General features: G+C 39.3%; 1 protein-coding gene and 1 non-coding gene across 2 annotated transcripts; one reads left to right on the top strand and one right to left on the bottom strand.

The window, feature by feature from the left end:
* Positions 1–27358: 27358 nt before the first annotated feature.
* On the bottom strand, positions 27359–72280 carry Trmt9b (tRNA methyltransferase 9B (putative)). The gene is made up of 5 exons (XM_090353762.1): positions 71999–72280; positions 52071–52175; positions 43015–43169; positions 35041–35214; positions 27359–28428 (listed from the first exon to the last, which is right to left on the bottom strand). Exons 3-5 carry the CDS (start codon positions 43166–43168, stop codon positions 27416–27418), a joined length of 1341 nt encoding a protein of 446 aa, XP_090209888.1. The 5' UTR covers position 43169; positions 52071–52175; positions 71999–72280; the 3' UTR covers positions 27359–27415.
* A 14798-nt stretch (positions 72281–87078) lies between these two features.
* LOC150049187 (signal recognition particle RNA) lies at positions 87079–87372 on the top strand. Its single transcript, XR_016539071.1, has one exon.
* The last annotated feature ends 51611 nt before the right edge of the window (positions 87373–138983 follow it).

The raw sequence follows: 138983 nt of genomic DNA, 5'->3' as shown, positions 1-138983 counted from the left end.
TGATCAATTCAACAATGGCGATGGAAGCACGGCTCAAGTGGTAGAGTGTCTACATTTCTCTTTAGCCTTTCATTCATACTCACAGGACAATAAAATTGAACAACGTCATAGACATATACGAATATAGGTTTTCATGTTCTGTGGTTTTAAGCATTCATGGATGGTCTTGGAAAACATATCCCAAGTGAACAGGGATTGGGGAAAAGTGTCAATCTAAAACACAATAATAACAAAAATATTTGCCATATTCTTTTTTTCTTTTCCAGTACTGGGGCTTGAACTCAGGGTCTGGACACTGTCTTTGGACACTTTTTTTTTTTTTTTGCCAGTCCTGGGCTTGGGCTCAGGGCCTGAGCGCTATCCTTGAACTTTCTCAAGGTTAGAGCTCTACCACTTGAGCCTCAGCACCCCTTCTGGCTTTTTTGTATGTATGTGGTACCAAGGAATCGAACCTGGGTCTTCATGCATGCTAGGCAAGCACTTTAACCACTAGGCCAAACTCCCGGCCCCTTTGGGCACTTTTTATTCAAAGCTTTGTCTGGGTTTTTCTGAGTATGTGGCACCAAGGAATCGACCCAGGGCTTCGTGCATACTTCGTGAGTACTCTACCACTAGGCTATGCTCCTGGAAAGTATCTTCATTTTTAAGAGCTGAGATCAAAATGTGCTAAGACCTCTGGTCTTCATCCAGTGTAAGAGAACTCCCCAGTAGTTCCCTGACAAAAGGGATACTTGCTTCTCATTTTCTTCCTGCTGAAACCCAGGTCTCTACCAGTGGGCACTAAAGATTTCAACACTAAAGTGTTGAAAGAGGATAACTGATGTGCCTTTGTGGCTTTGATCCTTGACTCTTCTATTTAGTTATTGAGGTCTGAGGCTTGAGCTCAGAGCCTGGGTGCTGTCATTTAGCTTTTTGTACTCAAGTCTAGTACTCTATCACTTGAGCCACACTCCACTTCTGGCTTGAAAGGTGGTGAGAACGTCACAAACTGTCCTTTCCTGACTGGTTTTCAACCTTGATCTCCAGACTGCTGCCTCCTGAGTAGCTAGAATTACTAGTGTTACCATTGACACTCAGCTTCTCATTTCTAACTGATGGATAGTATTCTGTGAGGCACTAACGAATACACCCCATTTTGATATAAGAAAGACTTGGCACAGCTGGGACCTTTGCCCAGAGGTCTACACCATATAAGGGAGTAGCTGTATCACAGTCTGTTTAGCTATCTCCATCAGATCAAAACACCTTGGACCATTATTAGAAAGGTTTAGGTCCCAAACAACACTTTCACCTAAGCTGTGGTTAAATATGGCTTTGATTGGTTGGCTTTATCCCAATAATGGTCTTCCAGTGCTATTTTTTCTGGGCTGGGAAGGACAATAGCAACATACAACACACACACACACACACACACACACACACGCACGCACACACGGACTACATTTCCTGCAAACCTGGAAGCCAGCTGGGTCTCTCTTTAAACCTTTTGCAATTATTCCTCTTCCTAAGGAAAAAGGTTGTTGCTTTATCCCCTCCCCCGGTTCTGTGTTTGGTCTGGCATTCTTTTGTGAGTATGGAACTGATTACTAAATAGGGGCAAACAGCTTGAGTCTGGGCTTCCTGTGTGAATGCGGGTAGGGCTCATTTCCAGCCTTTCGTTTGATATGTTATCTGGGGCGGCTGTGCCTGCTGTTGAAGTTTCAGATGGCTTCCTTCAATTTCCTGCATTGTTATAACGGTGGAGGTGTGTGCGCATGCTCCTCTGGACAGGGAGAAGAGTGGAGGCAGAGGGAGGAGGCTTCCCCAGTTGCTGACTTTGATTTTGTGGGAGATGTTTCAGTCATACAGCACAACAAATCATATGCATGAATGAGGACACCAGTGCTCAAAAATGAGGGCCTTGGAGGGGCCGGGAGTTTGGCCTAGTGGCAGAGTGCTTGCCTCGCATGCATGAAGACCCGGGTTCGATTCCTTGGTACCACATACATAGCAAAAAACCCAGAAATGGTGCTGTGGCTCAAGTGGTAGAGCTCTAGCCCTGAAAAAGACCAAGTCAGTGCTCATGCCCTGAGCTCAAAACCCAGGAATGGCAAACCCAGGCCATGGCTCTACTGTCACTAATTATCTGAATAGTTTTTGGAATATTAGTTCATCTTCAGGCCCAATTCTGCTTCCATATAAGGCTCCTTCCAGATCTACGACTTTAACATTTTGCTTCTATTAAAAGCTTGCTGCAGGTGCTCCTTCTTCTTCTTCTTCTTCTTCTTCTTCTTCTTCTTCTTCTTCTTCTTCTTCTTCCTCCTCCTCCTCCTCCTCCTCCTCCTCCTCCTCCTCCTCCTCCTCCTCCTCCTCCTCCTCCTCCTCCTCCTCCTCCTCCTCCTTCTCCTGGGTCTTCATGCATGCTAGGTAAGTACTCTACCACTAGGCCAAACTCCTGGCCCTTCTTCTTTTCTTCTTTCTTCTTCCCAGACTTGGGACTTGAACTCAGGGCCTGGGAACTGTCCCTGAAGCTTCTTTTGCTCAAGGCCAGCACTCTATCACTTGATTATCAGTGCTGATTTTTTCTGTTTATGTGGTACTGAGGAATTGAACCCAGGGCTTCATGAGTGTTAAGGAAGCACCCTGTCACTTAAGCCACATTCACACCCCATGCTTTGCTGTTCCAAAACATTTGCTTTTCTTCCTTTTGACTACCTCTTACAGCTTTTTTAGACCTCTTACATTTCCCGGGATTATTTCTACCTCATAGCCTCTCACCCAGAGGTCATAGAAAAGCTCTTTCTCTACTAGCTCCTTTTTTTTTTTTTTGTCAGTTTCTATTGTTTCTGTGTAAATATTACAAAGGGTCAACCTTATCTGAAAAAGAAGGTCCAGAATGTGTTCACTTCCTGTTTTGTTCATGAAGGAGCCAGAGCTTGGAGATTGGATTTCCTCAGCAACCTTCTTCCTAAATCTGTGAGATGACCCAGAGATGCTGAGGTAGCATCCACTTCTCTAGCTCAGTTCTATTTTTGTTAAACTCAATTAACTTACTATATGTAGAAGAGTGGCATATTTAACTAATCTGCTTTTATTTCTGAGTATTAATATTTAAAATGGAACCAGGACACGAAATTTCTCATTTTACACTGAGGGCTTCCTAAAGTTCCCCACAAGTGGATTTATCGCCACCTAGTGGTGGGATGGGCATTGCAGTCACTGTCTGATGGGTACAAGGATATCTGGAGAAAGCCTGTTGGCTATGAACTAGAGGCAAACAGGCATTTGAACAAAATCCTAGGACACATTCACCATGGAATACTTAGTATCCAGAAAATTTGTTATAAATATACAAATCTGATTAGGTTACACAATCCCCAAGGCTGTAACAAGTAAAGATTTATGGGTGGGTGAACTGGGAAAATAGTAGTTTGGTTTTTAACTCTTCAATGAGTTTTCTGTTTTGAATGTTGTCTGTTGGTAATTTATGCTCCTGTGAAAGACATGAGCAAGCTGCTTAGTTTTTTATTCTTTGTTTTTTTTTTATCAGCTCTAGGTTCTCATTTTTTTACATGTAGAAGATAAAAGTCCAACCTTCTAACCCTTTGAAAAGCTTCAACAAACATTGGATACTGGGTCAGATGGCTCACACCTGTGAGCTATTCAGAAAGCTGAACTCTGAGGATCAAGGTTCAAAGCTGATCGGAGCAGACAAACTCTCTGGAAGTAGAAGCATGACTCAAGTAATAGAGCACCAGTCATGAGCAAAATACTAGCACATACAGACACACAAAAAGGCAGATTAATACACAGTTGGGTATAAGTACCTTGTATATGTGTATGGAAAGGTCATAATAAAACCTTTCAATTTATAAAATTAACATATGGTAAACTTTTTCTAAAGAGGTCGATTGAGAATTTCTGCACCAATAAACATTTATTTAGGAAATCCTATTTCCTGACTCACTGAATCCTATCATTTCTGTAACATCTTTCCTGCGTATTAGGTATTACCCTAACTCGATTAATGTTTCCCAGCAACCTTATAAAATAGGTGCATGTAATAAGTTCATTTTATATATGAGGAACTTAGCCAGAATAGCTACAATGCAACTTCTGGAGTCTCTTCTGAGATCTCTTCTTTCCCCTCAGGAAGCAGTGGTTGTCTTCAGGGGAGCTGCTTCTCTGAGCTTCAGCTGATTCTGACTCAGCCATGCTGACCCAGGATCCCTCTTTTTACTGGTAACCTTGGGTCATCACCCCAAGCATCTTGCCCTGGGTTAGGTGCTTGTGTCAGATCCTAAGAGGTTCATATTGAGACATAAATGAGCTGGATACTGGTGGCTTAGGCCTGTAATCCTACCCACTTGGGAGGTTGAGATCTGAGGATTATGGTTCTAAGCCAGCTCAGCCAGAAAAGTCAATGAGACTTTTATCTCCAATCAACCATCAGAAAACCACAAGTAGAGCTGTGGCTCAAAGTGGTAAGTGTGCTAGCTTCAAGTAAAAGAGCTCAGGGACAGCAGCTAGGACCTGAGTTCAAACCCCACGAGGGAAAGGGCAACTTTTATGTATACTTGGACTGTACTTATGGGCCATGCATAAAAAAGAAGGAAAGTTGATGATGATGAGATTGCATCAGAGTTGTAGGGTCACATGTTTTTCTTAAGTTTTCTATTTTTTTGCTTTTCTGAGATACAATTATATTCATTATCAAAAGACGTAGATTTACCTTCTTAGAAATTAATTTCAAAGTTCTTTTCCCAAAAGGAAACACATCAACCCCTGCAGGGTACTATCTGCAATATCACTAGCTTTACAATGGTTATCACTGATCTGTTGTTTTTTACAATTGTATCAGAGATAGTGAAACAGGGCTGTAATCCAGCTGCAGGGGCGACAAGTCAAGTGGGAAGACAACCTTGGCAAAGGTAGCAAGCCCCTATAAACAAATTTTTAATAAAGGGAGTGGGCTAGAGCATCACTCAATCACTCAAGTGGTAGAGCTTTTGCTTAGGAAGAGGTCACACACACACTCAAAAATAAATTCTTTTTTAAATATATTTTTAATTATAACTAATGGAAGAGTTACATTATATTCACCAGATAGAGGGTGAATTACTTCACATACATTGATACCCTTTCTCATGTCTTGGTCCTCATTTCCCTCCCACCACTCCCACCCCTCATTTTGTTTTCCCCCCTTCTCTATCCGATTTCAAATAACGTATATCAGATAACCAGGTGAAATACGGTAAAGATATTAGATAACCAAAGGACAGCAAAAGAGATGAGAGATAACATAGTACATTAAGGACAACAATCACTCGTTTCTATATCCTGGAGGTCCTTTCATTTAGCATCATACTATATGGCCTTATGTATCTAGGTTTTGCTCTATTATAAATCTCTGCTAGGAGATCTGCAATAGAGCAAAATCTTGATACATACGGCCATATAATGTGAAGCTAATTGAAAGGACCTCCAGGATATTGAAACAAAAGCCATATAATGAATGATTGTTGTCCTTAATGTACTATGTTGTCTCTCATCTCCTTTGCTCTCCCTTGGTTATCTCATATTGGTATAGTATCTCACTTTGTTATCTGATATATTGAATTTATTTGTATTTGGATATTTGAAATTTGATAGGGAAGGGGGGAAAACCAAGACGGGTGGGGGGTGTGGGGGGGGGAGGGAAATGGGTACCAAGACATGTGAAAGGGTATCAATGTATGTGAATTAATGCACCTTCTATCTTGCAAATATCATGTAACCCTTTTACTAATTACAATAAAAAACAAAAAATAAAAAAAAATAAAAAAAATAAATCTCTGCTAGGAGAGCCCAAGGTTTCTACTGATTATGACAAATGAGGGAAACCATTGAGCCTAAGTTCCTTTGAGTCTGGCTTACTTCACTTAATATGATTTTTTCTAAGTCTTTCCATTTCCTTACAAATGAGGCAATGTCGTTCTAACTGCAGCATAGAATTCCATTGTGTATAAATACCACACCTCGTTGATCCACTCATCAACTGAGGACCATCTGGGTTGGTTCCATATCTTTGCTGCAATGAACACCGTAGTGCTAGTGGATTTAGTATGTCCTTGTTTCTGGACAATTGGGTAAATGCCACGTAGTGGAATTGCTGTGTCATAGGGGAGCTCTGTGTTTAGTCTTTTGAGGAACTGCCATACTGCTTTCCATAGTGGTTGAATGAGTTTGCACTCCCACCAACAGTGTAGTAGTGATCCCTCCTGGCCACATCCCCTCCAGCATCTGTTGTTATTCGTTTTCCTGATCCTGGCCATTCTAACTGGAGTGAGGTGGAATCTTAGAGTTGTTTTGATTTGCATTTCTTTTATGGCCAGAGATGTCGAGCATTTTTTCATGTGTCCATAGGCCATTCTTATTTCTTCTTCAGAGAAGACTCTATGTCTCTGGCCCATCCTTTAATGGGATGGTTGTTTCTTTGGAGATTAGTTTTGGAGTGATTCAATTTTTTGAGCTATTGATATATTTTAGATATGAGGCCTTTGTTTATTGTATGGTTAGTGAAGATCTTCTCCCACTCTGTAGGCTTTTTAGTTAATTTGCTAGCTATGTTCTTTGCCATACAGAAGCTCTGCAGTTTAATGCAGTCCCACTTATCCAGCCTTTCTCTAATTTGTTATGTTTCTGGGTTAAGAAAGTTTCAAGCGGCCGGGAGTTTGGCCTAGTGGTTAAAGTGCTTGCCTAGCATGCATGAAGACCCAGGTTTGATTCCTTGGTACCACATACATAGAAAAAAAAAAGCCGGAAGTGGTGCTGAGGCTCAAGTGGTAGAGCTCTAGCCTTGAGAAAGTCCAAGGACAGTGCTCAGGCCCTGAGCTCAAGCCCAGGACTGGCAAAAAAAAAAAAATGATGTAAAAATCAACGTTAATAAATTCTTTAAAAAAAAAAAAAAAGAAAGTTTCAAGCAGTGCCAAGGAGACCTAGTGTATCTCCTATTCCTTCTTGTAAAGTCTTCAGTGTATCTGCTTTTACCGCCAAGTCTTTGATCCATTTGGAGTTAATCCTGGTGCAGGGTGACAAAGAAGTTTTCTGTAGGTGCTTAACCAGTTCTGCCAGCACCACTTGTTGAAGAGGCTGTCTTTCTTCCATTGTATTTTTTTTTAGCTCTTTTATCAAAGATTAGGTGGCTATAGGTCTGTGGTTTAATATCTGGGTGCTCAGTTCTATTCCATTGGTCTTCAGGCCTGTTCTTGTGCCCATACCAAGCTGTTTTGATAATTATAGCTCTGTAATAGAGTCTAAAGTTTGGTATTGAAATTCCTCCTGCGCTGCTCTTTCTGCTAAGAAGTGTTTTTGCTATACAAGGTCTTTGATTATTCCATATGAAATTTTGGATTGCCTCTTCTATTTCTTTAAAGAATGAGATTGGGATGTTGATGGGTATTGCGTTGAATTTGTCGATAGCTCTTGGCTAGATTGACATTTTCACGATGTTGAGTCTTCCAATCCAGGAGCATGGGAGATTTTTCCATTTCCTTAGTTCTGCTTTAATTTCCTTTTTTTTTTTTTTTTGCCAGTCCTGGGCTCGAGCTCAGGGCCTGAGCACTGTCCTTGGACTTTCTTAAGGCTAGAGCTCTACCACTTGAGCCTCAGCACCACTTCCGGCTTTTTTCTATATGTGGTACCGAGGAATCGAACCCGGGTCTTCATGCATGCTAGGCAAGCACTTTAACCACTAGGCCAAACTCCCGGCCCCTTTAATTTCCTTTTTCAGAGTTTTAAAGTTTTCATCAAAAAGGTCCTTTACATTCTTAGTTAAGTTAATTCCTAGGTACTTTATTTCTTTGAGGCTAGTGCATAAAAAATAAATTCTATTGCTAGCTTTTTATTTTTATTTTTTATTTTTTTATTACCAGTACTGGGGCTTGGTCTCAGGGCCTCACCTTCAAGAGTAGTTCTGGAGATCTATTACTCGAGTCACACCTCTACTTCTGTCTCCACCTTTTTTTTTCTGGTTAGAGATAAGAGTCTCTTGGATTTGAATTAGGATCCTCAGATCTTAGCCTCCAGAATAGTTAGAATGCACATCTGGAACCTGACTAGGCACGTCATGTACATAAATACATGCACACAAATAAGTATATACATGTATTTATGTATTTATAGCATATATGTGTTTATAAGCCATATCTATATGTATTTGTAATTGAATCCTTGTAAACCCTGCGCAGAGTAGCTATTATTATGCTGTTTTCCATGTTGAAGAATCCAAGGCTTAGAGGAATCTAGTGATTTTTCCAAGACTATAGTGAGTGGTGAATGCACGTGATTTCACAGCGCCCCCTCTGGTACACTAGTAATGCTGTAATTTCTGTGGGATACTTTAACCGAAATCCTCTCTGTGTATCAACTCATCATGCTTATTCAATGAACACACCTCTGGAAGAAATCATTATGATTATTTCCATTTTCAGGATACTCAGAAATTCTGCTGCTCTATGAATAGCATAAAACGAATGGCAGAAGTGGTCGTTGACTGAATCTACAGCCTCTGCTGGTGTTCCTGGGAGCAGCTTCTGACTTAGGTCATTAGACTCTCTCAGATGGTTACTATGGTTTCTATGGAGTCCTGGATTTCAGCCCCTGTATTCTATCTTGTAATATGTGGCCAATAGAAAACAGCAGAGATGACAAAATTTATTTCTGAGATGGGGACACAAAAAGCCTCATGGCTCCCATCTTGCTTGCTCACTCTTGGATGACCAACTTCTTCATCTTTTTTTTTTTTTTTTTTTTTGCCAGTCCTGGGCTTGAGCTCAGGGCCTGAGCACTGTCCTTGGACTTTCTCAAGGCTAGAGCTCTACCACTTGAGCCTCAGCACCACTTCCGGCTTTTTTCTATGTATGTGGTACCGAGGAATCGAACCCGGGTCCTCATGCATGCTAGGCAAGCACTTTAACCACTAGGCCAAACTCCCAGCCCCCCAACTTCTTCATCTTAAGAACATTTGTGCTGTCAATACAGAGATTGGCACAAGGAACCAAGGCCTTACATCTTGCCAGTGAGTTAATCTCAGCAGCAGATCTTCTAGCTCCAGTCAGGCCCTCAGATGACAGGAGATGCAATGACATGTGGACTGCACCCTCATGGACATAATGAGTCAGACTCTCCCGGCAGAACCACAGCATTCCAGACCCACAGAAACAGAAAGAACAAGGAGGTGACACTGTTCCACTGTTCAAAGAGCAAGGTACCCATTACCTGACTTACATAATCACAACCCCTCTGTACATTACCTTCACAATAAAACATTTTCTAGCAGACAAGAATTTAAACAAATTACAGGAAAAATAAAACAATATTAGAAACCAAAATAACAAATGCTTGCTTCTTTAGCAGTGTTTTGTGAGGGTAGTTACACAGTGACGGTAACCTGATAGACATTTTTAGATAAATAGGTCACAGGACTTCAGACAGTCAGGAATTTGATCAATCTGTGCATCCACAGATTAATAACATCCTTATCAAAAGATGGAGCCTCAATCTCCTCTTCTTGAGTGTGGGTTGAATTTTGTGGCTCACTTCTAATGAAAAGAATGATATAGAAGGGACAGTACAGGTGACTTTGGCGCTTGCTCTTCTTCTTACATTTCTGGCCTAGGAACATTATCAGCTGTCTCATGCAGTGAGCAATTGAGGCCTTCAGACAGTGACCAAGCCCAAGGCTCAGCCAGGCCATCAGAGGATTCCAGTCAACAAACTCAACTATACTCCCACACTCTGGTGAAAGGCCTGGAGCCGGAACCTCCCAGCTAAGCCACTTTCAGACTCCTGATTCTCAGAAGTTGTCAGAAAACAAATACTTGCAACAGATAACTACTATGGCATTGCAGAAAAAAATCACCTTATAATACTGTCATATACAACATTAGCACAGAATTTCCTCTTATCTTGGAATTTTCAGTGGTTGCATTTATTGTAGAGAACACTCAAAACTGATATTAAATATACATACCTTTTCTGGATAGCCATTCTATGACTTAGATTGTTCTGGGTGTTCAGAGAACATAAATATGAATTAAGCACACACAGCTCTTATTCTTGTGATGTTTAATTTATTTATGAGATAATCAGAAAATGGTCATATTCTATCTATTAAAATACCAACAGACTGATATCCATGTAAGTTAAACTGCTATTCTTTTGTTTTTCTCTTTTCAATTTATCCTTTCTCCTGGATGTATTCTTACTTCTAAGTACATCTCATCAAAGCACGCACAAAAGTAGATACACAAGTTGATCCTGAACTTGTGATGTCTATATGACTATCATCAATTTAGGAGGCAGTACATGGTTCAAGGTGCTAATACTTGGAATTTTGCCATTGTTTGTTATGTTGTCCAGTTCTTAAAATTTGTGTACTTTCCTAGCAAGTACAACATCATAGGTTTGATTCCTAGGACCAAAAAAGAAAAGAACCCCCCAAAATATAGTTAAAATGTGCAAATGTGAATGCAATTTTATGATTTATTCTGGCTTCTTTCATCCAAATGATGTTTGTGAGATTTATTCTTTTTAAAAAGCTGTCTTTAAGTAGTTGTACAAATGAGTTGCCATTTAACAAGGTAGTTTATGAACTCAGTGTATCTTGATCAATATCACTCCTTTCAACAGTCTCACCCATCCTGCCTCTATCCATGCCTTCCTTCCCTCTTCTTAGTGTTCATTGTGGCAATAAGTTAATTCGGCTCTCCTAGATTAAACTATATGAATATACTTCAAGTTATTTGTCCTTGCAACTACTGATAGCTAATTTGGATTATTTCCAGGCATTGGCTGGCTATAGTAACAGTGCCACTGAGAAAACTCACATCCTTATCTTCTTCTGGTCACATGACTCTCTTTGTCCAGTCCAATACCCAGGAGTGGAATTCCCCACCATAGGTGCTGTTGGGGGAGTGATTAAGCCAGAACTTTGTCCTTTTCTGTGTCCTTTGTCAGGTGCCTGCAGAACATTTGTGAAAGGACTTGCAAGTTGTTCCACAGCTTGTGTGACATCTGCTATATTTGATAACATTTTTTACTTAAGACAGTAGTATTTCATGTCTAATTTTTACCTAGGTTTCCTCTGTGTTTAAAAACCATCAAGGAAATAGAAAAAGCAACATGAGAGGGATGAAATCAGTACCATGGTAGCCAAGCTGGCATTATGATTATACCATACTCATACAACATAAACATTTATATTGCCATTGGGTGGCCACAAATAAATAATAAAACTCCCAGTATACACTCCAAATGGACAAAATACTCCTCAGTTTTCAGTTCAAGTTTTACACTGCATCCTCAGAAGGTCATGGGTCATCTGCATTTAAAAATGGCTTCTCTATACAATCAAGCCCTTTGTCCTTCCTTAGCTCCTTGGGGGAGAGAGAAGGAAGTGGAGAAAGAGTGAAGGGAGGGGTGGGAAGCTATCTTGTTTGCTGGATTGTTTTTCTCCCTATTATGGGAATTGTCTCCCCTAAGGCTCATTCTTCCTTCATCACGCCTCCCTGGACCTTCCTGTTTCCACTATTTTTCTCCTCTCCAGTTGCCTCCAGCTCTGCTTTCCATTCTTTGGGTTGTGTTGTTCAGGTGTTCTCAGTGTGAGTCTATGCTATGCATTTGGGGTTGGGCAGTGGAGTGGTTGGGGGGCATGTTGAACCCTACAGCGGAGGGAAAGTATGTAAACAGATGTTTTACCTTAATTTGTCCTTAATGGGGAATATCCTGCTGATATTTACTAGGCTTTTGTGATTAAAGACCACAAAGATGCCTCCTTATTCAGATTACTTTTTGAAATGTTCCTTATATTATAAGGGACAGGCTTTGTATGGATGTGTGGGTGTATGGTTTTGTCAGGGGAGGGGAGGGAGGGAAAGAGAAAGGGGGAATGAGATAATAGATGATAGAAGAGAGATATCCACCAATCTACTATACAGGTAAATAATTGCAATGTTCTCTTTTGAGTATGCTTGCTACTGTCTAATGATTGTGTTATTTGAAGTAGTTTTTTGTTGTTGTTGTTTTTGCTTTTTTTTTTTTTCCCAACCTTGAGGCTTGAACTAAGGGCCTGGGCACTGACCTTGAGCTTTCTTAAGGCTATCACTCTACCACTTGAGTCTCACACCACTCCCGTCTTTTTCTGTGTATGTGGTAGCGAGGAATTAAACTCAGGGCTTCGTGCATGGTAGGCAAGCACTCTTACCACTAGGCCACACTCCTGGCCAGAATTGTGTTATTTGAGCAAAGCTGAGTTTATTGATTTTTCTGTATCAGAAGGAGACCATCACTTCTAACTAGTGTCTCAAAAGAAGCAATTATAGCATTTATGTGACATCAGAGACAGCAACAGGTGATATTTAAAGAATAGCTTGCTTGACACAGTGCAATCAAGTTCTCAGTTACACTGGATGCAAACGAGGAGTCTTGGCGATTGAACTATTTCTTTGGTTCATGATTGGCCTTTTCTTTTTTTCTTTTGTCAGTCTTGGGATTTGAACTCTGAACCTGGAAGCTGTCCCTGAGCTCTTCAATTCAAGACCACCACCTTACCACTTGAGTCACAGCCTCACGTCCATTTTCTAGTGGTTAATTGGCGATAAGAGTTTCATGTTCTTTAGTATCCAGGCTGGTTTTGAACTGCGATCCTCAGATCTCAGCCTCCTGAGTAACTAGGATTACAGGCGTGAGCCACCACACCCGCCTGATTGGATTTTTCTTAAGACCATGTATTTTCTGGAGCAAGCAATTAGATTACTTTTGTTTAGCTCTCTTATTATTTAACAAAGCACAGAAACAAATATTGGCCTCAATTGTCAAGCCAAAGAGAAAGAATTCATTCTTCTAAGGAAAAGGTTATGTGGAAGTTGTTGGAATCAAAATGAAGTCATTAAAGTCAAGAAAAAGACAAACAAATAATGAATGTATGCATGATGCCAGGAATTGTGAAGGACAAGATGGTTAGAGCAGGCAAGTAGCCAGACAATAGCCACTGGTTCTGAGGCCTTAACTCAGGGCCTGATCTACTTTGCTCTAAGTTAGCACTCTACCACTTGAGCCATAGCTCCACTTCTGGCTATTTTGGTAGTTTATTGGAGATAAGAATCTCAGGGACCTTCCTGCCCCAGCTGGCTTTACACCACAGTCCTTAGTCCTTGGATCTCAGTTTCCTGTATAGTTAGGATTACAGGTGTGAGTGAATGACAGCCTAGCTGTTTCAAAATATTATTTGTAATTCTCCTTACTTCACTGTAAAAGCTCCTCACTCAGCCTCTTAAACAATTAAAAAATTGAGTAGCTTACTATGGTGGATATATTTCTACTTCAGTGTCGTGCTATTCTGAAGTAAACTTCATTACTCTTTAAAGAATCTGTTGTTTTGGGTTGATGAAGTACTGAGATTGAGGATGATAATGTTTTGCAAGAGAGAAGTTCCCTGAATCCAAGATCCATGCCTGAATATGAATCTCCAGAAATGCAAGCTGGAGAAGACCAGCGTGTTTCTTAAACTCTACTGTTTGGGTTGATCCTAAACATAGATTCTGATTCTGGAGTTCTGGATTCTGGCATGAGGTTGATACCATGGGTCCACAGACCATGTATGAAGGTCCTGGGCCGGATTATGCAAAACCTTCTAGAAATGAAATGAGACTTTTCAGGGTGTTTGTGTGCATACAATGTCAAGTATGTATGGAGAGTTGGATGCAGTGAAGAACAAGGAGCAGGAAGTCATCTCTGCTGAGAACCCTTAAGTGCCCAGACAGGAGGTTGGACTGGGCTCAGAAAGCCAGTTCCCAGCATGACGGCATATTAGAATGGTCTGAATCAGCAGCTTCTGAGAAGATCCCTGCTCATTGATCCTGTTCTTTAAAGGCTCCGAGAACATGCCTTTGTTGTTGTTGTTCGTGTATTTCATTTTCTTTTAACCAGTCCTGGGCTTAAGCTCAGGGCCTGAGCACTGTCCTTGGACTTTATCAAGGATAGAGCTCTACCACTTGAGCAACAGCACCACTTCCAGCTTTTTTCTATGTATGTGCTACCAAAGAATCGAACCCGGATATTGTGCATGCTAGGCAAGCACTACCAATAGGCCAAACTCCCAGTCCATGTTTTTCATTTTTATTTTTGATCACATGATAATTGTTCATATAAATTTGGGCTTCAATGTGATGTGTGGTAGAACCCTATGACACATACCTGCAATCCTAGCTATGCAGGAGGCTAAGATCTGAAGATCAACTTGCTTCAAAACTAGCCTGGTGGGAAAGTCCATGAGGCTTTTTTTTATCTCCAGTTAACCTGCAAAAAGCCAGAAATGGAGGTTGGCTCCAGGGGTAAAGCACCAACCTCTAACAACAAAAAAAAGCCCAAGGAAAGATCCAGGCTCTGAATTCATGCCCCAGTACTATCAAGAAACAAAACAGTACAAAACAATGTACATGCATTAAACCATTATGTGCACAATGTATAATGATCAAATGAGGATAATAGGCATATTTATCACCTTAACCACTCGTCTTCGTGGTGAGAACAAATGGAGTCCTCTCTTCTAGATAGTTTTGAAATACACGTTGTTATTTCTCACTGTAACTAGGGCCAAGAACCATTTCTACACAGAAAGGATAGTGTCAGAAAGGTTTCCCAAACAGGTGACTGTCAGCCTTGTAAAGCTGTAGTGGGAAATGTTGCATAGGAGGTGGTCAGAGGTCGACGGAGAGGAGAACTCTGGGAAATTCTTTGGCTGTAGAATGAACATAGATTTAAAGCTGGGCACCAGGGAAGGAGAATAAATAGTATTCTCAAGACCTGGGGCTTCTGGGGTGCAGCATGGGACCACAGATAGAGGATTCTAAGGGACCACCACAATGGAGTGCAGGGTAGTGAGAAGGGCTGACAATCCACCAGTGGGCACTTCCTCAGGTTGCCCACACTGGATTCTGACCCAACCCTAGTCTAGACCTCACATTGTTAGGCAGTTCCTACTTGGATATGTTCCTGGAATAATATTCTTGTATAAATTAGAAATTCAGAGAACTGAAGTTGTGGCTCAGCCTTGAACATACACGCTAAGAGAGAACTGGAGACGCTGAGCTCAAGTCCCAGTACCAGCCTTGAACAAATAGGTAACTAAATAAATAAGGTCTGAATTTGAATTTTATTTTCTTATTTTTGTTAAGTCACGGGGCTTGAACTCAGGGCCTGGGTGTGTCCCTGAGCTCTTCAGCACAAGGCTAGTGCTCTATCACTTTGAGCCACAGCACCACTTTTGGTTTTCTGGTGGTTAATTGGAGTTTCACAGACTTTAGTGCCTGGGCTCGCTTTGAACTGTGATCCTCAGATCTCAGCCTCCTGAGTAGCTAGGATTACAGGCGTGAGCCACCACACCTGTTTCCACTTCCAGTTTTCTAAGATTAATTGGACATGAGTCTCAGGGATTTTCCTATACTACCTGGCTTTGAACTACAATCCTCAGGTTTTAGCTTCTGGAGCAGCTAGGATTACAGGTATGAGCCATCAACACCAGGCCAGAATTTGACATTTAAATGCTACTAATGGGAACTTCTTATAGTCTTTCCATTTGAAGTTTGTTTCTCCCCGCCCCCGCCAGCTACTATAGAAGTCAAATATTTTTTCTTTTTTCATCTAGAAAAGAAAAGAACAAATGCCACAGAATTGAGAGTTACTTACCAATTTTTCTTGTCCCATTTGCTTCCCAAACAGAACTTTCTGAGCCATACATTTGGATAGTGGATCACATTTAAGCATGTGGCAGAGATACTTACCAGCTGTTTCTTTCCCTAAGGTTTTGACTCACCAGCACAGGATGTGTCTTATTTGATTAACTCAAGCCTATGATCATTAATCTGATTTTACAGGTAAAACAATTGTACAGATGGGAAAATGGAGGTTCTGGCAGTTCAAGCAATTTATTTAAGCCAGCAAATATTAATAGAAGCTAGAAATAGATGCTGGGAGTAAAAGGATATCAGTTCAGTATTTCTTTCTTTTTTTCTGTGTATGTGGTACCAAGGAATTGAACCCAGGGCTTTATGCATGCTAGGCAAACAGCCTACCACTAGGCCACACTCCTGGTCCCTCATCCAAAGTGCTTTGAAATAAGTGTTTTCAGATTTTAGAATTTGGAATATTATGTACACATACTGAGATATTTCAGGATAGGACACAAGTCAAAACTTGAAATTCATTCACATTCCTTATACACTTTATACTTTTATATACTCATCCAAAGATAATTTTACATATTGATATGTATAGCATATATATTTAACTGCTATATATTTAAAACAATTCTGAGCCTAAAACAAAGCTGCATGCTGTGAAGTTTTCCATTTATGGTATCATGCAAATACTCAAAAAGTTTCAGATTTGGTGGACTTTCAGGTGTAGTCAATCCGTATTTTAAACAAACCTAGCCATTTGTTTTCATTGCCTGCCTCCTAATCTGAGCTCACCTTGACCTCCATTTTCTTACCTGCAGCCTGAAGACTTGGTCCTACAGACCAGCAGGCCTGGGGGAATTCACCCTCAGCTGTTAGAAAGGAGTCACTTGAAAACCAGATAGTAAAGACAAAATAGTTCTTGGTTTTTCCATTCCCAAACACCTGTCCATGTGGAAGTCAAAGTGTGTTTCTTCTTGCAACCATACAGTAGACCGTGGTAGGTGTGGGAAAGGGGCAGGTAGAACACGAGATCCATCACTCCTGGTGATCTCAGGAGGTATTTTTAAGTCTGCAGGCACATCACTGGGCCCTCCCAAGGCCAGATGTGGGCCAACATAGAACATTACCAGAGCTGAGAACTAACTTTCACCCATCAGCTTCTTAGTGAGAGAGTACCATGTGCCAAACATTGTTCTGGGTGTGGAAGACAGAACTGTGAACTAGGAAAAAAAAAATCCCTGTCCTCAAGAAGGCCTTTCTCCTTGAGGAAAGCAGAAAGTAACACAGGCAGTGTTACATACAGTGCTTACAGAGGATAACACAGAATGGGAAGAAGAGTGTAGAAAGGAAGAATGCAATGTGCAATTTTGATAGACTTGATCAGGGAGACCATTTCGAGGAGATATTTGGAGCCATATTTGGAAAGACAAGAAGAGAACGGTGCTTGTATTTTAAGGAGAAAACAATCCTAGCAGAGGGTTAGAAATATGCAGTTTCTGAAGTGTAAGGTGCGTGAAGACCTGTGGGGAGGCTAGATCTGATCAACGGAAAAGTCAGGTAAGAGATGAGATTAATGGGCCATAGTGGTAGGCTTTAGAAGGCCATTGTCAACAGTTTTCTCATGGCAGGCAGGTGAGAGAAATCACCCGTGCCTAAGATCTAGGGATGACATAGCTATCATTTGACTCTCCCTGGACAGACCACACCTTTCTATGCTCCAGAAAGTGTATTCGGTACCATGAGAGGGACAGTTGGTCAGTATTGGATTATGGGAGGGAAGATTTTTTGGCTGTCTAGTCAGGGCCCACCAATTCAGTCCATATTTTTTCTGTGTGCCACACTGCACATGTAATAAGCTAGTCAAACCCTCCATATTTCAACAATGTAAATGTCACATTAGCAATCCGATGTTCTGCTACCAGTCCTTGATTGTCTCTGACTACATTATCTTCCCAAATGATTTGCCCTCAGGGGTTCCTTCACTGGTAATTTTCTTTTCTACTTTTCCTCAAATAGCATTCTATTACTAACGGAGTTCCAAGTCTGCGAGTACGAATTAGAAGCTGTATCAACTTGATTGGGAAGCCGCTTGTTTTGTTTGCACAGCTGCATTGGTCTGAGTCTGTTTCCTCATGGGTTGGTCAGCGTATGTTTGAAAGCCTGATGAGTATGGACTCAGCTTGACTAGGTTTGGAAACAGCATTGAATTGAAATTCTGCAGCTGGCTTACATTGTCCAGAAGACGGCGATAGTGCTCCATACGGTATTAGGCATCACATGCAGACAGGGTACTCTTCTAAGAGCATCTCAGCCTTGTCTACAGCCAGGAGTGGGGGACTTAGAATTAATGTTTTTCTCCTTTGCTTTTCACTGGATCTCTAACCAGATTCTAGCTCGTTCTATTTTCATTCTGGATGTATGCTATTTCCATTTCTAACCCCCTGTCCAGCTCTTCCTTCACCTCCTGGCCTCTACTGTCAACACCTTGAAATCTCAGACCTACCTGTCCTTCCTTTCCTTCCATACGTCACACACTTTTCTAGCCAGGAAAATAGTTTTAAAGTATCTGCTCAGTAATCTTCAAAGGCTCTCTAGAAATCAAGAAATACACATGCAGGACTAGGATAGCACCTAAATTATTGCATCCATTCATGTGACATTCAAGATACACAAGACACAAACTATAACCTGCCCCTTAGCTTTTTCACTAAAGACTGGAGCCTACCATTTGAGCCATAAGTTCATCCAGGCTTTTTGCTGGTTAAGTGGAAATAGGAATCCCACAGATTCTCCTTCCCAGGAAGGCTTCAAACTACAATCTTCAGACCTTAGCTTCCTACGTAGCTAGGATTACAGGGGCAAACGACCAGCACCCAGCAAGTTCCACTGATAATGAAATGTTTCAAAATGGAAGATGAGTACAAAGGACAGCTTCTAATGACCAGAGCTGTAATAGGTGGGTGTTTTAATACTGGGAGACTTCTGTGAGACACCACAAGTACCAAGACTAAAGGTCTTTAGGACTCTCTCTCTCCCTCCCTCCTTTTCTTTTCTCTTTCTTACCCACTCTCTCTCTTTTGAGGCAGTCTCTCTCTCTGTGTAGTCCATGCTGGTCTTGAACTTATCATTTTCCTGCTTCAGCCTCCAAAGAGCTGAAATTACACATGTAGCTCACTCATTGACTCTTGATGAACTAGCAGTCCACTGTGTGTTTTTCATGTGTTATCATTTTTGTCAGGCAAGCTGTGAGTATGAAGGCCATACCAAGGCTTTGAGAGATGCAGCTGCTTCTGACGTGGCAGGTGAGGGCTGTCAGCTGCGGGATGGCAGGACAGTATGTGCTGCACACTCGTGGAGCTGTGTGAGTGTCACAGCAGCACTGGGCCCACGCCATCTCCTCACACCACATCCCTGCATGGATAGCGATCTAACAGTCTGCCAATGGAGTAGGTCAAAGGTGGTTATAGTCCAAGCAATGTAAAAGAATGATGGCCCTGGAGTTTGGCCTGGTGGTTGAGTGCTTGCCTAGCATGCACGAAGACCCGAGTTGGATTCCTCGATACCATATACATAGAAAAAGCCGGAAGTGGTGCTATGGCTCAAGTGGTAGAGGTCTAGCCTTGAGAAAGCCCAAGGATAGTGATCAGGCCCTGAGTTCAAGCCCTGGTATTGGCAAAAAAAAAGAAAAGAAAAGAAAAGAAAAGAATGATGCTCTTCCAATATTAACATCATTTTTTCTTTCAAACATACCCACTTCGGATCTATATATTTACATTTGTCTATATATCTTTATTTGTCTTAAAGCATGTCTTTTTAAAAGCTAATAAAATTCTTTAACTCTAATAAAATTCTTTAACAAAAAATTCTTTATCTCTTAAAGAGATATTGCCATTAAATGGTTAACTTGGTTTTCTTTTTGCCAGTCCTAGGGCTTGACTCAGGACCTGAGCACTGTCCGTGGGCTTTCTTCAAGGTGAGAGCTCTACCACTTGAGCCACATTACCACTTCCAGCTTTTTCTATGTATGTGGTTCCAAGGAATTGAAATCTGGTACTAGGCAAGCACTCTACCAAACTCCCAGCCTTAACTTGGTTTTCTCTGGAAAAAGACAATTCAAGTTCAAATGGATCCAGTTCTGTTGAAGTGTAAGGAGAGTTGGCCTTCCTGAACTGAGTTAACACTTGTTCTGTAACATTCAGGATGAAAGAAAGCACACAATTCTGTTCATCTAAGACAATTTTTGGAAAGTACCTCACTATATAACTTAAGCAGACACAAACCACAAGCAAACAGATTGTACCAGTTTTAATAATACTATAGGAAAGATTCTGTTACTGGTTCATTCAAATAAAAGACCTTCAGGTTATTTCATGAGTCAAGACATTTTACATGCTTTTGAGAGTATTGCTAGATTTCACTGGGAAAAGCGATAATAATTGTACATTATAGAAAGGGGAATTTATTTTTTTACATTTTGAGAAAATACATGTCACCACCAAAAAGAGACATTTCAAAATCTAACCATCACCTTTAAATATCCCCAAAACAAGTCTCTTCAATGAAACATATTTCTATGGTAACTTAATTTTATGTTTTCGTGAAAGCACATAAAAGCTACTTTTTCTTGGTCAGTAATGACAGCAAACACCAGATGTCTAGGAATATATATTTAAATACATACATATTTAAGAGCATCTTATAAAAATGGGACAATTTCACATACATATTCAGAATGTCTCAAAAATTGCACTCATGTGGGTATTTTGTCAGTGTTCTGTATGAATAAACAGAGTAGAACCACAAGTCTTTACTAATGGATTGCTACTGTATACATTAATAGAACTCAAAGTAGAAGTGGTATAAAACGCATCTTTTAAGATGCCCATCAGTCAAATTCCCTCCTGGGTGAAAATAAATTGATTTGTTCGTTCAGCCAATTCATCATTCAGTGATACTGGCTACAGATGAACTTCAATATCCTTTTACGTTATAGTAATTTTTATAGACAGTAGTTATTCCATGTGGAGAAAGTTTAATGCTTCATGTGGATTAATTAAGCTGGACTTAACTCTACTTTCCCTAACTCTAATTGAAAGAAAGATCAAGTATGTACTTGTCTTCCAGCTTAGAATTCAATTGAACAATTGGCTCTCACACTGGTCTCTCTGATTGGCCACATAGATGGTCACTGGGGCTCAGATGGCTCCCAGATAAAGCAATTCATTATCATTATCGGACAACCAAAATGATCCACAATCCTATTAGACTATAAGCCCCCTGAAGAATAATAATAAAAATAAATACAACTCACAGTATCTTCTCTTTGGTTAGTTTTCTCAGGTTTCTGTCTAGTTGTCATGCCAAATGCATTGCCTGTCTTTCGACCCTAGGCTGGTGAGAATAGCAAAAAGCCAAAAGGACCATTCTATTCTGGGGTCCACTGATGAGTCTCCTGAGGTTATCAGTGGATGTAGGTGTATCGATAAACATAAGCCTTCTGTGGAGAAGGCTGATAAAGGGAGTTTTTATACTTATGAGGTGTATACCTATGAGGTGGGATAATTACTTGACATTATATAATTTCTAATAAATACACTTTAAAATAGACTGCAGAACAGGAAACACTGATGCACCCTCAGGAAATGAGGCTGAGAAAAAAATGTATCTAAGGGTGTGAATGCCATTCATTCCATAGTGCAGGACACCTTGTTTTCTGAAATAAATTCTACAGAGCACTTGTGCTAGAGGATGCCAATATGTCTAGACAAGCTCAGTTAAATTGAGCCCTGATTTGCTTAAGATAGACCATGAATATGTGAATATGCACGGTTACTCTAAAATGGGGTTTTATAGATTGTTTTTCTCAAACTCAACAATATACTATGGCAACACATATAATAAGTATGAAAAATATGCCCAAGCTGACATGTTATTTAATTCTAATATTCAGTTTACATTGAAGACCTCTAACAATTCACGGTTTTCTGTCCTCTGTGTCTAGCATGCCACAGGGCTCTATTGACAAATGGAATGAAACATCTGAAGAACATTTAATTCTCTCAGTAACAAAAACGAGGAAACAGCTATACAACTTTTAAAAGGACTAGAGACTTGGAGAAAAATGATGACAGAGTATTTTGCTTCTAAAAGCTATTTTGAATTCAAATCAAAATGAGATCGATTTATAGATATAAAAATAAAAAGATGGGGGAAATAGGCAAGGGACCACTATCTAATTATTATTGTCTAGCTGTGTGATTTTTACTTACTCTGTGAAAGTTCTTTTGCTAAAGGAATAACCAGACCAAACCTCAAAAGAATCTTCCATCCTTTCTAGCACAGTGGCGAGTCCCAATGTGTGAAAATATATGGTATATGGTGTTATGGTTATAGATTCAGGCTTGTCTAAATCTCAGCTCTGTCACTTATTAATGTGTGATACTTACTAAAGCAATTTCTTTTTTTCTCCCTCAGTTTTCCCTCATCAGCAAAATGGGAACACAAGTATATTTCTCTGCAAGAGCTGTATAAAGGATTCTATAGAGTAGAACATGAAAGGCAGGGTTTGTGTTCATTTATTTTCGAGGCTACAATTTTATGGTTGTTCACTACCTTTACCTTCTTCCCACCTACTATTCATACATCTTTAAAAGAAAATCTTTTTTTTTTTTTTTTTTTTTGGTGTCAGTTTTGAAGCTTGAACTCAGGTCCTGAGCATTTTTTTTTTGGCCCTTCCTGGGCTTGAGCTCAGGGCCTGAGCACTGTCCTTGCACTTTCTCAAGGCTAGAGCTCTAACACTTGAGCCTCAGGACCACTTCCGGCTTTTTTCTATGTACGTGGTACCGAGGATTCGAACCCAGGTATTCGTGCGTGCTAGGCAAGCACTCTACCAGTAGGCCAAAGTCCTGGCCCAGTGCATAGTTTTTTGCAACCAATAATTTACAAATGCATGAATACTCCTGGCTGATTTATATCTGGATTATTTTCTGTTACCTCCAATTTTTACCAATTCATTGAAGATCAGTTAAACTGCACAGTGATTCTTGGCATGTAGAATTAGAAAGGTATAGAAAAATGAACTAGAAACACGCATCAGTGCTATACTGCACCACACAGAACTGAGTGATGTGAGAGGGCGGGTGAATAATGAGATGTGAATGTGGATGGGCAACCAACATGGCAGTCTCAACATAGATAAGATACTTCAGCACCTACTTTGTTAATGCCTATGATCTGCCTACGAATTTTATTGCTCTGCTGATGTTGAAGAAGATGAGCCTCTCACTGCACTTTCAGTACATTTTTTAGCACATTTTGATTGCATTCTTTATCCTTTGTGTGTATGTGTGTGGCACATGCATATGCACTAGGGATTGAACTAAGGGCCTTGTGCTTGTTAGATAAGCACTCTACCACTTGTGCCAAGCCCCTCTAGCCTTTTTTGCTATTAGTTTAAGCCCCCTGCCCCCATTCACCCCCCCCCACTGGCCAAATAGGATCTTATGTGTTATTTTTTGCTCAAGCCAGCCTTGAACTTTTTAGGACTGTAGGTAAGTGCCACCATAATCAGCTTCTTTGCTCACGTTAGTGCATTTGTCCCCAAATTGCCTCACTGTTTGCATAGAATTCTTCACATAAGCCAGTGAACCAATAGAATACAAGAAAAAGTATTTTGTTGTTTTGTTTTTAAAGATTCTTTATTAATCCCCCAAACTCTTCCTTTTGCTCTTCTCATCTGACAGTACAAGTCAGCATTGCATTCCAATAAAAAAAAAAGAACAAGGAGGATGCTATTTGATACCATATTAACAGTGAAAAAAATTTTAAATTACTTCCGATAGATTTGTAAGATCTGTAAACAAGCCAGTTAAGGCGAATGGAACCCTCATTAAAAAAATGTCTATATTTAAACTCAGTTATGACTTACATTTTCCTTTGAGGACAGCTCTAAAGATGAGTAAGCTTTCTAAATGATCAAAATGTCTACATTAGTTCAGTTGTTCAATGGCTTTACTTAATTTATAATCCAAAGGCAAAAGTTAAATGAGACAGTGCTTTTTCACAAGGATACCCCTCAAAGAATATTAACCATAGGGTTAAATGTGCTATTCAAAATATTACCTAATGTATATGATTCCTCTTTTTTTTTTGCCAGTCCTGGGCTTGAGCTCAGGGCCTAAGCACTGTTCTTGGACTTTTTCAAGGCTACAGGTCTACCACTTGAGCCTCAGCACCTCTTCTGTCTTTTTTCTATGTATGTGGTACCGAGGAATCGAACCCGGGTTTCTGTGCATATTAGGCAAGCATTCTACCACTAGGCCAAACTCTTGGCCCCTAATGTATATAATTCTTGTGATCTACATATGAAGATGAAAAGTCTGCTATTATTAGTCATATTTTGTTTACAGCTCTGTCAAAATTACAGGAAATTATTTATCTCCCAAGTGTTTTACAGTGATGTGTGTGTGTGTGTGTGTGAATTCTACGAAGTTACTCATACAGATGAGCTTAAAAACTATTCTAACTATTCTTGCAGAGATAAAAGCATAGCCACAAAAGTAGAGAGACAGCCAACCAACTGGGAAAAGATATTTACCAATAACACATCAGACAAATGCTTAATATCCAGTATCTACGGGGTACTCAAGAAACTAATCCCCCCACACCCAACAAACGATTCACTAAATGGGCAAGGGAACTAAAGAGAGACTTACCAAAAGAAGAAATTAAAATGGCAGAAAAGCATATGACAAAATGTTCATCATTCATGGTCATAAAGGAAATGCAAATAAAAACAACCCTAAAATACCACCTTACCCCAACAAGAATGGCCAAGGTTTTGAACTCAGACAATGACAGATGCTGGCAGGGCTGTGGGATTGTAAACTAGTTCAGCCACTCTGGAAAGCAGTGTGGAGGTTCCTTAAAGAACTGAAAATTGACCCTCCCTACGATCCTGCCATACCACTTCTGGGCATCATAGCCCAAGATATGATAAGGACACCTGCTCAGCTATGTTCATCTCTGCACTATTCACAATAGCCAGGTGATGGAAACAACCCAGATGCCCCACTGCAGATGAATGGATACAGAAAATGTGAGATATATATATATATATATATATATATATATATATATATATACACACACACACACACACACACACACACACAATGGAATTCTACATAGCCAACAGACAAGATAAAATAATGGCATTTGCAAGGAAGTGGATAAATCTAGAGCAAATCATGTTGAGTGAGACAAGTCAAAACCAAAGGAACAAAAGGCGCATGGTATCCTTAATATGTGGCTATTAGATCCAAACAGTATAAGAGTGAGGACTCAATATTTACATACCCAATGCTATGGACATGGTATTGGAAATATAAACACAACTATATAGACATAAAAACTTATGACTCTATAGGCATTTTTTACATAGATCAATATATATCTAGGACATGCCAATCCTCAGCCTAATTTTGATTATGTTCTAAAATCTAAGTGCCAGTGATTGTATATAGAGATTCCCTTCTTGAATACTTGTTTGTTAAACACATCATTTGAAATATGATGTAAAAATCAATGTTAATAAATTCTTTAATAAAAAACTATTCTAACTATTATGGCATCGACTAATGAATGGAATTCCATGTCATGACCTTTAAACAGTAGGCTACCATCAGGCATAGATTTTTAGCAGAAATGCTAGAATTAAAGAGTGAGAACAAATTTCAGAGAAAGGAAAAAAAAACATAATAAAAGATCATGAGAGAATTTTTTCCACAAGGACAAAACTACTTATATTTATGACTTAATGTCCTAATTTAATAAATGAATGGGCAAACTGAATTAAAATTTAATTTACACACTCCGGTTCTATTTCTGTTTTCACTGTTTCTCTAGAGCAAAACCTGCATCAAGCAACAAAGATCTTTCTTTTCCTCCCTCCCGCTCTCCCTCCCTTCCTTGCTCCCTTCCCATTCTCTTTCTTTTCTTTTCTTCCACCAGTCCCAGGGCTTGTACTCAGGGCCTGAGCACTGTCCTTGGGCTTTCTCAAGATTACAGCTCTACCACTTGAGCCACAGCACCACTTCCAGCTTCTTTTCTTCCCCCCCCTCCTCCTCCTCCTGTTCCTCCTCCTCCTCCTTCTTCTTCTTCTTGTCCTGGTATTTGAACTCTGGGCCTGGGCACTGTCCCTGAGTGTTTCAGCTCAAGACTACCACTCTACCCCTTGAGCCACAGCATCATTTCTGGTTTTCTGGTAGTTAATTGGAGATAGGAGTCTCACAGACTCTAATGTCTGGGCTCCGTTTGAGCCACCACACCCGGCACTTCTGGCTTTTTCTATGTGTGTGGTACTGAGGAATCAAATCTGGGTCTTCATGTATACTAAGCAAGCACTTGACCAACTCATGGCCCACAACACAAATCTTAATGTATCACTTCCACCAGACAACTTTGCAACACAGGAATGACACAATCTTAAGTCGAAGTCAAATGTTATAAATATCAACATTTTCCAGGTACACTTTAAAACACAGACTTTAAGTTTCTTCAAAAACAGCATCATTAACTTAAGTAACAGTATAATCAATGATGAAAAGAAGACCTCCATCTTAATATTCACTACTCTATTACTTTGTTATTGTTGTTGTTGAAAAGCAAAATAAAAATCAGACTTCTTTCTGGATTGCAATGGTCCATAAACTAAAAACTTACAAAAAAATTTCTACTCATTAAGGAACTGTTTAGGATCATATTTCTGGTCAATTCATTTATCTTCCTAAATCTCACATTCTGTCTTAATGTATATCTTAGGATTCATGATACAGATTTAAGCAGACATATGAATAAACTGAAATGCAGTGATTTCACTATGCCCAAGATCTTCATTTCTCTATAAAATGATAGCAGTTAATTCTGTCCAAATAAAATTAATGCCTCCACAATAAAACATTAACAAGAAATCTCACATATTTCCAACAAATATATATCTGGCATTTTACCAGCATGTTAGTCTTCAGAACCAAAATACACCAATGCTCCAATTAGACTCTCCAACAGAGTCTTTCAATTCATAATAAAAGCACAGTTCTAGCCAGGCGTGGTGGCTCATGCCTGTAATCCTAGCTACTCAGGAGGCTGAGATCTGAGGAGCCAGCCCTGGCACTAAAGACTGTGAAACTCTTCAATTAACCACTAGGACACTGGAAGTGGTGTTGTGGCTCAAGGGGTAGGGTGGTAACCTAGAGTTGAATTGCTCGGGGACTTGTCTTGAAGACTTTAAGAAGAAACAAAACTTTGATGATAACATAGTCCATCATGTGAGCCAATATTATGAACACCTGAGAATCAGAATATATTTTCTCTTTATCTTAAATGTAGAACTAAAAAATAACACTTTATAAAAATACTTGAAAGGTATATTAACAGCAGAATCATAAAGATTCAATGAATGATACTGAAAAATAATATATAGGTATTCTTATAAGCATTTCTTCCTTGGGCCTGGGGATAAAACTTTACATCCCTGAAGGGTATTTCTATTGCTTTTTCGTATCTTGATAATTGACAATAGCTTGTGTCAAATGCTTTCGTGCTATACAGGGATTTAAACATTATAAAATTCAAACCTAATTCAGGCAACCACATCAACTCTATGGGAAAGATCATGGTTCATCTTTTGAAAAAGTTTCCCGAAACCATCCATTTAATCACAACTTCCCTTTTTTCTCTGCAATGATACACCAGTTGCCATGGTCATTCCCTGAGCTCAGAATACTGAGCTCGCTGGCATTTTCCAGCAGCAGGTCACGGAGCTCGCCCTCTCGAAACACATGGTAGTAACGCATAAAGGCCCTGGAATCCAGCAGGTCAGGCTGGGCATCCAGGGGTACTGGATCATCTGGGTTGGGATTTGTGGAGTTGACTGCAGAATTCCCACGAGCAGAAGGGACTCCTTCTCCTAAGTTCCCCATATCCACACAATTCTCACCGGTGTAAGTGTTATTTGGGAAATCTCCATCTCCATTTCGCTTACTTTCTCCTGGACGGTCTGCATGGACGTGCTGCAGGTTGAATGGTGCTCTCAGCCACTCCACCTGTCTCTGAGAATTGTCCACAAACACTTCCTCATCCAAGCTTGGCTCTTTCGTCGGAAATGGCTCTTGGGGATCGAAGTCTAAACTCGAGTGTCTAGAAGGCTGGCTTGATATAGCATTCCTGGTCCAGTCCTCGGGGTTTTTCAAGGGTCTCCCTCTTTCAACCTGCTTCCTCAGACTGGATTCATCCAAAGACCTGGAGAAAAACCAGGAACGGAAAGATTTTCCTAGTGTTTTATAGAATCCATTTTCTCGCTCTCCTTTTGTGGTATTTCCACAGCAGGAGGTGACTGTGACAGGCCCACAGTCCATGCTGTGGGACCTTTTGGAGTCACATCGCTCCTTAAGACAAACAGAACATCTACCCTCGGTACAGGGAGGCCGGCAGGCCCGGTTGGTTTCTGGATATCCACACTGCCGATTTTTCCCAGACTGTCTGGATTCTGACAAGAGCTGGGAACAGAAAGCCCTGTTCCATGGCACAAGAACGTCTTGCTTCTCAAAGTGTCGATTCTTTTGTTCCATTGCCCAGACATAAATCATCAGCTGGCCTCCTGGGACTAAGACCCGGGTCATTTCTCTTATTGCTCTAATTCTTCTTTGTCTTGTGGAAAAATGATGTATGACTGTAAAAAAAACAAAGAAACTGGATCGCAATGTGTATACACACATACATATTAATACATTTATATACTAGTGTTTCCATAGAGCAATGATGAAATTCTCACAGAGCAAAACCTCTTTAGTTCTAGATAGCCCGGCAGGTGGGAGAAACAACACAGGTCTACTTTTAAGAAAGAATGCAATGTTGGGCTTCATTTTCCTTAATAGACAGTTGTTCTTGGGCAAGTTATCTAAGTTGTATAAATTTAAAGTTTCTTAAGAAACTAAGAATCAGTCATTTCTGGGTCCTTTCCCATCTCCAAATCCCTGTGAATCTTGCTAAGCAATATGAAGACAAGCATGAATATTCCCGGGTAGGATTTTATGAAAGAATTCAGGTTATGTGCACATATGTAAATATCACAATGAAATTCTTCTACATAATTAAATTATGCTAATACAAAATTTAGAAAGTAAAGTTCATTGCTTTAATGAATACTTGGTGGGGGTTTTTTGGTGGTTGTGTGGCTTGAACTCAGGGACGAGGCACTGTCTCTGAGCTATTCTGCTCAAGGCTAGAATTCTACCATTTTGAGTCACAGTGCCACTTTCAGTTTTCTGGTTAATTGGAGATAAGAGTCTCATAGGGACTTTACTGCCCAGGTGCTGGCTTTGAACCCAGATCCTCAGATCTCAGCCTTTTGAGTAGGGAGGGTTATAGGTATGAATCATAGTATTGGACATAGGGACATAACTGCTGCTTTTTTATAGAAACAAAAGATGAACATCACCAATCATTAGTGTTAACAAAGCAAATGGAATTAGAGGTAATGTCAAAGGTTGTTTTTCTGGTTAGAAAATAAAAGAATAAGTTAGCCAATCAGGAGTTCAAATGATAACTTGCTTAAATATTAATATAATTGTGTATTTGTGTGTGTGTGTGTGTACATCCCATGCTCTGGTGCTGGAGCTTGGACTCAGGTTTAGATGCTGTTCTTGAGTTCATTTTTTTTTTTTTTTTTTTTTTTTTTAGCTAAGGGTCTCATGGACTTTCCTGCCTGGGCTGGCTTTGAACCAGGATCCTCAGATCCCTGCCCTTGAGTGGCTAGGATTACAGATCTGAGCCACCAGTGTCCAGCTATCATTGTGTATATTTAAAAACCAAATAAATTTATAGGTCATCATTTTACTTTACTTTTTTTTTTTTTTGCCAGTCCTGGGCTTGGGCTCAGGGCTTGAGCACTGTCCTTGGATTTTCTCAAGGCTAGCACTCTACCACTTGAGCCTCAGCACCACTTCCGGCTTTTTGCTATGTATGTGGTACCGAGGAATTGAACCCAGGTCTTCGTGCATGCTAGGCAAGCACTCTACCACTAGGCCAAACTCCCGGCCCCATCATTTTACTTTAAATGCCTGTAAAGTCAAAGGGAGATTCAAGTAAGTTTTGTGTTATTAGGTAGGTCTATATAATTAGACATTATGTATCATACTATATGATACATATTTATATAATTTTATTGATTTCCTTGTGCCTGCTAAGCAAATGCTCCACTACATCCCCTGCCTTGTAAGATATATTATTAATCCACCAGTATATAGAAAATGCTAGTCTATTAGTTCCAAGAAGTTTAATCCCAGCACTTTGTCAAGAAAAAGCATGAAATTGTTTGTCCAAACAGAAGACTACTACATATCTCAGGGAAGAATCTGGTCCCAAGGAAAGCTAAGTAATTCTGACTCTTTGAGAACAAGTGAAGGAAGAGGCAACTCATACTGGTCTTCCAATGATTACTCCCTCCAGCTTAGAGAGATGATTTTAGGAAAAATGATATCTGCAGTTTACCTGACAAGAAGCTAGATTAAAGTAACTTAGATGGGATTCTCATATAGATGAAACTGTCAGAGGAAGAGAATTCAACCGGCACACTTTGCATTATTAGCTATTCGATTTGCATTCCCATCAAGAGTGTACAAACCATGCTATCTTTATTATGCAGCAGTGTGATAAAGCTAGAGACAGGAGGGCAACATGGGTTGAAGAACAAGCCACCACTAGCATACTTGAGCCATGATTTATCTGGAATTAGCCTTGTGATCTGTGACCAATCACTCTATCTTCCTAGGAAGACTGAAACTCCCATTCATAGAACATGCATCATTCACTGATCTAGAGTCGGCGTGGAGTGAGGATTGTGACAGATAACACAATGCTGATGTTCATAGTGTCTAGTGCTTTATGGGTTGTTACTATCTCCCACAACTTGTTCTTTTGTCTTCTCCTCCTCCTCCTCTCAATCCTCCCCTTCTACCCTTTTCTCCTCCTGCTCCTTTACTTCCTCTTTCTTTTCTTCCTCCTCCTCCTCCCATTTCATCACCTGAGACAGACACCGTGATATATGTAGTCCAAGCTAATCTTGAACTCTCAATCATCTTGCCTGTTTTCTGAACATTAGCCTTATATTTCTATCTTTCTTCAAAATCCAGGGACTATACACAAGCACACCAACAATCAGGTCTGAAACACTCTAGAACCTCTAGAGGTGCATATTCTAAATAGAAACCCGCACTATTCCTGGGTTCTATATTTGGAAATTGACCACTTGCTAACATTTATTTGTAACTTGTAGCCTTTCCAGGTCATTTCCCCAGGTGTGCAGAGGAAATCTGAGGGTTCTAGCTGAGATAGAACAAAGCAATCTTTTCTTTCTTATGCCAACTCTAATACTACAAACAAGCTTGCTTTCCCTGGTCTATTTAACACCATGTTTTTTGTTTGTTTGTTTTGCTTTTCTCTTTTTTTGCATATTTGTGTTCTCAGGGGGCAGCTACAGTATTTAAAGCAGCCTCCAATGCAAAGCTCACTAGGGCTCCTGCTGTGCATGGCTGTGCTGTGCTTTACAGAGCAAACATCCTTCCAGGAGCCTTGTGCAGGCATGAGCAGGAGACAGTTACGGGCTTAAAATTCAATAAAATGCTATTAAACGGAAACACTCACAGCACATAGTAACATATTGATCCGTGGTCAATAAATGTTATGACTGATTGGTGGTTTTAGGAACTTAATCCTGTAATCCTTCTGACATTCCATCTGCCATCAAATTAGCTACCCCAGAATGCACAAACATTACAGAACACAAGTTCCAGAAAATAAGGATGTCTTACATGATTTGTTTTGAAAGGTTATAAAAGGGGGAAAGTATTAGAGCAGTATTTTTCAACAGAACAGCTTCTTTTCAGGAGGCCTTCATTTCAGAATTCTATTAGGTTTTGAAAGAAATTTTGTTGGAAAAAAAAGTCAAGGTGAAAATAAATCTAGGAAACTTGAGATGGGTTGAGGTGATGGGTGGGGTGACACACATTGATATATTGAATTAAAACCTCTTCGGGCAACTATTTAAAGTACATTTTAAAAGAAAGCATTTATTGATGAATAAGTGATATGATTTCTAATCATTGTTCATCTAGAAAATAGTTTCCAACATATATTTAATGGGTCATAAGCAATAACTTTCAGCCAAATGTTTTGAATAATAAAAAAGCTTACAACTAAGATTCTTTGATTATCTACAAAATATGTTACATACTCATACAAATACATATTCTACTAAGAAGCACTGTAAATATAAATAGAGTACATATCAGAATATATCTGATATGACAATTTGGAGAAACTATTTGGATTTTGTTGGTGGTAGTGATGATTCTAGGACTTGAATTCAGGGCCTGGGTGCTGTCCTTGAGCCTCTTTGTGCTTAAGGTTAGCTCTCTACCACTGAGCTACAGTGCCAATTCCAGTGTTCAGGTGGTTAACTGGAAATAAGAATCTCATGGAGACTTTCCTGCCTGGGCTGGCTTTGAGCTAAAAGCCTCAGATCTCAGCCCCCTGAGGAGTCAGGATTATAGGCACAAGCCACCTGCACGTGGCAACTATTTGAAGTTTTACAAATGCTAAGTAGGACCAGGAGTGACAGAGTGATTACCTAGTATGCATAAAGCTCTGGGTTTGATTCCTTGGTACTATATATACAGAAAAGGCCAGAGTGGTGCTGTGGCTCACGTGGAAGGGCACTAGCCTTGCAAAAGCTCAAGGACAGTGCCTCGGTCCTGAGTTCAAGCCCCAGGACTGGCAAAAACATTTTTTTTCAAAATTTAAAAAATGCCAAGCACTGTTGGTTTACACCTGTAATAGCTTCTCAGGAGGCTGAGATATGAAGGAAAGAGATTTGAAGGCAGCCCAGGCAGAAAAGTCTTTGACAGGCTGTCTTCAATTGGCCAGCAAAAGGCTGGAATGGAGGCATTGCTCAATTGACAGTGTTCGCTATGACAAGCAAGATGGAGTGATCACATGGGGAGAGCATCTGGCTGCATGATACTTGGGATGAGACCATTATGCGACAAGGAAAGGAAGTACATGTGTGGAACAGAAGGGAAAGTCTTCCCCGTTTTTTTTATTTTATTTTATTTTATTTTTATTTTTTACCAGTCCTGGGTTTGAGCTCAGAACCTGAGCACTGTCCTGGGACTTTCTCAAGGCTAGAGCTCTACCACTTGAGCCTCAGCACCTCTTTTGGCTTTTTTCTATGTATGTGGTACCGAGGAATTGAACCCAGGTCTTCATGCATGCTAGGCAAGCACTCTACCAGTAGGCCACACTCCCTTGTCCCCACCCCCCTTCATCTTTTGATTTGGACCTTATTTCCATGGCAATTGCTCTGCTCACAGCCCTGTCAAGCATCTCACCCTCTCCATAAGCACAGTGATCCCAGGAGGGATCACTACTACACTGTTGGTGGGAGTGCAAACTCGTTCAACCACTATGGAAAGCAGTATGGCAGTGCCTCAAAAGGCTAAACATAGAACTCCCCTATGACCCAGCAATTCCACTACTTGGCATTTACCCCTCATCCAGAAACAAAGATATACTAAAGCCACTAGCACAACAAAATTCATTGCAGCATTATTTACCATAGCAAAGATATGGAACCAACCCAGATGCCCCTCAGTGGATGACTGGATCAACAAGATATGGTATTTATACACAATGGAATTCTATGCTGCCATCAGAAAGAATGACATCGCCCCATTTGTAAGGAAATGGAAAGACTTGGAAAAAAATCATCTTAAGTGATGTAAGCCAGACTCAAAGGAACATAGGCTCAATGGCTTCCCTCATTTGTAATAATTAGTACTCATCTAGGACTCTCCTAGCACAGGATTACAATAGCTCAAAAGCTAGGTACATAAAGTCATACAGGATGAGACTAAATGAAAGGATGTCTAAGATATGGAAACAAGAGTTCATGTGTGATTGTTCATAATGTACTATGCTATCTCTTTTCTCTTTAGGTGCCCTTTGGTCAATCTCATATTATTACTGTATCTGACTTTGATATCTGGTATATTGTATATCTGTTTATTTGTTTATTTGAAATAGGAAAGGGAAGAGGGGAAAACAAGATGATTGGGAGGGGGTTGGAGGAGAGATATGGGGACAAAAACATGAGAAGGGGTATCCATGTATGAGAAGCAATGCACCTACAATCTGGCGAATGTAACCCCTCTATACATTACCCCAACAATAAAAAATAATAAAGAAAAAATGTTTTTCTTTTGCTAAAGTATTTACCACAGGATTCCCAATACAAATTTCCTATCTTACTTAAATGAGAGTAACATATTAGTTATCAAGAATACATACATTGGTTAAAAGGAGCCATATGTGCATGGGCTTTAGAGGGGATCATGTGTGTTTCACAGGCATACTTATTTGGGAAACATGAGGAAGACATTTCCTAAACTCATGAAAAGTCTCTGACAGCAAAGGGTAGAACAACATTACAAGAATAAAACCATCTTTTCCGGAACTGGTGGCTCACATCCATAATCTTAGGTAATTAGGAGACTAATATCTGAGAGTCATAGTTCAAAATTAGCCCAGGCAAGAAAGTCCATCAGGCTCCTATCTACAAATAACTACCATAAAAGTCAGAAATAGAGTTGTGGCTCCAAGTGGTGGAGAACTAGCCTTAAGCACAAAAACTCAGGGACGATGCCCAGGCCCAGAGCTCAAGCCCAAAGAACAGCACACACACACACACACACACACACACACACAAAACCAGAAAACAAAAATACAATGTACCCTAAAATTAGGTGGGAGACCCAAATGTTCCAAGAACTTGAGTACCAGTGAGTGGCACAATGATCCAGGTGACAAGTTCAGTACTTCTAGAATTCTCTGTTAGTATAGGGTACTATAGTGTCCTGGAAAAGGTAATAGGACAGCTAAAATCTTCATGTTGGAAGAATCTGATCTACTTACTTTAACAAAGTACTATCTTCAATAAGTAAGATTCCTCTAGCACAATTTTCCCCCTCATAAATAAAAGGAACAGGAATGAATCATCAAAAAGAATACAATAGCAGTTTGAAGGCTTAAATAATTTAACTTCTTATTTATATCATAAGAACATTTGAGATTAGTCAAATAACTCAAATAGCTGAAGTATTTTTTTTTTTAGCACTAGATAAAAAGAATCCTATAGAGCTGTTTACAACAGGATGGTGGTTGAGTCACGAGTATGGCCTGAACCGTGTAAGTTATTCTCATGTCAAAGTGTGAATGACTGTCTTACCTCCTATGGAGATGACAGCATCGAAGCCCTGGTCCCTAAAGGGGAGATTAAGGTTGTCACATACCATGACTTCACTTCCTCCATTCCGGGCAATCTCTACCAAGGGCCCACAGTAGTCACAGCCCAGGATATGTACCTGGCTGTTTACTTTAAGATATTTTCCAGTTCCGCAACCTGTAAGAGAAAAACTTGTGTTACATGTTATTATTTTTTATCTTAATTTTATTTTTTATTTGTTTTTATTGGCTGTGGGGCTTGAACTCTGGGCCTAGGCGCTGTCTCTGAGCTCTTCAGCTCAAAATTAGCGCTTTACCACTTTGAGCCATAGCATCACTTCTATTTTCTGGTGGTTAATTGGAGGTAAGAGTCTCAGTCTTTCTTGCCCGGGATGGCTTCAAACTAGAATCCTCAGATCTTAGTCTCCTGAGTAGCAAGCATTTCAGGTGTGAGCCACCAACATCTAGCATATGTTATTCTTAATGGAAAAATGGAAACTAATGTTTTACAACCATCAATATAAATCTGATATTAAATAGCCAAGATGGAATACAACTGTGAAGATATTCACAAAAGCAAAGGAGACATACTTATGTATGTAAGCGAAGAGAACAGAGAATGAGAAAAAGAATGAATGTGTTACTTATTTCAGTACTGGGGATTGAACCAGAGCTCTTCCACTTGAGTTTCTGTGGTGAATTCTCGCTGAAGTAATGCCTGTAGAGCCAGGATGACTGCACAGCTAAAACACACTAGCTACTACTGCACTGTGAGGACTGACCTGGAACTAGGACAGACATGTGCAACCACTTTGCCACCACATGTGTGCTTCCTTACGTCTGAGTGTGTTACATCTTCTGATCTGATATTTCTCCAATGGTTCTAACTACTTGTAGATGGTGAAACTTCTGCCAACAACATTTCAATGCTATAAATAACTTGTGCAAGAAAATATTATATTTGTACTACAAAACTGATGTGCTTTAAGTTTTTTTTTTTTTAACCAGTCCTGGAGCTTGAACTCAGGACATGAGCACTGTCCTTGGGCTTTCTCAAGGCTAGAGATCTCAACTTGAGTTGCAATACCACTTTTGAACTTTTTCTACATATGTGGTACTGAGGAATGGAACCTGGGTCTTTGTGAATGCTAGGCAAGCACTCTACAACTAGGCCAAACTCCTAGCCCCGCACTTTTTTAAAAATCTGAATGTGAATGAAAATACAAAATCTAACATCTTCCAATCCTATCTCCCATTAGTGCTAGGTTGTATATGATCTCCACTGACTCTGTTCTAATGAACTTAAAAGATCCACTATTTTCAAGCCCCACAACTGGCAAAAAAAGACAAATTTTGACATTGTTGTCCAGTGGCAAATAATCCAGGATTTGTACTGCCCAAAGATTTAAATCAATAGATATTACCGAAAATATGTTAAAGTAATAACATGAATAACTATCTTCAAACAATACCATTTAATATCTAGTATTCCCATCTTTGTATCTTATCTGTCTTTATTTATCTCTCTATCATCATAATATTCTGAACTAAAAATGATAATATGTGCCTAGAGCACAACCAGTTAGAGGCTGAGGCAGGAAGTTTACTTGAGCCCATGCGTAAGACTCCCCTCAGCCCCACATTGACACCTGTCTGAAAAGAAAAAAAAAATATACATTTATACATATATGTATATATATTCTATAACAGATATGGACCCGTTTCACTCCCACAATGTTTAAAAAAATCATTAGCACTGATATTTGTATCTACTGATATGTCTTACCTATAATTTTTTCTGAGAAAAAATATCTACCAATATTTGCATCTACCAATGTTTGCATCTAAAATATATAATATGACAGTCTTTAGTAGATCATTTTTTCCAGTCCTGGGGCTTGAACTCAGGGCTTGGACACTCATTTTAGGCTTCCTCAAGGCTAGCACCCTACCATTTGAGCCACAGCACATGTCCAGCTTTTTCTGTGTATGTGATATGGAGGAATCAAACCCAGGGTGTTGTGCATGCTAGGCATGCACTCTTCCACGCTCCTAGCCCCACAACTCATTATTAATAGACACGCAAAACCAAAATGAAGTACTGATGCCAGCTGAGGCAATGAAGTGTTTATGAATAAAAGTAAAATTTCTGGCATTATTATTTCAATGTAAATGCCTGGATCTAAGAAACATTTTAGATTTCACAGCCACTGTACTTAAGGCTTGTGTGAAACAAAATCCATTAGGTGAGAGATACTGTGAGGAAATATGATTCACACTGTATCTCAAAATTGAGGCCCTAGTATATTTCAAAGATAATAGCTATACATTCAGAAAATAACCTTGCATATCTGTTTGCTTTTTTTTTTATTGGTTTGAGAGGTATATTTGGAGAAACGAAAGGCAAAGTCACTTCCAAGATACCAATAAAACGATGCTCACAAATCATGGCAGACATGACAAATACAAAGAAATGCCAGACTTTGGTAACAAGAAATAAAAGAAGTGAATCTCCTCAAGGTCAACAGTGCTTGATGTATTTCCAGTGTCCTGGAGCCTTGATTTATCTCATGCACATTTGCAATGGCATTCATTTTTTTTATTAAAGAATTTATTAATATTGATTTTTACATCATATCTCAAATGACGTGTTTGACAAACAAGTATTCAAGAAGGACATCTCCATATACAATCACTGGCACTTGGATTTTAGAACATAATTAAAATTAGGCTGAGGGTTTGTATGTCATAGATACATATTAATCTAAGTAATAAAACATTATGTCTATAGAGTCATAAATTTTTATGTCTTTGTAGTTGTTTATATTTCCAGTACTATGCCCATAGCATTGGGTATGCAAATATTGAGTCAGTGCTCTTGTACTGTTTGGATCTAATAGCCACATATTAAGGATACCATGTGCCTTTTGTTCCTTTGGTCTTGTCTCACTCAACATGATTCGCTCTAGATTCATCCACTTCCCTGCGTGTAATGGCATTCATTTTTGAGGGTAGTAATGGAATTGAAATCATCCCTTTTTAACCTTCCAGAGAGGGAAAGATTTAATCCAAAGGAGGAAATTGAAGTTACTGATCGCCAAATGGCCCTGTGATCTTACACGCAACTCAGAACTTCAGTGACACTATGGCAAACTACAGTTCACCACATTCATGTTCCTATAAAAAATGGTACTGAGTACTCAGGAGAGGCATGAACAGAAGTCTGCATTCTTGCCTTCTCCCCAGTTTTGCTGTGTGCTGCACACTATGAGATAGTTGCTTCAATTCAACAAAATGTTTTGGGTCATGATGGGCAAATATTGGGTGCAAGGCACTAATAGAAATTTTCTCCCCAAAATCTGTAGAGACAACTGCATTTTCAAAATCTGGGGATCTTTGCTAAGATAAAACTTTGTTTAAAAGATCACTCTCTGGGGCCAGGAGTTTGGCCTAGTGGTAAAGTGCTTGCCTAGCATGCGCAAAGACCTGGGTTCGATTCTTGGTACCAAATCCTAGAAAAAGCCAGAAATGGTACTGTGGCTCAAGTGGCAGAGTGCTAGCCTTGAAAAAAAAGCCCCAAGACAGTGCCCAGGCCCTGAGTTCAAACCCCAGGACTGGCAAAAAAAAAAATGAAAATAAGAGCACTCTGTCTCTATGGGGAGAGGAATATTATATATTTTATATACATCTTTTGAATCCAAAGATGAGGAAATATATTTTAGTTCACAGACATGAGACTTGTTCCCCCTTCCCCTCTCTCTCTTGTGTTCTAATTTTATTTCAGCATTGAAGGAATGATCCTAGCAAATTATTTAGTCAATTAAAAATGTTCACTAAAAAAATACACTGAGCAAGGGGAATCTTAGTTATTGAGACATTAATTCGTTGTATAATGTACACAAAAGAACATTTTCAACACAATTGGAAGTTTAGTCTGGGATCAGCTGCATAGAGATTCTAATTTTGCTCTTTCTCCCAATTTCTAAACTGATTCCAAAGAAAGACTTCAAAGCCCCTAATGGCCTCCACATACTGGATTTAAAATTGGCAATCCCATTCCAGGCTAAGGTGGTGCTGAAATTGCACAGGTCACTGTTCTGTCATTTCTTCTCTTTGAATAACCACAGTTCTTTTTATTTCTACTTCTCCTGCTCTCTTAGTCCCCTAAGGCTTGATTTCCATCCCTGTGCCATTATCACATACCTTCGCAAATAAGCATAATTGGAGCATGGCTGATAGGTTTCATAGCATTTCAGACAACTGTAAATTTCCTTACTAAATTAGTAAAACTGCCCAGAGAAGTCTTGTCTAAACTGGATCCTGGTTATGTCTTGATTTTTTTTTCTTTTTGCTTACTGCCATGCTTTATTAGTGACTGATTAGCCACAATTTGTTATAAATTTCTACCATAATAACCAGTCAAATTAAAATTGCAACAGTGATTTTAACTAAGCAGGCCACCTAGAAACATTTCCTTAGGGGGCTATCATTCTGGAATCACCCAATCGGTTTAGAAAAATAAAACTGTTCTCTGACTAATGTTATTCTGTCTTCCAGGGGGAAAAAAAAACTGTTTTTGTTTGTTTGATTGGTTTTTTGGTTGGTCATGGGGTTACCACCCTAACCCTGGAGTCACAGCACCACTTCTGGTTTTCTGGTGGTTAATTGTAGATAAGAGTCACCCGGATTTTAGTGCCCGGGCTGGCTTTGAACTGTGATCCTCAGATCTCAGCCTCCTGTGTAGCTAGGACTGCAGGCATGAGCCACTGTGCCCAGAAAGCTGTTTGATTTTTTTTTTATCCCTCTCTTTCTCCTCCTATACTAGAGTGAAAACAAGCATTTTTGCTTTCCTATTCTGTTCTCCCTAAAAAAGACTCCATTTGTACTTCAATTACCTAGAGTTAGCTACTCCTGGGAAAAGGAACTGAAAAGATCAGTTTCTAATCAGCAAGTTTTCTTCAGCTCAGACCATCCACTAGCCTACAACTGTCTTCCAGTTAAAAGCACACTACTGGAATATTAAAACTACCCCAGCATCTTCTATCTAATATGTTTTCCCTAAAATCTCTATAAAATACTGTGCCTGCAACCCTTGGGAAGTGAACTTTTGGGGGACAAAAGTCCCCATTTTCCAACTTGCTGGCATGTTGCCAATAAACTTTTTCCCTCTCTAATCAATTTGTCTCTATTTACTGGTTTTGTCACATGGTAGTAGAAATAGGCCTTTCACGGTTAAAAATACAACTAAGGTGGCTTTTTCTTTACCCTTTCTTTTGGGATTCTTTCCTTTACATTTATTAAGTTCATTATTATTTAAAATCTTATTTTGGTGCAAGGCTAGTGCTCTACCATTTGTGCCATAGCCCTTCTTCCAGGTTTTTGGGTGGTAAATTAGAGAAAAGAATCTCACAGACTTTTCTGCTTGGGCTGGCTTTTAGTTATGATCCCCAATCTCAGCTCCTAAGTAGCTAGGATTACAGATGTGAGATACCAGCACTCAGTTTACTATAATCTTTGGATATGCTGAGCCTATGGGAGATTTGACTCCCTGACTAATGACTTGTTAGATCCTTCCCAGGGGCCCTAAGGGCCTTGATCAAAGGACTGACAAGTAGGCAGCTGGACTGTCCTCATTCTAGTTCTGGCTGCTTTGACACCTTGAAGAAGCCACACAACAACCATAGCTTGCTATTAAAATATAACTTCAGCTAGCTGCTGAAGGTACTGCTACAGCAAACAGCTTGCACTAGTCTTATTGCCAGCACAACCCTTGGTGAATTCTAGTAGAAGACTGATGCTACTGCCATCCAGGCCATAGGGAAGGCATTTCCTCTGATGGTCCAGCAGGACAGTGGCTGATGCAAATACAGTCCTTACTTATCTAAGACACTGGCATATCCAGTGATGTAAGGGAGTGTGCTCTCTCATTGGTGGCAACACAGTTCTTCATTTGCATAAACTGCTATGATTGGTGCAGATGCCTTCATCATACCTTCTGGCTATATAACAAACTGTCTCACTTTGAGAATCAACCAAAAGTCATCTCCTCAGTGTTGCCACATTAGGCCTAATAAGTCTTCTCTCTAGTGGTTTTCTTGTTTACTTTTGATTTTCATCATTAAGATGGTAATGCAAAAAAAAAAAAAAAAGATGAGATGGCAGCAGTGGTTGCAGTAGCACCCAGACAGGAGCAGCAGCAGAGCTGGCAGCAGAAGCTGAGAGCATGGGGCTGGAGATGATGGGATCTGAAATGTTTTTATTGCTGTCAAGCTTCATGAATCCCCTCACACCTAAGGCATGGAGTTGCAGCACTTGTTGCTGCAGGGTTAACTCTAGAAGGCTTGAAGTGCTGCTACTGGCTGTTATCTTCAGAACTATTAGGAGTTAAAACAAAAAGCGGGCCAAGAATTTGGGATAACTGGAAGAGTTTCTGCTCATCTATTTTTTTCTATCTTGGTAAGGTCCCCAGTAGGCTGATTGAGGCAGCATGCCTCAGCATGAGCCCCAATTCTGGGGCTATGAGTTTGATTCTGCCTCTGTGAGTTTTAATTCTTTTTCGATCTCGTTTGTAAGTGAATCACAAAGTATTTATCTTCCTGTAGCTACCTATTTCAGTAAGTGTATTCGGGATTTAGTCACTTTGTAGCAGATGATGGACAGTTGGACTTTTCACGACTTTGAAAAGTGTCAAAAATTGAAGAAAATTGAGTATCTTTAAACAGGCTGCTATCTTAATTTAAAAAAAAAACCTGCCACTATATATTTTTCCAGATTTTCATCATACAGAACTTTGTTCCAGTGTATACGGCCGAAGTTATCAATGCAGTCATACATTGCGTATGTATGTACATTACATATGTGCTATCAACCCTAAAGTTGAAATCAACCCAGGTCTCAGCATTTACATGTTCATTCTGAGATACAAGCATGCAGTCTTCTTGTTTCAGCTCTCTTATAGACTGCATGAATGTCAAGAAAAATATATTTCGGCTCTCTTATAGACTGCATGAGTTCCACCAATATGACTCACCAGTACAAAACACTTAAAACTATCAGTGTCACAGTCCTTTCTTTTGTGTGTGTGTTGGTAGTGAGACTTGGACTCTGGGCCTGGGCACTGTCCCTGAGCTCTTCAGCTCAAGGCTACCACCCTATCCTTGACCCACAGCACCACTTTCGCTTTTCTAGTGGTTAATTAGAAATAAGAGTCTCATGGACTTTAGTGCCTGGGCTGGCTTTGAACCTCGATCCTCCGATCTCAGCCTCCTGAGTAGCTAGGATTACAGGCGCGAGCCATCAAGCCTTGCCTGTCACAGTCATTTCTTTCTTTCTTTCTTTCTTTTTTTTTTTTTTTTTTGCCAGGTCTGGTCTTGAGCTCAGGGCCTGAGCACTGTCCTTGGACTTCCTCAAGGCTAGAGCTCCACCACCTGAGCCTCAGCACCATTTCCAGCTTTTTTCTATGTATGTGGTACCGAGGAATTGAATCTGGGACTTTGTGCATGCTAGGCAGGCACTCTTCTACTAGGCCAAATTCCCGGCCCTGTCACAGTTATTTCTGTCCTGACTTAATCAGTGTTAAGTCAGTTTTGGTGGACTATGCACACAAAAATCTAGAAGAGATCACCACTGTCTGAAAAGAGGTATGAGGATGTTTTCTGCTAGGTGACTTGATTCTATACATTTCTAGTATAAATTAAATATTCTAAAGACCATTTTGCCAAGAACACAATTTCAGACTTCTTGTTGAGAGAGAGAGAGAGAGAGAGAGAGAGAGAGAGAGAGAGAGAGAGAGAGAGAGAGAGAGAGACAGAGACAGAGAGAGAGACAGAGACACAGAGAGACAGAGACACAGAGAGAGACAGGCAGAGAGAGAGGGAGGGAGGGAGGGAGGGAAAGAAAGAGACAAAGTGAGAGAGAGAGAGAATGGACATGGACATGCAGATGGAGATCTTTCATCTATGGCAAAAGCTTGGCTTACCAATGTCAGCGACGAGGCTGCCTGGCTTCTGGTCTTGGAGAAATTGGCGGACCCGAGGCCAGGCTTTGCTCTGCAGATCACTAAAATACGAGGCCGTGCTCTCATATACATCATGTACATGCTTCTTCTCCAGCCTGGCAGCTTCAGGATCCATCCTGGGGAAAGCAGGACCAACCCAAGGCAAGCAGGTCAGAGAAGGCACCAGATATGACTGCAGGAGACAGTTTTCTTAAAGTTGGCCCTACAACTGGTGCTATTCTTGTATGTTTTGTTTTGTTTTATCCACAAAAGAACATCATTGTTAGACTACTAACTGCCAAAATACTTACAAATACAGAGTTGTTGTCTGTTAATCTTCAGAAAACATTATGGTTTAAGAATAGCCCAAAATCATTGTAAGTTTCTAGGCAAGATCAATTCTTTTTTTCATATATTTTTATTGTAATTAATAGAAGGGTTACATTATATTTGCCAGAGAGAAGGTACATTAAGTCATATACATTGATACCCTTTCTCATGTCTTGGTCCCCATTTCCCTCCCCCCCACCCCCACCCCTCATCTTGTTTTCCCCCCTTCCCTATCCAATTTCAAATAACCAAATACAAATATATCCAATATATCAGATAACAAAGTGAGGTACTGTAACAATATGAGATAATCAAGGGATAGCAAAAGAGATGAGAGATAACATAGTGGATCAACAAGATGTGGTATTTGTACACAATGGAATTCTATGCTGCTGTCAGAAAGAATGACATCGCCCCATTTGTTAGGAAATGAAAAGCCAGACTCAAAGGAACTTAGGCTCATGGTTTCCCTCATTTGTCATACTCAGTAGAAACCTTGGGCTCTCCTAGCAGAGATTTGCTATAGAGCAAAACCTTGATACATAAGGCCATATAGTATGATGCTAAATGAAAGGACCTCTAGGATATAGAAACAAAAGCAAGATCAATTCTTTATCTTGGAAGCACAGCCATTATTACCAAATGTCTTCCTTTAGAGAAGATTGTTCTATCTGGTCAGTACAGTCGGACATATTTCTACTTAAGTTGAAACAGTTTATATGACACCTTCAACTGGAATTTACAAAGCCAACATATGGATAGCTATCTATGTAGAAGAAACATTCAAACACTGCATACATTTCTTTTAACTCAAAATCTCAGTAGACTGAAGTCTTTAAATATCCTTCCCAAGGAATCAATTAGGCAATATACTTCAGAGAACCCTACAACAAATACATTTTACTTTATTGCATTTGCAAACTCTAAGTGGCAACCAACATAGACTGGATTCCTCTCAATGTGCACTTGGAGATGGCTCTAATTTAAGCATAGAACTTTGTAGTACCAGAACCGCACTCCTTGGAGATGGTTCTCTTGTCTTCTCCCTCTAATCACACAGCCCTTATCATGGATAATAGCCTTAGGAACTGTTGTGTTTAAACTAGTAAACAATCCATTTTGTTTTTATTGAATTTTACAGCTAAGTGCTACAGAGTGACTTGCTGACCACAAATGCTGATATAGAGGGTTTGAGCAACCCAGTATGACATTTTTGAAACCTGTAGGCTTCAATTTGTTACATTTTATTCATACCATGTAAACAAATTCCTTGTGAGTTGGATAGCATGATTAAGCTAATGAGACTACTACTAACAAAATGGCACAGTCTTCTAGGTAACACGATGAAACAGGGAAATGATTTTATCCTGGCTGTTATGAAAGAGTGGGCTTGTAAAATGCTCTGGATTAAAAGAAGGGTCAGCAGTCAAAGCCTTATATTGTATTTCTCCTTTGAGATTCAAAATGCACACAACATAGCACTGTTTTGAGAAATTCTATAGAAAACTCTTATATAACTTTTTTTTTTTGAGACAGGATGTCAATGTGTAGATCAAGGACTCTTGATCTTCATGTTTCCAGGGGGAATTACAGGCATGCACCACCATTCTTGTTTATCTATTTTTCTCCTTTCCTTTCTTCCTTCTATCTTCTTCCTTCCTGTTCCTTTCCCTTCCTTCCATTTTCCCCTTCCTCCCTTCCTTTCTCTTCCTTTCCTTTGCCTTCCTTCCCATTCCTTTCCTGCCTTCCTTCTTCCCTTTTCCTTCCTGTTCCATTCCTTTCCCTTTTCCTTCTTTCCTTCCTTCTTCCTTCCTTCCTTCCTTCCTTCCTTCCTTCCTTCCTGCCTGCCTGCCTGCCTGCCTGCCTGCCTGCCTGCCTGCCTGCCTGTCTCTCTTTTTCTTTCCTGTTCTGAGGCTTGAATTCCGGGCCTCAACACAATTCCTGAGCCCTTTTGCTCAAGGCTAGCACTAGACCACTTGAGCTACTGCTCTACTTCTAGTTTTGGCAGGAGTTAATTGGAAACGAGAGTCTCATGGACCTTCCTGCCAGAGTTAGCTTTGAACCACAATCCTTAGATTTCAACCCACTGAGTAGACAGGATTACCGGCATGAGCCACCAACTGATTTTTATAAATTTGCTGTTCCTAAAAGCCACTGGGTCTATAACAATCTTTTTTTTTTCTCTAGTATCTCTTGCTTTCTCAAAAAATGCTATTCTACATTAGACATATTTGAAAATGTTATTTTAATGATCTTCTATACAAGAAATTCTCCAAAGCCAAAGAAGTACTTTCGCCAATTACTCTTGATAGAATTTTAATGAATGGTACATGAGGGAGTATATTTTGACTAAAAAGATGGAAACACAACAGAGTTGCTTATTGCTGATTATCTGAAAGAAGCTGTCTTGAGCCCCTTGCTTACATCCAGGAACCAGTTCACTGAAGAAAAGAAAAGCAAGCTCTTACAGCCTTGAAGGTCTCAACCTAGTAACTTGAAGCACAGATGACTGCGGTAGCTGTGTGTGATCACTTGGAGTTTGTGTTTGGGTGCTCATTTTAAGCCAGGTACATATAGATGAAGCAAGAGAAAATAGTTCTGTACAATGAAAATAGCCATGGGGGCGGGGAAGCAGGAGAGATTGTGTTGTTTTATAAAACAATGGAGGTAGGAGAAACAGAGGAAGGAGAAAGAAAGCAATGCCTGTTGCTCTGTGCAGATTAGAAAGAGCTTCAGGCTCAACCAACTCTAAGAAATCTGCTCATTTGACAATACTGTTCTTAGTTAGGACATATTTCATTTTCTAACTTTGAATCTCAATTGCATTTTTTAAGCCCTATCATATTCTTCACTTGAACTCTTTGTGTTTCTCAAAAACTACATCCTTCCAGAAGCGGGCAAATTGCTTCTTTCAGAAAAGAACATTTTGAAAAGAATGTTTTACACTCCAAGTAATTAGCATTCAAGAGTGCAGACATACAGCATTTTGTTAACCTTTATTGCTACTAGTCAAGCCGTCTATGAAACTTAAAAATGTAATCTTGAAACAAGTAAAAGCTGAATGCTACCAATGCAAAGCAACTGTAAATGTGATGACAAAAATACAAACAAAATGAAGCAGAGAAAAGAGCAACTAACTTTGTAGGAGACATTGTCTGCAATCATGAATGGGAGACTCAAGACACTGAAACATCTGTTTGCTTTTTGCCCACAAGCTCTGCCTGCCCTCACCAAATAGCTAATGGCATCCTACTCCCCTAGGTTGCAGAGATTGATACTGATTATAACCACCCCCCCCCGACATAATTTACTGCTTCTCAGACTTCTATGCTGTTTACATGACCTATCACTTGCAAATGCTCTTATTCTGATTTCAGAAGAGCTGAGTTTGCATCTACTATTGTTCACTTTCATTGCAACATTCTTCCCACTCACTTTGTGTGTGTGTGTGTGTGTGTGTGTGTGTTGATGAATATTGACTCCAGAGCCTTATACAAGTGTTCTATTGCATGCCTGGCCCTGATTTTACAATTCTGCTGTGATTTTCATCAACATTTATTGGACTATAAAGTCAAAAACAGATAAATTTTTACTGGCAGCAAGTTATAGATGATACGAACCACCAAGCATCTGAGATTTTATTCTGCTTGCACATCATTTATGAATGCCAAAAGAAGACAACGACAGCAAGGTCAGAGGCAACGAGTTTTATTACTCACAGCACAGGCAGCATGAGCTGCCAACTAGCCTTGCTCCTCTCCGGCTCCAGTCTCACAGGGATGTGCAGGGATGGACTCTGGTGGGAAATCTACAAACGACAGGTTGGATCATGGCTACGAAATCCTAAATGAAAGATACCCAACCCCCAAAAAGGGACTCTATCAACTCACCGTACCCTTGCTCTGGAGTGATATTTTTATTATCTTGAACAGGAAACAAAGCAAAATAACATTCAGCCCACTGTCCAAGGGAGACACAATTTCTAATATTTCTATCTTTCAAGCCTATTTGCTATCCAAGCATCCTTGAAAAGATATTTTACAATAAAGACTAAGGTATATGTACATTCACATATGCAGAAATAAAAAGCAAGTGTAGAGAACTGTCTTCCAACCATACCAATGCACAAACCTGGTATACATTGTAGGAGGAAGGGGTAGGAGGAAAGATGAATGACAGAAAGCCAAGCATGAAGTCAGGGGCTCATGGCTTACACCTCTAATCCTAGCTACCTAGGAAGTTGAGATCTGGAGGACTGTGATTCAAAGCTATTCCAGGCAGAAAAGTCTGTGAGACTTCATCTCTAATTACCAAATCAAAAATATCAGAACAAAGACATGGCTCAAGTGGTAGAGTGCCAGATATGAAAAAGGAAGGCTTAGCAAGAGTGTAAAGTTTGGGGTTTCAGCTACACAACCAGCATAATGAAAAGAAAGGAAAAAAGAGAGCAAGAAAGAAAACCAGGCATGTGGAAAATAAGAAATAAATCTGCTCAAGGAATGACAGCCCAGACATGCCTTGCTAGTGAGTCATGAGAGAGCGAAGAATAATGTTAAAGGTAGAGAGAGGATGAAGTCATGTAAGGTATGCCTTTCATATCAGCACAACTAGTCTGGATTTTATTCTAAATGCAGTGGGAAAGTGGTGTTAAGTTTGTGTGCATGAGGAAGGTAACATGACTGAATTTTCAATAAGTACTGTCAATCTAGGCATAACATGCATTTCTTTAATTTGTACAACCCAGTGCAAGGTTCACCATCCCGCCAGCAAGCATTTACATCTTAAATGGGCATGTGATTCAGGTTTGCCATTCGTGGTATAGCTCTCATCTCTGGACAGACACCTGTCAGGGATGGGCAGGTGATGGAAGCTGAAATCAGCAGAGAGTGCGTCTCTGAGACATCTCAGTGGGATAAACAAGAAATGGCACCATAGAGCTGGAAAGAAATAAAGGCCAACTGTTGGCAGCATCTTTCATACCAGATGGAAAGGACCTGACTCCAGGTACACAGAATGAGATCAGGCAAAACCGACAGGGATGAGAGAGAAAAATAAGCAGCAGGATGCTTAGATACCTTTTAGACACAGAACAAGAAATGAATAAATAACAGCAAACTGCAGCCTATTGAGCAAGAGTTCTTTCTGAATTTTATTTTATTTTATTTTGCAAGTCCTGGCTTGAAGTTAGGGCCTAAGCACTGTCCTTGGGCTTTCTCAAGGCTAGAGCTCTACCACTTGAGCCACAGAAACACTTCCAGCTTTTTTCTATGTAAGTGGTACTGAGGAATCAAACCGGGGTCTTTGTGCATGCCAGGCAAGCTTTCTACCACTAGGCCAAACTCCCAGCACCTCTGAATTTTATTTTTAACAGTTCAGTATAATTGTGATTGACATGTCACAACCTAATCATAATGAAAGTGCAGAAGTTTGGACATATGCAGATATGCATATGCAATTTTGTAAAGACAATGAACATACTCATTACACCAAAGCTTCCTCCTATCCCTCCGTACCCCATCCTTCTCATCTGTCCCCATCCTGAGCAATGATTCCTAATGCCACACTTCTGGTCACACATTATGACCATTCAGACATCCAACAGTTACAATTTTATGGGCAACTTTGAATATATGGTGTATCCACAAATTAAACAAAATGAAAAAAAAGAGGTGTCTTTTTTTTCCAGGTCTACAATGCTCTAATGATTGTTATGAAGTATGCACATACTCATATACACATGTAAGGATATTCAGAGGAGCTATAAAAGTTCCCAGAGGAAGTTTTCCTATTGTGCCATCAAGGTGAGGAGATAGTGCATTTAATCCACAGAGATTTATGCAACTCCAAGAAGGCTTTGATTTGTCCCCAAAGGTAGCCTCTATCCCTTAGGAATAACATAGAATTTACTTCATTCCTGGTTTTCTGGTGATAATTTGTCATTTTCCCTCCAAAGTCCCAAGCAGCAGCTAAGAATCTCTACTTCTTGCTAGTGCATAACTATACCTTTAATAATTCCCCTCCCTGTTAGAAAGTCTTCACAGGTGTTCTGCTGACTAATGGATACACTTAAGTTCTTCAGACTATTATCAAGAGGTCAGCTTGACCCCAGTCTACCTTTTTAGTTTTATATACTGCAATTTCCACAACCGCAATCTCAGCTACACTCAAAGAAATCAGCTGCTCCAGTTTGGATGTGGTTTGAGTGTAGTACCATAGGCTAGAAATTTGGTCTCAGTGTGGTGAGCCATGGAGAGGTGGTGGAAGTTTCATGAGGAAGGACCTTTCTTTACGTGCCTAGTTCAGTACTTAGTTTATGGGCATCATGACTGAGTTAGTTCTTGCGTGAGTTGTTATGAAAAGAACAAGCATGACCCTTCTATCCTGGCTTCCCGCCTTTCCATGTGACTGTGACTATCTTCTCCTCATGTATAGGTGCCTGTCATATGCCATTTGCCATGTGGTGATTCATCTGGGAAGGCTGTCGGCAGGGGCCAAACTGATGAAGTTACTCCATCTTGTGCTTTCAGCCTCCAAAAATATGAGTGAAATGAAGTTTCCCTTATATACTTCTAGCTTCTGGCACTTTTTTTTTTGTTAGTTGTGAGTCTTGAACTAAGGGTCTGAGCACTGTCCCTAAGCTCTTTTGCTCAAGGTTAGTGCCCTACCATTCAGAGCCACAGCTTTGATTTTGGTTTTTGAGTGGTTAAGAAGATAAGAGTCTCACAGGGACTTTTCTGTCTGGGCTGGCTTTGAACCATGATCTTCAAATCTCAGCTTCTTGAGTACCTTGGATTACAGGTGTGAATTAGTGAATTACCAGGACCTGGATTGTGTGTGTGTGTGTGTGTGTGTGTGTGTGTGTGTGTGTGTGTGTGTGTGCGCGCATATGCATGCATCAGTCATGGGCCGTAAACTCAGGGCCTTGAATTCATGCTTGCTTTTTCACTCAAAGCTCCTGCTCTAACACTTGAGCTATGCCTCTACATCTGGCTTTTGGGTGAATAACTGGAGATAAGAATCTCTTTGAGGGGCTGGGAGTTTAGCCTAGTGATAGTTAGAGCACATGCCTAGCATGCACAAAGATCCAGGTTCAATTCCTCCGTACCACATACATAGAAAAAGCTGAAAGTGGTGCTGTGGCTCAAGTGGTAGAGTTCTAGCCTTGAGAAAGCCCAAGGACAGTGCTCAGGCCCTGAATTCAAGCCCCAGGACTGAAACAAAAAAAAAAAAAGAATCTCTTTGATTTGTATGTTGGGCTCATTTTGGACTGTGATTCTTATCTCTTAGCCTCCTGAGTAGCTGGAATTTCAGGTATGAACTACCAGTGCCTGGCTCTGGCCTCAGAAATTTTATAGAACAATAGAAAATACAGTAAGATCCCTAGTGGATCTTGGACAAAGTTCCTTAGGTCTTTGGTGAAAGCAACAGTCTGTTCTTTATCATCTGCAATGTCCTCTTATTCTCCCCTTCCAAAATCTTACATGGTCTTCATAGGCTAGCACTGCATAGTTCTCCTCCATGAAGGTGTCAGGAGTAATAATAGATAGAAATAACTGCTCCCTGTGTTTCTATATATTGAAGCCTTCTTATCTCCGCCACTCTTGGGTCATTTCTCTGACTGTCATCCTGAACTCTCTCCTCTCTGTATGCTCTTAACTAGAGGATAAGCTCTTGGAGAATAAGTAGAATCATATACATATATGCATATGTGATTTATATTATATATACTATGTTATATATTACATATAGTTATATATATTATATTGCTGAAGACAGAGCATCATTCAATGGGTGACCGAAAAGCAAAGGTACCAATGAGTTATTTCTTCAACTCCCTCTTCCACATAGTAATATTTTGATCTAAAAAAGCTGTTCCTCAACTCTTTGGTCATAAATTGTGAACACAATTATGAAACCAGTTGGCACTCAGAGAAATGCAGGGCTAAAACTGAGTTCCCCTGGCTATGTTTTTTGTGTGTTTTATTTTTCCATTCTTTAGTAGAGGCCTATTATAGACATACCCAAGGCAATAATGCGGTATTTTTATATACTAAAACACACACCTTATAAATTGTTCTTTTGTGAATGCAATGTAGGACACAATATTTTTAGAAGACAGTATATAAAACTCTGCTTTAAGTTTCAAAGATATGCCCAATCTATAATTCCAAGGTAAAATAAAAGTTGATCAGTACTAAGATTTTATTATAAGGTTACATTGTGAAGTAGCTCTTGTAGGAACAAGAAAAGATGGGAAGGGTGAATATGATCAAAGTATGTTATATGCATGTATTAAAATGTCATCATGAAAACTCATTATTTATACCATTATCATACACTAATCTTAAGGACTAGCTAGATTTATATTTTAGTGCCCCTGATACCTTAACATCTACATATAATTCTGAAAAAAAAAACTATTGTTTAAAAATGAACTTCTGCTTGATTTCCCCCCTTTCCCTATCCAAAAAAATGAACTTCTGCCTTAGAAAAGCATGTTATAATACTAAATGCACTTATATGTATTTTACTTATCCTATGCAATGATTTGCAAATAATTGATTTACCTGGTGCAAAGAAAATCCATTTCAACTTTATATTGTCATAAATTACAACTTTTACGAATTGGGATTAATTAGGTTAAGTGAATCATATTGCCCAAAACTCTTCATGTGTTTGGATTGCAGAAATAGCTGAAAGCTACTAACCTGAGTCATCTTGTGCTTACAAGAAAATTACTTCTTGTCTTTGTAAATCATGGCAGCTTCCACCCTCAGAGAGCGACAGTTGTTTCTCATGACTCGTAGTGTGTACTGTAAATGAAAATTGGGAGTGAAATCAAATAACACCATTCTTCACATGCTGAATACTCTGTAGGAGTCTCTGAAGGGAACTCAGGGCCCAGGAGAAAATAAAAACAAATACTAAATGTCATGTTACATAAAAAAGATACTAAACCTGTCCCACAGCCAGGTGATCTCCTGACCTACACATAAATTACCCAAAAAGGAAGGACTACAAGAATAGTTAAGATGTGTAATGTACCAGAATTCCAAGAGTGGTTTATAAATCAAATCTTACGATTTCAGGAAAACACACAATTCTTTCTTCTTAAGTTATACTGAATGGTTTTCACCTTATTTCTGGGGAAATTATAAATATAGAAAGCAAGCACTGAATCAAGTGGCTTAATTAAATGTATAAACTAATTGACGATAATATTACTAAATTAAGTTAAAGCATTTTGGTATAGGTGGGCTCTTTGATATTCAGATTATCAGCTTTATATTGGTCACATTTGTTTTGTTTTTTTCATTTTATCATGAAATCCGCTAAAAAAATGTACCTCAAACTTCTAGAGCAGGGTAAGAAAGGGACTTTCCAAGGAGTTGACAACTAAACTGAATCACTGCTAAAAATGGTGATATCAGGCACAAGGAACAGCATATACAAAAGGAAGAAATGAAATCAATGATGACCTCTTTAATGAGCTTCACATAAATTACTAATCATAATAATTACTATGGTCCAGGTCCTGATGGAAGCATTAACATATAGATGAACTTTTCCAAAGATTGTATGAAAAAAGAACTACCTCCCATTTTGCAGATAAGAAAGCAGAGACCCAGAGAACATAATAACTTTGCTCAGTGACCACACCTGGTAAATGGTAGAGCCTGGATCTGAACACCTTGACTCCAGAGTTCACAGCCCTCCCTCTCCAACTGATGGGGAGGAAAAGAGGGAGATAGCAAAAGAAAAGTCTGCAGTACCAGTGGCACTCAGTTAACACAGTCCTGGTTTACCATGCCAAGGTGCCCAGTACTTCTTTTGAATATAATGGGAATCCACTGAATTGTTTGAACCATAAGCAATGGCAAAGAAGGATTGGGTTTTAGAAATCACCTCTGGCAATAGCACAGATGAGCATTGCCTGGATGAGCGTAAGAAGCAGAGAAACACATCAGACAAACAATGAAATCAAGGGTCCTGAGGAGGGACCCAGCACAAGGGCCAGTAAGGAGATTTAACCAAATTGATAGCAGGTGGGGACCAACCATGAAGAATTTAGGAAACAAATAGGCTGAAGATGAGGCTGTGATAACAAGAGGGTAACAGTAACCATACCCCCACCACACTAAAGTAAGGTAGAAGACAGAAAGCGCAAGCTAAACAGATGAAAATTTTGGTAGGCATCATGGCAAAACTGGCTCATGACTGTAATCCAGGAGGCTGAAATCTGAGGACCAAGGTTCAAAAGTCTGTGAGACTCTTATGTCCAATTAATTGCCAAAAAGTCAGAGTGGAGCTGTGGCTCAAGTGATAGTACACCAGACTTGAGCACAAAAATCAAGGACAGTGCATCTCTAAAGAGCTCGTCATCTTTATTTGGTATTGTGGTTTATGTATTCAATAAGCATGTAAGGGAGAACTAGGTGGAGAAAGGGAAAGAAAGGTGAAAGCAATAATGATAGGACTGACCACCACAGAGAACACAGAGGAGGCAAAGGCTCAGGTTTGGACATGTTGTTTCTGTAGTATCTGAAGGACACATAAGTAACAGAGACACGAAGACCCTGAGAACAGACTGGATCAGAGATCACACAAAAATCACCATTGCCCTAGTACTAGGTGGTTGTGCTATCACAGTTAAATTGGATTCAACTATTGGCTGTGGCACCCCACAACGTTCATCCAGTGGAAACTGTAAGAAGAGCACAAGATGGGGGGAATGAAAATCTCCACTCTCTAGACTCCAGGCTAATAGAGAGAAATACAGATGAAAAGCAGAAATGTAATGGAGAGAAAGTATGGACAGAAAAGTGCAGATGGCAAGCAATATTCCCTTGGCAGTTTGGAGTGACACTTTGTGACTCCTAAATAATGAGACAAGTAAAACAGGCCCATTAATATTCTCCATTCTACACAGGACTGCTTAATGATCTGCCAGGGAGATTAGAGTGGAAATAAGCAGGAAGAGAACAACTGGCATTCTTAATTGAAATCCTATGAGCAAAACAAACTTGGAGCTTCAAAACAACAGGGCAGGGAGAGAAGAGTGTATTCTATGGGCCTCAGAGGGACTGTCTGCATGTATAAACAACATGTGGAAAGAAAGTAGACGATGAAGGGGAGATTTAACACTTAAGGGAGAGAGACTTAATACTCCCTAAGATCAGTTTGCTTTCTCTGAAAAATTTCACAAATGTATTGCACTTAGGAGAAGGATGGATATGATACCATGTGGATGGGAAACTCTGTGTGTGAGTGTGTGTGTGTGTGTGTGTGTGTGAAAACAAAATCCTCAATGGATTATTGATGTCTCAGGACCCTCCACAGGCCATAACTAGGCCATCTTTGTTGTCACTATAATGCATGTGAATCCTGTAGTACAGAGAATGTAAAAAAAAAGAACATGACAATCAAATATGAGATTTCAGGAAATAAAAATACAGCACCTGGCTTCCCCCAGGCATCCGCTGCTGGTGTCAATTTAACAAAACTAGCTCTCAGTCTGTGATGAGACAAAAAGGAATAGGATCCCTAAACAGCTGCTTGCAAGGAGAGCACCTGACATTCTGAAAGGCAATATCAGAGAAGGAGCAACCCATTCATTATCCCTCCCCTCTCCTCTCAGGAAGAACAGGGTGAGGAATCTCCCAGTCATTGTACCAGCTGTTCCACAAAGGGCCATTTAGTAAAGGTCACTGCGCTCAACAAAATTATAACTTGAGTAATGATTTACTAAGGAAGGAATTATGGAGGAAATGTGAAGATGAATTACATATTAGTGTCTTTCATAAAATACATGTGTGTTGCGGCTCACACCTATAGTCCTAGCTACTCAGGAGGCTGAAAAATGAGGCTCAAGGTTTTAAGCCAGCCTCACTGGACAAAGCCAAGAGCTTCTTTTTATTTGGGGGAGGGGTCATGGGGCTTGAACTCGACTGGGCACTGTTCCTGAGCTCTTCTGCTCAAGGCTATAGCCCTACCTTTGAGCCAAGCCCCACTTCCCATTTTCTAGAGGTTAATTGGAGATAAGGGTCTCAGATTCTTTTGTGCCTGGGCTGGCTTTGAACCTTGATCCTCAGATCTCAGCCGCCTGAGTAGCTAGGATTACTGGCGTGAGCCAGCATGCTCTGCCCCAAGAGATTCTTATCTCTGATTAAGTAAAACAACAACAAAAAAACCCACTAGAAGTAGAGGTATGGCTCAAGTGGTAGATCATCAACCTTGAACAAAAAAGCCAAGTAAGAGCCTGAGGCTCTGAGTAGCCCCAGTATCGGCATGAGATATATAAATAAATGTGAATAAGGTAAGTAATACACATACATTCACATTTATAGTTAGCGACCCCAAGATAGGCACTGCAGAGATTTGTTGTTGAAAGGAGTAGTCTGATGATGTATTTGGGTTTCAGGAAGAGTCCATGTGTGTACATAGTATAAATCTGGAAAAGTCCAGTATATCATCCTATGGTGTTATTGTATGAGCATTCCTCTTGTGTGTCTCTCCATCTTCTAGTTACTTCCTCAGCCTGAGGTCTTGTTCTTACTCTTGCCCATTTTACAATATAGAAAAAAAAAACCCTCAGGGGTGCAGAATAAGAGAGAATCAAGAACCAAGAGTGTAGCCCAGTGGTAGAGTGCTTGCCTAACATGCTTGAAGCTCTGGGTTCAATCCCTTGGTATAACATATAAAGAAAAAAAACTGGATGCTGCTGAGGCTCAAGTGGTAGAGATCTAACCTTGAGAAAGCTCAAGCACAGTGCGCAGGCCGGCCCTGAGTTCATGCCCCAGGACAAGAGAGAGAGAGAGGGGAAGGGGGAGAGAGGGAGAGGAGGGATAGGAGAGGGGGGAGAGGGAGGGTGAGGGAGAGGAAGGGAGGGAGGGAGGGAGAGGGGATAGCTTTCTTCACCTTCATTTGAAAGGTAAGATAAATGAATGACAATAGATGATAGATAGACGATAGATATCTAGATAAATAATATCTAGACAGATAGAATCAAATAAGATAAATAAATGTAGGTGGTATAAAGTCTGTTGCAATTGCACAAAGGGACAAGTTAGAAGGCCATGATTTCAAAGAAGAACCTTTTTAAAACTGAATGAAAACTGATTACACAAGCCAGGCACGGTGGCCCACATCTGTAATCCTAGCTACTCAGGAGGCTGAGATCTGAGAATCAAGGTACAAAGCCAGCCAGGGCACTAAAGACTTAAGACTCCTATCTCCAATTAATCACTAGAAAGCTAGAAGTGGTGCTGTGGCTCAAGGGGTAGGGTAGTAGCCTTGAGCTGAATAGCTCAGGGACAATGCCCAGGCCCTAGGGTATGGAGGTAGCCTTGAGATGACGAGCTCAGGGCCAGTGCCCAGGCCCAGAGTTCAAGCCCCATGACCTCCCCGCACACACACAAAAAATTGATCACATCGTCAAGTGCCAGTAACTCAGTCAAGTGCTGTAATGCGAGCTACTTAGGAGGCTAAGATAGAAGGATCTCAGTTCAAGCCCAGCCCAGGGAACAAAAGTCTGTGAGACTCTAATCTCCAATTAACCATCAAAAAAACTAGAAGTGGTACTGTGGCTCAAGTGATGGAGTGCTAGCCTTGAGCTGAAGAGCTCGGGGGCAGCACCCAGGCCCAGAGTTCAAGCACCACAACTGACAAGAAAAAAAAAAAACAAAAACAACAACTGACCACTTAAGTGTTTTCATTAAAATAGTGTCACAAAACCATATAAGAATAAAGAAGTAAGGCTAGGGAAAAGTATTACCGTCTTCTTCACAGCTGAGGCCCTGATGGTTCCTCTTCTGCCTGGGCATCCTAAAGATTCTCCCTTACCCTTCAATAATCCCCAAGTATCTTGGTATGCCACAGAAACACCCCCATGACCTCACACCAGCCAGTTTCAGATCATGGGAATACTGGCCCCCTAACAGGAGACAATGCTGTTACCAGATACCTGTCTCTCCCGTCAGCCTCTCCCTCCTGCTCACAGGTTTGTGGTGAGGGTGGAGACTCAAAAAACACTTCTGTGCCAGGTGACTCTGCCACAAGCGATAGGGAGCCTAGAGGGCAAAAGGCCCAGAAGGGACCAGCTCCTTTCTGTAAGTTTCCTGTTCCTGCCAGTTGCCCAGCAACAGCCTTTCCTTGTAGAAGTGCTTGATTCCAGAAGTATTTGATGAGCTTTCCACGTTTTGCTTTTGCTTTCTCAGAATCAACCTCTTTGCTTCCTTAGGAGGCCTGGCATCAGTCAAGCAGGATCCTTCCCAAGTGATCTATGTCCTGGCCCACAGGATCCACATTCTAAGATCTGCAGGCAGAGCACCAGTGGGCCAGGACACCTCCCTGGAGAGTTCTGGGTCATGATTCATGATGTCCTTCCAGTGTTTCCAATGACTTTCCTGCCATCCTCTGAGTTCTGGTAAGTCCAGCTGCTTCCTGCAGTTGCTCTTGCTTTCCAGTTTATGAATGTCTTCCCCTCTACTAAAGTCCACAAATATCTGTTTAACCAATTCCTTGTATTAAATTCTCTCTGCTTGTATAACTTGTGTGGATTCTGTGTCCCTGAATAAGCCCTGTGTACTGCTACATGAAAAATGAAAGCAAAAAAGAGTTTTGCTTCAATATTATATATTCATATACAGTATGAGTCCCACCAAAACCCCTTTAATAACAGGGAAAAGAGGGAGTGGGAAATATGAAGGCATTGTCCAGACTTGTTTGCATGCGTCAAGTTAGCACAATGAACTTCCTCATGCTATCAAAATAAAAATAAAGGAAAAAAGAAGTTCTGCTCCAACATCCTGCAAGTTACTTACTTCTTGTGTCTTTCAACCAGTCCATGAGCAACCATGATATTTAGTATCCTGCTAAATAGACATAGATATAAATATAGATATATATCTACATATATATCAGTCCAGCATATTGAACACAGCTTGACCATAGCAAATGCTCAATCATATTCACAGATAAATAAATAGTAAATGTTTAAAAATTATTATTATGAAAGTATGTTTACATGTGTAAATATACATAGCAGAATAATAAGTAGCTGAACTGTGTAAAATCATTCAAAATATCTTAGCAATAGCCATTTTCTGCTCATTTTTTCTCCTTTTTTGTTGAATAATTTTTTCAGTGGGGATTTCTTTGTACTTTTCTTTTTTATTAACGTCTGTTATCCATGAGATACACTGTCAATCAATCAAATACTTTTTGCATCTTGACCACATACTGGTGATTCTTCTAGATGCTCCAATAGGTTCATCCTAAATTAGCTAATAAACTATTTGAGAATAAGCACACACCTACATGCAGACATACAAGCATACATAATCACAAATTTTCAAAAGTATAACTCACAGCATTTCAGTATAATTGAAAGCTATTATGCTGGGAAGATACAGTTTTGGTAAGCCCAGGTCTGTTGCTTATTTGCAGTATGATACTAGGAACGTTATCTAGCTTCTCTAACTTATCTGCTACTTCACTCTTCTTACAAGTAAAGAAATATAAGTAATTTCTTAAGTGACCATTCATGTGTGTGTGGGGGTGGTAGTACTGGGCTTGAATTTAGGGCCTTTTATTTTCATTCATTTCTCTGATTTACTTTGCTCAAGGCTAGAATTCTACCACTTGAATCACACCTCCAACTTCTGGTATGGGAGATAAAAGTCTATTGGTTTGCCAGTGTAGGCTAGCTTTGAACCATAACCTCAGATCTTAGCCTGGTAGCTTGGATTACAGGTGTGAGCTAACAGTGCCTGCCTCCTTCTTCTCTTTAAACTTGAAGTCTTCATGTTCTTTAACATCCCATGAGTACAAAACAACTTACAAACTTCAATTCATCACCTTACAATCCCCAAGTCTATTCCTCCACACAGAGCCAGAGGCTGGGAACAGGTAAAGCAAAGTGACTGACAGTAGGTAAGCAGTCCAATTAAAAAAGAAAAAGGGGGGGAAAAAAGCTTCTATGCCAATTCTTATTTCCACTGGTAAAAGAAAGCATAATTTTCTGCATCAAAAAATTTTAAACCTGTCTGGATATTAGTAAGATCATAATCGGTAGAGCGGTATCAATAGTGACAGCTGCATTAACCATCAACCATCAGGTTGACACATAAAAGGATCAGACAGGCAGGAGGCAGCTGCCCAAGGTCCTAGCCCATACTCCCTAAGGGGACCTCTGAAGCCAAGGCTAGGCCAGGAACGTGAACTGAAACCAAGGGATGGTAAGAAATGAACTGCAATTGCCAGAACACATTGCAATGGAGAAAAAACTATAAAATAAGTCTGCCACGGGCTGAGGATATATCACAGTGGTAGAGCCCTTGCCTAGCAGGTAGGAGGCCCCAGGATCAATTCCAAGCAAGAAAGGAAGGGAAGGAAGAAATGAGGAAGAGAGGCAGTCTTAGAAATAAAGAGTGACAAGAGCTTTATCTTGAGGGATTGGTGTCCTTAATGTACTATGTTATTTCTCTTCTCCTTTGTTGCCCTTTGGTTAATCTCATATTGTTGCTGTATCTGGCTTTGTTACCTGGTATATTGTATGTATGTTTATTTGTTTCTTTGAAATAGGAAAGGGAAGGGGGAAACAAGATGATTGGGAGGGGGTAAGAAGAGGGAAATGGGGACAAAAACATAAGAAGGGGTATCAATGTGTGAGAGGTAATGCACATACCATTTGATGAATGTAACTGAACTCCTCTGTACATTACCTCGATAATAAAAAATAAAATAAAATAAAAAAGAAATAAAGAGTGAAAACAAAAGAAAACTAAGCTTCCCTAAAAACCAGATCCCAGAACCAAAGTTGAAGGATAGATTTAATGACAGCAAGAATGCACAACGCTGATCCGTTTCACAAAAACAGTCATCTAGGAAGTTAACAAGGTTAAGTTCGCTCTCTTCATAGAACTGGATTTAGAGAGAAGAAAAATGAAGTGATATTGAAGATATTGTGAAGGGGCTGCATTTAGGAAAGGGATTCTGAGCATCGCAAGGGAACCATGGATCTCAAGTGATTTCCTCTCTCTTTAAGTGGATGCAGAGAGGCTAGGTGTAGACTTAAGAGGTCATGCATTTACCTAGCATACATGAGGCCCTGGGTACAAATCCTAATGCTGCAAAAATATGAAGTTAAATGTGTAAACAAAACATAGGAAGATGGGCTTACAAGCCTATGTAAGTAAAAACGTAGGCAGTACTGTTCCATAATTCAGGCTAAAATTCCAGGAACCATTAAGAGAGAAGTACTTTACAATGAGCTCTCCAGTATTCTGAGATTAACCAACCCCAGATGAAAAATATTTGAAAAGTACTTTTATTCTTGCCATTGTTCCCTAAACAATAGATAGCATCAACAGCTATTTACATTATATGAGGTGTTAGAAATAATGTTAAGATGATTTAGAATATATGGGAACATGCTCAGTGGTTATAGGCAAAAGCAATGCCACATTTTTGTTGTTGTTCAGTCACAGGGCTTGAACTCAGGGCCTGGGTGCTGTCTCTGAGCTCCTTTGTTCTCAAGGTTGGGACTCTGTGTGGAAGCTATACAATAGAATTCACAAGAGACTTGAGGTTTCATGGTTAAGTCCTGGCTCTGCCATCATTTATTGCCATTATGGGACTGATAAACATTCCTGCAATATTCAGTGACTTTTTTCTGGGTGTCCTGGGGCTTGCGAGCAGGGCCTGGGCTGTTGCTGAGTTTCTTTGTGTCTGAGGCTAGCGCACTCTACCACAGTACCACTCCCAGCTTTTTCTGAGTTTATTGGAGAAAAGAGTCTCACAGACTTTTCTGCGTAGGCTGGCTTTGAGCCACAATCCTCAGATCTAGCTTCCAGAGAAGCCAGGATTACAGGTTTGAGCCACCAGTGCCTGGCTCAGTGAGTTTTTACTTGGCTTTCATCTGTTTTGAGGGTAGTATCTTAGTATCTGCACGGGGTTCATTCCAACACCCCACCCCACCTTTGGATATCAAAATCTACAGGATGCTCAAGTCCTTTATATAATGTGAATGTTCTTCTATATACTTTAATTATCACCAGAATACTTACAATACCTAATATAATATAAATGTTATATCAACAGTTGTTATACCATTTTGCTTAGAAAATAATTGTAACAGATAATTACACTGCTTTTGCTGAAAAGTACTACCTACTAGTGGTCCCTTGAATTAAATAAAAGCAAGAACTATTGGCATTCATACTTACAGTTTATGTCTCTTTGCTCTGAGCCTTTCACCTTGTAGCTACTATGGAATCTGGGAAGGATGACACTTATTGATGACAGTTTTTCAAAGAGAAATGGAAAAACCTCACCCCCTGCCCCTGCAAAGAGTTGGGGGATCCAGCAGAGCTAAGCAGGACAGAGTACCCACCATACCACATACCAAAACCTGTCCAGACTGGTTTCCTTAGTGAAGACAAGGCTAATAATTTCTTTAGAAGTCCTCCTCAAACTAGGACTGAGATAAAGACCAACCAGGTCATACCATGGCTGGGACTATTTATACATACCTTTTACTCCACCCCATTTCTTTGTCTATTTTAACTGAAAGCTCACAAGTGTCCCATGAAAATGGCTGAAGCTGGGCTGAAATGCTTTCTTTCTGAAACAGCCCTTATTTCTTAACATATCTTTATCAGCATTGACCATTATATTTGGTATGTTGGAACAAACAGAAATACCTAAACATGTGAAACCCTGGAGCTTGGGTCTGAGACCTAACACTCTAGTTTTGTAATGATAAAGAAAAAGCTCCACACATGTTTGGGACAGGCAAATTCTTTTCATATACTTTTGGTGCTTGATTGATTGCATATATGGATACAGACACCTTGGATACCGAAAGACAACTGGAGTTCTCCATCTTCATTCAGTTCTGCCTTGTTGTCAGCTGTCGATTCTTGCTTTTCATGCTGTGTTGGGTGAGCGCCTTTACTACTTAACCTTTGTCTGCCTGGAGGTCAAGCCACATAACTGCATCCGTTGGAATCCTCTCTGAGCTATAAAGTAAAAGACTTTGAAGTGAGCAGAGATGTCACCTTTGGTGGTACCTGACTGCTTGCAAACTTCCTTTACTCTGGATTGTGACTGGGATGCAGGGACAGACTGGCCGCATCTGTGACCTCTGTAAGGTCCTTGCTTGGTTGGTTCTCTGATGCCCAGCTTTCCAGGCTCTCAGGATTCCAGTGTTCTCACTCACTTCCACACTCCTTCTCCCCTCATATCCAGCCCATTCTAAGCTGATCTTTTACTTGACTCTATTGTCTGCAGCAATCAAAACTTAGTTCGTACCTGTGAAGACCAATGTGATGGCATGCTCTGAATGTTTACATCACAGGGAGAGGCTTTCATTCTGAGTAAATGCCCACAGTTATGTAAGCTGCACAGACTAGGAAAGATGCCAGTTGAAAGAATGGGCCTCATTTGCAGGCAGCTTGCATTGTGTTTTATAAGAATGTGTTTGACATTTTAAGCTTTCCTGTGACTGTAAATTGCACTTCTCCCAGCAGCAGGAGTTATTAAGTATGTGCTCAGAATAAACCAGACTGTTTTGGAAAGTTTAATGCTTTTTTTTTCTTTTTCCATGCTCCATCTTATGATTGTATTTATTTCTTCTAAGAGAAACCTGTGTACAGTTTATTACTTCAAATTTAAAATGACATTTTTTTTTTCAGTCGTAGGACTTGGACTCTGTGCCTGGGCGCCATCCTTGAGCTCTTCAATTCAAAGCTACCCGACCTACCCCTTGAGCCACAGCACCACTTCCGGTTTTCTAGTGGTTAATTGGAGATAAGAGTCTCATAGTCTTCAGTGTCTGGGTTAGCTCTGATCCTGGATCCTCAGATCTCAGCCTCCTGAATAGCAAGGATTATAGGCATGAGCTACTACGCCTGGCTAAATATCTTATTATTATTTTTTTAACCTGCAATGGCTTCTGTCATAATCTACTTTAAAAACTAAAAATAAATTAAGTAAGAAGACAGAATTCTGGCTCTAAATTAAAAATTAAAAGTGAATAAACATTCAACCTGCAATTCCTGGGGCAGACAGAAATCATTTTGGTACACAGATAAATTCACATCAGCTAGACTATTCTCTGTTTTAATACATGCACAATTGTTTAATTTACTGCAGAGAGAAAGAGAGAGTGGTGTATATAGCTTTCCCATTTACACTTCCCCATCCCCATGCCAATAAAGTGAAGATGTGAAGTAATATTTTTAATGATAGAATAAAATATTTTAAGAATAAAATATTTTAAAGCTAGCTTTAAACTAAAAGAAATAATATGATAATAACTAGGCTTTCAAAGTTTCCTTAGAAATGCCAATGTCCTTCAGCCTTTTAACTTGTTAGAAAATAAGTCATTGTTAGCTTATGTATTAAAAAAAAAACAGAGGTGAAAATAAGCAAATGGAGCTGGATACTGTGGCTCACTAGCTACTCAGGAGGCTGAGATCTGATGAGTATCATGGTTCAAAGCCAGCCTCAGTAGGAAAGTCTGTAATATTCTAATCACTGTAAAATCACTAAAAAGCTGAAAATGGAGTAGTGTAGTGCTAGCCTTGAGTAAAAAGGCTCAGGGGTAGCACCCAGGCTTTGACTTAAAACTTCAGTACTAACACAAAAAGGCCAAAACAAACAAACAAACGAAAAAAGGCAAATGAATCTAAAACCAAAATGGATATCATTGATATAATTTATAAATTATGTAGATTCAGTAAGAATCAATGAGTATGAAAATCAGTAAAAAAAAATGGGAATTAATCAATATATGAAAATTATGTGACCAGTTTCTTTGACACCAAGGACTGTAATCTATGTTTATTAATTCTATGGGTCCATATCTACTTAAATAGAAAAAGGGGTGTTTTACAGGCGTACATTTCTCTTTTTTTGCTGGTATCAGGGCTAAAACTCAGGACTTGAGCACTGTCCTTGGGCATTCTCAAGGTTAGACTTCTACCACTGGAACCACTTCCAGCTTTTTTCTATGTATGTGGTACCAAGGAATCAAACTCGGGCCTTCATGCATGCTAGGCAAGTACTCTATCACTAGGCCAAACTCTGGGACCTCAGGCATATTCTTAACTAAAACAGATGTCACATGAAGTACCCAGTAATTGGTATAAATGTTCCAGTGATTAGTATTTACATACAGTAAATGTCTCCATGTCAAAATTCAATGTTTATTATTCAACAAATCTTCCATTTTCTGCTTTAATGGATGGATCATAATACATGGAGCAGTAAGAATAATTCATAGCCCAAAACTATGGTGCTACAATTTGGTAACTTGACAATATAGTTGGCAAGGTGAGCTTTTGCTGATGGCAAAACACAGTGACATTATGAAGTCAATCTGCTTCAATTCTATCAGTATTAAGATTTGTAGGACCTTCGTGTTTCGAAGATCACTTTCATTCTCATAGGAAAAGGCCATCTATTTTGTGCCAGAATACATCTCACTGAAAATAAAAGCTTCTGTGAGCCCTGCCAATATAATCTTAAAAGCGCATATTTTAACTCATGAAAAAATAGTTTGTAAAATGGATGGACAAACTCTTAGACATGAGATCATCAATTATATTGGCTGAGAGAAAGGTATTTCTAAGTACGTAGTTAAACATTCTGCTCACAACACAAGTGTCTATATAACGGTTTTTAAGGGAATGGTACATGTATGATCTATCCTCTTCCTATGCTTATGCAGCAATCATAATATTCTTTCATAGCAAAATGACAAGAAATAGGGCTGTATTTCAGCCAAATAGATGCTGACTCTGAAGAGCTCCCTACAGAAGAAAGCTGTGTTGAGAATTCAGTCCAGATATGCAGTAGGTAAAGTAATAGGCATAGAGGGACTTGGTACCAAATGGTTTTGAAGCTTTAGGGCTGGTGTTTCCTTTAGTTTGGAGGCCTTTACTTCCATGAATGGATAGGCTAAAGTGAGACTGGATGACATAATGTTCTTGACATTGGCATTATGATACCTATACCTATAGCCAAAGGCAGAATACTTTTCTCTGCCCAAAAAGTCCACTTTCAGATGAAGTTTATCTTCTTTCATCTCAGTTCCAGGGACTCAGTGGAGGGGAGACTTCTGTTCTACTTTTCCTAGGAAGTTCATAGTCTCCTATGAAGATTTTAGAGATCTTGGCCACAGTGATTATTCTGTCATTCAGTCCCCCCCACCCGCACACAAATCAACTCCACCAGAGCTGCTCTACTGGTTCTTTGTATTGCCAAAGTCTGTGTTCATATCTGAAATTTTCCATGCCATCCTTATGACCCAGAAGTATGGTAAATAATGGTATTTGTGACAAAAATACTTTTTTGTGGGGGGGGGGGATATGAAATTTGAGAGTATGTGGTTCTCTTTTCAATGAGCACTTTCTTTAGATTGGCTGTATCAGCTGCTTTGCTATTGTTTTATTTTCTGATGAATTCTGCAAAGGAAGAATGGGACTCCAGCTACCTTGAAGCATTACTATGCTGAAGAATATGATCGAAGGATCTTATAGCAGAAGAGAATGTTTTCTTTCCTCTCTATTTTTCATCTCTTCATATAAAAATTAATGATGTAAATATATATCAAAAGAATTGAAAGCACTGAGAAGTTTAGACAGGAAAACTATGAGTTTGAGGCCCTGAGTACAAACTCACTAAAAAGAAGTGAACAAAAACACCACATAAATTGAAATCAAGGACTTAAAGTGCTACTTGTATGATGTTGAGTGAGACAAGTAGAGACCTAAAGAACAAAAGGCGCATGGTATCCTTAATATGTGGCTATTCAATCCAAAGAGTACAAGAGCGAGGACTCAATAACTGCATACCCAAAGCTATAGACATGGTAATGGAAATATAAACATAACTATATAGACATAAAAACCTATGACTCTATAGACATAATGTTTTATTTCATAAATCAATATGTTTCTATGACATACAAACCCTTAGCCTAATTTTGATTAAGTTCTAAATACTAAGTCCCAGTGATTGTAAATAGAGATTCCCTCATTGAACACTTATTTGTTAAACTTGTCGTTTAAAGTATGATGTAAAAATCAACGTTAATAAATTCTTTAATAATAAAAAAGATAGACAACTAATAAGAAAAAAAAGAGCTACTTGTATGCCTTACTTTATGACAACAATACATACCATGGCCAAAAGATGAAAATCAATGGAATGTGACACCTCAGAATAATTCATAAACAGAAATATGGCATATCCATATATTAAACATGAGCTGTGAAGATATGTCACAATATGAAATCATGTAAGGTTCAACCACATAATATTCTTTGAAGAGTTAAACTCATGTGTCAAGAAGGTGAAGGGCCGGGAGTTTGGCTGAGTGTTAGAGTGCTTGCTTAGCATGAATGAAGACCCGGGTTCAACTCCTCAGTACCATGTACAAAAAAAAAAAAAAAAAGCTGGAAGTGGTACTGTGTCTACTGTGTCTCAGGTGGTAGAGCTCTAGCCTTGAGAAAGCCCAAGGACTGGCAAAAAAAGAGGGTAGAATGGGTAGAATGTGGTTGGCAGATACCTCAAAACTGGATAAAATTTATTTTATATTTTAACTGCATTTTTAAAGAAAAAGCAATGGCTTTTAAAATGGTTCTTCTCCCCAAAGCTCAGATGAATTTAGTGTTGTCCATAATGATAGCGGTTTTGTTCACAAGGCAAATTATCTGTGCATTTATAATTTTGCTGAATTTTCCCTTGCTCTGTAAATCCAAAGTTCTCTAGTAAAGACAGTGAAATTAGAGTATGCTTGATCTTCCACCACTTCTTTTAGACCCTTGCACTTAACCAGACTCTTTTTTTGCAAACCAGGAAAGTAAATATGATTGGATTTCCTCTGTTACTAAGCAATAAATTATGGGTGTATGTATACTTAGGAATCACAGGAATACATTTAGGAGCAGTCCATTATTGAATAAAATCATCTTGTTTTGCTCTGACAACTGGAGTTAGAAAAATGGAGGAATGAAGGTAAAACAAATTGAAAACCTTTGTGGATTTTTTCAACTACATACGTAGAAGGCTGTAGGTAGGAAGACTGGGTCTAAAAACTCAGGCAAAAGTGTGAGATATCTTACCCAAAAACTAACCCAAAAGGGCTGGTATTGTGATTCAAGTAGTAGAGTGCCTACCTACCAGCACAAAGCCTTGTATGTAACTGTAACCCCGCCATGCATAACCGTGGTGATAAAATTAAATTAAAAAATAATTTATTGGTACTGGTACAAGAACAGGCCTGATGACCAATGGAATAGAACTGAAGATACAGAAATCAACCCACAGACCTATGGCCACCTAATCTTTGATAAGGGAGCCAAAAAAAAATAGAATGGAAGAAAGACAGCCTCTTCAACAAATGGTACTGACAGAATTGGTTAAGCACCTGCAGAAAACCAAAGTTGGGTCCTTATATGTCACCTTGCACCAGGGTTAACTTCAAATGGATCAAAGACCTCGAGGTAAAAGCGATACACTGAAAACTTTGCAAGAAGAAATCAGAGATACACTAGGTCTCCTTAATACAGGTCGAACATTTCTTAATAAAGACCCAGAAACACAACAAATCAGAGAAAGTCTGGATAAGTGGGACTGCATTAAACTGCAGAGCTTCTGTATGGCAAAGACATAGTAGCAAGCTAAACAGAAAGCCCACAAAGTAGGAGATCTTCACTAACCATACAACAGACAAAGGCCTCATATCTAAAATATATCAACAGCTCAAAAAATTGAATCGCTTCAAAACTAATCTCGAAAGAAACAATCATCCCATTAAAAGATGGGCCAAAGACTTAAAGAGAGTCTTCTCTGAAGAAATCAGAATGGCCTATAGACACATGAAGAAATGCTCGACATCTCTGGCCATAAAACAAATGCAAATCAAAACAATTCTAAGATTCCACCTCACTCCAGTTAGAATGCACATGATCAAAAAGTCTAATAACAACAGATGCTGGTGGGGATGTGGCCAGGAGGGAACACTACTACACTGTTGATAGGAGGATACACTCGTTCAGCTACTATGGAAAGCGGTATGGTGTTTCCTCAAAAGACTAAACATAGAGCTCCCCTATGACCCAGCAATTCCACTACTTGGCATTCACCCAATGGTCCAGAAATAAGGACATACTAAAGCCATTAGCACAACGATGCTCATTGCAGCACTATTTACCACAGCAAAGATATGGAACCAGCCCAGATGCCCCTCAGTAGATGATTGGATTAACAAGATGTGGTATTTATACACAATGGAATTCTATGGTGCCATCAGAAAGCACAACATTGCCCCATTGGTAAGGAAATGGAAAGACTTGAGAAAAATCATATTAAATGAAGTAAGCCAGACTCAAAGGAACATAGACTTAATGCCATTTGTCATAATTAGTATAAACCTTGGAATCTCCTAGCAGAGGATCACAATAGGGCAAAACCTAGATACATAAGGCCATATAGGATGAGGTTAACTGAAAGGACCTCCAGGATACAGAAACAAGAGCCATATAATGTATGATTGTTGTTCTTAATGTACTATGTTATTTCTCATCTCTTTTGTTGTCCCTCGGTTATTCTCACATTGTTACAGTATCTTACCTTATTGTCTGATATACTGTATATATGTTTATTTGAAATAGGATAGGGAAGGGGAAAACAAGGTAAGAGCAGGGGATGGGGGAGGGAAATGGGGACAAAAACATGAAAAAGGGTATCAATGTTTGTGAAGTAATACACCTTCTATCTGGCAAATATAATGTAACCCTTCTATTAATTACAATAAAAAAGGAAAAAAAGACTTTAACAGCAAAAAAGGGAAATTATATCAAGAAATTAGAAATGTATAAACTACATTTCCCAGAATGTCCAGTTTCTAGTTATGTGGGAGAGACAGAAGTTTGTAGCAGCAACTCTGATCACTGAGACACAGCCAGGTGGTGAGTTGTTGATATTAACAGCATTCCTACAGTGGTGGCTCTGTTATCATCTGACCCACCTGTAGCCTGTGGCAATGATGGCATCAATCCATGGCCAGTTCTATGGAGCTGCGTCATATCATCTCACTAGGCTCAAAAGAGACACATTCCTCCCATGTAGTGTAGCTTTCCTTTCTAACCATTTAGCGAACATCTAACCTACATTCCTTTCTGCCCAGAGCTACCAGACCAGTTTTCTGGGTGAGAAGTGAGAGATGAAAGCATTTCACATGCCAAGATGACAGAGAATGCCTTGGGAGAGTTGTGAACGGAGAAAGATTGTGTCTATCTGACATAGAGATACACATTAGAGAACTAAGTCACAGGCTCAACCATCTAGGAGACTAAAACTTAATTATAAAGGCTGACGTATGGGCACCCCTGAAGAGAGAAAGGACAGAAGAAAACAAAATGCCTAAAGGCACATGTGTGGGGCAAAGGAGAACACAAGTCCCTGGAGGGTACCAAGAGTGAGGCTACCTGACACCACCATGTTGCATTTACTCAAGTGGTCAACTAAAAGTCAACCAGGCATCAGTCTCTCTAAGAGATGCTGGCCAATCAGCATACTTCTTTCCACTTCCTGTTGGACATATATGTCACGACTGAGGCAGTACATAGCATTTCACACCCATTTCTCCAGTTGTTCCTCACACCGCTGGGGGGAATACCACGGTCCCCAAGCCACAGATGGGGACATCCTCCAGGTGATCTTGTTCAAACCCCCAAAGACTTCTCTCCACATAAGACATTCCCCAGATGAAAGACATCAGGGTCTCTTCTGTCATGTTCTTTTGCAATGTCTTCTATTAGGCCAAGGGGAGGAAGGCCACAAAACCAAAGGGCATTCAACTGGCCATGCTAGCATCACTATTCTTTGTACTAGACTCAGGTTCAATATTTAGCTTCTTCAGTCTTAAGACCGCTCTCCAGTCACATCTATATTTCCATGCCTCTCTTTTCAGAACATTTCCCCATTTTTTTTTATTGAGTAAAAAAAGTTCTCATGGACAAGTGCTGACAGTCTAGTTTCAACAATTCATTATACTATGGACTATTCAGAGGGGCAGCTTTCAATCAGTTCTCATGGAAAAACATAAACGGGACCATCAACATGAAGCAAAAACAAGGATTTAGTTCCATTTTTTTCCTTTCAGTGTTAAGATCTGGTGTCTTGTCACACATGTCCAGCGCGCCTTCAAAGCAATGCTAGAATTTGCATCATTAGATGCTTTAAATGTCAGGGCTCACTTCTCTAAAGGAGTGCATATATATGTATATATACACATTTATATACATATTCATATATATACTTAGGAGAAATAAAATGCATCTTAAATATTTGCATATCCATCTATCAACAATAACAATCATAATGACAACTCTTTATTCCTAGTTAAACGTAGCTTTCAAAATCACAGAAAAACAGATTTAAGATTTCCTGGTAATTTACTCTTCAATATAAGGCACAGTTAGGTCATTTCACTACACTGATAAACCACTGTCAATGTCACAACCTTCGGATAAGGAAAATTTTATTAATGCCTATCATGGTGCATTAGCTATATGCACACATTGAAGGACAGGCTACTTCCAAAGCACACCATTACTGGATCTCTCTAGAATATGATGTCGGCAGAGCTTTTTCAAACCTGACCAAATGCACAGAGCACCAGACACTTCTCAATGTGTCAGGCTTTCCTTTCAAGTTCCTTGCCAACAAAGGCATCAGAGGGCTGCCTGCTTTTCTCTCCAGCCACCTCCCCCTCTGAGCATCTCCCAGGCACCCGCACAACACCACAGTTGTTTACACAGCCTTGGCAAGCAGGCATCACAAACAGAAAGCCTACAACTCTCCTCCACTAAACTTCCAAACCATAGGAACTAAGCATGAGCTTAGGGATGGGGAGTCGGGGATGGGGGGTCGAGGATGGAGGGGTCGGGGTTGGAGGATTCCATTCGCCCACAAGTCACATGAGTAGCGGTGGTTTTAGCTGCAGAATTAAAGGGTTGAAATGCCTGTCTCTACCTGCAATAATGCCAATAACTAACCTCAAAACGACATGGATAATATCCTAACGCCTCCCACCAACAAAATTCCAGATGTACTTTTAAATTCATGCACGCCAACTGACCTAAAGCTTTGCACGGAGATGTTTGCTGTCTTACCATCTTTTTACATAAAAGCACGGTATGTTTATATAGTCTCAACTCTATTTTTTTTTTAAAGAATCCCACAGAGCAGGTAATATACAAATTCCGCTATGCTATTATAGCTTTGTATTTTCACCATCAGCTTCGAAAACTTTTTTGGCTTCAAGTTATCTTAGTACTCCACCTCCTGCTAGTTAAAAAAAGAAAAATCATTTCCCAAGTGATGGCTTTTCAGGGGAAAAGACGCACGTGCACTCCACCAGAATACAAATCCGCTTGCACCCTTAAGCCGCAGCGCGCTCAGCGTCCAGCGCCGAGCGAGTGGGGCTCTCACGCTTTCCCACCGCAGCCCCTCCCGCCGTCGCCCCCACCCCCGTCACGCGCGACAGGCTCCCCGCTTTGATCTGAAGTTTGCTTGGTAAACAAGTCACCCGGGCGGCCGGGGAAGGGCAGGCACTCACCCAGGCGGTCAGCCGGGAGCGGGCCCCGGAGCGCGCGCGCGCGCGGCGACCTGTCGCACCCCGTCCCCGCCGCGGGTGCAGAGCCAGCAGGACTAGGGTGGAGAAGACGCCGGGCGCCGCTTCCCGCCGCAGCCCATCTTCGGCACCCGGGTCGCCGCTCTCTGCGCCGGGAATCCGGGCGGGAAGCTGTGCCTAGCCGCACAGGGGCGGTGCTGCCTGGAACTAGAGGTGGAGAAAGCCGCGTGCGTGCGAGCCGTGGGGGTCGGGGCGGTGGGGGACCTGTTTTGGAACGTGAGAGTGAAAGGAAGGAGGTGAGGGGAATGGCAGAACGCGCGCGCGGGCTCCGCGGGGGCGCGTGCGGCCCTGGGGAGCGCGCGCGCGCCGCCGGGCGGGAACGCGGCTGGGGCTGAGAAGTTGGAGCGCGGCCCCGAGGCCTCGGGCGCTGATCCCCGCGGGGGACCGACCTCTCGTCGCCTCCGGCTCCCTGCCACCACCCCAATCTAGGCTCCGACACGTCCCGAGCGACGCGCGCCCAGCACGGGCCATACCACAGTAGGGGCTCCCGACCCCCGATCCCAGTCCCCGAGGCCATCCCCGCCTCCCCGACGCTCCCTCACCTCTCCCAGAACCGAGGCCCGGAGGGCCGGCAGACTCCTCCGAGCGTCCGAGCGCGGGGAGAAGGTCTCCTCCGGGCCCGACCCTCCCGGAACGCCCCGCTCCAACGGGCCGGGGAAGCGGGGCCTGGGGTGGAGGTGACCTTCCCGCCACCTCCCGTCCCCTTCCCCTCCCTCCCGCACACCTGGTCGGCCGCACTCCCTAGGTGACAGCACGGTGACGCTCCAGCGCGTCCCTTCCTCTCTGATCCTCGCAGCCACCTAAACTGTCTCCATTGGGGTACCTGAGTGCTTGGGTAACCCCAAGATCGCAGCCTGGAGCCCTGGGTGCCTGCTCGCTGGGGATCTTCACTGAATTAACAGCACGTTCCACTCTTGAAGAGCTTTGTGCAGACGAGCCCCCATCGTGGGTCGCAGAGGGCAGGACAGGACTTGGACGGTTTTGCCTAAAGTGAGGCTCAGACATGGCCGCCCCAGCCAACACAGGACCGGCTACTTTCTCTGGGACCTTTCGCTGATCCTCTGTAACCTCTACTGCGAAACCTCACCAGGGATCTACGTGCTTTTTAAACATGCACGGTCTCAACAGAAAGGACAGCTCAGGCCGTGCGGTCGCTGTGTGTTAGTTTTGCCTATTGTTCCCAGGAAAGGGACTTGTGACTTCTTAGTTTTGCAGTGTGTGTGTCTCATGTGGATTCTGGTCTACGTAGGATGTTCGTGAAGAAGGCTGTTGAAAATCAGTGGAACCGTGTTCTAGAAGTGCTAGGTATACTGGGATGGAGTCAGGAGGAATTTGGGCTCCGGCCTGTATTCACTGTGCCAGGGATAACCAAATAAACACATTTTTTTTATTCTGTAAATGTGTAAAAAAAAAACAAAAAACAACCAGAAGCCTGATTTTCCAGATTCTTCGGCTGAATGTGCAGAAAGACTACTGCTGGTTTTGGTTTCCATTCAAGACAGCTACAACTGTACTAGCAGGATAGTAGAAGATACTGTAGTGTTCTTTGTCTTCTCTAACAGTCCCAAATGAAACACAACTAAATAGCACAGTCACAACAGGCCTGTCACAATGCCTAATAAATACCTGTCCAGGAATGAGCTAGACTTAAAAAAAAATTGTGTTGTTTTGTATTTGCGAATGTCATCTCTCAGCCACAGAAAGAAGAGACAGACAAAGCAGGAACGTTGAAATGCTGACAGTTACCATGGATGGATGGAGGTCCACGGGCCTATGGTATCATTAAGTCATTACTTGCGATGATTGATACTTTCTTATGAAAAAGATTTTTAAAGAATTTTTACTTGTGGGCAACTATGAACAATCCTGTGAAGTTTCCAAGTTTGGATTGTTAGAGTGGACTATTTTAATGTCTATAAAAAAAGAAGGAAAATGATATAAAGATGTCATCAATGCTACACATGATATTGTTATTAATAAAGACTATATAAACACGATAGATTTTTCTCTTAAAATGAATTATAATGTGTGTTGGTCATAATGTTTCCTATTTCTTTTTAAACTTGAGCTTTGTGCCATATTGCTTAGTCAACCAAATTCCTTTATTTTGCATTATATAATTGTATGATATATGTGTATACTATGACTCATGTATGTGATACATTATTATGTTCATCATTATTGCATCACTTAACTCATTTTTTATTGTAATGTATAGTGGGGTTACAGTTATATTTGCCAGATAGTAGGTGCATTACTTCTCACACATTGATACCCCTTCTTATGTTTTTGTCCCCATTTGCCTCCCCTATCCCCTCCCAATCATCTTGTTTTCCCCCTTCCCTTTCCTCTTTCAAATAAACAAAAGTATATGCAATATGCCAGGTAACAAAGTCAGATATAGTGACAATATGAGATTAACCGAAGGGCAACCAAAGAGAAGAGAAATAACATAGTACATTAAGAACAACAATCACATACAATAAAGCTCTTGTTTCTATATCATGGAGATCCTTTCATTTAGCCTCATTCTATATGGCCTTATGTATCTAGGTTTTGAGCTATTGTAATCCTCTGCTAGGAGAGTCCAGGGTTTGTACTAATTGTTACAAATGAAGGAAACCATGGAGCTTGTGTTCCTTTGGGTCTGGCTTACTTCACTTAATATGATTTTTTTCCAAGTCTTTCCATTTCCTTACAAATGGGGCGATGTTATTCTTTCTGATGGCACCACAGAGTTCCATTGCGTATAAATACCACATCTTGAATTAACTTATTTTTATTTGGATGAATTGGCTCTTTGGATCTGCCACCCGAGGCAAGCAGATAACCATGCATGATCCTCTAAGCCTCGCTTGCTTCTCTTTTCTGAGAAGTCAGCCACAGTGGACTGGGACTGTCTGTCACTTTACTAACTCATCCGGGGTTGGTATACACCAACCACCTATCTTGTCCTGTGGCATAGGAGGAGATCACCCTGAAAATCTGCCACATAGATATGTGCCATATTGAAGGACAATAATGTAAGTAAATGGTCAGGCTTCTTTTCAATGGCAGCCTACAAAACAAAGCCTAGATAATGGACTTCATAATGGAATGGGCCAGAGCCCATGCTCTTAAGCATTTTGTTCTCTGCCTAAGAAAGAGCAAAGGTAAAGTAGACTGAGCTAGGTTACACACTGCAGTAAGCCATGGGTGCCGAGGCAATGGAGGGGCTGGCCCTCTTGTGCTTCCTAGAAAAGCTGTTTCCTCCTAAATGGTTGTTCACAGTTGTGGAGCTACTGCTTGTTTTTCCTTCCTTCCTTCCTTCCTCATGTGGCTTCATAATGAAGTAATAGCCGTGCAGATAACCTGTTTCTATTCTTTATGACTTGCACTGACCCAACCAGACAATCTGTTGATTGCCCGTAGTACTGTCAGGACAGGAAGTAGGGCTGTGATTGTGGCTTCATGGATTCATTCTTTGTAATAGTGCCCCCCTCTCTCCTCTCTCTCTCTCTCTCCTCTCTCTGTCTCTCTCTGTCTCTCTCTGTCTCTCTGTCTGTCTCTCTCTCTCTCTCCCTCTCTCTCTCTCCCCACCCCCGTTTCTTCCCTTCCCTTTCTTGTTCTTTCTTTCTTTTTTTTTTTTTTTTTTTTTTGCCAGTCCTGGGCTTGAGCTCAGGGCCTGAGCACTGTCCTTGGACTTTCTCAAGGCTAGAGCTCTACCACTTGAGCCTCAGCACCACTTCCAGCTTTTTTCTATTTATGTGGTAGCGAGGAATCGAACCCGGTCTTCGTGCATGCTAGGCAAGCACTCTACCACTAGGCCAAACTCCCGGCCCTCTTGTTCTTTCGATTGGAGCGTCCCCAAGACAAATGCTATGCCATGTAACCTCTAAGTTCAGTCCTTTTTTGGCCTGAGTCTATTTTTCAGAAGGACCTCCTTTGTTGTCAGAACCAAGATCCTTCTACCTATAGCCTCTCTCATTAGCGGATGGCATTCCATGAGCTATTATGTTTGGTAAATTCATTGCGATGGAATTTGAATAACTTTTTACCTGGCTTGGATTTAAATTATATGATCTTCCCAATCTCTCCCTCCTAATCGCTGGAATGGCAGGTGTGCCCCGCCATTCCTAACTTCTTTCCTGCTAATAAAATCAGAAAGCATACTTTTTAAAGATGTTATTAAAAATGTATTCCAATTGACTTGTTTTTGTTTTTGTTTGTTTGTTTGTTTTTGCCAGTCCTGGGCTTGAGCTCAGGGCCTGAGCACTGTCCTTGGCTCTACCACTTCTGGCTTTTTTTCTATGTATGTGGTACTGAGGAATTGAACCTGGGTCTTCATGCATGCTAGGCAAACACTCTACCACTAGGCCAAACACCCGGCCCCTTCCAATTGACTTTTTAAAATTACTAAACTAAATATGCATCCACAAGGTTTTCTTTCTGAATAATTATGGAAAGTTGTATCCAGGATTTAGCTGCTATTGTTATGTTACAGTACCTAAGCTGCTTTTCCTGAAAAACACAAACTGCTTGCTTGGGCCCAGGAATTCACTAAAGGCAGGAGAAAGCTTGGCATCTCCCCTCCATTTTTGTATGTCTTTTTTCTTCTTTTGTGAGTCATTGCCTGTGCAGGCCACCTGGGAATCCAGGAAAGACAATTAATCCATAACATCTTCACAAAGAATAATGGAGGAAACTGCTGGAAAGGAAAGAAACAGCAAAGCTGACCAGGACAGACCACCCACCAAGCCACAAGGACTTGCTTCCCCTGACCAGGTTTCTCCAGTTCTTCCTTTAAACGGAAGAGAGGTAACAACCTCTCTAGAATCTCTCCAGAGATGAGGATAAAGACCCACCAGGCTCTATCAGTGATGGGGATTGGTTAACTATGCATACTCCCTCCCCACCCAATTCTTTGTCTATTTAAACCTAAAGCTTATGTCTGAATCCCCAGAAGATTGCTGAAGCTGGGCTTCTTGTGGCTGCCCATACTGTATGGTAAACTTCCTTTCTCTGCCCTATTTCTTCGGCATTCTGGAGTGAATGGTTAGGCCTGACAGAGAGACGCACCAGAATTGTAGTCATTAACTTAAATGCCTCCTGTTTCATTATTATTTTAAACCATTTATATGATGACTACATGGAATAAAAAGGCAATCAATAAGCCCAGCATGGTGGCTCATGCTTGTAATCCTAGCTACTCAGGAGGCTGAGATTTGTAGATTATGGTTCAAAGCCAGCCTGGGCACTAAAGCATTTGAGACGCTTATCTCTCAATGTCTAAATAGTGATGCTGAATCCCCTCCTATGGACCCCACTGGATCCAATAAAAATCATGAAACCTCTTCATTCCTTGGAGCTAGCTGTAAGTTCCTTCCTCTAGCCTCATATAGTACTTGTGTTAGGAATTTATGCATTTTTCCCCCTAAAACTCTTTACCATTACTTAATGTGTTTTATCCTCACTACCTGCTTGCATAGATTGCTATAAGCCCTAACAAGGGCTAAATGTTGTATAAGTCACCATGTAATTCAATTTTTTTATTTGACAACCTATTATATTGAAGGCCCTGGTCTAATAACTGGCTGCTAGCCCCTTTGATTGCTTATCTGTTATTATTATATTGGGGACTTTTAAAATGTTAGATTATTTAGACATAATCTCTGCCATTCAGAGCCATCTTCCATTCTTGAGTAATTTTAGCAAAATATGATAATCATGTTTGAGGAAGTGAAATCTCTCAGCAGGTGGAATGCTGGCTCCATTCAGATTGCAGGAAGAAACTGGAGTGGCCCAGTACTCCCTTTTTCCCCCCTCCCTAGAGCAGACCCACAAAACTTCAGGGCCTCCTACCTTTACTGGATTCCCTGCAATAAAACTGGTTGAACCAGCCTGTGGATGAAAGCGTTCTCTTCTGTTTATAATGTGAATCAGCACAAGTTGGAAATTCAAGTACTCACCAGACATGACCTTGGCATTTGGGAGTGTGGTCTCTACCTGAGCCCTTCACTTCTCTCATTTGCAGACAGTCTGTGCCTGCTGCCTTTACCCAAGGAACTGGTGTTCCCAACATCCTTGACAGCTGAAAGGCTTTCTGCAGTGAGCAGTAGCTTTTCCAGGGTTGAAGATAAGTTGATTTCTTATCTGACAAGGTTTCATAAAGCCAAGTGGAGAAACAACCCACTTCCTCTCTGTCTTCCTGAACTATATGAAAAAGAGACCTGACAAACCCCAGCATCTCTGTAGCATCTGTCCTAGACCCCTGCTTTTCCCTCTCAGAACCTTTCCCTTGGCAATCTCATCCACTGCAACGTGAGATTGTGTACAAATGTCTCAAAACTCTGTACCTGGGAAGTGGACCTGTCAAGCTGCAGACCCACCGTGCTGAAGCATCACGTGACCTCTCCAGCAGAGTGACAAAGTGCACTGAACACTGAACTCCACTCCAGTGCTCTCTGTGGAGTGAAACCAGAGAATAGCTGTTCTCTCTTCTACAAATCTGTGTCCTTCCAGTTCCAGAACATTCCTTGACTCTTGCTTCTCTTTGCTCTTGATATACACCATTGGAAGCCACTGAGACAGGACAGCTGGATGAAGTGACAAGGAATTCAAAAATAAATAAAATAATGAAAATGATAGAGTCAGGAATTAACCAGAGCCAGGAAGTCAAACTGAAAAGTCAGGGCAGTAAGCTCAAGCTCTCCTTTCCAAATCCTCCCCTCAAATGCTTTGAACAAGTAGAGAGAGACAGAAAAAGCAAAGGGCATGTCTAATGTCTTGCAAGAAGTTCTAAATTTCACACAATTATTGTCCATGTGTTTTGGGTAAGCCTAGACTATTTATGTCCGTGTGTCTCTATAATAAACAGGATCGCTGTTGGCTATGTTTTGGGTGCCATTCTAAACCATCGTGTTGGTTTGGAAACAGCAAAATGGCTAGGAGTTATGAGGTATTGTGACCAGGATCTAGCCAAGAATTCAAGAAGTACAACAGATAAGAACCACTCTTTTTTTTTTTTTTTTTTGCCAGTTCTGGGCTTTGAACTCAGGACCTGGGCACTGTCCTTGGGCTTTCTCAAGGCTAGTGCTCTACCAGTTGAGCCACAGCACCACTTCAGGCTTTTTTTAATGTATATGGTACAGAGGAATTGAACCCCAGTCTTCATGCATGTTAGACAAGCACTCTATCACTAGGCCAACCTTCTGGCCAAGAACCACTTTTCTAAGTGTTCATCACTCTCATCTGCGTGAGAAGAGAGTGTTGTTTCTCTTGTTTTTTTGTTTGTTTCTCTCTATCCCGATGACATATGAAAATAGGGCTTTGCTAAACTACTTTGCAAGGCTTTCCTTTTGTGAAGCGCCTATAGGTCTGCGATCTTTCCATATACACGTTCTGCTAAAGCTTGGAAGACACACACACACACAGACACACACACACACACACACACACACACACACACATTACCACGCCCAGCTTTTTATGGTTGAGATAAGAGTCTTGTAAACTTTACTTGCTCCTGTGCTGGATTGACACTGCTTTCATTTTCCTGATCTCTGCCACTCATAGGCTGGAATGACAGTCTCATGACACCATATTGGTTGTTATATGGGGTCTTCCACACATTTTTCCCAGGCTAGCCTTGGACTACTATCTTCCCAAACTGTGCCTCCCAAGTAGCTAGGATTACAAGTGTGAGCTATTGGTACTGTGCTCAGGGTTTTTCATAGTGGATTTCTTTTTCTTTTCTTCTTCTTTTGTAAATGTGTCCTACTTCAGGAAGGAAAAGGCAAGAAAAAGAGAAAGACAAATAAATCCTACAGATGTTTCAGTTTTTTAAAAAAAAATTTGGAGTCTATGAAGATACATAAGGAGATGTCTTGGGGCTGGGAAGCAAGTTTAATCATTAAACTCATTTATGTTTTATATTCACTTGCACATGTAGACTGATGTTAATTTTACACAGTATTTTCAGTGTACCTATGGGGGCTTTTTGTTTTCCTTTATTGTGATTATACAGATGATGTACAGAGAGATTACAATTGCACAAGTCAGGTAATGAGTACATTTCCTTGCATACAGTGTCTTTCCTTCCCTCATTCTCTCCCAGTCCCTCACTTCTGTCTCCACCCATGAGTTGCATAGTTCATTTCCATCCGTGTCCAGTGAGCTCCACTGCTCCGCTTCTTCACTCTTTTTTCCTCCAGTGGATTCACATCTGTAATGTACCTCGCAAATGGGATGCTAAGGAATTCCTCTCTTCTTTTTCTCCAGTAACACCATCATCTGCCAATTTTATCTCCGTAATAAATTTACCTGTTTTGCTCCCTTATTGTTTCTATCTGAATTTCTATGTTCTATTGCTTCTCAGCTAAGTGATTATATTTGTTTAATCTTATCACTCAACTTTCTTTCTTTTTATTTTTTGCTTGGTCATGGGACTTGAACTCTGGGCCTGGGTGCTGTCCCTGAGCTCTTCAGTTCAAGGCTACCGCTCTACCCCTGGAGCCACAACACCACTTCCGGTTTTCTGGTGGTTAACTGAGATAAGCGTCTTATGTACTTCAGGGCTGGCTTTGAACCTCAATCCTCAGATCTCAGCCTCCTGAGTAGCTAGGATTAAGGCGTGAGCCACCGCACTCGGCTTTGCTCAACTTTCAAAGCTATTTTTCCCCACAAAACGTTTACATCTTTTTTTCCCCTTGATTCGTCTCTGTCTTGGGAATCTCGTAGTTTTTCCTATCCCTCTTTTGTCACATCTCTAGTAACCTTACCTAAAAGCATCCCTGCATTTATCTGTTCTTCCTTTAAACAAATAATCCTTGGACATCCATAGGCCAGGGATGGTGCTCGTAGAGAAGTGGGGTAATAAAAGGGAGTCCCATAATCACACAGACAGAAAATGAAACGTGTGGCCTCAACTGAAATGAGTATCTTGAAGGGAAGCTTGGCCTGTCATCTAATGGGATGAGAGCGGATGTGTCTCCCTACCTTCTCCAAGTGCAGCCTAGATCTGTGCCCATTGTTGAAGGAACATATTCATCTACTTCTGACATAGAAGTGCCTCACCTTTTCTGTACTGCACAATACTCAATAAAATACGCAGCAGATATGTCCTCAGCTGCAGATCTCAGCGCTCCACCAATATCACCATTAAACCAAATAAATGCTGTTATCTTTTGTTTCCCTCACTACAAATTCACAAAACAACTATCCCTGAATCCACCCTGCTTTCCCTGACAGCATGAGGACATCAGATGCTTGCTGTCCCAGTATCGTTACTGAGGGCATCCTTCATAGTAAAAGGTTCTGATGTACCCTTCAAGGAATTACTGTCATCACCAACACCAACCTACCAAAGTTCACGATGTCCATTGTTGATGTGGAGCAAAATTGTTTATATGGAAAGCGGGTCATCCTCCACCTTCTTGTCATTCACCTTCTTCCTCTCCATCTTGAAGCTGTTTGGATATCACTTTGACATCGTTTTTCTCCTATTTTATGTCATGTTTCTTTTTTTAAAAAAAATCATCTACTTCTTTGTGGTCCTGTAATTTTGGGAATCAGCTTTTTGTTAAAACCATGAGTGACACATCTCTCTTGCTTTATGTTAGCTCTATTTTTTTTTTCAAAACCATTACATAATTCTTTCCAGCAGCACTCAGAAAGACAGAATCTCTGGCCTGCTTTGTATGTGTTTTATTTGTAGCTTGGAAGGAACAAGGCATGGGAAGGGTGACCTTAAGTGACACAGTAGGCAAAGAAAAACTGTAGAAAAATAAATTCCTCCACTAGAGAATGTGTTATATAAATAATGGAGTGTTTACCAAGAGAAAAATACAGAGCCATGATTGTGCAGAGAATTTAGTGACCTGTAAATATACCACAATGTTTAATGGAAAGTATTTTGATTCAATACTTGCAAATATTATCTATTTCCATGTATATATAAGAAAAATGCTGGACAAGTACACCAAGCTGTTACTAGCAGTTTTCTCTGAGTGATAGAATCATCATTTTGGGGTTCCTCTCTATATTTTAAGAGAAAGGAACTATATATCGTTTTAGAGCAAAGCATACTCCAGATTTATAGCCATAACTCTTTTCTCATGGAGTTCCTAATGCTGCATTCCTTCTGTGACCAGTCAAGTATGTGAAAGATGGCATCAACATATTGTCATGTTATTCCTTTTTATTGTTTTAACTTCTCAAGGGATACACCACTAGAAAGTCTGATTTTTTTGAAGTACATCAGTCACAATTATCCCAGCATTATTAGGGGGTAGTTAAAAGTAGGAGCTGGTGCCTAGTTGCAGGAAACAGGTCCTTGGACTCTGTTTTTTCCATGAATACTTTCCACAGGGCCTTATTCTATTTCCTATCAGCCATGATGTGAATTTCTCTTCTCCACTGTCTTCCTGATCATAATGGATTGACACTCTGAAACCATGAACCAAATTCAATAACTCTGCCTTTCGGTTGTTTATTTCAGGTGTTTAGTTGCAGTGACAAAAAAGAGAGCCTCACTAAGGCAGCTGTGTTTCTTTGATGTGATACTGACAATGGACTTTGAGAAATGCTCAATCCTCATCAGTATTTGGACAGAGAATTAGTCACAATGTGACTTTTGAAGCTATTGTTTCTCTTTCTTGCTCCCAGTGTCATTACCTTCTATGGTATCAAAGAAACAAGTTTATATTTGTAAACAATAGTGACCCGTCTGTTCCAAATGAGAAAAGGTTGCCAAGATTAGTTTTGTCTCATTATTTAAGGGATTCTATTGACTGCAGGAGACTTCCTTGAAGATAAAGAATCTTGTACAAGTTTGACATTTATACTCTGCATGGATTTATTTCTAGGCTGAGAGTTTTTTTAATATCAAGATGTAAGGAAAGTGCTGAGGTTTGTATACTAATGTTCTGACTGAAGCCTTTATGATTTATGCTACCAAAATTCTATTACATTGTTTAAAATATTCAGCAATAATAAAGTCTGATAATTTTGACAGGAAAAGTATTTATGAGAGCACAAAATGCATAAATTAAGATATTTTATTTATTGTTTTTGTTTTTGTTTTTGTTTTTTTTTGCCAGTCCTGGGCTTGAGCTCAGGGCCTGAGCACTGTCCTTGGACTTTCTCAAGGCTAGAGCTCTACCACTTGAGCCTCAGCACCACTTCCGGCTTTTTTCTATATATGTGGTACCGAGGAATCGAACCCGGTCTTCATGCATGCTAGGCAAGCACTTTAACCATTAGGCCAAACTCCCGGCCCCTTATTTATTGTTTTCTTACATACTTTAATTGGCAAGAGAAGATATTTTCCACTTTTTTTCTTGAGGTATCTTTATATTTTATAGTCTGTTCTTATTTTTATAAGATATTGAGGGTATCTTAGTTGTCAAAAACTTTACTGAGTCTATAAAGTGATGTTATACATTGTACTTTGAAAATAGAGTTAGTCCATATTTTGATTCTTGATAGCTAGAAAGAGATTTTTGTGAAAATTAAAGGTGCTACAATATATGAATTAATGTACAATAAATACATATATAAATGTAAAAAAAAGAATCTTGTACACACAAAATCAGGGGAAAACAGAATCCTAGTTTTAAGATAGTGTTTATACCTATTGACCTGGTAAGTGTATAGCCTTTTTCTCATTTAATATGGAAAAAGAAAAGGAAATAAAATAAGCAAATAAACATAACCAGTAAGAAGGTGATTACAGACATGAAAACTCACTGAGCAAATAAAGCACTCACAAAAGGTTGAAATAACATTTTTTTTCTAAAAGAAAAAGCAATTGTCAGACAAGAAAAATAGCAAAACAGAAATGAGTAACTTCTTTTAAGGAAGATTTCAGGTGAAATGGAAGAGGTTAAGGTAAGTGTCACTGCAGACAGGTTAAAAAAAAGATACACTAGACATTTTTATATTGAAGGAGAAAACTCATCTATCAGTTTGACTTTTCCATTTTCCACAGAAAAAGCAGTTACATTTGTGATCCTGGATATGTACAGACAGCATAAACTCATATAGGTAGCTTTATTTCAGGAGTTCAATTTTTTCCAATTATTAGTCAAATCAGTACAACCAGATGTTAGCAATTTAAGAAAAATGTCAAGTTGTAGTTCCATGTTTCCAAACTGAGTACATGTCAGAAGAAAACTGATCTATTCCCAAGGTGTCCTTGGTCCAAGAAATGTTCATACAAAGGAAAAGGTGCATTGTGTAGAAACAAAAATGAACATTTTCTCCTCAAAATTTCTATTACATCTAAAATTATAAATGAGCACAAGTGTAGGAGATCAGTATATTTTTAGCTTCAACTTCAAAGAAAATCCGGGGTGACTTGGGGTTTCTACAAACTGATTATCATGTTAAACTGTCGGTAAAACCTTACATTAGAAATTGGAATTACTCCATGTATTGACTCAAGACCCAGGTGCATGTAGATAAGAAAGGGGACAAACAAGGTCTTGCAAAGACATTTCAGATTCCTACTAATGACTGAGAGAGAAAAAATACCTAGCAGCAAAAGAACACTATTTGCTTCTAAAGAGATTAATTTTTAATGTTACTGCCCAATTATTCTAACCCAAGAAAGAGCAAAGGGAAGCATTTCCTTAGGGAGATCCTGTCTAAATGAGAAAATAATATGTAAGTCATGTCATGCTAATAAAACAATTATGTGTGTGAACCAAGTTTAAGAGTAGGAAAGATAAAGAGTTCATGCCAGAACAAATTTTTACTCTCAAAACATCTAAAGGGTCAAAATTGGGTGATAGAGGGATGGAAACATCCATAACTGTACCTCTGAAACATGACTTTCCTTGCTATTTGTCTCTAACTGTTGAATATTTTAAAATCAAACTTGGGGTTGCGTTATGTTTAATTTTATTTTAAGCTGCATCCCTGGGGAAAATCTCATGTCATTGACTTTAACATCATCATAGTATTTAATTTGCAAAATGCTTATCATGTGCCAGATGGCAGACAAAATTCAACATTGCACTAGCTCATGCAATCCTCAGGAGAGGTTGTTATTGCTATCCTTTAAAATTGTTTTTTATCTTTTTAGTTAAAGAATTTTTAACATTGATTTTTACATCATATTTCAAATGATATGTTTAACAAACAAGTATTCAAGAAGGGAATCTCTATATACAATCACTGGCACCTAGATTTTGGGACATAATTAAAATTAGGCTGATGGTTTGTATGTTATAGATACATATTAATCTATGTAATAAAACATTATGTCTATAGAGTCATAAGTTTTTATGTCTATGTAGTTGTGGTTATATTTCCAGTGATAGAGTTGGAGAGACACTCGAACTCATAGGCACAGGCAAAAGATTCCTGAACAGAATCCCAGGGTCACAGCAGATTGGAGAGACTCAATAAATGAGACTACCTAAAAATAAAAAGTTTCTGCACAGATAAAAGCATAGCCACAAAAGTAGAGAGACAGCCAACCAACTGGGAAAAGATATTTACCAATAATACATCTGACAAATGCTTAATATCCAGTATCTACAGGGAACTCAAGAAACTAATACCCCCCAAACCCAATAAACCATTCACTAAATGGGCAAGGGAACTAAAGAGAGATTTATCAAAAGAAGAGATTAAAATGGCAGAAAAGCATATGAGAAAATGTTCATCATCCATGGTCATAAAGGAAATGCAAATAAAAACAACCCTAAGATACCACCTTACCCCAACAAGAATGGCCAAGGTTTTGAACTCAGACAATGACAGATGCTGGCAGGGCTGTGGAATTGTAAACAAGTTCAGCCACTCTGGAAAGCAGTGTGAAGGTTCCTTAAAGAACTGAAAATTGACCTTCCCTATGATCCCACCATACCACTCCTGGGCATCTACCCTGAACATCATAACCCAAGATATGATAAGGACACCTGCTCAGCTATGTTCATCTCTGCACTATTCACAATAGCCAGGTGATGGAAACAATCCAGATGCCCTACTGCAGATGAATGGATACAGAAAATGTGGTATATATACACAATGGAATTCTACATAGCCAACAGACAAGATAAAATAATGGCATTTGCAGGGAAGTGGATGAATCTAGAGCAAATCATGTTGAGTGAAACAAGTCAAAACCAAAGGAACAAAAGGTGCATGGTATCCTTAATATGTGGCTATTAGATCCAAACAGTACAAGAGCGAGGACTCAATATTTGCATACACTTTAAAATGTTTTTCTTTTTTTTCCTTTTTTTTTGGTTGAACTCTGAGCCTCGGTGCTGTGCCTGAGCTCTTCTAGCTCTTCAGACCAAGGTTACCACCTTATCCCTTGAGACACAGCATCACTTCCCGTTTTCAGAGATAAGAGTCTCTCAGTCTTTAGAACCCGAGGTGGCTTTGGATCTCAATCCTCAGATCTCAGCCTTCTGAGTAGCTAGGATTACAGGCGTGAGCCACCATGCCTGGCTTTATGTTTTTATTTGTTTGTTTTACAAATAGAGATACTAAGGTTAGTTTAGCAACTTGATCAAAGTTACGAAGACCAAATGACTTAGCTATGACTTGAAAAAAACTTGTGTCTAATTCTAATGTCAATATTCTTAAGGGTTTAATAAATCATCTGTATATAAAAAAAGGTAAATGAACCAGATACAATGTTAAACTTTATCTTAACTTATTGGGAGATAAAAGAACTTCCTTCAGAAGGCATATAGATACATCACCACAAAGCCTCTTTAGTTTTCTTTCACAGCTCTGATTTGTTTCTGTACTTAAACTATAAATATTCTATATTTTGCACATATACCACAACCAAACATCATTTCTCTTGGTTCATGTAGTCCCTGATCCTTGGGCAAAGTTTAAGCTTCTTCAGTCTACAGTACAGCATTTCTTGTTTGTTGATTCTGTTCAGTGTATCACTACTTCTGCAAGAAATATTTAACCATTAAGCAATAAGTAGGCTTTTAAAGGGAACTAGCCTTTTTGATGATTTTGTCCTAGTGAGAGAAATAATAGTGTGATTAGCCAGGGGCGGTGGCACGCGCCTGTAATCCCAGTAATTAGGAAGGCTGAGCCCGGAGTATCGCTTGAGGCCGGGAGTTCTGGGCTGCAGTATGCTCTGCAGATTGGGTGTCCCTACTAAGCTCTACATCAATATGGTGACCTCCTGGGAGTGGGGGAACACCAGGTTGTCTAAGGAGGGGTGAACCAGCCCAGGTCAGAAACGGAGCAGGTCAGAAGTAATACTGTGATCAATCAATTTTGTTCACTTAGCTCTTCTGTACATGAGTGTCCACGACCTAGGATTCTGGGATGCTAGGCAGGTCACATGATTTGTCTGGTCATGGTACTGTGTGAAGGAATGCAATATGACTTCCTACTTCCAGTCTTTACTCCCCATAGACTTTGCTGTAGTAGGGAACTCATTTCCTCTGTGTCTGTTTGTCTCTCTATCCCCGAACACAGAATTAGTAAAGAAAACAGAATTGCTAGACCTACAAACTCCATGTGAAAGGCTCTCTACTGAAAACTAAATTTGTCAATTATATGAGGAATTGCACTCTAGAGGTTATTCATGCAGCCTCGTGCGTGCTTGCAGTGTATGAGTTTTTAGCTAGGAATTAAGCAGTGCCCCAACATACATCTCCAATTACATTCCCTTTGCTTCGATAATCCTTTCAATTGGAAATGATCGCTTTCCAATTTTTTGCCTAGTAAAACTCTAGTCCGAGTGCCAGTGCTCTCTGTGTAAAGGTTTCATACCACAGGCAGATTAACTTGTTTATCTCTGACCCGCCACAGAAGTTTATTCCCTTAAAACCCTTTCCATGTTGAGAGTTGGTTACTACTGTGTTCCTGTGTTCCCGTGGAATGGTTGGCATTTGTGAGCAATCAATAGTATTGTTCTTACTGAACAAATGAATAAATGAATGGCTGAGTGAAGAATGCATTTTATTTCTCCCCCAGGTTGATGGATTCCTTGTTTGTATGATCATGTCTCCTTCATCTTTATACTTTCCAAGGACAGGCACAGAACTTGGCACAAGATAAACAGTCACTCAATATTAGTGGAATGGCTAATGTGTTGCTGATGGTGGTAGAAGGCATTTTGGTTTGGTTTTGTCTTTAATGATAGGTGTTTACCATAGCGTTATGATTCTTCAAGTATTTATAAACTACCACAGATGAAAAATTTACTTCTAAATTTGAGCTAAATTTATTTTGTAGCAATCTCATGTCTTCTTATGATTCTTATTCACCCAACAACCACAGCACTTTGGAGCAGGAAGAGCCTGTGTCTGTCAGCTTGCTACATTTACAGAAGGGTTGATCATGATTCACCAGCTCAAATTAATACTGCTGCTGCATTATTTCTGGAGAGACAGAGTCTTATACAATATATTACATACAGTTCTTTTCCATTCTGCTTTCTATAATTAGTCACAAATTTACATGCGTATGTAAATATAAGTAATATATAATTATTTAGGAAGAAATTAGAGAGCTGATAGTGATAATCAACTCCACTGGAATGGGTTCATTTTAGTGTATAAATTGAAAAGTAAATATAAAATACTTATTGATTGCCAGGCGCCAGTGGCTCATGCCTGTAATCCTAGCTACTCAGGAAGCTGAGATCTGAGGATTATGGTTCAAAGCCAGCCTGGGTAGGAAGTTCATGAAACTCTTATCACCAATTAACCACCCAAAAACTGGACTGGGAGTTGTGGCTCAAAGTGGTAGGGCTAGCTCTGAGCTGAAGAGCTTAGTGACAGGACCCAGGTCCTGAGTTCAAGCCTCATGACTCACCAAAACAAAACAAAACTTATCTTTTATTTGCAACATGAGGCAGGTACAGTGATAAAGATTACACTATGATTATTCACACACATGTGTAACTACTTATACAAAAACTTTAGAATTGTTTCTTTGAGTAGTATAACTTAATGAAATGTTGTACAGTTGTGGTTTTCTAACTTTTTGGTCTCTGTGCTGCTTTGTGTTCTTTAGCATTAATGAAGACTTCAGAGAGCTCTTGTTTGTTTGTGTGTGTGATATTAATCTATTGATATTAACCATATTAGAAAGATATAATGTTGAGAAATATATACAAGCCCACTAAAACCTCGCCATAAAATGCACTGTATGTTTATAGTCAGTATGTTTTGAATCCAAATAACTATTTCCCATAAAGATATTCATGATAAAAATGACATTCTGCACTTTTTGTAAATATCTTTAATATTCAGCTTAGGAAGTCACTTCCTGTCTCTTCCTGGCATTCAATCTCTGTGATGGGTTCTTTGTATAATCATCTCATGATATCTGTGTGAGATCATTCTAGAACTCTGCCCCAGTGAGTACCAAAATTCTTCGATACTTAGAGCTCTTATATAAAATGGCGCAGCATTCACATATTGTACACATCCATTCAAATTCTTTGTCTTTACATTACTTATGATAACGAATTCAGTGTTCAAAATCATCATGCTATACTGCTTTAAGGAATAATAACAGGCAAAACATTTGCACATATTCAGTACAGACATAATTTTACTTTTTTGCCAGTGTTGGAGCTTGAATTCAGGGTCTGAGCACTGTCCTTGAGCTTGCTCAAGGCTAGCACTCTACCACTTGAGCCACAGTACCACTTCTGGCTTTTTCTGTGTATGTGGTATGGAGGACTTGAACCCAGGGATTCGTGCATCCTAGGCCAGCACTCTAGCACTAGGCCACACTCCCAGCTCACAATTTTTTTAAAAAAGTAGTTTTCATTGAATCTGAGAATACTGAACCCATGGATACGAAGGGCCAAACACATGGGCAAATCTTGGTCTTGCACAAATACATGGTTAGAACAGCAAAGAGGTGGAATAATGAGTGAGTATAGCCATAATACTCACTGTACCTATGTGAAAGCTGAACTGGAACACTTGTGACAGGTGGGTAAATGAGGGGAAATTGAGAGAAGGGGTGACCTTGATTAAGAAACATTGTACCCATAAATTGGCATGTTAAACTGAAACCCCTTTGTATAACTGTTTGAGAAAAAAATAAACTTTTCAGATAAATATGATTAAGAAAATGAATACTGCACCAAAACTTGAGTGCTGGTAACCTCATAGAAATGTCAAATCTGAAACCTTGTTAATGAATTCTTTACTCTGATTCATTAAAATCCATTAATCTTTTGTTCAGCTATTTTGTCACATGATGCCTTGGTTATTTGGCAGATAGTGTATCACTGAGTTATGGTGTGGTTCCAAACCTTTTGCAGTACATACTCAAGATATCAGTACACCAAGGTGGGCTAAAGTACTATTGCCTTATGAAACCACGGGTCTCTTAGTATTCTGACATTGGCAAGCTATAACAAGTTCTTTACCGTAAATCCATGTGCCTCCCACTTTGAAGTTTGAATTTTGCCATTGGCAACAAGTATTGTCAGGTCTCTTTTAAAGTACTGGGCTTGGCCGAGAGCACAGCCTAGTGGTAGAGTGCTCACCTAGCATGCACAAAGCCCTGGGTTTGATTCCTGGCCCAAGTTCAGTACTTAGGCCCTGAGTTCAAGCCCCAGGACTGGTGAAAAATAAAAGGTACTGGGCTCAATCAATTCATCTATTTTAAAGAAAATGTCTGCTAAATACTAAGTTGAGTAAACAGAATCTTCTGTTTCTTGGTTTTTAAAGTGAAAAATGTCTCATGAGGAAGTCGTGCTGTGGCTTAAGTGGTAGAGCACTAGCCTTGAGCTTAAGAGCTCAGGGACAGCACCCAGGCCCAGAGTTCAAGCCCCATGACCAGCACTCCCTCCCCCCCCCAAATTCCTATAAGAAAAGATGAATTAACAAGCAATTACCAAAGCCTGAAACTGAAGGTACTAAAATAAATGGCTAATATTATCATTATTACTATCATCATTATTATTTGTACCAGTCTTGGGTCTTGAACTCAGAGCCTGGATACTGTCCCTGAGCTTCTTTTGCTAGAACTCTACCACTTGAACCTCTTCTGGATTTTTCTGTTTATGTGATGCTGAGAAATCAAACCTAGGGCTTCATTCATGCTAGATAAGCACTTGACCACTAAGCCACATTTCCAGACCTAAATATTATTTTTTAAAGGTGCATGAATTTGCTAAACTTTGAGTTACCAGTGGTTTTTGGAGATAAGCGATGGTGGGCCTTAATTACATTTACTCCAAATTAGCATCTACATCCTTTTTAGCTCACATTTTTTGGATCATCTCAGTGGACTGAACAATCAGTCCATTTATTTCACAAATATATATTAAATACTTGCCATGAGCCAAATACTTTTGCTTTTGGCCTCAAGACAAACAAAATAGTGTTAGAAAGCTTACTTTTTTTTTTTTTACTTAATTACTTACTTATGGTACTAAGCTTGTACTTTGGGCCTCAAGCTTCCATGGTTTCCACTCTACCACTTGATCCATGCCTCCCACTCTAAGCTTACATTTTTTTTTTGGTCGATCATGGGGTTTGAACATTGGGTCTGGGTGATGTCCCTGAGCTCTTCAGCTCAGATCTAGTGCTCTACCACATTGAGCCACAGCACCACTTGCTCAAAGCTCACATTTTAACAAGATGGGAGAGATTGCCAACATTTAAACAGATAAATATCATTTAAACCAGATAAATACCATTAAATAGATAAATCCCAGGTAGCATTAAGAGCCATGAAGACAAACCCAAACAGGATACACACAGAGAAAATGACACGTGTGTTCAATGCATGAAACTTAGGTGGGAGCAGTATACAGAAGAGTGAGGAGGAGCAGTGATTTTTAGAGAAGGTGATCAAGGAAGGCCACACTGATCTTTTGCTAGACGTCTCTGTGAAGTAGGCCAGCAAGTAGTATGAAATCTTTCTGAGAAGAGTGAATAGCTAAGAGCCTAGGAATGGCATATTTGAGCACAGTGGAGACACTGTAAAAAGGATAGAAAGCAGGAAGTGCAAGGAAGAGTGTGGAGGAGAGTCTGCCCCCAGCCAAATGCTGTAAGACCTTGGAGAATCTTCTTCCAACAGAATGGGTCATGGTAAGTGGAAGGTTGTTTCTCAGACTGGTGACACAGTGAGGTTTGTGTTTCGTAGCCTCACTTTCAGGAAATATAATGGCCATGTTTGAGGTTTGGTACTCATTGCAATTTCTTCCTGGATTTCTTTATCCTACAGAGAAAGCTGAAAGCAAGACCCACAACCCCCAGATCCCTGATGTTCAGCTGGGGTTTTGATGTAGGTTCTGATTCTCTTGTGAGATTTCTTAAAGTAAATGCTATGAAATGGAGATATTCCTTGAAACCTTCGCAGCATCAAGTGTTGGAAAAATAAAATAAAATGAAAAGAACAATGTAAAAAGCAAGTTGGATTAAAGCTAAATCCAATTTCAGGGGGTGGGGAGTTTGGCCTAGTGGTAGAGTGCTTGCCTAGCATCTACGAAGACCGGGGTTCGATTCCTTGGTACCACATACTTAGAAAAAAGTCAGAAATAGTGCTGAGGCTCAAGTGGTAGAGTTCTAGCCTTGAGAAAGTCCAAGGATAGTGCTCAGGCCCTGAGCTCAAGCCCAGGACTGGCCAAAAAATATTTCCAATTTCAGCTGTCAAAAAATATATCTTACTGGGAGAAAGTAAAAGAAAGGCTGACAATATCCAAAAAGAAATGTACTCATTACCTGACTTATGAAACTGGAACTCCTCTACACAGCACCTTCATAATAAAAATTAAAAGTTCGAATTAAAAAAACCTCTTTGATCTTGTCAAAAGTAATTCACTTTTTAGATTTTTGGCCTTCTTTTTATGTAATGAAGAAGTTGGACTTGCCAACTTGATGCACTGAGAGGAAGACAGCCTGTAGTCATGTTTGTGCTATAGAACTGTGGTTCTCAAACTTGTGCGTGGACTTGCTGAAACACAGACCACTAAGCTACAGCTCCAGAAGTTTCCTTCACTAGGATGGGGGTTGAGTGGGGCTGAGAATGTGGATGGCTAGCCAATTCTCTGGGATGGCTTATGCCACTGGTGGCATAACCTCTGGTGTCAACAAGAGAGAAAAATGGACTCTGAAATCATCCAAATCTCATATTAAATCCAGGCTCCACTTCTTAGCTATGCTGTCTGAGAGTTTCAACTCTATGAATTCCAACTCTATGAAATTCAAAACTTGAGGCCCTCTAGTCTTGAGATACCCATTCCTATTCCATATTCCCTTAAAGCAAGACTTTTTCCCCTAAAATTAATCCAAACTGGTTTTTATTAAGATAGAGTTAATTTTCAGGGGTGTGGTGGTGAGAAGAGAGGCTAGACAGAAATGGTAAATAGTGCAAAGAGCAGGCTGATAATGTTTTAATTCCTATGAGCATTTCTTTTCCCTGCCAATGTCTCTTGTCAGTGCTCAACCTGTTGGCTTTCTTGTTCCTAGGTGATTCTACTGCAGCTTCTTTTGTTCCCTTCACTTTTTCTTCTGTTCAGTTTATCCTATTTTTCTTCGCCTTTGTGAAGTGGAGTAATTAATCCCAGCATTTCTGGTACACACTTCTGAAGATCAGCAAACACCAGGCCCTCAGATGATGAGAATTTATGTTCCTTGTGTAAGCTTTTATAGCTTCTGAAGGACAAAGACATTTTGTTCCTATCAAATAGCAGATTAATAAAATCATGTATCTTTGTGGGTGTTTGGAGGATCAAATGAACTATCAGATGGGATATGTTTAACACATGGTATGTAACCAATTTTACTGTCCCTTATTGCTGTCACTAGAGATGAGTGGCAGGCTCTTGGTCTTACTTAAGAAAGAACTGAAGGATGGACACACAGAGAGGTGTCCACAGAACAAGGTTTGTTGAAGCAAAAGTGAATGTACAACCTTTGAGGAGATTGAGGATGGATAGCCCAACCAAGGAGTCAGTTGTCCTGAGATCCTCAGCTTTTCAGTACTTTCATGACAGGGTTTGCAGATCATGCTAAGGCTCTACACATAACTGGAGATTTCTAAGAAATGGGAAGGGTTATCTAAGAACTAGAGTAGAGTGACTGGCTTTAGCCACGTCGACAATTTGTGGGCAAGAGCATGAGAGCACACCTGTAATGAGATGAAGTTGAGACCTGTGCTTTGGTGTTGGGGAAGTCTCTGCTGGGAAAGGGTAAACCACTGTACCAAGCCATAGTTTCAACAATGGATAGCTGTGACGCCTGGAAAGCTGGATGTCTGCCATGTAAACCTGAATGTGGGTGAGCCTGTATTTCCTCTTTGCATTTTAAAATTTTTTTTATTAAAGAATTTATTAACATTGATTTTTATATCATATTTCAAATGACATGTTTAACAAACGAGTGTTCATGAAGGGAATCTCTATATACAATCACTGGCACTTAGTTTTTAGAACATGATCAAAATTAGCCTAAGGGTTTATATATCATAGATACTTATTAATTTATGTAATAAAACATTATGCCTATAGAGTCATAGGTTTTTATGTCTATGTAGTTGTGTTTATATTTCCAATACCATGTCCATAGCATTAGGTATGCCAATATTGAGTCCTCACTCATACTGTTTGGATCTAATAGCCACATATTAAGGATACCATGCACCTTGTGTTCCTTTGGTCTTGACTTGTCTCACTCAACATGATTCGCTCTAGATTCATCCACTTCCCTGCAAATGCCATTATTTTGTCTTGTCTGTTGGCTATGTAGAATTCCATTGTGTATATATACCACATTTTCTGTATCCATTCATTTGCAGTAGGGCATCTGGATTGTTTCCATCACCTGGCTATTGTGAATAGTGCAGAGGTGAACATAGCTGAGCAGGTGTCCTTATCATATCTTGGGTTATGATGTTCAGGGTAGATGCCCAGAAGTGGTATGGCGGGATCATAGGGAAGGTCTATTTTCAGTTCTTTAAGGAACCTCCACACTGCTTTCCAGAGTGGCTGAACTAGTTTACCAGCAGTGCAGTAGGGTTCCTTTTTCTTCACAGCCCCACCATCTTTGCATTTTTTAATTAAAGAATTTATTAACATTTATTTTTATATCATATTTCAAATGCTGTGTTTAACAAACAAGTATTCAAGAAGGTAATCTCTATATACAATCACTGGCACTTAGCTTTTAGAACATAATTAAAATTAAGCTGAGGGTTTTTATGCCATAGATACATATTAATTTATGTAATAAAACATTAGGTCTATAGAGTATATAGCCTATGATTGATTTTTATGTCTATGTAGTTATGTTTATATCTCCAAGACCATGTCCATAACATTGGGTACCCAAATATTGAGTTCTCACTCTTATACTGTTTGGATCTAATATCCACATATTAAGGATACCAGGTGCCTTTTGTTCCTTTGGTCTTATCTCACTCAACATGGTTTGCTCTAGCTTCATCCACTTCCTAACTAATGCCATTTCCTCTTTTTCATTTTATCATGTTCTTTCTGCCTGGTTGCCCATTTTATTTTATTTTCAGTTACCAGGTTCTTTTTTTTAAATCTCAGTGAAAATGTCTTTGAAAATGTTTTTTTTAATTGTTATTAGAAAGTGATGTACAGAGAGAGGGCTTCCAGTTACATGAGTCACGTAATGACTGTATTTCTATTTATACAGTGTCACCCCTTCCCTCTCTCTCTCCTAGTTTTTCCTTCTCATTCCCACCCAGAAGTTGTATAGTTCATTTTCAACAGTGTCTAGTAAGGACCACTGTTGCAGTTGTGCACCTTTTATCCTTCAATTTTGATGTTTTTAATGATTTATTGATCTTCCTGTGTTTTAAAGACCACTATGGGAAACAGCTAATTCTCATGAGGGATGCCATTCCCAAACAAGCAGCGTCTGTACCCATCTTGTTGTCCCTGGCTTTCTCAGTACACAGGCACCGAGTACTGATCTGCTTATATTACAAGTGTGTTCTCATCACATACATTGGCTGCCTTAGGAGCCAAGCATCAGGTAACATGCTGATGGATCAAAGCTCTATGAAAGAATGTCTAAAGATTGCTTTGATGGCTTTTTCTTTCCAGCTCACTGTTCCTATCAACCAGTTTCCTCCCAATAGCTAAAATATTGAAAAGGTTAATGTTCTAGCCTAAGCACAATGTTCTAAGAGCTTTCCAACCTGACAACAGTAAAATATTTAAGTCTACTGGTCCATGTTTCCAGGAATTTCACAGAACTTTTGTTAAATGATTTCCAGCAAGGACATATTAAACTCTGTTTATCTCATCTGTCTGAGAAGACCTTGAAATGAAAACTGGTCATTGGAGAGGTTCATCTTGAGCTTTTAATTTCTGACATTTGAAGCACTTATGTGCCACAGAGATGGAAGTTGTAGTTATTGATTCAAGGGATTGACAAGTCTTGGCAGGACTTGGTGCATGTAAGCCAGATACTGCAATGGATTTAAAAATTAACTTCGCCACTTCGTCTGCTCTTCTACCCTAAGATATGGGAAAAACACTCCATGAAAAATCAAAAGAAGAGATGATATTTAAAAGCTGTCCCAATCTATTATGGTTCCAATCAGAAATTTTGCTTGCCAAGCCATATTTAGCCATCACTGCACACTTCTGCTCATCAGCCCTTGCCCCTAGACACGCTGTCTTTCTTTTATGTCAGATCCCTTTCAACACACTCTCTTTGAATATAGGGCTTCTGTCAGGTCCAGTTTCTTAATCCCCATAATGTAAGCCACAATGCTTTACAGATAGTAGTACAATTTCAGCGAACATTTCAACAGAAAGAAGTTATTGATCTAAAATTTGGAGTCCATTGAACTTGTTTACAACTTTGAAAAGATATTGCTTCATTGAAGCTTTATGTCTGAGGAAGCAAACAAAAGCTCTTCAAGTAACACTACATGGACTATTTTCCTCCAACTTATTTTGTTTTTTTCATAAGAAAACAAAGTGTAATCAGAGAGTAGTTTGGTCAATTCTAAACATGGCCTCACCTTCAAGGTTCTCTACTATGCTTCTTAAACATCAGCTTACTAAAGTTAAAATGCTTCTTTCTGAGTCCAGGATCTATATACTTTGGATCAAGGGATATGATCTGATAGCATTTTCTCAGTAAGGAAACCCTCAGCCTGGGCAAAAGATTCCTTGGCTCATTACCCAGATTCCACATGTGAACACAGGCCTACCAAGATGTAAGCAATAGGGCCACAGAGTAAGGACATGCAAGACATATAATGTCTAGGATATTACATTGTAACGCACTTTCACTTTTAAAAAATCCCTAAAAACTGGTTAAGCCAAGTACTAATAGCTTATGTCTGCAATCGCAGCTACCTAGTAAGCAGGGCTGAAAATCAAGATTTGAAGCCAGCTGGGGCAGAATAGTTCCTGAGACATTTATCTCCAACTAACCAGAAGAGAGCTGGAAGTGGAGCAGTGGCTCAAGTAATAGTGCCAATCTTGAGCAGAAAAAGCCAGAGGCCCTGGGTTCAAGCACAGACAGCACACACACACACACACACACACACACACACACACACACACACACACACACAGATTTAGGAAGGCATAATTTTAATTGTGCTAGTCAGCAGTTTGACAGCAATCCTGTTAATCTTCCCTTCCTCCCTCTTTCCCTCTCTCTTTCCTTCCCTCCCTCCCTTCCTTCCATAGGAAAGAAGAAATAAGACTTATGCTGTGCTAAGAACATTCTGGGTCATAGCCTTCTTGCTGCTTTGATGCAATTTTTTCATTAGCAAATGATATAGTATTCTTGGTTGGTACATCTGACCAAGATTTCTATTAAGTTAATAGAAGGAATTAAATCAAGGTAATTGAAAAGACTTGTAATCCCCTTAATGCAATCACTCATTTGTAAATGCAATTACATGACAAGCTTAGGGCCCGAATCATTCTTACCTGACTATAAAGTTTTCTCTCAGGCAGTGTTCACTTCTGGAGAATGAGGAGCTATCAACAGGGCTTTCAGGTTTAGACTGAAGTGAAGTGGATGCTGTAGAAGCAAACTCAAACCTGCAGGTGCACATTATCTGTAAGAACTGAAGAGATATTACCTTCTCACTTCTCATAGTCTCTGCAAATAAAGCGATAAGAGAAAGTAAGAGAGTTCCCAAGTGACTAATGAAACAACTTCGCATGAACCAGTAGCATACCTAGGCTAGAGAGAACATCTCAGAAGGGATAACCTTGTGAAGTAGTGGGTCTAAGAGTTAGAGGGAGGAGGATAAGGAGTGGCTCTGAAGAAAAACCTTTCCCTATGTGGCTTGTTTCATTTTTCTATAAGCTTGAAATTAGTTTACGTGAAAATATTTCGAGTGCAGAGAGCTCTGAGAGTCTGTAGTCACTGATGCATCAGTCAGACTTATTTTAATCACTTTAATTTCTCCATCTAATGAAGTTTTAGAGGCAGGAAGAGGTTGTGGGAGGTAGTCTAAATGCATTATATTTCTCATCTTTCATGTAGACACTAAATTTTTTAGTCCAGAAAATCAATAAATGGATATATTATTTTAGGTTATGAAATTAAGTACCAGAAGCACTGTCAACTAGCAGTTGATAATACTGATTATTTCAGAGGATGGAGCCATATGAGAACATTCTAACTTCCCATTTTAGAAGCTTCTAGTTTGATTAAAAACAAAACAAATGACTTCCTCCACAAGCAGGCAAATGAAAACAAAAGAACTAGGCTATTTGGGTCAATAATAGACTTTAAATAAAATGCAGTGCATCTACATGATGAAATATACAGCCATTGGAAAGGTTAAGTTGAGGCAGACTTCCCTGTTCTGATAAGGACAGCTAAAAGGGGAAACCAATTAAAAATAGCATCAGATTTGGATCATTTCTAATTTGTTGAGAATAAATCACATACCTATACAGAGTGACCTACCTTTTAGGTTTTTCAGAACAGTGTTGAGTTATGCCTTTTGTGTAGGTGCAACTACAACATGTACCTGCTTATATTTCAGAAAAGTATTTGTATTAATTAATTAATTCTCTTTTGGTGCCAGTACTGGGGCTTGGACTTAGGGCCTGGGTGCAATCCTTAAGCTTTTTTGCTCTAGGTTAGCCCTCTACCACTTAAGCCACAGCTCCACTATTGAGTTTTTGGTAGTTTAATTCGATCTGAGAGTCCCACAGACTTTCTTGTGTGGGAGGGTCCATGATCCTCATATCTCAGCCTCCTGAGTAGCTATGGTATTGATAGGAGATATTAATTCCAGGGTATTCTTATTATTTTTCTTTCTCCTTGAATGTATTTTTTCTTGTCTTTAACTAGTTGTACAAAGATGTTTCAATTCAACATGTCAGTTTATCACTTTAGAAAATTTCCCAGTTTGGAAAATAAGTTCTTGGTAATTTGACTCGGCCCTGATAGATGTAGAAAACAATTGGCGAGGGTCCACTCTAAACTTTATTTCCTTTTCTTTTCTTTTTTAAACAGTCCTGAGGCTTGGACTCAGGATCTGGGCACTTTTTGCTTAAAGCTAGCACTGTGCCACTTGAGCCACAGCACCACTTCTGGCATTTTCTGTGTATGTGGTACAGAGGAATTGAACCCAGGGCTTCATACATGCTAGGCGAGCACTCTGCCACTAGACTACAATCTCGGCCTTTATTTCCTTTTTAAACTGTGTATATTTCTACATTTTATAGTGAACGTGCATGAGTTTTATTCTTTTTGAATTTGTTTGGAAAAGGGTTTATAAATAATTCAAACATACATTCTATTCAGACTACTATGGAATCTTGGATCTCAGGTGTCCTTGAATGGATGGGACATTTTCCACCACCGATAACTACCATTTTCCATAGGTTAGGCTGTAATCCTAGCTATTCAAGAAATGAGATCTGAGGTTTGCGGTTTTAAGCCTGATGTGGCAAGAAAGTCTGTGAGACTTAATCTCCAATTAACCAGCAAAAATTTGCAAGTGAAGCTTTGGTTCAACTGGTAGTACACCAGTATCAAGCAAAAATGCTACTGGTATGAAAGGAAACACAGTGACATGCTCTGATTGACCTAGAAAGGCAAATTCATACTGTGAAGTTCTGTGGAAAGAGCATGACCAAGAACAACCCTCTCTAAGACTACAGGATAACAACTAGGGGACCCTCAGAAAGGAAGTGAGAATTTTAGTTTGTAGCCACAAAACAATGGAATTCTATCAACAACGAAGTATGAACACTGTAATGGATTTTCTCCAAGCCTCCCGCGAAGAATTGAACTTGCCCAACACCTTGGGTTTAATCTTAAGGCACCATTGTCTACTCTAGAACACATAATGGCGGTTTAGCTTTGACTTTCTTTGTGTCTTGTTTGGGGGGTACATTCAAATATCATCCCTTCTACAATCCATTCCCCATCTCCCTGGGGTGATAATGCTTGCTGTGATTTAAATTTTCCATTGAACTTTGTACCAGAGAACCTTTGTGTACCATGTCATAGCATATAACGGTTTATACTTCATTTCCTGCTTCTCAGTTGTGAACTACTTTGGGGAAGCACATGATCTACCTTGACATCTTTCACTACAGAGGTGAACCTCAGTACTCTGATACATCGTTTTCTCCTTATAAAGGGTAAGATAAGTCTATCTCTATTCCTACAGACTTTTGTTGTTGCTTCCCCGCCCCCAAATTAAAATTTCAATTGTCTTTCCAATTGGGCTCAGTTGGCAAAAGTAGAGAAAGTAGGTAAGTGTGAAGAAGCATTTTGAAGTGGTCCTAAATAAAGAGAATGAAGGAATGGCGCATGTGTAAAGGAAAGTTTCTGACATCAAAGAATCTAGCTATTAAAAAAACCTAGCTATTCCTGTCCTTTTCATAAATGCCACCTACTGAGTATTGTTCTCTCTGTCATACTCCAACCCTGCAGCCCACTTTGTATCCATCCTTCAATGCCCTTGGTAGATTCTGGTTTGCCAGTGTCAATGGCATGTCAACGGAAAGGAAAAGGCACACTATTAAAATATTTCTCTTGCTCCTTTGTTTATCTAGCCTGTGGATTTATTTTAAGCACCTCTGTAATACAGAAAACAATATTTCTTACCAAATACTTATTGAGTTCTCTAGCGGCCTTAGCTTCTCCTACAGTTGCACCAGGCAGTATTTTCATTCCACCCATACAAATACAGAGAAAAATGAAGCATATCATTCTACATGCGGATTCCCATGCTTCTTGCATATTCTGTTTTCCTGTCAAGGCGACGTGTGAGACTTCATGATCTGAATGGCATCATTTCAAAATGGATAAAAGCAAGTGATTACCTAACTTTGTATGAAGCTGTTATTGATTTAAAGCCACTGAAATTTTAGGGTTTAATCATTCGTTTAGCAGAGCCAAGTCAGTCTAAGCTTAGTCTGAGTTATGCATTTGAAACTTGAAAATAGTCCATGAAAATTCAGTGTTGCAACTATGGAAGTAAAATTAGAAAGCTAATTTGACAAAAAAAATCATTCAAGAACTTCCACAATTTTTTTCCAAGGGAAGCTCTGTTGTTAAAATTTACATGCAACAGACGCTTAAGATGATAATTAAAGTAATCGGAAGGAAATACATTTCCCACGCATAGATATAAATTTCTCTAGAAACGGGGTTGTATCACTTCCAATATCCTCTCAAAACTCTTAATTATAGAGATTACTAGCTCAAGAAACAGGAGGTTAAACATCTGCTTCCTAAAATGAAGCCAAAAGCTCAAAAACAAACAGGCTGACTCATATTAAAAGTAAAAAAATGAGAGACTAAAATTAATCATCTCCACCCACATCTCATACTTCTAATGAAAGTGTTGAGTGTCAAGGATTTGGTGGAAAGGACCCAGTAGGGTGGTGGATATTCTTGGGAGAGGCTTCCATGCTTTTCTGTGGCTACTCTCACTGGCTTAGACTCCCTTCTTTTGTATACAATGGTCTTTATGCTTACAAGAACACATAGCTGCTTCAAACCTGTCCCCTGAGAACTGAGGCAAAGCCAGCATTTTCTATGCTCATATGAAGGGCTGAATGTGCAATTTGCTCTCCCGTCCTTCTCTCACTGTGTCCTTTCTACCTGATGGTCAAAATGTCAGTATGTATTGTGTAGTAATGAAAGAAATAAAATGTGTATGGCCCTGCATATGAGTTACATATTATAGGAGGGTATCACTGTACAGATCATAGGAGGTTCAACTTGACTCTTAGCTGAAATAGAAGACTAATCATAACTAGAAGGGGTCAGTGGTGGAGGATGATAGGAGATAGGGAAGATGGGGTTGATAAAGGTCCTTCTCAGTCTGGCCTTGGGGTTTGGGGTGCATTAGTGCTATGTTGTTAGTCCACAAGGCTCCACTGGCAGTTTCTTTTGTCTTTACTCATATGTTTTTAAGCATCAATAAATATTTTTACAGTGGTGATATACAGGGGGTTACCATTTTATAAGTCATGATTGCATTTCTTTTTGGATAATGTCACCCCTTCCTAGTCATTTGTTTTGTGATGCATCAGTGGGTTTCATTGTCCTTGTAGAACCTCAGAAATACCTTGGTGACTACTTATAGACCTACTCTTCTTTTTTTTCATATTTTTTTTTATTGTAATCTACTCTTCTTGTTATGGCTATATCCTCAATCTGTGCAGAAGAATCAAGGATTTCCCAATAAAGTTTAAATTTTAATTCTGAACTTCCTTTTATTCTTTCTCTACATTATTAAACATTTTACTTTATTGTTGCTATAGAGGTAATATATAGAGGGGTTACATTTACATGAGTCAGGTGATGAGTATATTTCCTTTTGTACAGTGTCATCTGTTCCCTTGCTCACTCCCAGTCTCTTCCCTTCCTCCCTCCCTCCCATCTCCATTCATGAATTATATAATTCACTGGCATCAGTGTCCAGTGATCTTCACTGTTGTACTTTTTCACCCTTTGTCTTCCAGTTCTGTGCCCTCCCCCAAACCCTCCAAAGATATACATTTGACTACACCATTTATAAAATAAAGAAGACAGAATCATCAAAAAAAGAGGGAAAACTAAGTCTGTTGTTTCCATATGTTAGGAGTTCAATTTTATAAAAAGATGAAGAGGCACTTAGGCATTGCACCTTTGTGATTCTCTCCAGAGATTACCTTCTTTTGGTCTTACCGTATGTATCTAGAATCTTGTTTAATTTGTCATATCCCAGTACGTTTTACATCTAACTTCTGCATATCAGGGAGAACATGTGTCCTTCTGATTTTGGCTTACTTCACTTAACATGATTTTTATAGTTCTATCCATTTCCCTGCAAATGACACATAATCTTCATTTTAAATAAATAATTCATATTTTACAGGACAAGTGTCCCAATCTATTCAACCATTCTCCCTTTGCAGACATGGTGTTGCATTTTCTTTTTCCTTTTCTTTGTCAGTTGTGGGACTTGGACTCTGAGCCTGGGCATTGTCCCTGAGCTCTTCAGCTCAAGGCTACTCCCTACCGCTTGAGCCATAGCACCACTTCCAGTTTTCTGGTGGTTAATTGATAATAAGATTTTCGTGAAATTTAGTGCCCAGGCTGGCTTTGAACTGTGACCCTCAGATCCCAGCCACTCTAGTAGCTAGGATTACAAGCATGAGCCACTGAGCCCAACTGCAATTTCTTTAAATAACTGGACTTATGCTTGAATCTGCCTCTTTGTGGACAAGATAAAGGCATCCTATGTTCTTATATCCCAGTGAGATTGGTGTATCTATGCAAGTAGCATGTTAATAGATATATTACATATATCTGTTATAAACAACATATTAACATATATGTTAGTGATAGTTTACTTTTTTAAAATGTTTCAGCAATTGAAACTGATATCAGCAATGTGTGAAAGTGCCATAGAACCAAGTTTAACTTCATTATTCATTAGCGCTGGGGATTATGATGTTGTAACTTTGATAAATCTGATGGGTATTTTACTGTTTTTTCCATTTTTATTTCTTTTGCTAATAACACGGAACATCTCAGACAAAATGCTTCTTTATCAGATTTTGTAAGGACTAAGCTGGGATGCCAGTGGCTTTTACAATCCTAGCCACTTAGGAGGCTGATATCTGAGAATTGTAGTTCAAAGCCAGCAAAGGCAGAAAAATTAGACTCTTCCCTCTAATGAAGTACAAAAGTACAGTTGTGACTCAGTAGTGACAGTGCCAGCCTTAAGCATAAAACAAAAATCCAAATAAGAATGTGAGGCTCTAAGGTTCTAGCCCCAATACCAACACACCCACACCCACCCCCCCCCCACACACACCACTAATCATCTCTCTCTCTCTATTCCTTGCTCTTTAATGAGGGTTTATTTGCTCTTTGTCCTCCATGTATGATACCTCTCCCAACTCCTCAGGGGGGGAAGAAAATTCAATGAAATTCTGATCGTAAGTCAGGTGCCACCCAGGCAGAGCACAAAAGTTTATGAGATTCTTCCCTCCAATTAATTACTACAAAACCAGATGTGACACTGTGGTTCAAAGTGGTAGAGACTAGCCTTAAGCTGCAGAGTTTAGAAACAGCGCCCAGGCCAAGTTCAAGCCTCATGACCAACCAAAAAAACAAAACAAAAAAAACTCCCAAGAAACTCCGACCTTTTCTAAATTCATTTGACTAGGGATAAACATAGTATACTTATAAATTATTATTGTCTTATCTTGAGAGGAAATGGAAAGAGAAGAGCTGTCAAGTTCTTCCTTATGACTGTTGTAGTAGCTTTTATTTTCTTTGCAGATTTTTCACTGAATATGTTTAGCCACATAATATAATGTAATTGAAAGTGTACCACATTTCATTCTGTCTTCCAGGGTTGGTACATGGGTTTTGATACTATCTAACTATGTCTTGCTAAGTGAATTGGGGAGACAAATTAACTCTTGCTTTGTCTGGGTGAGTAGCTTTCTCTGAGGGTAACTCAATCTTTAGGGCCAATTCTTTATTTCTGATGTGTTATGAGAAGGCTATTGAAAAGTTATCAGTGGTCCTTTTTCCTTACCCAGGAACAGTTACCAAGTTCATTGTAAGGAGGGTGTGTGTGTGGGGGGGGGGGGTCGTGGAGCTTGAGCTCAGCCTGGGCGCTTTCCCTGAGCTATTCAGCTCAAGACTACTACCCTACTCCTGGGCCTGGGCATTGTCCTAAGCTCGTCAGCTCAAGGCTACCACTCTACTCTTGAGCCAAGCTCCACTTCCCGTTTTCTAGAGGTTAATTGGAGATAAGAGTCTCAGGTCCTTTTGTGGCCTAGCTGGCTTTGAACCTTGATCCTCAGATCTCAGCCTCCTGAGTAGCTAGGATTACAGGCATGAGCCACCGTGCTAGACAAAATTTTTGTCTTTAAGAACTGTCTGTCTATCTTGGAATTTCACTAGTAAAATCTGTAGACAGGCTAGCAGACTGAAAGTTCAGGTAAATGTGAATGTTATGGACTTAGTCTGAAACCTGGACACACAGGCAGGCTTTTTATATTGCAGTTTGGAATAAGAATTCTTTCTCTAACAAACCACAATCATTGGTCTTAAGGCTCTCAACTAATTGGAAAGATCTGCTCACATTATAGAGGATAATTGGTTTTAGTTAGAGATAGATAATTTGTATTGCTAATCACATCTATAAACACTTACGTAGCAACATTTAGACTATTTGACCAAACAGTTGAGTGCCATCTTCTAATTATGTAGACATATAAAACTGGACATAAGGATAATAAATTTTATTCATTTTAAAATGACTTTAAAATGATAAAACTCTCTCTCTCTCTCTCTTTCTCTCTCTCCCTCCCCCTCTCTCTCTCTCTCTCTCTCTCTCTCTCTCTCTCTTTCTCTCTCTCTCTCTGTGTGTGTGTAACATGCAACTTAAGATGGGAATCCTGTTAGAAGGAACCTAGTGTCTCATTCACACATAGCACACATTCATCATTGTAAGAACAAGCTGAGAATTTGCTCACAGTAAAGGGATAAGAAAATACATAGCTAATATGTGAACTTCTTCTCCTCCAGCTTCCCCCTTGTCTTTCACTATCCACTTAACCCAATAAATTGACCTCTTTTCCTCCTTTTAAAGTGTCTGGTGTTTAGAGTACTCAACTAAAATAGAATAAAACCTTTCTCCTTGACACAATTCTAGTGAATGGAAAAAGCCATTCTGAAACATGTGAACAAATGTTAAGTAAACTTTGTACCTGATCTCTGGCCTTAGCATTTCATTAAATAAGTTTTAAATATCTAGTCTTATTTCATTTATGTATCTAAAATATAAATTATTGAGATAAAATTAACATCTTTTTCTTTTCTTTTCTCTTTTTTGTTCTTTTCTTTTTTCTTGTCCTGGACTTGAGGCTTGAACTCAGAGCCTAGCACTGTCCTTCAGCCCCCTCCCCCCTTTTTTTTCTTTTATTTTTAAATCAAGACTAGCCACAACTACATTTCTGGCTTCTAGTTAATTGGAGATCAGAATCTCACAGACTTTCCTGATTGGGGTGCCTATGAACCATCTCAGCAGCTTACAAGTGTGAGCCACTGGTACACAGCTCAAGCTGCAGTTTTGTTGTTTTTGGTCATGAATTCTATGCCTTGGCACTGTCCCTGAGCTCTTCAGCTTAAGGCTACTGCTCTATACCTGAGTCACAGGGCCACTGCTGGTTTTCTGGTGGTTAATTGGAGATAAGAGTCTCATGGACTTCTGTGCCCGGGCTGGCTTTGAGCAGCGACCCTCAGATCTCAGCCTCCTGAGTAGCTTAGATTACAGGCGTGAGCCACTGGAGGCCGGCTCAAGCTGCATTTTAAATTCAGTGGTTGGAAGAGGTATTGTGGAGGTGAAATGGGAGTGACACTTTGAGGTGAGAGTTGGCCCAGTGGATCCTCAGTGGATGGAGCAGAGAGGACAGCAAGCAGAAGCTAAGGAATTCGGTGTGTATAGTCTGGATGCCGTTGGGTCCCAGCTGTAGTTTTTTCTCCCAGGGAAATTGGGGATCCACTAGAAGTGTTTAAGTAAAGGAATAACACACTTGACTTTTTGAAACAGCCACAACAACTGTTTGTAAAGTGTATGGCATGGTGTTTTGTTGTACATACGTACATACATATATACAACATAATATATAGAATGTGACATATACACATATATGAGTGTGGGGGCATATACACACATACACACAGCATTATTATTACTAGGGTCAAGCAAAACAACACACTCATCGTTTTACATAGTTACTTTAATTTCTGTGCTTTCATGTAATCATCTTGCTCCACCTGTAAGTAAGAAAGCTGGGTAAGAACATGAATCACTGAATTCAAATCCTGGTAAGAGCCTGTCAAATAAATACATAAATAAATAAATAAATAATAAAAATAAGAACTAAAAAGAATAAAGTCCAGAAGGATTTAGGCATCACTGAGCCTTCATAATGGAAAAAAAGTTTATTTTATTTTTTCTGTTTGAAATCTAGAAGCAATAAGCTTTTCCATCTAGACTATTCTTTTTCATTCCTCTTTAAAAACTGGCCATTCACCTCTTTCTTCTACTATGATGCTCATCACGGCCTGTAACAGCCAACACTTGTTTCTAACGATGTGATTCTCCAAATCTCTGTGCCTCTGTCGGCCAGTAGACGGTTCCCAAGTTATCACGGCAGCATGGAAGTGTGTGCGTCTGCAGCATGGAAGTGTGTGCGTCTGCAGCATGGAAGTGTGTGCGCCTGCATGACACGAATCTCTAGCTTGGCAGACTCTGTTCTCAGGTCTTTACCTCATGCTGTCTAAACTCCAAGTCAAACTTTTAGGTTTCTGTAAATCCACTAGAAGATTCCAATTTCCATACTCGTTTTAGAAGGATAGCAGTCACAACACACCAACCCTCAAACCGCGTTGTTTCATATGAGTCTATTTCTTGCTCAAATGAAATGCCTGATGGATTAAGAAAAGGAGCTAGCATTCAGATTAATGTTAGAATTGGGACTTGGTTCAAAAAAGAAATGAAGGATATTTTCAATCGTACTCACTGTTTTGGGTTTCTGAAAAAAATGACAGCTTTATATTAAGTTGATGGTTTCTCTTTTATGATTTATGTTTAATCTCAAGCTTTCAGAAATTACTTCCAAATATAAGCCCTAGTTACACCAGCTCCATCTCATTCTTTTCTATCATAAATATTGGGAAGGCTCATTGATTGTAAGGTACCTGGGGGAACCACACATGATGTGGTGTTTGTGTAACCAAGATACCACCAAAGTGAATATCTTTCCTTACCATGTATTGTAAACATAGATGATATTGATTAACTCTTGCTCTTTAGATCTTAAGCAAAGAAAAATTACAAAGTCTTTATCAGACTGGTATCTGTGAACTTCTGTATAGAAGTTATTATATATGTAAAAATAAAGTGCAGATATATTCGAAATAAATTTCCATCTTGGATGTCTTAAGATAAGTTGAAATTTCTCTCTGGAGGTTGACATGACAACCAGTGTACTATAGTGTCTGTCGCTGGTGGAAGGAACAGGAAATGAAAGGACTCCAGGGAAGGGGATTTCCTCTGAGGAGATTCATAGATGGGGAATTATCCTATCTTTGCCAAGTTCCTCTGAACACAAAGTTAGTCTCTGCCAGGAAAATAATTTTTAACATATTATTTATTTAAATGGCTCTTTGTATTAGAGAAAATATTAATAAGAGGATTATTTCTCTTCTGTCAGAAATAATTTCTTCAAACTTATTCAATTAATAAATCTAAGAGGTAACAGTTTCCATATACCTTTATCTTATAATTATTCATAAATGAATTTGTAGATTTTTTACTTTATAATGAGCAGATTTGAGCATAATTATTATGCTTATGCAATTAATCACTACCCTAAATAACCATGACAATTTAAATTGGAATAAGCTAAGAGGTGTCATGAGGACATTATTACTTTGCTAGAAAAAAAATTGTTGACATTTTTATAACAAAAATAGCGTATTTCATTTTTAATGCTAATGAAAAGTTCTACAAACTTTCTATTTATGCTTATTATTATCACTTTTTAGATGTAATTCAGTTGTACATTTGGTATAGTAATCACAAGCAGTGACTGCGGTATAGGACTCACATGTTTGATAGAGTGCATTTGGTCATTGCAGGGGACTGTAATGTTATGTGGCATCCAGAGAGAGTTAATGGAGTTTCTCTAGTGTCCAGAGTATTATACTATCATTATAGAGAGTTTTGATGTTACCTTTGTGTGACACAGGATTAGGTTATTTGAGAGTAACTTTAAAGTTACCTTTAGATGTCCTATAATTTTACAGATGAAAGCAGCCAAGCTTAGGAAAGGGGGATAAACAGTTCAAAGTTACAACTAATGGAGGAGCTAGATCCATATTTCAGGCATTGGACTCTGGTTTCGAAGTGCTCCATGTGAATGGAACGGTCAGGTTTCTCCAGGTTTCTCCATCAGGGACGCTGTGTTAAGGCCCACCCATGAAGAAAGAATTCGACTCAGTTGATAATTCAAAGAGAATAAGAAAACTGTCAATTAGTAATTTTTTTTTGCCAGTCCTGGGGCTTGAACTTAGGGCCTGGGCACTGTCCTTGGACACTTTTTGCTCAAGCCTAGTGCTCTGCCACTTGAGCCACAACACCACTTCTGGCTTTTTCTGTGTATGTGGTACTGAGGAATTAAACCCAGGGCTTCGTGCACGCTAGGTGAGCACTCTACCACTAGGCCATGCTCCCCGCCAGTAATTTTAAAGAGATTATGAAAACTATATTGACTTGCATTTCATAACCAACTTTATTGATTAAATTTGCAAGCATTACATTCTGAACCACAGTGTTAGACATGTTTTTACAGGCTGGAATTATAATTTTCAAATGGCTTCATTTTGTAACTATGCTATTAAGCTACAAATCATGATCTCTAACAACTATCTGTTAAAATTGTGCTGTGATCCTTTCTTGTGTTTTGTTCACTGGCTGGTCGGTTGATAGGTTGTTTGGGTTGCGATTTATTTTCTTGTTTATGCCGCTTAGGACATGGTGGATCTGCTGATTATACTAATTACATTTACACATTTAGGTTTTTTTTTTGTTTCTAATTGCTCATTCTTGACCTTGACGTTGAACTGCTCATTATAGGCTTCAGCTCTAAAATAGCTCTGCTATTTTTTGTGTATATCAAGAGAGTCCACTTAGCATTTAGAGCTTATGTGGGTTTAAATCCCTTTAGACATTTTTTTTATGTTTCCGAAGCTTGACAAAAACCAACCAGAATTCAGCAGAGTTTTTTATAGAGCAAAAATAATGAGCCTGATTCTCTGACTCACAGGTTCTACAGATGAATCCCACAGTGGGTCAGCTGGAGAGGAAGGGAGGCATGAACATTTTTCTTGCCTAGTGGTTGGCCTCTTTCTTAAATCCCCACAGCCTCCTATGTATCTGGGGGAGGGAGTGGGGATTGATTGGGCTGCACTCCAAGCCCTTTGCTTTGTCTTCCCAGGAGAATCACCTTTCATACAGGATGAAGCACAGAATTTCAAGGTTCCCAGGAGCCTGTTCACCAGAACAGTTCTTTGGGAAACCCACAATTCATTACTCTTCCCTTCCTGCAGTGAGGAGGGTCTTTCCTGAGCTTATGACATTGGTAAGGTCTTTGTGATGACTCTTCCAAACAAAAGAGAAAATTAGTTTTAATTTGTTTATTTAAATTATTAATTGCTATTATTTCAATTTAGGGCAAAGATCAAGTTTTTATCAAAGTAGGATGACGGCCAGGGGTTTGGCCTAATGGTAGAGTGCCTGCCAAACATGCATGAAATCCTGGGTTTGAGTCATTAGCGCTACATACACTGAAAAAGCTAGAAGTCGTGCTGTGTGGCTCAAGTGGTAGAGTTATAGTCTTAAGGAAAGCCCAAGGAACATGCTCAGGCCCTGAGTTCAAGCACCAGGGTTGGGAAGAAAATGAAATAGAATAATCCTAAGGAAACCAAGGACCAGGCAGGGACATTCCCAAGATTCATAAGTAGTGGATGGGTTTGCATTCCTTCCTCTTAGCATAACTCCATGCTTGATTCATTTTTTCCTATACAACATGGTTATACTAACTGTTCAACAAATGGTTACCCCTTATATTTGATTTGGTTAAGTCACTAATCATCATGTTAGCTGATGTATTATTCATCTAGGTACACTTAAAATATATTTATTTCTTCTTTGTCAGTCATTGGCAGGGTAAGACTTGTACAGAGGGAAAAAAGTATTCTGAAATATTTTCTATTTATATCTCAGCATTAGGCATTTTAAAATTAGATTAACATTTAAAATTAGACCTCAAAACATCTTAGCTTATAGCAAAGACTAGAATGTCAGAGATCTTAGGGAATTTTTACCTAGTTGAAGCAATAATAGATTAAGTAAGGCAGGTCGCAATTGCCTCACAAATTCGAAAAGGTTATAACTTAGTAAAAGCATGTTTCATCCCCAAATATTGGAATGAGTAGGTAATATCAGAGAAATATGATTGCCTGATTTTCTTACCAAGGAAGAACCATTACTGAAAAGAGGATATTGACAGATGATTCTATGATCTCAGCCATCATATTACAAAACAACTGGTATAAATAATGAATCCTAACTATAACATAAAATGTGGCAAAGAAGTGGCTGGATGGCTGAGACAGGAGAATTGTGAGTTGAAGCCAGACTGGGATATTTAGTACCACTCTGTCTCAAAGAACAAAAACAAAACCTAAACTAAAAGAGAGATACTTGATCCCATCCAAAGCCAAGATTTAACTGAAGTTAGTTCCCTTTTTCCTAATATATAGCCATTACTGTGATATTCTTTTAAAAACTGACCATTAAAATTTGAAGTGATAAGAAAGGAAAAGTGAAAAAGGAGACCAGAGTGATGTCAATGAAAATGACAGAGTAAAGGCCACCAAATGTTTTCTTTTAAGCTTAAAAAATTATCCTTAAGTAGCTGTACAAAAGAGACTATATCACTATGACAATTAAAATAATTTCTTCTTCATGAAAAAAATGAGAAAACTGGCAAAATTATCAGAACTGACTTGTAGAAATTTTGTGACGTATTCAGGAAGAATGTCTGTATATTATTCGAAGCAATAAGCTTTATGACATTTGAACAACTGTCCTCTTACAGCTTAGTAGGCCCACATCTACCACTCCATTTCTCGCTGGCTTCATTCCCTGGGGAGGATCCTAAGTAGAACAAAGGGGAAATGGTGAATTTCCTCCCACAGGACCAGGACCACAGATTGCTTGTACTGGGCTTTAAAGGCAGATGCAGTCAGGAGAGTGTACACTAACCCTGAAACCCACAAGGAACCTGTGACAAGCCTCTCATTCTACCTGAGACATTCTCCCATCTAATTGTGAAGCTTGTTTGATTAGTAGAATGCTGGCTTCAGATCAGAGGCTCAGGCCCTGTGCTAGTACAACAGGCACAGAGTGTGGGCAGAGTCAAGGAATATATTCTACACCACACTGAGAAACTCTGAAGAGGTCCAAAGCTGAGTAGTGAGGGTCCCTTTTCCTTAGGGGCATGAGGAGAATGCTGCCATACCAAATGAGCCTGTATGCTACACCAGCAACTCTCCCTTAAGGGGATTCTGTTAGTCTATTCTTTGTCATTGTGACAAAACAGCAGAAGAAAACAACTTAAAGGAGAAAAGATTTATCTTGACTTATTATTTCAGAAGTCTCAGTCCACAGCTCACTGGCCCCATTTCTACTTGTGACAAGGCAGAAACATGGTAGAAGATCATAGTGGAGGAAAGCTGCTCGCCTCAAGGAAGCCAGGAAGCAGAGAGGAATATAGGAACTGGCACACAACTTGCATGCGTTCAAAGGCATACCCCCCGCCATCCACTGTCTCCAACAAGGTTCTATCTTCCACCATCTCTCCATACTCTACTCAAATTAAGAATCCAATAGTGGATTCAACATCTGAAGAGAGGTTAGCCAAGGGAACTCCAGAGAGAAAGACTTCATAAAGAAAGACATTTGTAACAGAAGGGAGGCTGGGAATAGGTTGTAGGAACTAATGCCTAGGTGGTGCAATCCTTTTTTTTCCAATGTTGATAAGCCTATTCCAAGTTCTGAGATAGAATTTCTGAGAAATATCTCCTAATGCAGTCAATTAACACTGGTTGAATGCTCACAGTATACAAGGCAAAAGGCAAGCATACATAAGGTTCATTCTCTGTCCTCAATATATCAGTTTAATAGTACTATGTATTTAAACACAAGTGCCAGGATAAAAGTTAAAACAAAAATGTTACAAAAATATGAAGAATGGATTGATTGCTTGTGATTAAATAAGCCATGAAGTCTTCACAGGGGAAGAGATTTTGAAGTGATGAAATGGACAGGGAAAGCTCACTGTTTATATTGTCAAGATGTTTAAATTTGTCTGTACTTACTTTCATTTGCCCTACATGTGAGAATACTTCAGATGCTGATGTGTCTATAAATTAGGCGTTAATTAATGAAGTGAAAATTATGAAGGGAAGAGGTGCAGATTTTATTTTAGAATAAAATTAGAGAAGTGAGCTGTTTCCTGAAATCACGTTACATAAGTGAAACAGTTCTTTTAATTGCAAGGGAATTGAGGATACAATTTAAATTTGTTAAGAACAACTTAATACTGGAAATTTGCACTGTAATTTTCTGTTGGAGTGATGTATATTCAGAAGCATACACTTCTAGTTTTATTCCTAGGCAGGTGTTTCAGCACTTGAGCCATACTTCTGGCCCCTCTAATTCTTTTTTTTCATATATTTTTTATTGTAATTAATAAAAGGGTTACATGTTATTTGCCAGATAGAAGGTACATTAATTCACATACATTGATACCCTTTCTCATGTCTTGGTCCTCATTTCCCTGCCCAACCCCCACCCCTCATCTTGTTTTCCCCCCTTCCCTATCCAATTTCAAATAACCAAATACAAATATATCCAATATATCAGATAACAAAGTAAGATACTGTAACAATTTGAGATAATCAAGGGATAGCAAAAGAGATGAGAGATAACATAGTACATTAAGGACAACAATCACTCATTATATGGCTTTTGTTTCTATATCCTAGAGGTCCTTTCATTTAGCGTCATACTATATGGCCTTATGTATCTAGGTTTTGCTCTATTGCAAATTTCTGCTAGGGGAGACTGAGGTTTCTACTGATTATGACAAATGAGGGAAACTATTGAGCCTATCTTCCTTTGAGTCTGGCTTAATTCACTTAATATGATTTTTTCTAAGTCTTTCCATTTCCTAATAAATGGTAGCCCCTCTAATTCTGTTTGAAACTATTTTCTCCTCTATTCAAGTCTATGCAAAAGTTTAGCATATTCACCATTGTTTGTCTAACTTGATATGCTGCCTGGTTTTCTATTCTCGCTTTTCAAATATATGCAGTCGTCAGGTAGAAAGTATATACTTGTACAAATTTTAAATATACTTAATATTCATATTTTAACATTTAAGTAAATGTAAAGGACATTTCTAGAACCTCAGAAGACTCTTGTATAGTTTTGAACTTTAAATAAATGAAAACATATAGGGCATATTTGTTTAGCTGTTTTCTATCAGATTCTATCTGAGATTAAACCATGTCACACATTTTTAATTGATCTGTTATCAGGTTCAGTTTATGAATATACCAAAGCTTATGTGTTTCTACTGATGTCAGTTTGTTATCGGTGTAGAGTTGGTACATGAATCTTTGCAAAAACCAAAACCCATCTGTGTTCCCATCCCTTATGTACAATGGGGCAGTGTTATCACAGAACCTATGCATATATAGTTTACATTACCTTTAGATGACTTACAATACCTAGGACAATGCTAATACTTTGCAAATAGTTCTTATGCCATAATGTTAAAGAAATAATGACCAGACATACCTATACTTGTTTAATACACATGTAATTTTTCCCCAAATATTTTCAGTGTGGAGTTGGTTGAATTCACAGGTGTGGGACCCACTGAACATCTCTGTGGTAACTGTAGGAACTCATTTTTCTAGGGCCATGGAGTGGAATGACTGTTCTATGGAACAGGCATAATGGTAAATTTTGCTAGCTTTTCAAAGTGGAGCCACTTAAGCCAGGGTAAGAGAGACTCAGTATCATGAGCCTTCTTAAACTGAGGTATTAAATTGCAAATACCTCATTTGTTTATAATTTTCATTTCCATGGTAACTGATGACATTGCAAACCAAGCAATAAGGCAATAAGCCATTCAAACATTTCTTGTGAAGTGCTGTTTAAATCTGTTTATTTTCAGAAGTTAGGCTGGCTTGTTCTTGTTGAACTGTAGGATTTCTATTCTATGCATGAGTCCTTTGACAGACATATGTATAGCAAACACTTTTCCCAGTCTTTGGAGTACCTTTTACTCTTTTAATGGTACGAATGTGTGGAATAACTTTATAATGACTTTATGATGATGTTCAGATTTAATAATCTTTCCTCTGTGATTAATCCCTCCCTTCCCAAGGGGGAAATTTATAAAAATAAAACCAAAAATATTAACATTTCTCATAGAATTTTCAGCACAGATACATATTTTGATGCTCACTTTGAATAGTTACTGCTACAGTGAATTATTGTAGGATATACCATAGATAATAATCCCTCAAAACAAATGCCAAAACACAAATATGTGGGAAAATTGATTTTGTTGAGACAGAGTCTCAACAGTATGGCCTGGAACTTGCCAGAGTGGACAGCTGCAAGAACCCAGATCACTATATATAGGTATTGAAAGTTCTGGAAGCTTGCCTTGGGTGGCATTAGTTCAGAAAGCATCATCATCTTCAGTTCAGCTTTTAAAAGTCTAATTGAGGTTGGGTTTTCAGTTATCCAGTATGCATTAGACTGTTCCCTTCCATTGCTAGTACATCTCATTCTATTCTACTTGGAACAAAAATGAAGTTCAAACAGCAGGGAGCATAATAATGCTGTATTTCTAGCAATTAGGCCTCCCTAGGGGCTCTAGCATAATAATCACAGTGGACTTGAATTGGGGCCCAGGTAAATTGCTCTTCCTCAGCACAGAGGGATACACTGCCTTCTGAAGAGAGAGCCATCGCTTATTTTTTTCTTGCTTACCCTTTTAATGAAACTTTGCAATAATCATTGACCAACATCCTTACCATAGCAATAGTGAGAATCTGAAGACAAACCATCTGAGCCAGAGGAATTATGCATTATTCATTCAACAACAACAACAACAGAAACCTCAATTATTTCTAGCAGAATGTGCTAGACTTGTCAATCCTGCCAAGTTATTTTTGTTCTTAATTCTTTCCCAAGGGTTTATACTTATTTCTTTTTTTCTTCACACTGTATCAGACACATGCCATACTTAAAGAATATTTATCAGTAGTCTTAAATCTGGAACACTAAAGAATATTTCTCAGTAGTCTTACATCTGGAACACATTTTTATTAAAAAAAAAAGAAAGCATTTAGGACCTGTTAGAAGTTTGAATCCTCTAGTATCAAGTCAGTGCCTTCTCATCTATTTTAATTCGACCAAATACAGACATTTTTCTACGGATGGATAGCACAGCATCCTTGACTCACTCATGTGTATGGCTTTTAATGGACAGAATAGGAAGTGGTAGATGGAATTGTATGAGGGAATATCCTGCTTCTGAGTGATTCAGAATGCTGAAAGGAAGAAAGAAAGTTGTCTGTTCTATCAATTGTGAGGCTCACAGGCAGGCTCACCTTTTGAGAACATGTTCAGTTCTTTTCAAAGAAACTACTTGGAAGAAATATGAGAAGTTTTATAGCATTTAAACTCTTTACAATACTTGATATATACAAAGGTAGTATAAGCAAAAACTCAAACTCTCTCCACGTTTTGCGAACATCTATCAATATTTCTGGATCCCACATATTATCCGAAGGAGAACTTTGCAAATGGTTCTCTTCAAAATTGTTATTCTTCTTATTTTGACTTTTGGATACCTCATTATCTCTACTAGTCTGACTCTTTCTTCATACACTCCTTTATGAAGTCCCATTTTTCATTCCCCCCTTAAACTCACTCAGGGAATGAGTGCTTAAGTAGAGAAGTTCAGCCCTATAGCACTGGAAAATAGACAGGAAGCCAACCTGGCTGAAATTTGCAAGAAATTTGGAGAAGGAATTACACTGAACAGGAATACTGGAATTTGCAAAGGGATGCTCAAAATAAGAATATCATTTTTTATATTTTTGTTTCAGTGGATAGAGGGGTTACAGTTATATTTGCCAAATAAAGGGTGCATTACTTCAAAATAAGAATATCTTGTTGAATATCAAAGCATTCAAAAGAAACTCCAGAAAAGCCACATCTTGGGTGAAGTGAACCAGCCCTCCCTTAAGTTATTTTAGACTCACTCTAACACAACACAAAAATAAATCCTAAAACAATCAAGCTGGCCCACAAAAACTATCTTCTTGCTAACTCAATGTTAAATTCTATGTAAAGAAATTATTTGCAATGCACAGTAAGCTGGGAAAGGATTTATTAAAAAAAATCTCTACCAGGTCTGATATTTCATGTGGATAGGATGACAGATCACTCCTCTCTAGTTCTATACTCAGCTCTTTATAGAGTTTAGGGTCACCAATTCCCACACTTACTCAAGAACATAACCATGAAGAAACAGACTCACAGAGGTTAAGCCATAGATTCAAGTTCACCCAAGCGGGACAGAATCAATATGAATATCAGTTCTGTCTCACTCCCAAAGCCAACCCTATCTACCCGATGATTCACAGAGTGTTGCTTCTCTATACAAAGGGAACCAGGATATTGTGCTTGAGGAGGAAAGTGGAGCATAATTTAAATAAAATTGACTATAAGTTCTTATGAGTGGTGCAGTGGCTGAAGTGGTAGAACTGTAGCTTTGAGAATGCCCAAAGACAGTGCCCAGGCCCTGAATTCAAGCCCTATGACTAGCCAAAAAATTAGGACATAAATATTTCATATATTAAACTTTTAAATTTTAATATGAATTTTATGTCCATATTACTCTGATTCTAAATACTGTTGGCTTTTAGGGTCAATTTGTGCCTTCTCTGAGAGCAATTTTGTTCACTCTCTGTGTCTTTGTCCCTCTCTCTTTCTCTCGATTAAGATACAGGTATGTGTCACTGTGCCCAGCTTGTTACCACAGGCACTGTAACCCTTCTGAGCTCCATTTTCTTGTCTGTAGGTTGACTATGACAATAACAAGGACACTTGAGCCACAGCATCACTTCCAGTTTTCTAGTGGTTAATTGGAGATAAGAGTCTGACAGACTTTAGTGCCCTGGCTGGCATTGAACCTCGATCCTCAGATCTCAGCCTCCTGAGTAGCTAGGATTACAGGTGTGAGCCACCTCTCCTGGCTTCTAGCTTATTCTTTAGAGCAATTTTTCCCTTTCCTCTTTCCTCTGTAATTAATTGGGAGGATGGTACCCATATAGGGGAAGTCTACAAAAATGCATTTGACCTGGACCAGTAGCCAAAGTCAAAAGAGCGTGTTAGAAAGGCTGAAAGTCACTAGGTCCAAGTGGCTCATGCCTGTAATCCTAGCTATTCAGGAGACTGAGATTGGAGATTGCAATTAAAAGCCAGCCGGCTCAGCAAAGTCCATAATCTCTATTAAGCATTTATCTCCAATAAACTCCCCCCCCCAATAAAAAGCCAGAATTGGAGCTATACCTCAAGGGGTAGAGTGCTGGGCTTGAGCAAAAGAAGCTCAGGGACAGTGCCTAGATTTTAAGTTTCAGGATAGGTGCGAGCATGTGCGCGCACGCGCGCGCGCACACACACACACACACACACACACACACACACACACATTCCGCTGAAAGTCAAATACAGAAACTCGAAGTGAGGCAGGAAAGTGCTTTTTTTTCCCCTTCAGAGCTCTAGATACTGAGAAAAAAGCTGAAAAGTTGCGAAGGTATGTAGGTTTATTACATAAAGACTTTGGAAAAGATCCAGCAATCTCTGACTTTTCAAAAGCTCACTTCCATTAGCAAAGATTGCAGTAGAAGGTTTCAAAGAATAACTTCAACCCATGGAATGTGGAAAACTAAGCTAGACTGAATTGAAAAACATGTAAACTAATATACTTGGAAACACAGTAGTCATATATAATATTCAAAAAACAACATGAATGAAATGAATATATGAAAGAAAACATTTGGCCATCAAAATAAGTACACACTTTAAAACTTTAAAAATTTACTTAGTGGTACACTAATCTTTACTATTCTAGGGTTCATGTAAAAAAAAAACCAGACAGTTGTTGTTTGCCAGTCGAGGGGTTTGAACTCAGGGCCTGGGCACTGTCCTTAAGCTTTCTCAAGGCTATCGTTCTACTGCTTGAACCACAGCACCACCTCCAGCTTTTTCTGTGTATTTGGTACCAAGGAATTGAACTCAGGGTTTTGTGCATTCTAGGCAAGCACTTTACTACTAGGCCACACTTCTGGCCCTTGGCCTTAGAATTTTCACTGTTAAAATTATGTATGTGGCTACTGTGCTTCCAAAAGAAAATTTCTCTGCAAGGCTAAAGATGTGAAAAAACTTGCCAAGTGACTATTAACAAGTTTTGAAAGGACATTCATATATATATATATATATATATATATATATGTATATATATAATTGTTATCAGCAAGGCACACACCTGTAATCCTAGCTACTCAGGAGGCTGAGATCTGAGGATCAAGGTTCAAAGCCAGCCCCAGCACAAAAGGACCTAAGACTCTTCTCTCTAATTAACTTCTAGAAAATGGGAAGTGGGGCTTGGCTCAAAGGGAGGGCGGTAGCCTTGAGCTGAAGAGCTCAGGAACAGCGCCCAGGCCTAGTTCAAGCCCCACAACACACACACACACACACACACACACACACACACACACACACACACACACAGAGTTATCATCAGAATTCGGTGAGATCAATTAAGAGAGGCATAAGCTAAACATAAGACAGAAGCTAAAACTGCAGCAGACTTAGAGGGCTAAGAACTTAAGGCTTCTTTTGTTCAAAACAATGACTTTTCACTTGGACCACTAGATAGCCTATGGGTAAATGAAGACAGGACAAAATGCAGAATTCAGGATTCATTTTACATCTTTCCCTTTTGCTACCTTGAATTTTGCATCAGTTTCCTACTCAGCTCTGTAAAAAACATGTTACCCATTTAAGGAATCATCCTCTAAAAGAGTGATGCTCTGTGTCAAGGTGAAAACAAGGATAACCGAGATTTTTTCAAGCATGTCATATTGGACAATTGTCAGCAAGTAGCTTTTAGAATGTCTACTTTTATGATCTGATCCATCCAAACCTCTGCAGCAGTATCCAGAAGTCTCTAATCATTGCCCTAATCCTGGAAGAAGACCACTGACCAAACTCTACCTTATCTTTCGGAGTTGTTCTTTAAGTCATTCTTTCCTGGATTCCAGAAACAATTCTATTTTATAAGCATCTTGTAACAAGAACCAAAATTATTTACCATGCAATAGTAACTTTCCCTGTCACTAAAGTGATAGGAAAAGTTTCCTTGTGACAGTCTGTCAATACTGATCAACCAGAACACAACTTGATTGCCATTTTCACAATGTTAATTCTTCCAATTCAGGAACATGGGTGGTTGTTCCACTTCCTCAGTTCTGCTTTAAGTTCTTTCTCAGGTTTTTAAAGTTTTCATCATAGAAGTCTTTTAAATTCTTAGTTAAGTTAATTTCTAGGTAATTTATTTTCTTTGAGGCTATTGCAAAAGGAGTTGCTTTCCTGATTTCTGCCTCATTCCTCTCATTATAGGCATACAGGAAAACAGTTGATTTTTGAGGGTTAATTTTCTACCCTGATACTTTGCCAAAGTTTTGAATCAGCTCAAGCAACTTGGGATTGGAGTCGATAGGGTTCTTTAAATACGGAATCATGTCATCTGCAAAGAGGGAAAGTTTCACTTCCTCTGTCCCTGTTTGGATCCCCTTTCTGCTTGCTTCTTGCCTTATTGCTTTAGCTAGGGATTCTAATACTATGTTAAAGAGGAGTGGAGAGTGGGCATCCTTGTCTTGTTCCTGATTTTAGAGGAAATGGCTTTAGCTTTTCGCCATTAAGTATAATACTAGCTGTAGATTTGTCATACACAGCCTTTATTATACTGAGGAATGTTCCATGGATTCCTAGTTTCTCCAGAGCTTTTAGCATAAAGGGGTGTTGGATCTTGTCTAATGCCTTTTCTGCATCTATTGAGATAATCATGTGATTCTTGTCCTTGCTACTGTTGATGTGATGAACTATATTTATTGACTTGTATACATTGAACCAGCTTCACAAGCCTGAAATACACATATTTTATTAATGCAGTAAGGATCACCCACAAAATAGGTTATGCTTTGTTGCTCAGTTTAGCACTATAATTTTTTTTTCTGGTCTGTGGCATGTAGGCTATGAATTCTGACCAAATGTCACATTAATGAGTGATAGAGTCAGCCAGCTCACCCCAGTTAAACACTGAAAAGGTCACATTTTTCCTTCCCAAGATTCTCTTCTCAGGACTGGCTACTAAACTGTAAGAATTCAGGGCAAACAATATGCTTACCAATTATTTTGAAAAATTACTGGGAACTTGACAATAGTGAAAAAGGAGGCCCTTTGGAGCAACTGTGCAGAGTGCAACCCCAAGAGGGCCACTCCCTCGTCTCTTTCTCCCTGTACTATGTCCTTGGCCAGTTCAGTTCTTACTGGCCTTAAGACTTCCAAGTTTTCTTCCTTGCTCATTTGAAACAGTGTGGAAGTGGCTTCCCCTTCTTCCATAGCAGTTCTCATTTCTTTTAGGTGACAGAAAAAGAAAGTCAGTTCATTGGAAAAGTTAACCTTTTTTTCCCCCTTAACTAAATAGAATGGTTGTGCTATAAGATACATAAACTACTTTGTTAAATGTTAACTCATTTGTACAACTACTTAAAGATAGCTTTTTCTTTTAAGAGAATACTTCTTATATTATTCCAAAACTAATAGCTCTGTGTGGGATGTATCACACTGGATAGTCTTTTGGAATTCTTCCACAAAAATATTTAGAACTCTAGGTATAAAAATATAATCACACATTTATCTTGTGCCAAATCTAGGATCTGATCATTTAATAACAAGAAAAACAAATTTATTATTTATAGAACGACAATATCTTTTTCTTTCAAGTATATTAACAATTTAAGACTTAAAAATAAAATGAGAATGAGTCTCATCATAAAACTGTGGTACATTAGAAACAAAATAGTCATGATGGAGGAACTTACTTCACAGATAGAGTATAATGTCATATTTCCTTAAATGTGCCCTGCAGATTGCTAATGTTATATGAGGAAAACACTGTATGTAAATCCTACAGAAAATTTAAATCATAGAACCACAACAGTTGAAGTGACTTATTATCTGGTTATTCATGAAATTGATATATGATATATCGTGCGATTTTAATAGATATTGGAGATTTGAGTATTTGACTCCAGAATCCAGTACAGTCCTCAAAAGGTACTGAGCATGAGTGGAAAGTAACATGATGGATTGTAACACCTTAAGAATGTGTTCTCAAATCTGAAAGATGAATCTCTCATAGGATATTTGGATTTTCATGGATTTTGTACAAGTGAAATCACTAATATCCTTTCTCTATAGCCTATAGTCAGTATGCAGAACAGAGCAAATTTTTCTTCTTACATCTCAGCTCACTGAACAAGCATACCAAGTAGCTAAGGTGAGGAATGCAAGGTCTTTTTGTGAAAATCAGAGTGAACTCCTCTGAATATGGTCAAATTGTAACAAAATCTGCACATGCTGAAAAATCTCACTAGGTTCATTCTACAGACAATTATGGTAGGAGCTCATAAAAGACATTTACAAATGTTTTATTAACCAGCTGCTGGAGGCAGCTGAATTAAAATGAAAACAAAAAAAAACAAGCAAACTTTTGCTTTTTGTTACCTTTGGTCAGATTCTGAATAACATGTGAATCTTAACATTTAAATGGAAACTTGTCAGTGAATAACTGTTTCATCTCATGTGAAAGAATTCAGTATTTTGTTTGTTTTCTTCAGGTTTCCAGAAACAGTCCTTAATTGATGAATCGTAGCACATATTAATATTAATTTTCCATAAAGAAAGCATAAATTCAGACTGCATGTAGTGGACACTCTTGAAAGCTGACAAAAAAATAGAAATTTTTGGCAAAATGGGCTACCCCACGGAGATTGCTTAAGTCAGAGATGGAGAAAGGAATACATTTAGAGAAAGGTCAATTTATAATAGCAGCACTTGAGGGATAAGTAGAGATAATTAAAGCCTCCTGTCAGGTGGACTGTGCTGTTGGCATGTGAAAATATTGTCACTGGAGAAGTCAGAGCAGACACAGATGACAAGTATAATCGCTTTTTCCAGCAGCTAGAGACCCTGATTCATACCAGACAGCAGTGGCCCAATGCCTGGGGCAGTCATGGGGGGAAGTGGACATGGACGTAGCTCACCACTTGAGAGGCAAGAAGTTGAGGTGGGGAGCTGGGGCAACAATACCCAGAGAATCTCACTTTGGAATACACAGAAGAAGCAAAACTCTCAGAAAGTGGCTTTTAAATAATTTGTGGTCTAACATTTGAATCAAAATAATAAAAAAAATAATCCAAGGAGAAGTGAGGGTAAGACATGGTAATCAACTTTCCACCACTATACAAATACTTTAGACAATCAGCTGATAAAGAGAAAAGATTTCAGTCCATGGTTCTCTGAGGAGGGTGCTGGAGCAGGCACATGGTACAAACATATCCAGCAAGCAGAGTAGGGATGGGGTCAGAGTCTCACAATCCCCTTTGAGAGTTGACCTCCAATGACCTAAAGACCTACCACTGGGTTCCACCTTTAAACGTTACATCACTTTCTAATAGCACCAAAGGGGACCAAGACTACAACACACAGACCTTTGGAAGACATTCAAATGTGTCCAGGGGGCCAGCCAGGGCAAAGTTAGTGAGATTCTTATCTCAAAAATCAAATACACACCACAAAGGCCCAGTTGGTTCAATTCCTCATACCACTTTCACAATGATATGGCAGAATTTTATTTACTTACTAATCAAAAGCTGCTAGTACCTACAACCCCTTTGTATAAAATTGACATTTATTCATATAAAGGAATGTGTATATCTGTGTCTAGGACAACACTGGAGTACAATATACGCATGCATATGTCACATTTAATATACTTCACTGACATAAATATGCTGTATTTAAACTATTCCATCTGAATTCCATATTAGAACATAGGTCTATGTTTTAAAATCATAGTGTATGATTTTTTTTCTCCCCAAATGGCTAATGGAGAACCATTTACTAAGTAACTGACAATTTTATACATTGTATTGATAAAAATCCCCAATATCTGTTATATTCTGTACTTTAGCACATGAGTCACATTGTGTTAATTTTGTTGGCCTATAATATAATGTAAATCTAAAAGTTCAAGTTCCTTCCTATAACAGTCACATGCCTTTAAAAAAATATTTTAAATGTTATCTTACTTCTTCACTCTTTCAGGTAAAATTGAGAATAATCTTGACATGCTTTTACAAATTGAGTTTAAAATTAGATTTTTATTATAGTCATGAATTTTTAAGGAGATTTTAAGAACCTTAAATGTACAAATTAAGCTTTATGAAAATTTCATAGCATATTTATTCTAAAGAACACAACTTCATGGAACACAAAATGCATAGTACTTCTGTTTTGGGGTGTGTGTGTGTGTGTGGTGTGTGTGTGTTCTTTTTTTTTAAAAAAGCTTGAATGACTTTTTTTTGCCATTCCTGGGCTTGAACTCAGGGCCTGCCACTTAAGTACCACTTTAGGCTTTTTCTGTATATATGGTATCGAAGAATCCAACCCAGGGCTTCATGCATGCTAGGCAAGCACTCTATCACTAGGCCATGCTCCTGGTCCTTTACGTTTCTTTAAAAAAAAATACTTTAGGGCCAAGAATTTGGCCCAGTGATAGAGTACTGTCCTAGCATGCACAAAGACCCAGGTTCAATTCCTTGGTACCACACATCTAGTAGAAGCTGGAAGTGGTGCTTGGCTCAAGTGATAGAGCTCTAGCCTTGAGAAAGCCCAAGGATAGTGCTCAGGCCCTGAGCTCAAGCCCAGGACTGGCAAAAAATAATATTTTTATGTCCATGTGCCAGGGACTCATGCCTGTAATCCTAGCTACTCAAGAGGCTGAGTTCTGAGGATCACATTTCAAAACTAGCCCAGGTAGGAGAGTCAGTGAAACTCTTATTTCCATTGGCTCAAAGTGGTAGAGTACTTACCTCAAGAGAAAAAGCTCAGGGACAGCACCTAGGCCCAATGCCTGACAGAAAGAATAAAAAAATATAATCAAGTACTTGTACAAAAGATTTACCATTCAACAAAGCAGCTTGTGAATATAATGATCAATGTTACTTATTATTCTTGAACAGTTACTCCTTTCAACATCTATCCTTTATGTTACTTACTTTTCTTAAATTTGGTAGGATATATATATATATATATATATAAATTTCATTCATCTATTCTCCTCCCCTTCTCCTAGCTCTACCACTTGAGCTTTAGCACCACTTTCAGTTTTTTCTAAGTATGTGGTACTGAGGAATCGAACTCGGGTCTTGGTGCATGCTAGGCAAGCACTCTACCACTAGACCAAACTCCCGGCCCAGTCTATTCAATTTTTAAAAGTAAGATGTCTACTTATAGTATTATAAGCAATATAGATTGTGTAGTAAGTCCCGACAATATAACTTTACCTGAATAACTATTATTTCTAATGCATGTGTAAGTTTCTAACAAATTATTATCAAAGCTGGGTGCTGAGCATTTTTTACATTTTTACTTTATTTTATTGTCAAGGTGATGTACAGAGGGGTTACAGTTATATATGTAAGATAGGGAGTACATTTCTTGTCTAACATTTCTATCCTTCCCTCATTTTTTTACCATTTTCCTTCTCTCCCAATCACCCCTCTTCCCATAAGTTGTAAAGTTCATATTCAACATATTTTCTTGTGAGTGTTGCCTTTGCATTGGTTCACCCTTTATTTGAACCACTGATGAATACCAGAGGGCAAAGTTTCTGCGTTTGGGAACTGGGCTCCCCCTGCTGGTAGATTTAGTTTGCAGCCTATTCTCAGAGCCCTTTAAAATCGAATTGTGTCCTGTAAGATTTTGGCTTCAAGAGAATAAAGATTATGCTCAGTGACACAGAAGATGGTGGTGTAGATAAGAACTTTTGTTAATATAAAGCTTGCAAATAGGTTGGGAATGTAGCTTAGTGGTAAAGTGCTTGGATTAGTATGCATGAAGCCCTGGGTTCGATTTCTCAGTACTACGTAAATAGAAAAGACCAGAAGTGATGCTGTAGCTCAACTGGTGGAGTGCTAGCCTTGAGCAAAAGAAACTCAGGGGCAGTGCCCACTTCAAGGCTCAGAACTGGCAAAAAATTAAAAAAAACTTGTACAACTACTTTTTAAAAATATTTTTTATTGTAATTAATAAAAGGGTTACATGTTATTTGCCAGATAGAAGGTGTATTAATTCACATACATTGATACCCTTTCACATGTCTTGGTCCCCATTACCCTCCCCCTCATCCCCCCATCTTGGTTTTCCCCCCTTCCCTATCCAATTTCAAATAACCAAATACAAATATATCCAATATATCAGATAACAAAGTGAGATACTGTAACAATATGGTATAACCAAGGGACAGCAAAAGAGATGAGAGATAACATAGTACATTAAGGACAACAATCATTCATTATATGGCTTTTGTTTCAGTATCCTGGAGGTCCTTTCAATTAGCTTCATACTATATGGCCTTATGTATCAAGGTTTTGCTCTATTGCAAATCTCTGCTAGTCGAGCCCAAGGTTTCTACTGACTATGACAAATGAGGGAAACCATTGAGCCTAAGTTCCTTTGAGTCTGGCTTACTTCACTTAATATGATTTTTTCTAAGTCTTTCCATTTCCTAACAAATGGGTCGATGTCGTTTTTTCTGACAGCAGCATAGAATTCCATTGTGTACAAATACCACAACTTGTTGATCCACTCATCAACTGAGGGACATCTAGGTTGGTTCCATATCTTTGCTATGGTGAATAGTGCTGCAATGAACATTGTTGTGCTGGTGAATTTAGTATGCCCTTGTTTCTGGATGGTTGGGTAAATGCCAAGTAGTGGAATTGCTGGGTCATAGGGTACAACTATTTAATTAATGCTAATATATACAAACCAGAAACTAAAGAGAAAACTCTAGGCACTGAATGGTGTTCTTGATAAATGTTTAACAACCAGTACCCTGAAAAATATTGATTAAACATTTGCCAATTTCCCTGGGGGAACTCAGGGCCTGGGCTCTTACCCTGAGTTCCTTTGCTCAAGGCTAGCCCTCTATCACATGGAGTCACATCTCCACTTCCAGTTTTCTGGTGCTTAATTGGAGATAAAAGTCATGGACTTTCCTGCCCTGGCTGGCTTAGAACCATGATACTCAGATCCAGGCTCCTGAGTTGCTAGGATTACAGCTATAAGATATCAGCACCCAGCTATAGCTTTTCCTTTAAATACATTAAAGATACATGTCGACAAATAGAAACCACTGCAGAAGACACTATCCTTGCTCCCCACCCGCACCCTGTATTGATTTATACTCCTGGGAGCAAGTGACTATTATCACCACTTTATAAAAGAAGAAGCTAGAGCACAGGGAGATGAACAAGCCTGGTGAAACCCAGGAATAGGTGACACATCTGAAGTGGAGACACATGTCTACTGAATCACTCCAAAGTGTTAGCTTGTGAGGTGGGCAGAGCTCATTAGCAAAGTGTTTATTCAATATTATTAGCAAGGTCCTGGATTCTCGCCCTCCCACCCCCAGCTGTATAAAAATAGATCGCTAAATAACTAATAAGCGCTGGTGGCTCATGCCAATAATCCTAGTTACTAGGGAAGCTAAGATCTGAGAATCATGGGTCAAAACTTACCTGTCTGTAAGTCTATAAGACTCTTAAAACTCCACTTAACTAGCAGAAATCCAGAAGTGGAGCTGTGGCTCAAACAGTAGTATGCTTGTCTTGAGCAAAAGAAGGTAAGAGACAGTATTTGGGCCCTGTGTTTAAGCTCTAGTACCAACACACACACACACACACACACACACACACACACACACACACACACAATGATTAAATAAATGCATACGTAAAGATTAGATTTAGCTACGGGTCTGCATTATTTTTCCATTTCTTATACATAAAGCCAAGGCTTTGGCATTCATGGAAAAAGAGAGAGAGACAGAAAAAGAAGAGAGGGGATTCCAGTCAGAAGGAAAAATACCTGGGGTAAAGCTAACCCAAGCATGAAGTAATAACTGAGGGCAAGGCAATGCTGAAGAATGTTAGCATTTGATGGGGAGAAAAATGAGCATTGGAAGTAGGTTCAAGTTTTCTAGCTTGAGTGGCAAGTATCCTTTCTTCTCCCAACTTGCAGTTATTAACATGTCAGATATTACACATGCAAGGCCTTGTGTCAAGGATTTGGAAGAGAAGATGCAATGACTGCGTGAGAAATGAGATGAAGTGTCTGCTGCACAAAGAGGAGATTGCAGTGAGAAGCCACTTTGCAGGGTAATGTCCTGCAGGTAGCAAGAAATACCAAGGTCATTGGCCTGAAAGGCAGAGGTGTTTGGAGACCACCAGGGGGCAGCACATGCTCACTTAAAGTGAGGCAGGCTCAGCTAAAACCTAGTAAATCTTCATTCTTGCATCTGGAACAGATTAAAATGCCATTTTCTCGGATAAGTAATTATTTCAGGAGCAATGTTATCTCAGTAAATGATTGTTTAAGCACAAACTTTGGCCTATTTTTGGTTTGTTTCTTTGAGTAGAAGTATGTATTGCTAATATTCCTTCACTTTAACAGAATACAATTCACCAGAAATCTTGAAGAAATATGATTAGAAGAGTCTTCCAGATGGACACATGTGTCTGGCATTATTAGATTGTACATTACCATATTTATAGCTTATGGGTTAATAACTAGTCAGAAGGGCAGGGAAGGAAAATACTGCAGCTGAGAATCTTAAGGTTGTTTTGTTATATAATCAGCACTAGAATAGTATTGTGTGCTACATGTGGATTTCTTTTCGTACTTAGCATCACCCTTATACATCTCACCTGACACTGAGTGCATTAATAACCCTTTGCTCTCAGCCTGGAGCTTCTCTTACCATTTCTTCCCTACCTTATTATTTTCCCACTCTTTATACTCATGTACCTCCTGTAATACCCCAGAGCTCTGTATTGTTCTTAGGGAAGAAATTGATGGAGAGCTCAATGCTGAGCCAGTCCAGTACAAGACCAGAGTTCTTGCCACCCTCCAAGCTGCAAGTGTCAGAGGTTTCAGAAAGATCCCATTGGTACTGGATGCAACCTCATACTGTGGAGAGTTTCTAAATCTATGCTTTGCATTTTGTCGTGGAGAGTTAGCTTTCATTGTTTAGTCAATGGCACATGCTTAATGTCAAACTCTGAAATCATTCTTTTCGATGAATCCATGTGTAGTCTTTATATAATTTCAGATTGTTGAAATTCTTTAGGTATTCATCCACATTCAACCACCCAAATTTTTTTTTTAATAAAATAAGCTGGATGCCAGTGACTCACACTTGTAATCCAAGATACTCAGAAGGCCAAGACCTGAAAATGTTGGCTCAAAGCCAACTTAGAAAAATCTTCCAGATCTCACTTCTAATTAACCAACAAAAAAAATCTTGCCTGGAGGCATGGTTCAAGTGGTAGAGCACAAGCCGTGTGGGATCAAGCTGAGCCAGAACATGACTTTCTAATTCAAGTCATAATACTGGCATAAAATAAAGTAAAATAAGGGCTCATGCCTTTAATCTAGCTACTCATAGACCGATAGCTGGAATACCACAGCTCAAAGCTAGTTCTAGACAGACTTTGGAGACTCCACCTCCAATTAGGTGGTAGAGAGAGACAGGCAAGAATATGGAAGGAAGCAGGGTGTGGTGGATCACGTCTGTAATCCTAGCTACTCAGGAGGCTGAGATCTGAGGATCACGGTTCAAAGCCAATCCCAGCACTAAAGTCTGTGGGATTCTTATCTTAACCACAAGTGGCTCTTTGGCTCCAGGGGTAGGACAGTAACCTTGATTTGAAGAGCTCAGCGACAGCGCCCAGGCCCACAGTTCAAGCTCCACGATCGACCAAAAAAAAAAAAAGGTTTATTTTGTTGATTTTCTGTGGGGACTTGGGGCAGCCTAAGTCTACTGAAGGAAATAACTGGACAATTATGTGCTTTAAAAAATACTTCTGGGGCCGAGAGTTTGGCCTAGTGGTTAAAGTGCTTGCCTAGCATGCATGAAGACCCGGGTTCGATTCCTCGGTACCACATACATAGAAAAAAGCCGGAAGTGGTGCTGAGGCTCAAGTGGTAGAGCTCTAGCCTTGAGAAAGTCCAAGGACTTTCTGAGCTAAAGCCCAGGACTGGCAAAAAAAAAATACTTCTGGCTATTTGCTGCTGCCTTGACCGTCAGGAGAGTGAGATCTGTGGATCATGGTTCAAAGGGGACCCAGTGGGGAAAGTCCGGGAGATTCTTATCACCAGCAAACTACTCAGAAAAAGCTGAAAGTGGAACTGTGGTTCAGGTGATAGAGCACTAGCTTTGAGCACAAAGTGACATAGAGTCCTGAGTTCAAACTCCGGAATAAAAAAAAAATGAATTAAGAATTTAAAAAGTATTTCCAACTTTTCACGTGTAGGGCCTCATCTGAGCACTCTCAAGGTATCTATCTGCTGAAGGAGGAAGATTAAATTTTCTGCAAAAGGAACATAGACAAAATTAAGAACAACCAAATGACAAACAATATTCAGCTTCTGTCATTTGAACTGTGGTTTACTTTAAATGCAGCAAAACATTTAGAACTTTGAAGACGTGGTTTAAGTGAAACAAAGCAGAATGCTTTCAGTCTAGGCTCTGGACAACAAAACAAAGAACTAGCTAAATTTGTTCTCTCACTTTAGGATGGAGAGCTAAACCATAGAATTTTACAATGGGAGCCAACAGAATGGAAGAATAAGGAAAATTAGCTCTTTTCCACCTCTGAAGAAGGCTGGAAAAGAATAGGGAATGAGAGGGAAGAGAATGAGATAGCCAGATAGATGTGCCATAATTCTTCCCTCTGAAGTTAGTTATAGGAGTTGAATTCATGGTCTTTCTTGTTGATTTAAGCCTCAGAGAGAATGACACATCCTCAGAAGCCAGGCAGCAAGCAAGAAGCAGTCTGCTGTGATCAAGAAGGGTGATGCCTAGAAATTTAGCTACCTAAGCTTCCTCCTTACCAAATAGCTCATTGTCAGCAGACGAGAAGCCGGTGTTGAGGGCTGAGGCAAGGCATCTTGTAGCAGATGCTAAAGGCAAACCATCTGTCCACCTCTACCATATGGAAATAAAACAGACTCTGGTGTCACCGGGCAGGAGAGAAATATGAACTTAGGCAGCCCAGGAGAATTACAAGAACTTTTGAGAAGCATTGCCCTTCAAAAGGACCCAAGAGGTCATCCAACCCAAAGAACAGAGTTAAAAGCAACTCACACTCCAATTGCAATCGAAGACCAACGTCTCCTTCCCCACCAAACTCCAGAAGTTGTACAGCCAGTCTTATGAAGAAGATGGGAAGTATCTATACCAAATCACTATCTTAGGGAGAAAGTATCCCGGAGCATTATTGAAGAGGGTAAAACACTTCTATTCGAACGATATGCTTTTCTTTTATTCCAAAAAGCATGATTTTATTTGGGAGTTTATATTAAGTTGGAATACATTAGATACTTAACTCTGGATTTATTCCACAGGGAGTAGAAGAAAGAGAACAAGAAAGACTGAAGGAATTGTTCCTGTTTGTGCACTGAGCTCTTACAGTTACAGTATTGTTCATACAATACTTTTAGACCCATCTCACTCCCAAGACTTCCACCAAAATAAGCAGCCAAGAAACTGAGAACAAGGCCTGAAGACAGCCAAGTCATGTTCCCAGAGTGGTTATTAACAGCCCATCTGTCACTGGATCCTCTGCCAACTGTGTGAATGCCTCTGGTGGCCCAGGCCTGGAGACTCTAGGAAGACCAATGGATTTCACAGTCTTTTCTTTTGATCACTCCCAATAAATAAGCCTCTTTCCTGCTTTCTGAAGGGCATAATGTTAAGAGCATGGGATTCCATGAACACAAGAGAACATGTTGAGGAAGTTATGCTTCTTCTGGTCTATAGCTGGGTATCTAGTCTCAGTTTGTTCTATAGCTTTAGTGCTGCAGCTTAATAAAACTACCTTCGCTGTGTAACCTTGGTTTTGGTGGAACTGCATGCAACAGTTCATTTCTATGTGTCCCAGGAAATGACAGCAGGGGAGATTTCATATCACACTGTAGTAGAATCTTACTTTTACATCAGAGTCCTGGGTTCTATTGAATTCTTAGGACTTATATAAAAGGACAAAAACAAAGCATAATACCATGCAAAACAGGAAAAATATGTGTCTGGGACTAAATGTGTACTTTATACCACCTGGAGCAAAATCATAAAATATCAATGATTCAGCACATGAAGCTACCCTGCCAAAGCAAAGCCTTTAAATGCTTGGAAAACAATTTGTGTTTAATTTTAAATGAAACTGATTAGAAGTGTATATGTTTTATTTACCAACAACACCAAATTGCTCACCAGTGTGGGTTATGTTTTGCAGGTGTTAAAACCAATATAAAAACAACCCTGATTCTAAAGGGAAAATGGGAATTTTCCTACTGGCAGCTCTCATGCTGGTTAATTAGATGGTATTAGGAAGAAGAAGAGTTGGTTATGTTAGCTTGAAAAAAGTATTATTAGAGATGGCACTATATCCTAAGAAAAAACACTTAATATCCTGCATTCCAGTCCCTAATAGACCATCTGGAGAAGTGAGTTGGTGGAAAATTGAAGGAAACTAATAGAAATCTTTCCAAATACCTCACTGAATTCATTAACAAAAGCAAAAATCTTGATGAAAAATTGTCTTTCATGTGTAATTTATGAATTATAATTTGAAAGACAACAAATATAGATGGTAAAGTCATATGATCACATGTCTTACTAAAATCCACCATCACATCTGTCCTATTGGAAATATGCTCACTTCCCAAAGACTAGTTTTCATTTTTGTAAAATAGAAAGGACAATATTGTAATGAAAAAATTAAAATAGCTAAAGAAAATTTAAGATGAAGAATTAAAGCTTGCCCATCACACAAGAACTTATGTCTCACACTTGTAATCCTAGCCACCCAGGAAGCTGAGATCTGAGAATCTCGGTTTGAAGCCAGCCTGGGAAGAAAAATCTGTGAGACTCTTATCTCCAATAGACTACTCAGAAAAGAACCAGAAATGTTGCTGTGGTTCAAGTGGCAGGGCACTGGCCTTGAGCAAAAGGAGATCCCGGATAGTGAGTTCAAGCGCCAGGACCAGCAAGGCAAAACAAGACATAACAAAAACAAAACCTTGAAAGCATTCAAGATGTCCTTTATTAAATGAACTGTGATAACCTAGACCATGGAATATCATTCAGTGCTAAGGAGAAATGAGGTACCAAGACATTACAAAATATATAAATGCATAATATATAATATATTTATATTCGCATGCTGCGAACTGAAAGAAAACAGTCAGAAAGGTTTGCACATTGGTTGGTATCAACTATGTGGTACTGCAAAAGGCAAAGTAATGGAGACAGAAGAAAGACTGGTTTCTAAGACTTAGGAATAGGTAGGTATTGACAGGCAGAGCTCATTCTTTTTTTTTCTTTTATTGCTTATTGTCGGGGTAATGCATAGAGGGATTACAGTTACGTTCTTCAGGTAGTAGGTGCATTACTTCTCACACATTGATACCCCTTCTCATGTTTTTTTCCCCATTTCTCTCTCCTCACCCCCTCCTAATCTTCTTGTTTTTCCCTTCCCTTTCCTATTTCAAATAAACAAATAAACGTATATACAATATACCCAGTAACAAATTCAAATGCAATAACAATATGAGCTTAACAAAAGGTCAACAAAAGAGAAGAGAAATAACAGTACATGAACAACAACAATCACACAAGATAAAGAGGCAGAGCACATTCTTAAGACAGAAAACAAGTTTTCTGTATACTATTACAAGGAGAGGTACTACATGCCCAACACCAAGTACAAGAGCTAGTGTACACATGGGCTGGCAGTGGAAAGTCAATTTTGTACCAAATGTACTACTTAGGTTGTGGATGTTGATGCAAAGAGAGGCTGTGTAAGAATTGAGGTTGAGGGTCTATGTAAAAATCATTATTCCCCTCAGCTTTGTTGTGGATGGACTTAAAATTGCTCTAAAAAGAGAAAGACTTTAAAAAACCTAGCTATCAGTTCTTACGTTTATACTTTTTATCTTTACTGACTTAAGAAAGGAGGATTCTAGATAACTCCTTATTTTGATTTAGGGAAACGAGATGGACCAGATAGAGGTGAGCAGAGAGCTAGGGAGAATGAGATAGGTGTGAAGTGAATAATTCTTAGAAACTCCCCCAAACTTTCCTTTTGTAGTTGCACCCTCATTCTTGAGGTTGTCTGCATCCTGCTGATAGGATAAGGGGAGATGACATTTTAACCAGTCTTGGAAGCGTGTGTGGTCTTGCTCATCTGTCACCCGGGGGTACCCTCTTAGATGTTTTCCGTTATTTACCAGCTCATAAATACTATTTTCATTTCATGTTTCTGACTAAAGCCTTGAGAATAAGCATTCACAGTATGGCTTGAATGGTATAGACCTATCAACAAACATGAATTAGCTTAGTCACGCCCAAGAAAGAATGTCCTATCATCCCATTCGTAAGGAAATGGAGAGACTTGGAAAAAATCATATTAAGTAAAGTAAGCCAGACCCAAAGGAACATAGGCTCAATGGTTTTCCTCATTTGTAACAATTAGTACAAACCTATGACTCTCCTAGCAGAGGATCACAATACCGCAAAACCTAGGTACATATAGTCATACGGGATGAGACTAAATGAAATGAACCCTAGGGTATGGAAAGAAGAAGTTTATCTTTGTGATTGTTGTTCTTAATGTACTATGTGAAGTTATTTTTTTCTCTTTTTTTCCTTTATGGTTAATCTCATGTGTTTACTATATCTGACTTTGTTACCTGGTCTATTGTATATACGCTTATTTATTTGACATAGGGAAGGGAAGGGGGGAAAACAAGATGTTTGGGAGGGGTGGAGGGAGGGAAAGGGACAAAAACTTAAGAAGGGGTATCAAGGTCTGAGAAGTAATGTACCCATTACCTGACGAATCTAACTGTAATCCCTCTATATATTATCCTGAAAATAAAACACAGTAAAAATTAAATTAAAAATAAAACAAAAGAAAACCCTCCCCAGAGAATAAAATAGAAACTACCCTAAACTACCAGATTCTCCATTTCTTCACTTAAGCCTAATAGCACTCTTGACAGTGTACTCTGAATTTTAAATAAACTTTGCTGCTTTGCAAACACACTCCTTGTCTCTCAGGTCAACTGTTTGATCAAGATGCCAGACCAGAGCTGGTTCAGATCTCAATGCACTGGGAGCATATTTTATTTATAAAATGTCAGTTGGAGAAACTTTTATTGTGATAACCTTGTTTCAAAAGGCTCCGTGTGTTTTCTACCAATTAGATTAGACTGAAAAAAAGATCAAATTGCTTAAGATATATATTTTTTAATAAATAGAACACCTGGTTTTTACTTATATCCTGCCAGAGACTACAAAATGCATGGTAGAAAATGAGGAATATGTGCTGGCCCCACCAAGATTACTTTAGGCTTTATTTGGCCCAGTACAAAGGCAACTCCAGCTGAGACACTGTTGAGCCATTTTGGGTTTAGAAGAACAGTAATACAGTAACTTATTGTGAACATTTTCCATGTTTCCTTTAGAAATGCATGTCTTTGAATGTTTCAGAAGTGGAAGGGTGGAAGTCAAGGGATGGAAGTTTTTCGGGACTCAGTTCATTGCTCATTTTGCTAATAGAATTGTGTTTACCACCTTCTCTTTGAGAGAAAGCATTTTGCCATGTAGAAGCCTGTAATAGAAGAAGCTTGAATCATGGACTCATAATTTGGATGTAGAGTTCTGCAGTCATATCTAGGGATTTTGTTGTTGTTTTGTTATGCTTTTGGTTTGGTTCTTATGAGTGAATAAATAAGTTTTTGAAAATTCACCTGACAAAAATAATGTGTCATCAAAACATTTCTAAAGTTAATGATCATGCGAAATAAACTAAAAACACACATGTAGATAAAACACCAGAAATACAGATAAGTTTGAATGCAGTATGTTGTGGAGCCGCCATGATGTAGATAGAAAGTTAGGGCCGCACATTCTTTCCAAAACAAACCATCTGAAGGAAATGTATTTCATTCAAGTTTTTGATACATGACTATAAATAAAGAATAGTAACTAATAAACTATTCTCTGGACCCAAAAGAAATGCCTATGAGAATAGGTGATGCACTTCATTATCATTTCCTTATAATTTATAGACTTATTTGTTTCCATCTAAATGGAAAACAAACAACAGTTTATATGTTGCTGATAATCGGAGTGAGGGTCAGTTACCTAGCATCATTTTGCCTTAATGTGTTCTGCTGGGTATTTAAACATTCATCACAAATACAGTTCTGCAGACTTTCTCCCAACACTGTCCCAACACCGAGCCACTTATTCACTGCCTTTTGTGTGACAAATGCATTCTACAGCAGAGACGTTTTTGCATTAAACAGACAAGGTTCTTGTTAAGGCATTGGATATGATTGAATATGAAATAAACTTTCATTTCTTTAAGGATTTGAAGTTCTTTTATAAATCAAAACCCTTCCAGAGTTTTGGTGATCCTATCCTCACATTCGGTTGTAGTTTGTCTAAAGCAATGTCCTTTCATATGGCTCCAGAGCTTTACACAGCTAGCAAACTAGGACTTTTGGTGTAGCTGTTGCTTACTGTTTATTTAATGCCTCCATTATTTTGTTTCATTTGCAAAAATCTCTACTCACTGCAAATCTGGCTATTTATATTTTACCCATCCTTCCTCTAGCTAGATGTAATCTCTCCTGTTTATCTTTACTCTAACAGCAAGATTGCACTTCTTAGGAGAGACTATCATATTCAGTTCACATTTGTCATTTGTATGTAACTCAACGCTTATTCCCTCTAGTAATAACGAATGCAACAACAGCCTCTATCACTGCTTGAGGTCTCACCATATATGACACTATCTGCTTAGCCAGTGCTATTTATTCCTTTTAATAGCACTGTAAGGAAAGTAATGCATTATCTATTTCACAAAAGAGAAAATTGAAACTCACATAAGTTAAAGGAGTAGCCCAAGACCAAGAAGGAATGTCTTAAGAATTCAGCCCAACTCCCTTTTCTCAGCCAGGTCTCTTTTACTTGATGTTGGAAATTTTAAAAAAAACTGGAGAGGGAAGGAATAACAATGTCCATGTAATATACTTATTACCTGGATTTTGGAACTGTAACCATGTTGTATATCACCTTTATAACAAATGAAAATTTTTTTCCATGTATTTTTATTGTAATTAGTACAAGGGTTATATTATACACACCAGATAGAAGGTGCATTACTTCATTGATACCCTTTCACATATCCTGGTCCCCATTTCCCTCCCTCCACTCCCACCCTTCATCTTGTTTCCCCCTTCTCTATCCGATTTCAAATAACCAAATACGCATATATGCAATATATCAGATAACAAGGTGAAATACTGTAACAATATGAGATAACCAAGAGACAGAAAAAGAGATGAGAGATAACATAGTACATTAAGGAAAACAGTCACTCATTACATGGCTTTTGTTTCTATATCCTGGAGGTCCTATCCTTTAGCATCATCCCATATGGCCTTATGTATCTAGGTTTTGCTCTATTGTAAATCTCTGCTAGGAGAGCCCAAGGTTTCTACTGATTAGGACAAATGAAGGCAATCATTGAGCCTATGTTCCTTTGAGTCTGGCTTACTTCATTTAATATGATTTTTTTCTAAATCTTTCCATTTCCTTACAAATGGGGCAATGTCATTCTTTCTAACAGCAGCATAGAATTCCATTGTGTACAAATACCACATCTTGTTGATCTACGCATCAACTGAGGGGGCATCTAGGTTGGTTCCATATCTTTGCTATGGTGAATAGTGCTGCAATGAACATGGTTGTGCTAGTGGGTTTAGTATGCCCTTGTTTCTGGATGGTTGGGTAAATGCCAAGTAGTGGAATTGCTGGGTCACAGGGGAGTTCTATGTTTAGCTTTTTGAGGAACTGCCATACTACTTTCCACAGTGGTTGAATGAGTTTGCACTCATCCTGGCCACATCCCCTCCAGCATCTGTTGTTATTAGATTTTTTGATCCTGGCCATTCTAAGTGGAGTGAGGTGGAATCTTAGAGTTGTTTTGATTTGCATTTCTTTTATAGCCAGAGATGTCAAGCATTTCTTCATGTGTCCATAGGCCATTATAATTTCTTCTTCAGAGAAGACTCTCTAAGTCTTTAGCCCATCTTTTAACGAGATGGTTGTTTCTTTGGAGATTAGTTTTGGAATGATTGAATTTTTTGAGCGTTGATATATTTTAGATATGAGGCCTTTGTCAGTTGTATGGTTAGTGAAGATCTTCCACTTTGTGTGCTTTCTATTTACCTTGCTAGCTATGTCTTTGCCATACAGAAACTCTGCAGTTTAATGCAGTCCCACTTATCCAGACTTTCTCTGATTTGT

This window comes from Megascapheus bottae, chromosome 20 (assembly GCF_031878675.1).
Source record: "Megascapheus bottae isolate mThoBot1 chromosome 20, mThoBot2.hap1, whole genome shotgun sequence".
Lineage (NCBI taxonomy): Eukaryota > Metazoa > Chordata > Mammalia > Rodentia > Geomyidae > Megascapheus > Megascapheus bottae.
Note: the sequence above shows the minus strand (reverse complement) of the source record. Positions and strands in the feature narration are given on the sequence as shown.

Coding starts and splice junctions, on each gene's coding strand:
- Trmt9b (XM_090353762.1), bottom strand. CDS start 43,168: ATGGATCCTGAAGCTGCCAGGCTGGAGAAGAAGCATGTACATGATGTA. Junction 35,215..43,014: donor CAGCCTCGTCGCTGACATTG/GTAAGCCAAGCT, acceptor TTTCTCTTACAG/GTTGCGGAACTGGAAAATAT. Junction 28,429..35,040: donor TGCTGTCATCTCCATAGGAG/GTAAGACAGTCA, acceptor TTTTTTTTACAG/TCATACATCATTTTTCCACA.